This window comes from Eriocheir sinensis, chromosome 31 (genome assembly GCF_024679095.1).
Source record: "Eriocheir sinensis breed Jianghai 21 chromosome 31, ASM2467909v1, whole genome shotgun sequence".
In the NCBI taxonomy this organism is placed as follows: Eukaryota; Metazoa; Arthropoda; class Malacostraca; order Decapoda; family Varunidae; genus Eriocheir; species Eriocheir sinensis.
Window position 1 is genome coordinate 1,689,573 of NC_066539.1, and position 144,179 is coordinate 1,833,751.

The 144,179-nt window shown below is 41.6% G+C and overlaps 1 protein-coding gene across 2 annotated transcripts; it reads right to left on the reverse strand.

Annotated features, from left to right (window-relative positions):
* Nucleotides 1-18,129: 18,129 nt before the first annotated feature.
* On the reverse strand, nucleotides 18,130-107,389 carry LOC127005786 (ankyrin repeat and BTB/POZ domain-containing protein 2-like). 2 transcript variants are annotated; one of them, XM_050874887.1, is made up of 19 exons: nucleotides 107,225-107,389; nucleotides 85,892-86,498; nucleotides 74,934-76,157; nucleotides 74,129-74,392; nucleotides 73,661-73,899; nucleotides 73,230-73,488; nucleotides 69,165-69,307; nucleotides 68,449-68,636; nucleotides 62,388-62,644; nucleotides 61,898-62,020; nucleotides 61,506-61,771; nucleotides 57,790-57,934; nucleotides 56,573-56,863; nucleotides 49,632-49,826; nucleotides 41,706-41,937; nucleotides 29,964-30,169; nucleotides 29,202-29,495; nucleotides 28,864-29,046; nucleotides 18,130-20,761 (listed from the first exon to the last, which is right to left on the reverse strand). In XM_050874887.1, exons 2-19 carry the CDS (start codon nucleotides 86,456-86,458, stop codon nucleotides 20,561-20,563), a joined length of 5,277 nt encoding a protein of 1,758 aa, XP_050730844.1. In that variant the 5' UTR covers nucleotides 86,459-86,498; nucleotides 107,225-107,389; the 3' UTR covers nucleotides 18,130-20,560. The 2 variants fall into 2 exon arrangements, with proteins under 2 accessions (XP_050730844.1, XP_050730845.1); XM_050874888.1 differs by lacking the exons at nucleotides 41,706-41,937; nucleotides 49,632-49,826; nucleotides 56,573-56,863; ... (10 more) ...; nucleotides 85,892-86,498; nucleotides 107,225-107,389 and adding an exon at nucleotides 34,625-34,893.
* Nucleotides 107,390-144,179: the final 36,790 nt, after the last annotated feature.

Here is a 144,179-nt window from a genome sequence, read left to right on the forward strand (position 1 = left end):
GTCTTATGTTTGGCCGCGAGCTCAGACTCCCGTGGATCTGGCGACGGGCGGCCGCCGGACGTGGGCCTGCTGACTGTCACCTCTGGCTTCGCTGCCGCGCTGCAGGAGAACCTGGTCGAGGTCCATCACCAGGTGCGCGGCAAGCTCAGAGTGGCAGGCCAGGCGATGAAGGACTACTACGATCGCCGCATGCGGGATGAAGTATGCGGTGGGTGACAGAGTGTGGCTGCATAACCCCTCGCCGGAAGAAAGGGTTATCACCGAAGCTGCAGAGTCCCTGGGAGGGCCCTACACGGTGATTGCAGTCCTGTCCGCTGTCACCTACCGTATCAGGAGGGGCCGCAAACGCTCCTCTGTCGTCCACGCTGACCGGCTCTGGCGCTACCATGGGCCGGGCCGTTACTCCTGGGGTACTGGCGCTGAGGAGGACCCTGACTACCCCAGTAGTGACGAGGATGACCGGGCAGAACTTGACCCGTTGGACGTCGAGGTCGCGGATGATGTGGAGGAGGAGGCAGGTGGAGACGCCGACCTGGAGGCCGGCTCTGCTGGTGACCTGGACCAGCCCGCTGCCTCTCCTCGCCCTCACCTCCACCGGGGCGACGACCAAGACGTGAGAGGAGGAGGCCAGGATGGCTTACAGATTTTGATACAGAATGATTTGTTTAGTTCCCCAGTTATGTTTTATTTGTTTTGTTGTTGGCGAGGCGGGTCGCCTGCGCTTAAGGGGGTAGTGTTACGCCAAGAAACCAGCTTAGCTTAGTTTAAAATTGTAATTGGCGCCACGTGACGTAATGAGGGTTCCTGCGGCCCGTTGAGGGGCAGGCTGGAGAAGGGACGCCATGCGGCGAGGAAGAGTGGAGACGGAGAGAAGACAAAGGACGCGCTCGCCTGTGCTCTGTGCCTTAGGACTTAATCGCCTGTGATTTGTGCCTTGACTGCCTCCCCTTGGACTATAAGGATTGTACAACGTGCTATTGCTTAGTAAACCCCAAGAAAGTCCGCCCTGTATTTAAGTGTGCCTCGCTGTGTGCTCTGTGGGTGTGTGCGAGTGTGTCCGCCGGAGGGTCTTTGTGTCTGCTGTCCGCCTCGTGGGAGCACTGTGTTTTCCATAAAGAGCCCAGTTTAAGAATTGGGAGAGCACCTGTCTGCCTGTGTGAGGGTAGACAAGTGAGCATAACAATATATATATATATATATATATATATATATATATATATATATATATATATATATATATATATATATGTGTGTGCGTGTGTGTGTGTGTGTGTGTGTGTGCTCACGTCCAAACATCAGCTTTGCCGGCGAATATCCCGTAGTCTCGTGGGCGGCAGACCTGTAGGCCATGCGGAGCGCAGGCAGCTTCTGACCCCATGAAGACTGATCATTGTTGCACTGCTTGGCAAACTCCTGGCCCAACGTCTAATTAAACCTCTCCACCTTTCCATCTGACTGCGGGTGCAGAGGGGTGGTCCGGGTCTTCTTGATACCCAGAAGCTTGCAGCACTCAGCAAGGACTGTTGACTCAAAATTCCTTCCCTGATCGGAATGGAGCTCGTTAGGCACACCGAAGCGACAGAAGAACTCCTCCACCAAAACCTTGGCGATGGTAGTGGCTTCCTGGTCAGGGATGGCGTAGGCTTCCGGCCACTTGGTGAAGTAATCCATTGTGACGCAGATGTACCTATTTCCGTTCGTCGTCAGAGGCAAGGGTCTTGCTATATCCACTGCCACCCGTTCCATGGGAGCTCCAACCTGGTATAGTTGCAATGGGGCACGGTGACGCTTCTTGGGGCCCTTCTTTGCACAGCACACCTCACACGCGTGACACCATTCTTCCACGTCCTTCCTCATGCCAACCCAGTAGAACCTTTGGCGCAGGCGACTCAGTGTCTTCTTTACCCCAAGGTGTCCGCTGGTTATGCTGTCGTGCATTTCTTTTAAGTCGCCTTCCCGGGACTTCACAGGTAGCACCGTGGACCAGTAGTGGTCAAGACCATCATGAGAGACCCAGCGTCGCTGCAACACCCCGTCGTCTACCCGAAGAGTGTCCCACTGAGTCCAGTAATTCTTGGTGGTAGGGCTTTCTCTCGAGATTACTTCCCACCCAGGTCGCGTTGACGACTGACTCAGCCACTCCATAATTGGTCTCAGATCTCGGTCCTCCCGCTGCAGTTTTCCCAAGTCTTCCCATGGCACCTCCGCTGTCTGTTCCACTGTAGTGCGGCGGCACATATTCTGGACGCTTTCCCTCTGGAGGCAATGTTGACACTCAGATAGGCAGGGGCGCCGGCTCAAGCTGTCCGCGTTACCGTGTGTTATCCCAGATCGGTGCACAATAGTGTAGTGATGCTGCTCTAGTTTACCTATCCAGCGAGCAAGCTGGCCCTCAGGGTTTTTCAGTGACTTCAACCACCGCAATGCAGCGTGATCCGTGCGGATGGTGAAAGTTGCACCGTACAGGTAAGCATGGAAAAAGTCAAGGCTCTTGACTACTGCAAGGAGTTCTTTCCGGGTCACGCAATAGTTTTTCTCGGCTGGGGTGAGCTTCTTGCTGAAGTAGGCCACAACCCGTTCCATGTCGGCACATGCCTGGGACAGCACTCCACCAATCCCCTCATCACTGGCATCACAATCCAGTATAAAAGGCTTAGAGGGGTCTGGGTAAGTGAGTACGGGCGAGCTGATGAGGGCCTCCTTAAGCTTCTCAAAGGCAACCTGAGTTTCCGCTGTCCACTCAAACTTGCGCCCCTTCTTCGTCAGGAGGTGCAGTGGTGCAGCAATCGTAGCGAAGCCTTTCACAAACCTGCGGTAGTATGAGCACAACCCGAGGAAGCTCCGCAGCTCCTTCACGTTGGTGGGTGTCGGCCAGTCCCGTACTGCAGCCACCTTCTCAGGATCAGTGCGTACTCCAGCCTCGCTCACGATGTGTCCCAAGTATTGGACCTCCTTTTGGAAGAGGCAGCATTTCTTCGGGCTGAGCTTAAGGTGTGCAGCTCTAAACCGGGCGAAAACCTCTGATAGCCTTTCCATCTCCTGTTCGAAGGTCTGGCCAAAGACAATCACGTCGTCGAGGTAGATGAGTGCCGTCTTCCAGTGAAGTCCCTCCAGCACCCTCTCCATCAGCCGCTCGAACGTGGCCGGCGCGTTGCACAGGCCAAAGCATGACCTTAAACTGCCACAGGCCTTGACCGTAGGAGAAGGCTGTTTTCTCTTTGTCCTGCTCCGCCATTTTGACTTGGTGATACCCAGACTTCATATGCAGTGTTGAAAACCACTTGGAGCCCACCAAAGCATCGAGCGTGTCGTCGATCCGTGGGAGTGGGTATGAATCCTTGATGGTGAGATCGTTGAGGGCTCGGTAGTCCACGCAGCACCTGAGGGAACCGTCCTTTTTCCTGACGAGCACTACAGCAGACGCCCACGGGCTGCTGGACCGCTCAATTAACCCCTGTTGCCGGAGATCATCCATTACCTCATCCATCTCCTTGCGACGGGCTGGTGCCATCCTTCGAGGAGCTTGCTTCACTGGGCGGTGGCTATATATACCTGTGTCGATGTGGTGCTCTACCAGGTCCGTACACCCCAAGTCCAGGTCTCCTGTGGAAAACACATCTACATTCCTCACGAGAAGCTCCCTGAGCTGTTCCACTTGGGGCTCCTCTAGACACTTGGAGCTCCTTTTAAACAGGTCGTGCAGGTAGTTGGGCAGCTCCTCCTGGGGCTTCGTCAGGGTTCTCCTGCAGACACAGGTTCTTGGTTCCTGGTCGATCTCTTGGCACAACCCCACCATGGTCCCTTGTTCTATTTTCTTTGGACTGAAGGAGACATTGGCCACGACGACAGGCATTTCCGCTGCAGCAGGGTCTACCAAAGTAGCTACTGCCCACAATCACCCCGTTTTCTACCGGGCATCGACTTCCACTCTCTACCACACACAGGCTAGCCGGGGGGGCACCCGTAATTTGACAGGGTAATAGCATCTCCGACCTCGGAGGAAAAATGGTGGTGCGCTTGACCGTCACAGTTCACAGTCGTCAGTGGCACCCTCCTTCCTCCTACAGTCAGCTGCTTAGCTCGAAAGTCCAGCTCGCACCTGTGGGAGACAAGATAATCCATACCTAGGATGCAGGGGTCATCCATGTCAGCCACGTACACAGAGAGGGACTCTTCCTTTCCTCCGAGTTCAAACTTCACTTCCACTGGGCCTCTGGGGCCGTATACACAACTATTCTAAGAATAATACTAAGCCTTGCACTTAACAACTTTTAGCTAAGCATAAGCCCTTAAGTATTACTTAGAATTCCCCTTAGCGGACTATAAGCTAAGTATTTTTTGAGCAAAATACCGGTATGAAGTGCATCGCCTAGCCCTAGCAAAACGATCACTTGCAAAAGCATTGTATATAGCTACCACAGTGCATATTATGCAAAGATGAAATAGCTATAATGCATTCAACATGTTATCTATCTGTACACAAAAGCTTGTTTGGAAACAATAGACACAACAGTGGAGTAAATGATCGACATAAACGAGCCTTCTTCTTCTTCCTCTTGTGGTCTTTATTGCCTATGATCGTTATATAGGTGCATCTTTTCATGTTTCCGGTGTACCTCCACTATTCTTTTATGTGTTTTGGTAAAATATGTATATTACCGCCTCGACGTCGTCTCCTCAGCCGCCGGTGACAACAAAGGCGTAACGCGAAGCGTATCACACGGAATTACCAAATAATAAAAGTAAACAAGTCAAAAACAAACTAAATCTAACCAGACCTGACTAAACCTAACTATACCTAGCCTATGACCAACCTAACCTGACCCCTCTACCGCCAAAATGCAATGTGCTAAGATGCGTTAATTCACACTCCTAAATAGTTTGAAGTTTCTTCAATATTCAAGCTGTTTGTCACTGTACTGTATTCAGAGACCAACATACAACACATAATGCAATAGCCTCACGTGAGATGGCTACCATAATTTCAGACTCGTGTGTTCAGTGACTTTCTTGTTTATTTATTTTGATATATATCAACTTTGTCAGGTTACTCTGGTATATCTTTACCTCAGTGGGTCAAGGCACACAATCACTAGTACTATTATAAAATGTTCTAATGTTTCCCGAGCTTCTACACCTATCTGCTGTACTATAGATAGGTGTAGGTACTTCTCCATTCACAGAGGCCACTTTTCTCAACTATCTTTGACAGGTCTCCCATTCACATTGTTTCACTCTGCTCCAGTGTCATCATATGCTTTCCCTCTCTGTATATTTCCTTTCTCCAAAGGGGATTGTCTTGAATTTCCAGTGTTATATTAATTTGGCCCACCGGTGTTCACTCATTTCCTCTCTTTGAAACTCAGCTTCCCCTTTGTTAACCTTTCTCAGAAGCTTCACCCCATTTCCCCTGAGAGCATGTGAACACTATCATGCCAACTGGTCTTGAATGACTTCTAATCTCCCGACATCTTAAGTCTTAGTTTTGCTGACCCATACAAGATAGCTGTGGGGTTACTACTTTCCCCATCCAAAGGCAACTTCCATATTCATACTGGCTAATTTCCCTTCTCTACCACTGATGTTAACACCTGTCATTTTCCTTACCTTGGCTTCATTCAGTTTTCTTTGTACTTTCTCCTATGGCCTCCTTGCTGATCTCAAATGCTAAATAGCCATGTGTTTCTATTACCTCTAAGATATTGTTTCCCAGCACCCGCTGTCCTACTGCTGGTGTGAATTTCCATTATTATGTTTAAAGATAAGTTTCCATTCCATACCAAAGTCATTTAGGATCAGGCAAAATCCTTCCACTAATACTACATCATCTGCATAACCTAGGCAAAGCAATACAACTTCTGATGTGTGGGGCTTTATTACTTTTGCCTATATCCACATATACACATGGAGGAGGGGGAATGATTATGAGCAGAAAGGATTGATTGATTATGTGGCAGTAGATGGAAGACTGAGAAAGGATATCTGTGACCGAAGGTAGTAGCGGATGTTCGATGGCTCTGACCATCTTGCAAAAGTGGGTGTTTGAAAAGAAAGGTGAAGTAAAAAAGGAAATACTGAGGATAGAAAAGTTACAGGAAAAAGAAGTAAAGGATGAGTATAATGTGAAATGACAGATGCCTTAAGTGAAAAATGGGAAAGTGTGAAAGATAGTACAGATACTGAAAAAGTTTTTAGAACATTTAAAGAAGTAGTGTTAACTACAACAAAAAAGTGGTAGGAATGAAAGTGGTGAGAGATGGAAAAAAGAAAAGGAAATTCATGGTGGACAGAAGAGATAAGGAGGATAGTAAGAGAGAAAAGGGAACTTTTTAAAGAAAACTTAAGAAAGAAATGTGGTTGAGCAAGTAAAAAGGGAAAGGAAAAAGAAATATAGAGAATGCAAAATGAAATTAAAACAAGCAATAAAAGAAAGTAAGAAGAGAGTTGGTGAAGACTTTGGAAAAGACTAAGTGAAAAATATAAAGGGAACAGGAAATCATATTGGAAAGAAGTAAAAAACGAAAGAAAAGCATCACCCCAATAATATCTCCCCAAGGAAAATTAATGAAGTTATGGGTGAGAATGGAAAGATGTTCAAAGACGGGGAAGCTGTGAAAGAGACATGGAGAGAATATTTCAAAAACTTAATGAATTTTGAGTATGGACGTCCAGCAGCTGTAACAGCAACAGTTTTGAGCGGAGGTAGAGGAGGAGTATATAAAGAAAGAAGTATAACATATGAAGAAGTAAATCAGGCATTAAAAAGATTAAAAAATGGAAATCAATCAAATCAATCTGATGGAATCAATCAAATATTTTCCTTCAGGATGGTAGGAGAAAAAATAATAGCAAAAGGAAAGAAACTATACACTGCCTTCATGGACTTTGAAAAAGCTTATGACAGATTCGATTGGATTGCATTGTGGGATGTTTTAAAGATTTATGGTGTGGGAGGAAAACTGCTTAGTGCAATAAAGTCTTTCTATGAGGATGCATCTGCATGTGTCAAAATTGGTGGAGAAACAAGTGAACATTTTGAGATAAAGGTGGGATTAAGGCAGGGGCGTGTCATGTCACCATGGTTGTTCAATATTTATATGGATGGTGTCATGAGAGAAATAAAGGGCAAAGTTGGAGTAAAAATGTACACTGAGGGAAGGCAGTGGGTGCTGAATTCAATCCTGTTTACTGATGACACAGTGCTCATTGCAGAAAATGAAAGTGACTTACAAAACTTGGTCAGTGATTTTCATAGCGTCTGTAAAAGGAGAAAGCTGAAAGTAAATGTCAACAAAAGTAAAGTGATGGTTTGTGAGGGGAGTAGAAGTGAAGTTGTAGATTTTGTATGCCCATATAGAGTGGGAACTGAATGTGAAAAGAATGCAAAATAATTCTGAATGGTGAAGAAATGGAGGAGGTCAATGAGTTTAAGTACCTTGGATCAGTTATCAGTTGAAAATACAATAATAGTACCAACCCTCACATATGCAAGTGAAACATGGGACTTGAATGAAAGTCAGAGGTCTAGAGTGCAGGCATTGGAAATGAGTTATTTGAGGAGTGCTTGTGGTGTGAGTAGAATGGATGGAATAAGTAATGAAAGTGTGTATGAGCGTTTTGGAATGTGTCACGGGGTGAAGGGAATAAGTGACTTTAAAGTGGTTTGGCCACATGGAGCGAATGGAGGAGAGTAAGATGACCAGAAGAGTGTATGTGAGATTGAGGGAGGGAATGTTAGAGGACAACCTCCAGTGAAATGGAGAGATAGGGTGCAGGAGTACGTTAGGGAGAAGGATGAGAGATCCTTGAGAAACTTTGAGCAGGCAAGGAGGGAGTGTCCGGATAGAGAAAGATGGAAACTTCTGCCGTGGCCATCCCCTGGTGGGAGCTCCTAAGAGCAGGCGTCGATGAGATGAGGATGATGACTGACTTGAGAGGAAACACCGCAGACATGTTGAAGTGTGGATATGAAGGTACTATATGCAGGGGCATGCTATGTGAAGTGGCCTGGGACGGGGGGGGGGAGGTCCCAGCAGACTTGACAAAAGCCATCATGGTCCCAGTTTACAAGGGGAAGGGCAGGAGAGGGGAGGTGGGGGTTGTAGGGGTATAAGTCTGCTGAGTGTAGGCTACCTGGAAAGGTATATGGAAAAGTCCTAATTGAGACTGCGCAAAGACTTACAGAAGAGAAAATCAGTGCAGAACAAGGAGACTTCAGGAAGGGAAGAGGATGTGTTGATCAGATATTTTCCTTCAGTATGGTGTTTTATTAGAAAAAATATTAGCAAAAGGAAAAAATACTATGCTGCCTTCATGGATCTAGTTATTCTAAAGAAAGTTTATGACAGAGTTGATTGGCTGGCATTGTGGGACATCTTAAAGATATATGGTGTGGGAGGAAAACTGCTTTATGCAATAAAGTCTTTCTATGAGGATGCATCTGCATGTGTCAAAATTAGTGGAGAAACAAGTGAACATTTTGAGATGAAAGTGGGCTAAGGCAGGGGTGTGTCATGTCATCGTGGTTGTTCAATATTTATATGGATGGTGTTATGAGAAATGAAGGGCAAAGTTGGGGAAATTGAAGTAAAAATGTATGCTGAGGGAGGGAAGGAAGTGGGTGATGAATTCAATCTTATTTGGTGATGACACGGTGCTCAATGCAGAAAATGAAAGTGACTTACAAAATTTGGTCAGTGTTTTTGATAGTGTATGTAAAAGGAGAAAGTTGGAAGTAAATGTCAACAAAAGTAAAGTGATGGTTTGTGAGCGGAGTAGAAGTGAGGTTGTAGAGTTTGTATGCCCATATAGAGTGGGCATTGAATGTGAAAAAGAATGCCAAATAATTTTGAATGGTGAAGAAATGGAGGAGGGTAATGAGTTTCAGTACCTTGGATCAGTTATGTGTAAGCATGGTGGTACAGAAGGAGAGAAAAGAGAAAAGGCATTGCAAGGATTGATTGATTGGAGGAGAAGCTGCAGATCCATCTCTGGCATGCCATCTCATTGTTGGGGGCTGAATTTCTCCATGGCATGGACTGGACCTCTGCCGGACAGCTGGAGAAAGCTGCCATGGCACAAACCCGACTGATGGAGACAACTGATTTCTTCTTCCACATCATGTTTGGCCCTGAAATATGAGTACAAGTTCAAATAAATAATATATATATATATATAAATATATATATATATATATATATATATATATATATATATATATATATATATATATATATATATATATATATATATATATATTAATTGTGATGTTTTTCTTGATTAGTGTACTATACTAAAAGAGGTTAACCTGGTAGCTGCAGGGATCATGTTTCTTAAAGGCCCTCCTAGCGAGAAAATGAGAAAAAATCATCACCACGCAAAACCATTTCATAATATATATCAACACATTTGTGATCAGTTTATGCATCATCTATTTTTGGGTTTATATCATGGCAAAAATGTGGCTCATCGCTGGTACACGGTAAAGCCACAAATTTGGCCTGTTGCTGCTACCAGGTTAAGTTGGACTATGAATGGACAGATGTTGTTTTAAGAGCATTTGAAATAAACTTATGGGACTGATATATGATAATTAAATTGTGATATTTATTAAGATGTCCAGTGATTTAATTATGTAAAAGAATTGCAAAAATACAAGCTAAGAAAATAAAAGTACTGAACTGATTGGATGTATCGACACAGAAATGGCATTGCCGGAGAAATAAAATGGATTAGTATCATTAATATAATCAAGCAAGAACTAAAAAAAAAGACATTGTATCGACATAAGTATGTGATAAAATAACAGGTATTATCTACATGAGTTATTTACTGCACAGTGCACACTATATGGCTGGCAACATTGTCTTTATTTTCTAGCAATTGAAGTTGCTTATATTGTGCATTATATTCTTGTACGGGGAATGATTGCTGATGCTGGATGACAAAACTAAATGATTTAAAACAATAATGTTATGTGGGCGCTTAATACCAGCTTGAGGTCACTCTAGGTCTAGGAGGATCTGCTCGTTGTTGTCAATAAACATCAACATCACTGCAAAATAGATACATTACAATTAGAAATGCTTTGGTACCTGCCCTATATCTATATCTATTCACTTCGTCCAGAAGTCAAAACCTTGACTCCATGGACCAATTCTGCAATTTTTTTGGTTCAAAAAGATTTTAGCATTGTTGATTGACTTTAATGTTAGCTATTTGGGAGTAAGCACTAAGAATAATCATATAAAATTCACTTTTAGATCTTCATAAGAAAGTGAAGCTGCAAATAAATAAAAAGCCACAATATACTGTGAACCAATTAATTTCAAATGTGAAAAAAAAGACATACTCAAAAAACAAATTAAACAATACTACAACAAAGTTAGCTAGCATGGGTAATAGTATCATTTTGCAACACCCTAGGATTCCTGGAGGTATTTTACAGAAAGGATGAAGCACTGCCTGTTAAGCAGGATCAATGAGGTTAGTGACGTTTATAATTTTTGTTAAGTTAAAATAAGGCAAGCAACATTCTGAATGATAGTTAGTTTTGGTAAAAAATTTACGTCCAAAAAATCAAAATGTATGTTAAAAGAATAACAGTAACACAAATCGAAAATTTATCTGAGTTAGGAGAGGTGAACTTATATTAAGTTAGGTATGTCAGAGCAAGGTTTCTAAAACAAGTTGATTTAGGATTAAAGCGAAAAAGTCATAAGTGATGCAAGCTTGAGTACTTTCAGAGCAAGTTCGGGGTTTAAGAGCTACCGGGCACGTCACAAATTGATTTGGTTTGTTAATAAAAATAAGCAAAGGAAGGTAATTTTGTTAGGACACTGGACATTTAAATTAGGTTAAAATATCAACTTTGTTTAAATAATTGTTGATTTGTTAAAACTTGGCTATCTTTAAATAACAGATTGGTTGAAATAACTATATGTCAATGATAAATTCTACCCAGGTTAGGCTTTGGTTTATCGCCATTGTTGGAGGCAATAGTCAAGTAAAAAATTCCAAATAACAGACACTAGTGACCCAAACAGGTATTGTCATTTAGGGTTTGGTAAGATTGGTGGGAAACGTTTGTTGAAGTCAGTCACAAAAGATTAACAGGTGTGTTAGGTTTAAAGAGTTGAATATTGTAAAGGATAAGTCTGGCGAGGTAAAATATTGGCTCAACGGTGTTCGCCTTGGCAGGGAGTCTGTGGTTGCCGTAAGGATCACAGGTAAGACATACACGGCACCAGTGATGACTGGACCTTCACAGACTACCTAAGTTGAGTGATAACAGACACTGGATGCCCTCCAGGCGATGGCTGGGGCTGTATTAACGCCAGCCACACCGCGGCCCGCAGGAGCTTCCCTTCAAGGTTACTCCCAGGGCTCCTTGTGTGACAGCCTGTGGATGATGGCAGGCGGTCACCAGCCATCGCTTGGAGGGTCTCCAGTGTCTGTTATCACTCAATCTCGTCAGCCTGTGAAGGTTGAACCTGCATTTTACCTGTCAGCGAACACCACTTCAGTCGTGATGGCCATGTAGGTGTTTCCAAGGTCCGCCTCGCCGAACCACTCATCTCAGCACGGTCAGCACAGTCCACAGATATTTCAGGATGAGTTTCAAATCATTACACGTCTCCAATTCGTCTAGACGAGGCAGATATATTAGGAGGTGATGCCTTTCATCCCGCTGTAATCCACCATGTTGCAATACTTATGCATTTTAACGGTGCTAAGGGCCCCTTCCCCTTAAATTTTCCGCCCGCTAAGTGCTCCAGCTTCACCGCTAAGCGGCCCAGCGCCATTTAAGTAGAAAACTTAACGATTCTTTGCCGTTAAGTGCACTTAGCGATGCTAAGAACGTTTGTGTATACCGCCCCTGTAGTTTAATATTCTTCCTTAGTAGTACACTTCACTCGGACTCTTCATTTACCACTAACTTACTATGACTGGGACTGCCCTCCTCTCGCCCTCTTCTCCTATATATATCCAGAACAGTACAGTCTAGAATGTTACAGTATATTTTAGATCATACAAGAACATGTAGCAAAAGTATGTGCGAGTTGGCAACACTTCCGCCTGGCTCCTGGCCGCGCAAACCTGCGGGACAACAGCTCCCCGCCCCCTGCTCGCTCTTCCCGGAGCCTTCTAGAGCCCCATGGACGCCGGGGGAAGCTTCAGCACAACACTATCCCCTCTTAATTGTGATCGTCCCGATCACACATAACTATATACAAACATAAGAGAATTAATCAAAAACATAATAATCGTCGTATCGCTGTGGACGCCTGCGTTGTCTCTGTCTTCTGCTCGGTGCCTCCTGCGCGTCTATCTCCTGGTGCGCCTCGTTGTCGTCCGCTTCTTGGGGTGTCCCTGGAACATCTGCCGAAGCCGGGAGGTTATCTCCCTCGGCTGAAAGGTCTGAAGACCTATGTCGTCGTCGACCTCCTCTCGGTCCTGGACGCCCCTTGCGTTTTCGTCGGCTGCTGGGTGTCTGTAGTTGTTCCAGGTGTAGTTTCCCGGACCGTGGTACCTCCATAGGCGATTGACGTGGACATCTTTCGGTTTGGTCCTTTCCGTTCTCCGGATTCGCAAGTCACGTCGGAGAGGCGTTCTAGCACAGTAAAGGGCCTTCCCAGGGCTCTGTAACTTCGGAGACTGTCCTTTCTTCCTCTGCGGGTTGTAAAGCCAGACTTGGTCTCCTTCCTTGAAGTCAAATGGCTTGCCCTTATATTGTAACCGTGCTTCATGGCCTCCCCGGAGAACTTCAAGGCACCACGGACTTGATGGTGCACCTCCTCCAGCCGTTCCTCTAGTTGACGGGCAAAACTGAGGCGTCCCTTGGAACTTTCCCAGGAGGCCTTCCTGTCAGTATGGTCCACCGGCAATCGCAGCTCACGTCCAAACATCAACTTTGCCGGTGAATACTACTAACAGTCTCGTGGGCGGCAGACCTGTAGGCCATGAGAAGCGCAGGCAGCTTCTGATCCCATGAAGACTGATCATTGTTGCACTGCTTGACCAACTCCTGTCCCAACGTCCAATTAAACCTTTCCACCATTCCATCTGACTGTGGGTGCAGAGGGGTGGTCCGGGTCTTCTTGATACCCAGAAGCTTGCAGCACTCAGCAAGGACTGTTGACTCAAAATTCCTTCCCTGAGAGTAATGGAGCTCGTTAGGCACACCAGCGACAGAAGAACTCCTCCACCAAACCTTGGCGATGGTAGTGGCTTCCTGGTCAGGGATGGCGTAGGCTTCCGGCCACTTGGTGAAGTAATCCATTGTGACGCAGATGTACCTATTTCCGTTCGTCGTCAGAGGCAAGGGTCCATATATCCACTGCCACCCGTTCCATGGGGGCTCCAACCTGGTATAGTTGCAGTGGGGCACGGTGACGCTTCTTGGGGCCCTTCTTTGCACAGCACACCTCACACGCGTGACACCATTCTTCCACGTCCTTCCTCATGCCAACCCAATAGAACCTTTGGCGCAGGCGACTCAGTGTCTTCTTTACCCCAAGGTGTCCGCTGGTGATGCTGTCGTGCATTTCTTTCAAGACGCCTTCCAGGAGTTCACAGGTAGCACCGTGGACCAGTAGTGGTCAAGACCATCATGAGAGACCCAGCGTCGCTGCAACACCCGTCGTCCATCCGAAGAGTGTCCCACTGAGTTCACCACGTCAGGCCGCACCAATGTGCGTTCCGAGCCTGTGTCGACGACCACAGGCCACAACACTCCGTCAACCTTGCCCTCCACTTGGCAGCTTGTCATGGTGGTTCTCCTGCACTGATATCTTCGGGGCATGTACAGGACAGACTGGTCGTTGCCCCGTGAACCAGTCCTTCTTAGTTTCCCGAGTGGTGGTCCCTCGTTGGGGCACATTTTCGACCTCATTCTTCCAGTGCCCCTTTTTCTCCCTGGAGTCCCAGCACTTGGGTCCTTCCTGGGCTTCTTCTTAGCGCCACCTTCACTTATTCTTTCTTCCTCTTATAGCATTCGTTCTCCTGCCCCAACCTTCTCACGCAGTACCAGCACGTTCCTTGGAACCTGTCTGTGTGTCGCTGACAGCGCTTCCCTTTCGTGCCCTAAAATGCCAGAGTCAGAGTCGTCCTGAAGCTTGACAAGCTAGATAACAAAGGACTCAAACTCCATGGCGTGCCAGAGCTTCCCTGCATTGATGTTGGCTTAGCTTGGTTCACTTGTATCTTCAGCTGAGGGGCTGTCCAGGGCATCGATGAATTGATCACGCAACAACCGTCAGCGGTCAGGTAGCACCTGGGTATGCCTTGTGCGCCATGCTCTCAAGGTCTGAGCGAGTTCCTGAAGAGACTCGCCACGCCTCCTGTTTGCAGGTTCTAGACCTAACCCTGAAGAGCTCGTTCTGGTGCCCCGGTCCCCATATCATTTGCTCCAGCGCCTGTGCCAGCCGCTGCTTAGCTGCCCTTTGTCACATTGTCAGGCTGAGCAAAGGACCTCCAGCGCCGCCCTTTCAGGCTAGTGGCCAGCTGTACCTTTACTCTTGGTGTCCACATCCGTTCCGAGCAGCCAACAGCTCAAACTGAGCAGTAAGCCTCCCAGGAGACCTTGCCATCAAACTCCTGAGGCTTCTTTCTAACAGGCGAACCCAGCAGATTCATGGGGCTGGCGGAACTTCTTGCGGGGATAAACTCAGGCGAAACAGGGCTCAAACTACCCCGGACTTGCGTAGGAGAAGCATCTTGGGTACAACTAGCCCCTGCAGGCACTGGCTGTCCGTTTCCAGCCAAGCAGTCTTCAAGGGCCTTCACTCTGTCACTTACGTCACAAACTGCCTGTTCAGTACGGTTCACCTTTCCCTGCACTTCTAATATTTCTTGTGTGTCGTCTCCGTACCACCTCCATCTCTTGTTGAAGATTTGTGTGTTCTTTCTCCACTTCTATCAGGCGTTGTCCCAAGTTCGTGGTTACATCAGTCATTTCTCTTCGCACTGACTCACTTCCATCTTGTACTGCTTTAAGCTGTAGCTGTAATCCTGTGAAGCGATCTTCTAGCTGTTCTTTGAGTTCTTGGAGTGTTCCTTCTTGTTGTTGCTGTGCTCTTTCTTGTTGTTCTTGAGTTCTTGGTGCTCTTTCTTGTTGTTCTTTGAGTTCTTGGAGTGTTCCTTCTTGTTGTTGCTGTGCTCTTTCTTGTTGTTCTTTGAGTTCTTGGAGTGCTCTTCTGTTTCTCCCTGTAGTCTCAAGGCTTCCAAAAGTTCAGTCAGCATGTCGTCCCTCTGGGCAGCTTGGGAACGAGTCTCCATGGCGAAAAACAAATGCCTACACTCCTGACACTGCAGTGTTATGCCGGACGTGTTACTTGGGTTCCGTGTCGCCGTCAGGAGACTCCGTGGGAAGGGAGATATGTAAACACTTTGCACAGTTTCTGTAGTTTAACTTCTTTAGTAGTACATTTCACTCTGACTCTTCACTTACCACTAGCTTACTATGACTGGGACTGTCCCTCTGCCCTCTTCTCCTATATATATCCAGAACAGTACAGTCTAGAATATTACAGTATATTTCAGATCATACAAGAACATGTAGCAAAAATATATGCGAGTTGGCAACACTTCCTGCCTGTGGCGCCTGGCCGCCCCGTGGGGTGCGGACGGCAGGACGGCTCGCCTTGCTCCCCGCCCCTTTGCTCGTTTCTCCGGGGAGCCTCTAGAGGCCTATGGTCGCCGGGGAAGCTGGCACAACTGATGCAATGTTTCTAATGTAAAATTATCCTTTCTTTTTATATGACACAGTTCCTTATGCTGTAATGTCTTTCAACATAACAAACTTTGAGACACGATGACTTTGTTTCCTTAACCCGTGTGGGTTGGGTGACGGGAATTCATGCTCACGGAAAGCGTCAGGTGGCGAGCTCCCACCATCCGACGCGCTCGACTTAGCCAAAAATAGCACCTCTCTCTTCCCAACATCATATCTCTGCCGTGCTGTAACCTAGACACTTCAAATTTATTTCATCGTGGAGAGGAAGGATTTGGCGATGAAAAAACTGTATAAATTATTATGTTTTAAATTGCCACACGGGGCATTGATGAAAGATACCTATTTTTCAAAATCTATCAACACTCGCCTACACGCTGCGAGGACGACAATAGTCCTCTAGCCCGAAGCTTATGGGTTAATTAAACCCTAAAGGACAGATGACGCACTGGAACATCATGAGATGGTGGGTTGGTGTGTTCGACGTACTGGTACATCCCGGAGGCTAGATTGTATGAGGGGGCATAAATATGCCCCCCTTTGCATAAGAGAAAAATATAATGAATAAATAAATGTTACAGGAAAATAATGTATATTAGTATTATTGACACTAATGTGTGTGTGTGTGTGTGTGTGTGTGTGTGTGTGAGTTGGAGCTCAGTGGCACCGAGTGACCAAGTTATTTCCCTTTTGGTTTTGTTTGCTAATGGTAGGATATAAGGTGTGCTCTGAGTGAATAAAAGTAAGGTGCTAAATGATGGGTTCATAAAATTGTGTGTAGAGTGATGTCAAGCTGTCAAGGGAAAACGGCGGAGGGGTGTTTGTAGAGCAGGGGACAGGAAGAAGAGGGATACAAGATTGGGATGGTTTGTAGAGAGAGAGAGACTAAAATGTAAGTGTGCCTTCCTTCTCTTTCTTGCTTCTCATATTTACTTGATTTTAGGTGTTAGGTGCTGTCAAAGTGATTAGAGTACTATATTATTATACTGTAAAGGCACCAAGCGAAATTGTCTGGTGACAGTGAGTATGTAATGTGCTTCTGTATTATGACATGGAGAGTGGCAGGCGACGCAAGACGCGTATGGGACCTGTAAGGTCGACCTTGCTATATTACCACCTTTAATGACCTTTTTGTGCTTGATAGTGGACAGTGTAGAGTGGCTGAGTGGTGAGTATGTTCAACTTGAACTGTGGAGCTGCTGAGTTGAATAAGAGCAGGCGATCTATCTATTTTAGAAAAATTCATCATTGACGACGTAGGCTCACGTGACCGTAACCTATACATGTTATCCGTATAATATTTTCTGACCAAAAATTCCAAATTTCTGGAAATTATGATTGATAGACCTCACTTTCTGTTTATGAAGTATTCTTTTACTATAGCGTGTGTCATTTCTTGAATTCACGCAGGCTTGGGATTTGTGCCTTTCCATTCTTTACATATTTCCTCCTTGGTCACAACATGCCAGAAAAAAACCTTCACGTAGGTGATGTGTTCACGACCCGGACAGTAAAGTGAATAATATTCATAAAAAAGTTATTGAGCTACAGAGAGATTTTGTGCTAAAAGAAAGCTTAACTAATTCCCCATCTTATGCTATGAGGTTCATATCTGTATCATAGTATTGGTTTTACAGCCGTTTTAAAATCCAGAATTTCTCTGGTCGAGGTTGTCACGCGTGACGACGGACGGTTGTGGTCTCAACTCGCGACGGATGTGGTAATAATCATTAAAAATTACACCCAATGTTTTTTATTATTTTTTCAGAATATGACACTGAAAGGTGGAATAAAACAATTGGTCAAATAATCAATGTAATAAAAATATATATGATAAAAAAAAAAGGTAACTGAATTCCTAAAACAACGCCTTTTTTTCGTTGCTAATGTTAATACATATTGGTCTATATTTAGGTTAAAGTCAGAGAGTGATTGACAGAGTCATTTAAAAAAAAAAAAATCCTTCTTATACTCAGGGAGTTAGTTTGACTCGACATCACATGCCACGCACATCTTTTTAGTGAGACCACGCTTTAATCAATTTTAAAAACTGAAAATTCAGTACAATAAAATTGGCCTAGGGTTAAATATTTCAGCCTTATTTGGAAGTTTCCACGTCAATGTAGGTATGCAATCATTCATTAATGTTTTAAAAATAATTCATGAATTGGTATAAACACTTCGAAGAAATCACTCATAATTTAGCCGTCTAGCAACCCCATTTCAGCCTTTCCATGTTTGCTTTATCACTCACCCTATGGCGTACATTATAGTTGTGGCTATCGTCAATCATTCACTTTTTTAATTGGTTTTTCCATCAGTTAATTTACTTGTCAAAATTGTCCGAGTTTCAACACACCAAACGAGTCCATTGTTGTTTAGGCACACCGTATCAATCAAAGTTAAGAAAATATGACTTTCCCATAAAGAGAAGTTTAGCATTATATCTGTCTGAAATATCATAAATGATACTGTTCAGCATTATATACATTTAGTTATTGTCTTGCAGAGCAGACAAAAACGTGAAATGATTGACCGCTTCTGAATGTACATACAACACAAATAAGTATAATCACAAAATACTTAAAGAACTATTGCTGGCAGTAAATAGAATATATATACAAAACAAACAAACAGGCCAATACATAGATAGAACTGAGGTAGTAATATTGTACAATAGTGGGTGGAGTAAGGGGGACAAGTAAAATAATTCCAGTGGTATTAAAATATAAAACTTTGGGGAAGGGGACCATAAAAATGTTTGAGGTATGTATAGAAAATGGGAAACAATAATTGAAAGAAAATCTTGGCTTTGGAACTGAGATGCTGAAATAGTATAATGATCTGAACAGAACTTGTAGAATTATAACAACTGATGATTTTGCCATCATTAATTCAAATTTACAGAATGCAGTGCAGCACATAATATTTAGCATTTGATAAAATGTTGGTACTTAAGACTCTATATCATACTGTCTGATTTAGACAACTTAATATTTTAAAACATTAACAGGCAATTATTTTAAGAAAATAATGCTTTTCAAACTAACACTTTAGGCAGTACAATGTGCAATTGACAACAGAAAAAAAAAATTTGGGTAAGATTTTCAATTTCTAATTACTGTATATTCCATTTTATAGACTATGGGGCAGGAGGGGGTTATAGGTGCATTAGCAACATTTATAGAATTTATACTTTTCATAAAGTCCATTCATGTTCTGTGATGTGCAATCCTAATGAAAACATTAATTTATATTTACTGAAATGAATATTTATCCAAGGATAAATATCTAAGTGTATCTATGAATTTTACAGTATATTGTGTAACTCAAGAAACCCCATGACTAATATTGAGTATCAAATTAGCATAACAGCTCTTATGTTAATCATTCTGTTAACCTACATTTGTGAATAAAAACTTCTAGCATGAAACAAACCAGATAAAAAAAATATCCTGTAAAATCTGTAAAAATTGTTTGACTTGCTCACATATATAATGCTTCTTATTTGCCAAAAAAGTTAGAAACAACGTTTTTACATGTTACCACAAGTAAAGTGTACAAAACACTTCATGTAAACTCCTAATTACTGGTATCAAAGGTATTATAGATTCATGAGTGTCCTGGTTCTCGCACTCCATCTTTCATAAAATAATTTTCAACATTTTTCATTACTTTCAATACAATGTAATATGAATTTGGTAAGATATTGAGTATTTATATGTTCCATTCATCCATATTTACATTTATAAAAAAAAGTATATATTGTTGCCTCTTTTTTTAGTTTCATTAGGAAAAGTTGCTGCATGTGTTTAGTTAAAATCCACTCTGATGTAAGTATTGGAAAGTATATTGATTCCTCAATAATATTTTTTATGATATAATAAAAAAAATATACTGCTAAACATCCTGATTAGCACCTGAGGATGAGTTTAGCAGTTTCCACAATGGCTGTTCAATGAATTATGTGATGGTAAGGTCCTGGAGAATTCTCACTTTGTTAAAAATGTATCCACTGATAGAATACAATTAACCTTTTAACAAAATGACCTATTCAGTGATAATACACTGCTTTTTAAAATTTTCTTAGACTTGTTGGAGTCTTGCCATATGGCTTGACTGAATTTGTAGCTATCTGGCTTACATGCTGCTACCCAAACTAAAAACATAGCACTTAATATATATTCACTGAGTGTTTACTATTCATTTATTTAAAAAAAAAAATCTACTTTGGAATAGTGTCATTTTAAAACTAATTTATCAAATGTTTGCAGCATTATTTGAAAATATTTTATATACTGCATATAAAACATGCAAAATGAACAGATATTTCATAAATGTCTTAGGGTCCTGATAAGCTACCTAAAAGGCATAGGTAAAAATGCTTTTGCTTAGAATATATAATATTTGTAGAGAGAATGCTATGCTACTATATACATAACTGATCTAAAAATACTATTCAAGAAGTATCAAAACTGACCCAAAAATATGGAAACTAACATATTACACTAGTAAATAACTAAGCTATGTAGACTGAGCACAAGATTTCATAATGAGCAGAGCTTACATCTGGCCAGCAGACTGAGCTTTTAATAAAAAAAAAAAACTTCATAGACTAACAACCATTTACATATAAATGTAGTATGATTAAAGCTGACCATTAGTGAGTTGAATACCCTTATAGAGCAACTTGAGACATACCATATCAGCTGTCTAAACAGGAATTGTAAACTCCTGTACTTGTTCCTAAAACAATTGGCCAATTTTCTCTTTGCATATGAAATTAGAATGCATCAAGAACAAAATGGCATATACTATTTCCTGAGTTCACTTTTTTCCAGCTCGTGGAGATGAACGAGCTTTAATACGAGCTTGCAGTGTTAGTAGAAGGCCTGCTAAAACATCATGATTGTGCAATTTTTTCCCAAAAATGAGGCGCCGTACAGAATCATCATATGTTAAGAGTGCAACCATGTTCTGCAGCAGGAACCCCTGGCAGTACTCGAGGAGCTGCACTGCATTGTACACCTGGAGTAAAATGAAATCATCATCAGGTTTTGGTTATGTTTTTAAACTGGATTTTGAATTTCAGCTTATAGTAGATGCTGACTAAAATATAGTTAAAGGAAATATTTTTTTCACTGAACAATCAATCTGTACCTCTAGTGAATTGTTCCCTTGAGGAAACCTTTCAAATGGAGACTTAGGATAAACAATGCCAGAACTCTTTGTTCAACTTCTCAAGCCCAAAGAGGTATGTGAAAATTATAAATTTAATTTTCTGACCAAAAAAGTTTGAAGAGGAAAAAGGACTGGTCAGTCATATAAGCTCAAATAAATGTGTATAAAATGCAATGGATTATATAGAAATAATATAATATATAGAAGGAAAGAAAGTGTGCCCTTGCATAATTAGATACTGGGTTTTTCAAATACACTGTTGTGTTGGCTAAACCATTGCTTTATATATTGATAAATTCTTTATGAATTAGGGTAAGTTAAAGAGATCAATATCTGTTCTTAGAAATAAGTTCATAAGATAATCGATTAATTTTACTGGCATGTACATCTACATCTTCATGAAGAAATTTATAATATAATAAATTAATTTTACTGGCATGTACATCACCATTATCATCACTATAAATGAGACCCTAGGGTGGCGAGGCAGACAACGGCCTCAATATCCATATAAAAGATGATACAAATTGAAAAAAATGCTTCACCTGATGCAGATGTCACACCAGGTAAAGCTCAATACATACAGTGCACCTGTAAGTCAAAATGCAGTATTGTACTATTGCTGCTCATTCAGTCCCTTAGCTAAGTAAGGCTGCCGGACAGCATGTGGGTTGTTGCTGTTCCTTACTGTTACAAAATGGCAAATGGAAAAGTTATGTCACCACCATTCATCCCATAATCTTGCTTGATACAGCTTTGGTTCAGCAGATAACCTAGTACAAACAAACCAGTGGTGCCACAGGCTGAGAAGAATGGGAGTAACCCAGTAAAAGAAAAAATCTGTGGTGCCACAGGCTGAGAAGGATAAGAGTGGTATGGATTGCTGGTGATACCACACATACCCAATCTTTGAAAAGATTGAGAGATACAAGAAGAGAAATGTAAAGAGTAAAGAGTAAGCTGTGGGAGACAGAGGACACTTAATTCCTCACTCAGATAGAACCTGCCCAATAATAAATAGTAAAATTATAATTTTTTATGCATTGTTTTACTTAAAGTCGCTGTTACCAAGAACTTATTGACAATGTTGAGTGATGATTTACTGTTCACCACAACCGAGCACAATGTGTGCATATGTAGTATTACTGCTCATTTGACCCCTTAACTATGTGAGACTGTCAGACAGCTTGTGAATTGCTGGTGTTCCTGATATCAAAACCATGGTGATGAACACAGAACTCATAGCCAACTCTGTCAGTGCCAGTAGTATCAGTAAAGTTTCCCTAAGGTAAGTGTATGCTGAACCTTTAAATTGCACCTATGGCCATGGTTATGCTGTTTTGTGTATAGCAGTACCCAAGGTTCCTCAAGAAAGGTTAACCTATACACAGGTTGGGGTACCGATCGTGGGGGTGCGTGACGTCGAAATGACGTAGCCCGCGCCCCGGATGAAGCTCCGCCCCTGGCCGAGGCTGCCAGCTGCCGCCTAGCCAACTCAGTCTAACTTAGGCTGTACACCCACACACATCTCCGTGACTTGCTCGAGTGAGCCGGAGGGGGGAGGGGGAGGGGGGTGCCGAGGTGAGATGAAATATATAATGGCAGAGCTTGAGGCTGAGGAGGCAAGAGAAGAGGGAGGGGGGTGAAGAGAGGTGACATGAAATATATCATGGCAGAGCTTGAGGCTGAGGAGGCAAGAGAGGGGGAGGGAGGGGGTGATGAGAGGTGACGACATGAAATATATAATAGCAGAGCTTGAGGCTGAGGAGGCAAGAGTAGCGGAAAGGGAGGGGGGTGAAGAGAGGTGACGACATGAAATATACAATGGCAGAGCTTGAGGCTAAGGAGGCAAGAGAAGAGGGGAGGGAAGAGGTGACGACATGAAATATATCATGGCAGAGCTTGAGGCTGAGGAGGCAAGAGAAGAGGGGAGCGAGGGGGGTGAAGAGAAGTGACGGCATGAAATATATAATGGCAGAGTTTGAGGCTGAGGAGGCAAGATAAGAGGGAGGGAGGGGGGTGAAGAGAGGTGACGGCATGAAATATATAATGGCAGAGTTTGAGGCTGAGGAGGCAAGATAAGAGGGAGGGAGGGGGTGAAGAGAGGTGACGGCATGAAATATATAATGGCAGAGTTTGAGGCTGAGGAGGCAAGATAAGAGGGAGGGAGGGGGGTGAAGAGAGGTGACGGCATGAAATATATAATGGCAGAGCTTGAGGCTGAGGAGGCAAGAGAAGAGGGGAGGGAGGGGGGTGAAGAGAGGTGACGGCATGAAATATATAATGGCAGAGCTTGAGGCTGAGGAGGCAAGAGAAGAGGGGAGGGAGGGGGTGAAGAGAGGTAACGGCATGAGCTCACGGGCTATAGAGATGAAAAAAAAAAAAAAAAAAAAAAAAAAAATCATCTAACATTCTAGTCTTATGTATGTTTTAAATACACTATGTAGTTTATTTCGTAGCCCAGTTTTGAACGTGCGACAGAAATGAATAAAAAAAGGTTGAAAGGAGGGTGGGAGTAGAGTGTGGAGCTGCTAGCGTGGTGCTGTGCTCGCTCGCGGGCCCAGACGCCGCCCGCCAGACCGAGAGCTCTGGTCCCTCAGCGCGCCGTGGCAAGCCCGGAACCCTGAGTCCTCAGGCGCAGCTGACGCGATGCGCAGTGGGTTGACACTGAATTGGCTAACCTCCTTCTTGAGGAACCTTGGCAGTACCATAATCATCATATTTTAATTGCAAGATAATCATACCAAAAAATAAACTTTTACGGTCTATTTCTCGCCTTTTTTTTTAAACTTTGACTTTCAATTCCTCTGTTGTTTGTTCACCAATTTCTTTCTTACTTGCAAATGATATACTTTCCTACAGTGCCACAAATTTCCTTTTTATGAATGCTATGGGTTCAATAATCACATACCAATGCATGTACATGATGATATGGTGCCTGGTCCCCCTATATAAAAAGTATTAGTTGCTCAAGGGCAAGGGTGTCAGGACGTGCCAAACCCCTCATTATCGCCAGGTTTGGTCTAAAGTTCCCTGGTGCATATTCCTCACTGGTACTTCCACTGTCCTCCTTCCTCTTCCTTTTCTTCCCCTTGGTGTTATTCTATTCTCTCTGAGTTCCAGTCCTTGTTCTATGTATACAGCTGAAGTTCCCTTCCATCCAGCGTTTCCCACGCACTGAGGGTGGAGGCCATAGAGTGGTGGTGTGCCATGGCGAGAAGCACTACTGAGTTGGGAGATTCACTAGAATGCATTGAATGTGATTATTATGTAGTGCGGCGACGGCCTGATGAACGAGCCTCCCATAACCCACTTAGCCAGTGGGGTACCTCTTTGGCCGACTCGTAAGAGTCGCTGGTCGCGGGTTCAATCCCAGGCAGCCATTAATTTCGTGTTATTTCGATACACGCAGAGGACGTGGAAGGATTTAGAAAACATCCTCTCATAGAAAATGGGAATGTTGGAGGTATGTCTCAAAGGGACATTGTGGAGTTATGTCTCAAAGGACATTGTCAACACAGAAATTAATCCATAACCCACTTAGCCAGTGGGTACCTCTTTGCAAGGAGTGGTTTCCTCCGTCACGCTGGTAGCGGGTTCAATCCCAGGCAGCCGGCGAATACCCTGATCTTGATTAATTTCTCGTGTTATTTCGATACACGCAGAGGACGTGTTGAGAAATAGGAAGGATTTAGAAAAGAAGCTTGTCGGGGCATTACAATTATACATTATCCATAGCAAAAAATGCACAATAATGACTCCCAGCATGCCACGTCCACACGCAGGGTATTTAAATCCCTTCACTAGGGGAATTTAAATCTACGATAGACAAAAAAATACCACCACTCGATGCCTCTACGCCAGTAGATGTTGGGACAACATGTAACTCAATTTTGTATATTTTCAATTTTTATTTTAATATTCGATGGCTTACTCTCCCCTTAAACCATTAAGGTGTCCCAAGGATGGCACTGGTCTACTATGGAATCAAGTTTGGGGTAAAGTACCTTTTTCTCTTAAGTTTTAGGTGAGTATACTGCAATAAGAGACATGAAACTCATGGAATGCTTCAGCTTCACTCACATTATATGCTCACCATCTGGCGTAATCTCAATCACAAATGGTTGCAGTTGGCTAGAGATGCTTATATGCTTATAGCTACCCCTTTAGATAGGCGCCATTGTCACATCTACTTACCATTGGCGTCATGCCCGCCCTCCGTCTCAGCCCTCCGCCACTCCTTTGGTACTTTACCAGTTGTTAATGAGCATTTAATGATATCATATACTGGTCCAACCAGCTGATCTCTGCATTCTTTCAATATATAACCTGAGACTCCATCTGGTCCTACTGCTTTCCTCTCTTCCAGCTCCCCCATCATTTTACATATCTCCTCTTTAGTTACTATGACTTTTTCCATATGAACATTTATCTTGTTTTCTTGTGGTTCGTTGAATTGTGATTCTTTTGTAAAAACTTGCTGGAACTTTTTGTTAAGTAGCTCAGTCATGTCTTTAGGATCTTCGATTATCATATTCCCATCACTCAATCTTTCTATTGTTTCCCTTGGTTTGATTTTTTCATTTATGAATCTATAAAACAGTTTAGGTTCTTCCTTACACTTTTCTATAATATCCTTTTCTCCTAATTTTCACATATTCATTTCTCGTTATCTTAAAATCTTCTTTATTCCTTTGGTTTTTATTTCTTTTCAATCTCTTCCACGCTTTGTCTCTTTTTTCTTTTGCTTTAACACAGCTTACATTAATCCAGTCCTTTTTTTCCTTTTTCTTTAGGTTTGTATTCTGGTACAAATTTCATAACTCCTGATTTCTATGCTTCCAGAAAAATATCATACTTTTCTTGCACCTCCCTTGTTCTCTTTAACTTTTCCCAGTCCAGCTCTCCATAGTATTTCCTGAGATTTTCTATGTCTGCCTTCCTATAGTTTAGTTTCTTTTATATGATTCATCCCCCTTCACTTCCTTCCTCCTCTGTTTCCAACTCAATTATCACGTGATCACTCTTTCCCAGGGGTCACCCATACCTTAATTCATTCAAGTGCATTCCCTTTGTTAACACCAGGTCCAGTCTCGCCAGTTCATCATCACTTCTGAATTTCGTGTATTCCTTCACCCATTGCATCACCAAGTTTTCCATCGTCAATCTTAAAAATCTTTCCTCCCCCATGCCGTTTCGCTACCTCCACTTTCAAATATCTCCCAATTTACCTCCCTACAGTTAAAATCACCAACTAACAAGACTCTTTTGTTTGCTTTGAGTAGTCTACTCAAACTCTGAATGGTATCTTCAATCATGGTCTCATATTCTTCTTTACTCCATGAATTAGTTCTTGGTGGTACATAGGTTGCTATTATTGTCATCATTTCTCTGTTTTTTTTTCTCCAGATTTACACTCACTATTTCTGCCTTTCCTTATCCATATACTACTGTTTTCACTAATAACTCCTTCCTCGTCATTATCATCACTCCTCCCCCACCTTTGCCCTTTCTCTCCTCCCTCCATACATTGAAGTTACTATCAAACACTATTTGGATGACCTCATTTAGTTTAGTTTCCGTTACACATACAATCTTGGGCTCTTTTTCCTGCAAGTAGTCTTGTAATTCCAGTTTATTATCTACCATCCCGTCTACATTCGTACACATCACACTTAATCCCTTTCTAATTTCAATCTTGTCTAGGTTCTGTTCTCTTTCGGCTTTTCCCTTATGTACCACTTCTTTACTCTATCTCCCAGAATTTTCCCCCCAAAATACCTCTTTTTCCTCTTCAGATCTTGCATTATTCCTTTCTTTTGCCTCTGCTAGAAGTTCATTCCATTTCTTCCTTTCTCCTTCATTTTTGTTTTTCTCTATATATACAGTACCCTCTCGAGTTTCGCGATCCTCGAGTTTCGCGGTTAGTTCTAAATTCTTACCATCCCGACTTTCGCACATTATCACCCCGAGTTTCGCGCTGCTTTGACATGTACGGGTCACGTCTACTTACCATCGGCGTCACGCACACTACCTTAAAAAGTAGTATCACACTGGACGTTTTCCTCCAAACATTGTGGCTATAACAACAGAGAGAGAGAGAGAGAGAGAGAGAGAGAGAGAGAGAGAGAGAGAGAGAGAGAGAGAGAGAGAGAGAGAGAGAGAGAGAGAGAGACTTATTAACACGTTAACCGCGTTTAAACTTCCCACCGCCTCCTCCCTGTCGCGTTTGGTTCAACTCGGCGCAGCCTTAATACCACGCGAGCCCCCGACTCTCGAGAGGAGGTGTGTAGCTTCACTCTGGTTATAAGCCCCTCTCGTGAAAGGTGAGATAGAGAGGATGAAAACAAGGAGAAAGAAGAAGGGTGTGAGGAGGGAAGGTCAGAAAGGAGTCAGGTTAGGACATGACCTGATCAGGTCAGGTCATGTCTATACCTGTCACACACACACAGAAGGTGAAATGAAAGGGATGTGGGGAGGATGGGGCAGAAAGGAGAGTCAGGTCAGGGCTTTGGTCAGGACATGACCTGACTCAGGTCAGGTCATGTCCATACCTGTCACACACACACAGAAGGTGAAATGAAAAGGATGTGGGGAGGATGGGGCAGAAATGAGTCAGATCAGGGCTTTGGTAAAAACAAGCCCTGACCTGACTCTCCTTTCTGCCCCATCCTCCCCACATCCCTTTCATTTCACCTTCTGTGTGTGTGTGACAGGTATAGACATGACCTGACTCAGGTCAGGTCATGTCCTGACTTGTCACACACACACACACAGAAGGGGAATGAGAATGGTGTGGGGAGGGAGGGGCAAAAAGGAGTGTCAGATCAGGGCTTTGGTCAGGATATGACTCAGGCCATGACGTGACTCTCCCTTCTGCCCTTCCCTCCCCCCACCCTTCTCATTTCCCTTTCTGTCTGTGTGTGTGTGTGTGTGTGTGTGTGTGTGTGTGTGTGTGTGTGTGTGTGTGTGTGTGTGTGTGTGTGTGTGTGTGTCATGTCATGACTTGACTCTCCCTTCTGCCCTCCCCCACACACCCTTCTAATTTCCCCTTATGTGTGTGACGCACACCCGGAAAAGTTGCCGGTTGCCCAAGCTGCCGCCAACGCGGTAGGAAGAAAAAGGCCCAGTGTGACACCAGCTTACAGACAACCGACAACTCGCTCCCAGATGGGCGTACGGGCGTTGCCAGTAGCCACAACGGTTAGAGGAAAACGGCCAGTGTGACACTGCCTATAGGCAGTGAAGCCGCTGATTGGGTTAGCGCCGGCGATGACGTCATCGGACTCCTAGCGTATCACAAGCGTGTTTTCAGAGCTCAGCCAATCGTAAGGCTTCATCTGTGGCTTTAAAATGACCCGTTCTCTCTTCCTGTTTTCTTCCTTTTTCCAAGGTACGTATTTTGAGATAACAAGGGAGTAGAGGAGGAGAAAAAGTGAGCTCCGGGGGACAGCATGAACCAATTATAATAGCGCCACTATAAACAGTTGCCTGTGCCATGACGGGCTCAGGGCCGACCATCAGGCCCAGATGGATAGTCTACCGGCGCCATAGGTCACATAAAAAAAAAAAAAAAAAAAAAGGATCGGAACAAATATGCGCTTTTTCAGGGTTTTCAATTACTCGAGTCTCACGATCCTCGAGTTTAGCGCTATACCTTCAGAACAAAGCTAGCGCGAAACTCGTGAGGGTATTGTATTTCCTTACATTCTTCTATTTCCCTTAACTTAGTTGTTCTGTACAAAATTTCCTCTGTTGCCTTCTGTGATCTTAATCTCAATATAACTGGCCTTGTGTGTGTGTGTGTGTGTGTTAGCTACAGTTCAACAGTTACTTAATTAATGGTCAGCAACATATTTCTAGTGAATAGTTTTTCTATTTTCTATTAGAAAATCACATACCAGAAAGTGTATTTAAGACAGAGAATATAAATATTTGAAATTACTTACTTTTGCATGTATATACATTGAAACCACATTGTCAACGATGACCAGCTGTGAGCAGCGTGATTCACAGTAACGTAGCAATGAGTCCAACTGAAAAAAGTTGGCTGCTGCCATCAATTCCAACACATCTCCATCTCCCACCTCAAGATTTTCACATCCTCCCTTGTAAAGGCTCTGCATCACCAGCTAAAAGAAGTCAGAGTGTAAATTTTCTGTAATAGTTTGTAATTTTCCATAATCATTAATATTTATGATTAATATATGCACAATCAAATGTACTACCTTTAATGTTTGAAAATGTCATTAGAGCATACATTTAAATAAAACAAACAAATACTTACCTCAAAAATATCGTATCTTATATCATGAATTTGAACAATGGGTGGATTGCCTTCACAAAATTTTGAACTTAACATCTGCTTGAATCTTGATGAAGCATTTACCAATATGATCTTGTGAGCATAAAACACTCGACCTTCCACCCTGAACTGAACATCAGAAAGTTCTGGGTTGTTTACAAATTTAGGATCAATTCTTGCCCCGCCTGAGATCGTGGTGTCCCGAATTTCTTTTATAGCTTCTTTACCATAACACGAACAAAATATATCAGCTAGAAGAAGAGAGGTGCCTTCATTCTGGGGAAAATAAAATGAATCATGGAAAGGTCCTGCTGGCATACTCAAAATATATTAAAATCATATCATCATAGATGTAAATATATACAAGATATACCATGTATTTATATTGTGGAGTGCAGAGATTTTCAAGCTTAAGATGCTTATGGGGGTTGAAGATTAAATGAGCTGATTCTGAATTTATGCAAAGCTGTTGTCATTATGCTTAAGAGAACATGAAATATAGCATTAAGTCTTTACAGCCATTTCTTTTTAATTACTGGTATTCTAGGGATCAATAAACAACACTTTGATATTTCTTATGCATAGATAAGAGTGTACATGTGATCTTTTATATCAAGAGAGCAATAGGGGGCTTTGAATTCCTAATTACATTGCTTAGGGTTCACCGACCAAAAATATTTGAGTCACTGACCAAGTGTAATAAAATTGATGAACTTTTTAGTACATATCCAACTTGAAACTAACCTTGCTACATCTGAAGATGGTAAAGAGCAGTGGCAGACACTCATCCACAAACTGAGCAGAATAGTCATCTGGCCAGACTTGAAGAAAGTCTTGCAACAACTGATCAATAATGGACTCTAAACGATGCTCATGAGCTGTAGCTAATGTATGCATCCAACAGTGAAGTGTCCAGGGAACACCCAAATCTCGCAAGTCCAAAGTCATTTCTGAAAATATTATGTTTATTATTTGAAAAATGAAAGCCCGCCTCTTAACATAATGTGCATGCACTTGTATTTAATTTTCACATTATGTTTCTGTTTCCGACATGTGAGATACTATATTAGATACTTAAAAATTAAAGGGGTTGGAAAGAGCAAGATGACTGTGGAGACTTCCAATTATTGCTTAATAAAAATTCATGTCATAAGTCATGCCAATTACTTTTTGGCCACAGCCCGTCATGGCACAGGCAAGTGTTTAAAGTGGCGCCATCTTCTCTTGGCTCATGCTGCCCCCCGGAACTCCTTCTTGATTCACTTGGACGGTTTCCTCTAGAGTCTGGGTTGATGGGTGGTCTTTAGGACAGCATGTGGGTAGTTTTAAGCCACTTGGCGGTGACTGAAAAATCCGAGGCGGTAGCATGGGGATTCGAACTCGCGTCGTCCAGCACGTGGTGAGTGTGGGCCCAGCACGCTACCACTCAGCGTTGACTTGCTAAATGGTTACATGCACCCCTCTCGCAGTCACTCTGCACACTATATTCTACCCTACCTCACTCCTATACTTTCTAAGCACTGCCTTTATTTATTTTTTTCTTGCTCATAGGTAAACTATGGAACAGATTTCTTTAATCTTCTCTTCTTCCAAGATTTTGTTCCTCTGCTGAGGGACTGTAGTCCATAGACTGTTGTCAGGGCACAGCCCATGAAAAGAGTGTGGGATGTGGTCAAGAGATTAGATGTGGTGAAGAGATTACTTTCTAGTGGGGGGTTGCAACAAACTGGCTTCACCAGCTGATGACAAAAGAGCTGATGTTCAAAATTCCCAAAGTTTTTATTTATTTATTTATTATTTTTTTTTTTTTACAGCAAAGGAAACAGCTCAAGGGCAAAAAAGAGAGGAATCAATAATGAAAAAAAAGCTCGCTAATCATTGCTCCTATTAAAAAAGGGTTTAGAGGAGTGGCTGAAAGAGAGGTCAATTTTGGGAGGAGAGGTGTCCTGATACCCTCCTCTTGAAAGAGTTCAAGTTGTGGGCAGGAGGATATACTGATGAAGGAAGATTGTTCAAGAGTTTACCAGCGTGAGGGATGAAAGAGTGAAGATGCTGGCTAACTCTTTCATAAGGGAGTTGGTGATTGAGTAGAAAGTCGTGTGCAGCGGGGCGGCGAGGGGGTGAGGCATGCAGTCCTCCTACTCATCCCCCCTCTGACTCCATTATGCCTGCTATTATTAAGATTCTTAAGAATGATGTTTTCAATGCCCTCTCTGGCCTCAATCCTCAGATGGCTTATGGGCCTGATGAAGTGCCTCCTGTTGCCCTTAAAAACTGTTTCGTCTCTGCCTTTCAACATTTACCTTTTCTTCCTACTGGAAGTACGCCTACATACATCCTGTGCCTAAGAAGGGTGACTGTTCCAATCCCTCAAACTACTGTCGTACAGCTTTACTTTCCTGTCTTTCTAAAGCTTTTGAATTAATCCTTAACCAGAAGATTCATAAGCATCTATCTACTTCTGACTTTCTTTCTGATCGCCAGTATGGGTTGTGCAAGGGGCATTCTACTGGTGATCTTCTGGCCTTCCCAGCTGACTCCTGGTCATCCTCTCTTAGGCTGTGGCCACACAGGGAGCGAGAAAGCGAGCGAGAGCGGCAAGGCGAGTTTCTGTGGCTACACGAAAAGCGAGATGAGGTGAGGGTTGTCATGGCAACGTGACCCACAGTGCAATATTGCCTAGCAACTCTATACACACCCCTCGCACCCACCCCCATCAGCGCACATGAGGGATGAAGCGAAATGTTTTTATAAATAGTTCTGTGCTTCACTTATTTGGCATTTCATGAAAAATCTGTATACACCATTATGTTCAGGAGGCTTTTCCTTATAGGATGGAATAGTTTATTTTAGCACTCATTTCATAGCCGCTGCAAATGGTAGCTATATGTAAAATGTGTTATAAACATTACGGAGTGATTCTTTAACTTCAACTACTGTATAGGTAACTCTCGATTTACGCGAGTATTGTGTCCTTGAAGAGGTCACGTAAATCAAAAACAATGTAAATGAAACAAGAGGGAGGTTTCTATCGAAAAATAAATATTCACTTCATTCAGTGGAGAGAGAGAGAGAGAGAGAGAGAGAGAGAGAGAGAGAGAGAGAGAGAGAGAGAGAGAGAGAGAGAGAGAGAGAGAGAGAGAGAGAGAGAGAATATCCATATCACTGAGATATCCACTCGGGCACTCAGTCTCAGCCTCACTCGTGTGAGGAAGAAATGAGGGATGCCATGAGCGACTGGCTAGTATTGGTACCGGTACCGAGCAGCCTGGTACCGGTACCGTATCATATAGCTGGTACCGTTAGTACCGGTACTGGTACCGGTACCAGCCCACCCCTATTGTTGAGTAGCGTGGCAGCGTGGGGACTGTATTGTTGTTCAAGTGGGGTGTGGGAAGAACTGAGCTCAGCTGTGTGGCCGGGGCACCGTGTGAGTCGAGTTGCGTGAGACAACTAGTGGCCACTCCATAAAATATCGCGTATAAGTGAAAAAAAACGTGTAAATTAAACATTTATTTGGATTTTGGACCCCGCGTTATTTAAAAACGCGTACACCAAACTTGTGTAAATTGAGAGTTACCTGTAGTCACAATTTATTTAGTTTTTGTTTTACTGAGTTTTCACAAACATGTTCGGGTTCTGTAATCACTGCTGTGACTAACGGTGTTAACCAAAATGTCCTATCTAGTGTATGTGTGAGTTATGGCAAATAATATCGAAACGTGTCTGTGATGTCACTCCTTCTGACGCAGCGATCTCGCGCAAGAAAAGTTATTTGTCAATTCTTCCCGCTTCCTCACTTTTCACCTCGCTTTCTAGCCATTACCTGCTTGCTGACAGTGTGGTCATCTCCATTGATTATAAAGTATTAAAGTTCCTCGCTCTCGCTCTTCCTCGCTTTCTCGCACTCAGTGTGGCCGCAGCCTTGGCCATTTTGGTGAAACTTCTATGTTGCCTTAGCCATCTCGAAAGTTTTCGACTGAGTCTGGCACAAATCTTTGCTTTCCACACTACCCTCCGATGGATTCTAGCCCTTTTATATACTTTCATCCCCAGTTTCCTTTCTGACCGATTTATCTCTGCTGTTGTAAATGGTCACTGTTCTTCCCCTAAATTTGTCACCAGTGGTGTCCAGCAGGGCTCTGTCCTAGCTTTAACTCTCTTTCTGTTGTTTTTGATGATCTTTCGAAAATAAAATGTCCTATCCATTCTTACACTGATGACTCTACTCTGCATTACTCAACATCTTTTGATAGAAGACCCACCCAATAGGAACTACATGATTCCAGGCTAGAGGTAGAACGCTGAACCTCAGACCTTGCTATCATTTCTGTTTGAGGCAAGAAGAACTTGGTGTCCTTCAATGTCTCAAAAACTCAATTTCTCTACCTATCAACTCAACACAATCTTCCAAACACCTATTTGCTGTTCTTTGACAACACTCAGCTCTCACCCTCTTCTGCAATAAACATCCTCGGTGGTAGGCGGTGGCCGAAGTGATAGCGTACTGGACCCACATTCGCCGCGTGATGGACGACGCGGGTTCGAATCCTCACGCTACCACTCGGATTTTTCGGTCACCGCCGAGTGGCTTAAAACTACCCACATGCTGTCCTGAAGACCAACCATCAACCCGGACTCTAGAGGAAGCCGTCCAAGCGAATCAAGTACGAGTTCCGGGGGGCAGCATGAGCCAATGCAAGATGGCGCCACTATAAACACTCGCCTGCGCCAGAACGGGCTGGGCCGACCATCAGGCCCCACCTGGAAGAAGCCTTGGGCCGACCATCAGGCCCCACCGGGAAGATGCCTACCGGCGCAATAGGCAACAACGTAAAAAAAAAAAAAAAAAAAAAAATCCTTAACTCAAAATCTCAACTGGAAACTTCACATCTCTCTTACTAAATCAGCTTCCTTGAGGTTGGGCGTTCTGTATCGTCTCTGCCAGTTCTTTTCTCCCTCCCAAATGCTGATCATATATAGGGGCCTTGTCTGCCCTTGTATGGAGTATGCATCTCATGTGTGGGGGGGCTCCACTCACACAGCTCTTTTGGACAGATTAGAGTCAAAGGCTCTTCATCTCATCAACTCCTCTCCTCTTACTGATAATCTTCTTCCTCTTAAATTCTGCTGCCATGTTGCCTCTCTTTCTATATTCTATCAATATTTTCATGCTGACTGCTCTTCTGAACTTCCTAACTGCATGCTTTCCCCCTTCTCGTGGCCCTGCTGCACTCGACTTTCTACTCTAGCTCATTCCTATGCTGTCCAAATCCTTTATGCAAGAGTTAACTAGCATCTTCACTCTTTCATTCCTTTCACTGGTAAACTCTGGAACAATCTTCGTCTGTGTGTGTGTGTGTGTGTGTGTGTGTGTGTGTGTGTGTATCACTGTATTTACCTACCTAGTTGTGATTTACAGGAACGGAGCTATGCTCGTGCTGTCCCATCTTTCCAACTGCAGTTCTGTCTCCGAGTTTGCGATAAATAGGTCGACGTTGCGGGTCGGAAATGTTGAAATCACAAACTTTGAACCATTATTCTTATGGGGAAAACTGAAAACCATCGACATCTTGCGCTTGGCCACCTATCCGGGTGGTCAAGTGCATGTGTTCAGATGGCCCTGGCTGCGCGCTGGGCCCGAGCAGCTGACAGGCGGCTGATGATGGTGATGGTGGTGATGAGTGTCAGTGTCATGGCCTTTGCATCGGCACTCCCTGAACAGTGTTTTTGTTGGGGCCCATGCGTGTGTGTGTGTGGCTGTGTTTGTTGTGGGTTTGGGCTTCTCAATTTGCCAATTCTTGTTTTCCACATCTTGCATGGGACCCCTTTCTTTTCTTCCATCTCTTTTTGAAAAAGAAGAGATGGAAGAAAGGAAAGGGGTCCCGCGCAACATGTGGAAAGTGAGAATTAGCAAATTGAGGAGCCTGTGCCCACAATGGGTACAGCCACACACACGCAGGCCCCAGTGAAATTGCCGTTTGGGTGACGCCAATGTAAAGGCTACGCCGCCGACACTCATCACCACCATTGCCATCATCAGCCGCCCGTCAGCTGCTCGGGTCCAGCGCGCGGTCGGGGATGCTCGCACACATGCGCCTGGCGCCCGGATCCCACTCACCATGCTTCCTGCGGCCAATGGAAAGACCCAGGGGGTGGGTAAGAGCGAGAATGGGAGTAAAGGATCACAACAAGGTGTGAAAAAAACCGGTTTTAGCAGCTTTTTCTTTTTGGGTCATATCGCAATTTCAGTTTTCAATAAAAATCCATTTTTTTGGGTTCCTATTGCAAACTCGGTGAGTCACAAACTTGAAATTAGAAATCCTGGAGACTGTACTATACTTCCGTCTAATTTGGCCTTAAATGCGCTTATTGACTTAGCCTGTACCACTTCCTTCTCCAGCCCATTCCAGACGGCCACACATCTTTGCGGGAAGCTGTTCCTCTTGATGTCTCTTCTACAAATTGATTTCTCAACAGTTTTCCATTTACTCTTAAGTTTCTCTCTTCTCTTATCAAAAGGTCATCTCTATCCAATTTCTCTAGACCATTCATCACCCTATACACCATCGCTGGGCGTTATCACGAATTTTGTTATCGCTGATAACAAAATCGGGTTATCGGCCATCCGCTACTTATTTAAATATATATCGGTATCTTTGTTACTTTTGTAACCAAACTAGCGATAATCGCTACTTTTTTCCGCCTCTCAGAAAAGAAAAAAACATTGTCTCCCTACTGCGCATGCGTGGAACGGTGTTGTATGAAAAAACTTCGGGGTATGAAATATCTTCGGTGAAGAGATTTCATACTTAGATCATCAACATTAAAACACTAGGTTATTTTTTTTTTGTTACTCAAAAATCAATATATCAAAGAGAAAAATCATTTAACTTTGCCCAAAAAATGATTATTCATTGCCTCAAATTTGATATTCCATATTCATTTGTGAGCATGCCATGGTACTAAAGGCACCCGGTGTTGTGTTATTTGGTGTTCCATCGTCAAAAGCTAGCGCTTTTGTTAACAAACACTGGTCTCTCGTTAACTGCTCATGCTCAGACCAGTAAGTGTAGACCTGTACAGTCTCACAAAGCTTTTTAACATATAAAGATTTGCTGGAAGGCTGAATCAGACATACAGTACCACCATCCTCGCTGTTTCAAGAGTGGCACTCTGTACATATGAATACAACTCGTACAGTGTTTTGTTCTAGAAACACTGAGGATGGTGGTAGTGGTACTGTATGTCTGATTCAGCCTTCCAGCAACTCTTAGTTATGGTTAAAAAGCTTTGTGAGAGTGTACAGGTCTACGCTTGCTGGTCTGAGCATGCCCAGTTCACGAGGGACCAGTGTTTATAAACAAAAGCGCCAGCTTTGACGGTGGGGACGCCAAATAACACAACACAGGCTCAGGCATTTCTAGTATTACTGTCCATAGGTACGTGTCAACGTGTGGTTTTCAGGTTTTGTAAGTTTTCTAAAACACAGATAATGAAAATTTGAATTCATCTATGTTTTTCTATCTGAAATATCAATATAGTATCGTTTTCGCCTCTCGGACTTATTGCTAGGTAGTATTGGAATTATAGATTTATATCGGGTATCGGTTATCGGTTATCGCCTATATTTGTGTCTCCAGTTAACGAATATCGGTTATCACTGATAAGGTTTTTCATTATCAGTTATCGGTTATCGGGAATAAGGTTTTCTGTTATCGTGCCCAGCTATGCTATACACTGCCATTAAATCTCCTCTTTCTCTTCTTATTTCCAATGTAGGGAGGTTCAGCCTCAGCAATCTTTCTTCATAAGGCAGGTCGCTCAGACTAGGTACCATTTTTGTTGCCGCTCTCTGTATCCTCTCCAGTTTTCTAACATGTTTCTTAAGTGATGGTGACCAAGCCACTGATGCATATTCTAGTCTAGGGCATATCATGGTCACAATTAATTTCCTTACCATGTCCTCATCAAGGTATGTGAACGCTGCTCTGATGTTCCTCAGCAGGTTGTATGTCTCAGCTGATATTTTATTCACATGTCTTTCTGGAGACAAGTTTTCTGGGATCATCACTCCAAGGTCTTTTTCTTCTTTCTTCTTGTCTAACTTATCCTTACCCAACTTATAATGTTCCTCTACTCTCATTCCATTCTTTCCAAATTCAATAACACTGCACTTTTTGGTATTAAATTCCATTTCCCACTTCCTGCTCCCCTCCCACACTGTGTCCAGGTCTCTCTGGAGCAGCATGCAGTCCTCCTCTTTTTCCACTCTTCTCATTATCTTAGCATCATTGGCAAACAGACTCATATAGCTATCCACTCCTTCTATCATATCATTGACATATACTGCAAACAAAATTGGGGCCAACACAGAGCCATGCGGAACTCCACATATGACATTTTTCCAAGTTGATTTTCTGTCTCAAATAGTTGTTCGCATCATCCTGTTCTTCAGAAAATCCTCCATCCACTTTAGAAGTCCTCCTCCTAATTTACCCACTGTCCCCAGCCTCCACATCAACCTCCTATGCAGCACCTTGTCAAAGGTCTTTTTCAAGTCCAGGTAGACAGCGTCAGCCCATCCATCTCCCTCCTGCACAGCATCTATCACCCAGAATAGAAACACATCGATTGTCAGGCATGATCTTCCTTTCCTAAATCCGAACTGTCTTTCTGTGATGATTTCATTTTCCTCTAGGTGCTTCGTCCATTTCTTTTTCACAATTTTTTCACATATTTTTTAAACTACGCTCGTACGGGAAACTGGTTGATAATTAAGTGGGTCATCTCTTCTTGTCCTTGTAGATGGGGACTATGTCAGCTTTTTTTCCAGACCAGAGGGACTACATCCTCTGCCAATGATCTTTTTATAACTTTGTGTATTTTATCCGCCAATTGATTCCTACATTCCTTCAGCACCCAGTTGGAAACACTGTTGGGACCCTGAGACTTCCTCACATCTAGATTCTCCATTTCACTAGTTATCTCCTGCATTGTGACTTCTATGTCACACAGGCAGGGCCCTCTTGGGCCTATTCCAGTTGGTACGTCAAACTCGCTTTCTCTTGTGAATACTTCTTGAAAGCTTTTGTTCATTTCCTCCGCCATCTGCAACTCATCCACATACACCTCGCCATTAACTTTAAATTTTGTTATTTTCTCACGCTGTTTTAGTTTCCCATTTAAAAATCTGTAAAATAGCCTCGGCTGGTCTTTGCATTTGTTTATTATATCCCTTTCGAAATTCAATCTTTCCTTTGCATATTCTAATATACCCATTTCTTTCTTGCTTATATAGTTCCCAGATATTCTGCCGTTTTGTTCTGTTCCACCTTCTCCACGCTTCCTCTTTCTTTCTCCTTGCTTCTTTGCATATCATGTTGAACCAGTCCTTCTTTCCCCTGCAACTTTTGGCACATACCCCTTCCTTGTAAAAATCTAATAATATATTCCATTTTTCTTCCACTCCGCTTGCTTCTTTGAATCTGGACCAGTCTGTGCTTTTGAAATATTTCCCCAGTTCAGTGTAGTTAGTTTTGCCAAAATTATACCTTCCAATTCTGTGTCTTTCCTTCCTTGCTTCTCCTCTTTCTTCTTTTATCTCGAACTGAATCACCACATGATCACTTTTTCCAATTGGTAAGTTACAATCAATGTTTTCAATCACACTTACTTCATTTGTGAAAACTAAGTCCAGCCAAGGTGGCTCATCCTGTCCACTATACCTTGTGAAATCTGATACCCACTGGGTCATTATATTCTCCATCATCAACTTTAGTAACACATTACCCCATGCTTCATCGCTTCCCCTTGTTGTCCAGTCTTCCCAGTTTACTTCTTTACGATTAAAGTCTCCCATAATCGTTAATTTATTGCATGCTTTCATCATGTTGTCCAAACAGATTCTAGTATCTCCTAGCATGTTGTTATAGTCCTCCACTGACCATGATGATATCTTAGGCAGCACATACACAACATTATCTTTTCCCAATTCCTTTTCCTATTTTCACTTTAATCACTTCAGCCAAACCTTCACCATACACAACATTGTCTACCACAATATCCTTCTTTGTCAAAAACATCACCCCTCCTCCCTGCTTCCTTTTTCTATCTCTCCTCCATATATCGTACTTCCCTTCTCCCAGGTTAGGTAAAACGATTCCTTTGCTCAGTTTTGTCTCTGCTATTCCCATGATTTCTGGTCCAAGTTCTCTCAAATACACATTAGTTTCTCCTTGTACTGATATTAGTCCATTGATGTTTGTGTACGCTACTTTTAGTTGCTTTCTTTTCTGTACCACTTCCTTAATCTCATATCCATTACTCGCCAATAGTACTTCTTCTCTGACTCCGTCCTGTTCTCGTTTTTTCATTCGCTTCTTGCCTCAGTCCCTTAATCTTTTCTCTCTCTTCCATATTTAGGTCTCTCTGAATCCATACATTCTTAACCCTTTCCATCCGTGATGCAGACGTCGGCGTCACAGTATGGAAAGGTCAAGAGGAAATGGAAGAGGATTAATCCTCTTCTAAACCTCTCAATCCCTCTTAATCCTCTTCCATTTCCTCTTAAGAGGTTTAGAAGAGGATTAAGAGGTTTAGACGAGGACTAACGGTGACGCCGTTGGACGCCCATTGGACGCCGACGTCACCGGAGTGAAGGGGTTAAACTCCTCCTTCCTCACCAGCTTCCACGTCCTTGCAAGTACTTCCTCCGCTGCAGTCTGTGACCTAAATCTGATCTTAAGTGGCCTCTTCGCTCCCTCCACATACATTCCAATTTTTGTTACCTCTTCAATCTCTTCAATAATCCCCCCATCTTCTTCCTCCACTTCCCTCACAACCTTCTCTGTAACATTTTTCTCCTGTTTCTCCCTTATGTGCCTTATCGGTTTCGCCTCCTCCTTCAGTCCAAACACCATTACACACTTCCTCTTCTCAACCGTATTTCTCACCAAATTCTCCTTCTCCTTAATTACTTTCACCACTGCTGTAGTCAGGTCAACCTCTTTTTGCTGACTTTTCATAAGATCCCTAAAGCTCTTTCTTTCCTCTTCCTGTTCTTGTTTCCATTGCTTTTGTTCTTGTTCTATTACCTTAACATTTTCAAGGAAATTCTCCCTTTCCTCCTCCTGCTGCTTCATAATTTGTTGCTGCTATTGTTTCATTTCCTTCACACTATCCACTTCACTCTTCACCACCTCCACCCCCCTGGACAACTCTGCCTTGAGGGCCCTGTTTCCCCCCTTCAACTTGTTTTCATTGGCCTCCAAGGTCCTCACCCTCATTTCCAATGGACCGTATTGGCTATATAGGCAGCGCCACATGTGGCCACTCAACTCTAAGCTGTCCTTTCCATATAGTTCAAGTTATAGACTAGAGAGCGTCTGAGGCTGTCTCCGGGATACACGGCCATGGTGCCGCCATCGCTCCAAGCTGATGATTGCGCACACTTCACTCCTACCCGATTTCAGTTTTTCTCCATGTCAAATAGCAGAGCCAGGAAATCGGGTAGGAGTAAAGTGTGTGCAGTCGTTGGCTTGGAGCGGTGGCGGTACCAAGGCCCTGTACCCTGGAGGCAGCCTCAGACGCACTCAAGTACATAACTTGAGTTCTATGGAAAGTACTGCTTTGACAGTTCACCGACTGGCCATGTGTGGCGCTGCCCATATAGCCAATACGGTCCATTCGGCAAACTTCTCTCTCATCTCCATCACCGTGTTTTCCAGCGAAACCACTCTCCTATGCATCAATACATTCGTCAACTTCTTGTCCTCCTCCCCAAAACCCGAGAACCCCATACACCCCCGCGGTGTGTTGGGGTGTGGCGTATCACACCCCTCGGCGCCATGTTGACGGCCGCCTTCGGGTCCAGGAACATTCTGCTCCCTACTCGCCATGACAATTCTCTCTTCCTCCTGCACACTCATTCAATTCCACAGCAGACCATAGACATTTGGGACAGCACGAGACACACTCTGGACCTTAGATCACTCTCTAGGTGTGTGTGTGTGTGTGTGTGTGTGTGTATTTACCTAGTTGTGACATACGGGAAAAGAGCTACACTCGCGCTGTCCCGTCTCCATATCCTCTCTTATCCAACTTTTCCTTAAAATCATGAACGTTTCTTGCACAAACCACCTCCTCCTCCAGTCTATTCCATAGCTCAGTGCAATGTGTGTGTGTGTGTGTGTGTGTGTGTGTGTGTGTGTGTGTGTCATCCTAGGATTCGATACCTCTATGACAAAAGCTATGTCTCTTGATAGTTCTGAGGCACCTTGTGCTTCTCATTTTCCTTCCGTGACCTCTTGTATATCTAGTATCCCATACAAGTCATCCCTGTTGATCATTTCCACTTTCTTTATCACCTCTTTACTGCCTCACAAGTGCAAGCATCACTCTGTCATTCCAGCGACATGATAGAGGAAGGGTATGTAACCTTACATCATTAGGCCTCTATGACATAATACACAAATTAAGACTCACCAAGGTGCCCTGATTCTGCTGAGTGGTACATTGCTTCCTGAAGTGTCTTGATTTGCTGCTTAGTTAACTTTACAACTTGAGAGGAGTCAGAGGAGGTTATGCTACCTCGTCCAACAGGTTCATCAATAATGCACATTTGACGTCCTGGCCGTCGATCTCTATCACAAGTGTTACCATTGGCTCCCTCCGCTAAAATTTCTTCAAGTGACAGTACTTCTCTGGCTGAAGCATGCTGCAATGTAAGAAATGTAACATATAACTATTTCTGATTGAAAATGTAATGACTATTCACTCTTCGTAAGGATGGAACTCTTACTTTACATGTTGAAATATCAAAACATAATTGAATAAAAAATGGAACTGAATAAGGTATAAAAAATAAAAATAAATATATATATATATATATATATATATATATATATATATATATATATATATATATATATATATATATGTATATATATATATATATATATATATATATATATATATATATATATATATATATATATATATATGTATATACACACACACACACACACACACGGTAAAACCCTTATATCTCGGCACTGTATAACTCGGAATTTGATATAACTCGGCAATGCAACGAAATATTAATTAAAAAAAATTATAATTCAAACAAAAAACGAAAAAAAAAAAAAAAATTCATGCATCTCGGCATATTGCCGAGTTTTAAACCACATCCTGTCGTCTACACTCGGCATGCCTCACCCAAATTTTCTTAGAAAATGTATTCTCACTTGGGACACCTGATCTCACTCTCCAGCACTCTCTGATTCATCTCGGTATGCTGCCGAGTTATCTCCATCCCTCGTAGTTTACACTCCCCAAGGCTTGCCCGTGCTATTCCTGTATTAAAAACATCTACCTTCACTATCCCTTCTCGTTCCTCAAACACCCATGTGTTTTCTCCTTGGACTACATGACTACAGCAGCCCCTTCATTTGTATGTGTTAATTTAATCTTTTACTGCTGCTGTGTAGTGTAGTGTTTTCAAAATTTTGACTATATGCAATAGGGGGGAAGGGGAATGAGGGATTTATATAACTCGGAATATTGAAAAACTCAGCAAAGGTGGGAGCCCCTATCATGCCGAGTTATAAAGGTTTTACTGTATGTATATATATATATATATATATATATATATATATATATATATATATATATATATATATATATATATATATATATATATATATATATATATATATATATATATATATATATATATATATATATATATATATATATATATATATATAGCAGTGCCTATATCTATATATATATGGCCCTTGAGCCTGTGGTAGGGAGCCCATTACCCCGGGACACAGGGCCAGGGTGACATCCGGGTTACCACAGTTTACCTTCCCCAGGGTTCCCCAGGTACACATTTATCGACCAGCCCGAAAGGGAGGATGAACAGCTGGGTGAGCTGCTCGCCGACTGCCTGGGCCGGGATTCGAACCCAGACCCGCGGAGTGGTAGCCAGGCATGCTGACCACTATACCATGGAGCATGGAGGCGTGTGTGTGTATATATATATATATATATATATATATATATATATATATATATATATACATATATATATATATATATATATATATATATATAGTAAACCCTCGATATTACGGATCCGCTTATAACGGATTTCGGATATAACAGACAAGGTCAGAGGGTCAGAAATTCATGGGGACCGACCGAGAATGTTTTTTGAATGAAATGCGCCCGGTAATTAGGCAACAATAGCGTCTGCTAGCCACCTCGCCCTACTCCCTTTATCTGTTGTCCCATCCTTTGGTTACTGTAGTCTTTTTCAGCCCACCTGATGAAATATTTTCCTCATTGTGGTTCCCATTCAAATGAAGAATGTATTTACACCACAGGAGAGTCTTATACATCAATCCAGGATGTATAATATATGGAAGATTGCCAAGTGTTTGTGAGTGTCAGTACTGACACAGCTTATTGGGTAGCCCATGAGGTAGGTTAAGTTAGAATAAGATCGGTTTTGTTAGTTTGAATTTATTTGGCACGTGGTGTGGCGTGGCGGAAATACATTGGAAATGCACCGCGCAAGACGAGACAGGGCAGCGGTGTTACGAGAAATACCTCCTCGCAGAAATGAGTCACTCTGCTGTCCACCACGCATGCACTGTGGGAATACATAGCAATAAAACATTTATTTACCTGGTTTTGCTGAGCTTGTGATCTTTGTGAGCAGTGAGCGAACTATAGAAACAGTAAAGAAGTTAAACCTCTCTCTGCTAGCAAATTTGCACCTGCAGCGGAGGGCAGTGGCGGGTGTACGTTGTACACTGTATAACAGGCATTGAAAAGTCAATCATTTAATGATTTGTGACAGAAAGAGTTAACAGATTATTTCATAACACACCGAAAACTACCAAAAGAAAAATTTTTTTTTGTCTCCTAGTGTGAGATTGATGCACGTGTAAAATTTTACCCATACTTGTAACACTACGGCCCCTCCGCAGGGCCCCACTGCTAATCTGGCACCCTCAGTGCCTTGTAGTCTGTCGGCAATTGTGCTGTGTGGCTATATAGACAACGTGCAGACAACATACACAATAAAAAAAACATATAGTACCTACGTTTAATAGGTTCGTTGGTATTATTGTACGTATTTTTAAATTTACGCTGCTTATAATGGACTTTCAGCATTAACGGACTAAAGTCCCCCCCCAATTAGTCCGTTAAATTATATCGAGGGGTTACTATATATATATATATATATATATATATATATATATATATATATATATATATATATATATATATATATATATATATATATATATATATATATATATATATATATATATATATATATAAAACATGCACTGCAGTGTGGCGGCTGTGAATTTTTTTTTAGGATAATGTTGCTATGAGAAAAATCTCGACCAATAGCGTCGTCCCCTGAGTGAGCTGCTGAAGGAAATAGTGCATGATCGTCTAACCGTGACGCCAGGAGAGCAACCTAAACAAATGTCATCAACTTTTTCGTCGTTTTTTGAAAATCGTCCGATTATTCTGGCCGCGCCCTGTCACACACACGGTGTTTTCGTTCGAAACTTTCCGTCCGGCACCACCATAGAACTTAGATTAGCTAAACAAGCCAAAAAAAGCGCATGGATGCGCCATAAACAAAGGCGGAAATTTGCAGGCGGAAACGATCCTGATCGCCTGACAATTCATGATATATATATATATATATATATATATATATATATATATATATATATATATATATATATATATATATATATATATATATATATCCAGTAAACCCTCTGGTATCCGGGTTAATAGAGCAAGGGGTTACCCGGATATGGTGTAGGTTAAGTCTACGGATCCGAAAACCCAGCTTTCGCCAACCGAATTTGATATATCGACACAAACGAAGCTACTTAAGATCACGCCCGTAAGCCCACGACAGCCTTACACGCCCGCGAATACCTATATATATGAAACGAGTGCAAGGTCGATACGTTATAGCCGTAAAATAGAAATAATATGTTATGAGTTAGCCTACATTTCAGCTGTGCTGCCGTCACATATTTATATATATATATATATATATATATATATATATAAATATATCTATATATATAAACATACATATATATATATATATATATATATATATATTTATATATATATATATATATATATATATATATATATATATATATATATATATATATATATATATATATATATATATATATATATATGAGGCAGTTAGTAACAGAGTGTCGTAAGTGCCACCCGGACCGATTTTTTAGTTAAGTATGTCACTGTGTAGCCCCATCATTGTTTTAAGTAGGGCGATGCTCGGGAAGTCAATATGCAGCTCACAATATGGTCAGAAATTACCATTTGTGGGAGGGTATGTCAGCCACAGCAATAAGCTAGAGGCCCACGGGCGCGGAAGAGAATGGGAGTCAAGGTCGCACAGCAGAGTAACCGCTTCTCCTCCCCCACTTCCTCTCAGCCAGTGTGTTTGCATGCACGTCCTCCTTGTTCTCCCAGGATTACTATCTCTATTAATTATTATTATCATTATTTTCTAATATTATTGATTTGGTGCTCAAGTCGTGATATTGTACACACACACACACACACACACACACACACACACACACACACACACACACACACACACACACACACACGTGCGCGCGCACAAATACACACAAAAATAAAATAAATGGTGTGAAGAATAAATCATTACATATTTTATCGGGCTTCATGCTTCTAATAACGAGTTCTTTTCTGAATGTGTAATTCAAAATTGGCGAGACTCGCAGTTAAAGTGGCAGCATTCAGAATGTAAAAGCAAAATGAAATATATTTCATAACTAATGTGCAAGTACAGTAAATTACCTTCATTGTAAAACAAAATTCAGCTCTTTAGCAGATGTGGTTCCAGGGATATTGTACTGTGAATGTTGCCAAACTTTAACTCCTTTTTTCTCCACTTTCAGTTTTTGGCACTTACGACACTGTTACTAGCCACCATATATATATATATATATATATATATATATATATATATATATATATATATATATATATATATATATATATATATATATATATATATATATATATATATATATATATATATATACACACACACAGTAAACTCTCGATATAATGGACCCACTTATAATGGATTTCGGATATAACGGACATGGTCAGATGGTCAGAAATCCACGGGGACCGACCGAGAATAGTTTTTGAACCACCCACTTTCAGTAACTATAATAGCGTCTGCTAGCCACTGCCCCTCCTCCCTCTATCTGCTGGCAACCGTAGTTTTATTCGGGCCACCTGATGAAATATTTTCCTTCTTGTGGTGTCCATTCAAATGAAGAATGTATTTATACAACAAGAAAGTCATATGCATCAATCCAGGTGGTAAATGTATATCGAAAATAACAAAGTGTTTGTGAATATTGGCACTGATAAAGGTTAGGTGGTAGAGGGGCCAAGCCCCCAGTTAGCTAGGTTAGGGTAAGTTATGTTTGCTTCGTAAAGTTATTCAGCACTCGGTGTGGGGCGTTGAAATACACAGTGCGGGACAGGACATTTGCGGTGGCTGGCCGGTGTCACGAGAAATATTTACTCGCAGAAAAAGGTCGCTCTGTTGTCCACCACGCGTGCGCACTGGGGAAATACACGGCAGGGAAAACATTAATTTGTCTTCTTTTGTTCCAGTTTGTCCACTTGTGGTCTCTGTAAACGGTGAGTGAAACAAAGGCTCAGTAAGCAAGTTGAACATCTTTCTCTGCGAGTTATTTTGTGGCTGCAGCTGCGTGCTGTGGCAGGTTTACAACAGGCATTGAAAAGTCAATCATTTAATGATTTGTGATAAAAACAGTTATCGGATTATTTCATATCACACCGAAAACTACGATAAAGAAAGTGTCGTCTGCCAGTACGAGGTTGGCGCACTTGTAAAATTTTGCCCATTCCCGTAACAATGCAGCCCCACCGCATGGCCGCACTGTCAACCTGGCAGGCTCAGCGCCTCGCAGTCCATCGCCAAGTGTGCTATGCAGCTATAGAAACAATGTGCACACAACATACACAATAAAATATTATATGCATATATATATATATATATATATATATATATATATATATATATAATATATATATATATATATATATATATATATATATATAATATATATATATATATATATATATATATATATATATATATATATATATATATATATATATATATATATATATATATATATAATATATATATATATATATATATATATATATATATATATATATATATATATATATATATATATATATATATATATATATATATATATATATATATATATATATACCTATGTTTATTAAGTTTAAAAAAAGTAGGAAAGGACCCTAGGGTTGATGGTATAACAGCAGAAATACTGAAGTATGGAGATGTAGTTGTGGAATGGATATTATGGATATGTAACCTAGCATGCATGGGAACAGGGTGAGGTGTCAGAGGACTGGAGAAAGGCTGTTGTTGTGCCACTGTACAAAGGGAAAGGAAGAAGAGGTGACTGTAATAGTTACATGGGAATAAGTCTACTCAGTGTGGCAACAAAAGCGTATGAAAGGGTATTACCCTATATGAGAGAAAGAAAAAATAACTGAGAAAAGTGTAGGAGATGAACAAGTTTTTTTTTTTAGGAAAGGGAGGGGTTGTGTATACCAAATATTTGCACTTGTTAGTTGAAAAATACCTAGAGAAGGATAGGAAGCTGTTTGCTGCTTTCATGGATTTAGAGAAGGCATATGACAGGGTTGACAGGAAGGGGTTGTGGGATGTTCTAAGGATATATGGTATGGGAGGGTGTTTGCTTGAGGGAATCAGATCCTTCTATAAGGATGCGAGTGCCTCTGTACGCATGAATGGTGAGTTGAGTGAGAGTTTTCGTGTTGGTGTAGGAGTGAGATGGGTGTGTGATGTCACCATGGCTTTTTAATGTGTATATGGATGGTAGTATGATAGAAATGAAAGCCAGAGTGGGGGAGCTTGGTCCAAGGCTGAAAGTGAGAGGTACAGAGGAGTCACTGGTGGCAGGCCTGTTTTCAGATAATACAGTATTGTTGGCAGAGAATGAGGAGGATACTGCTGAGCATAGTGGATGAGTTTGACAGGGTGTGTAAAAGGAGAAAGCTGAGAGTGATTGCTGGAAAGAGGAAGGTTATGGTATTTGAGAGGGCAAGAGAGCAAGTCATTGATTTTGCAAATCCGTATAGAGTTAAAGCAGAGAGCACCCCGAAGTGTAGGATAAGGCTAGGGGAGGAGAGAATGGAAGAGGTGACTGAGTTTAAATATTTATGGACAGTACAGTATTATGTAAGCACGAAAGTATGGAAGGTGAGGTGAGGGAAAGAGCAATGAAGGGTAGACAGGTAGTTGGTGTGTTGGAGAGAGTTATGAAAGGAAGAAGTGTGAGCATGGAGGTAAAGAGGGGAATAAGGAACAGTATTATCCTGCCAACTCTGTCGTATGCATCAGACATGGACATGGAATGCAGCACAGCAATCAAGAATCTGTGCAGTGGAAATGTGTTATATAAGAGGTGCATGTGGTGTTTCATGATGGGATGGAGAAAGTATTGATAGTGTGTATGAGAGGTTTGGTATGGGTGTGACAGTGAAAGGAGTGGATTATGGAGTGGTTGGGTGGGTGAAGCGTGGTGCACTGAGGTGGTTTGGACACGTGATGAGAATGGGGGAGAATGAATTTGTGAAGAGATTGTATGAGGGAAGGATTGAGGGAGGGGTGTCAGGGGAAGACCACCTGTGAAGTGGATCAATAGGGTGAGCGAGTATTGAGTAAGAGAGTGGGAAGTAGCAGGATTGAGTGTACTGAGAGGGAGTGTCAGAAAAGGCAGAGATGGAGACCTGCTGCGGCCACCCCTGGAGGGAAGTTCCTTTGACGGAGCAGGGCATTGGAGATATAGATAGATAGAATAGATAGATGCACATATAAAAAATACTGATCATGGATATTCAAGTGAAAATTTATACTACGGTAATTTTCAGCACAATGCCTACCCTATGTGTGTGTGTGTGTGTGTGTGTGCGTAATACACCTCTTGGTCTGCTGCGGGTCTCTCTCGAGACAGCCAGCCGTGTGTGTGTGTGTGTGTGTGTGTGTGTGTGTATGTAAAATAAAGTCCAATGACATTGACATAATTGACATTGATATGATATTATTAATTTATCTTTCTTAAAAAAAAGTATACAATTGTATTTTACATAAGTAGCAGCATCAAAAATCATGTAAAATGGCCTTTCATATTAAGTTAAAATACTACAGATATCATAAATAAACTTGTAATGATGTACCTGAGGCTGTGAAAGAAGTTTATGAAGAATAGTTTTCTGTCCATGTGCAGCAGCGACAGCAATAGCAGCATAGCAGCCTCGTTGAGCTGCTCCTGAATAGCAGAGGGAGTCCTTCATAAGGGTTGAGAGGTAGGGGTTGGCGCCATAGGAAAGAAGTAGAGTCATCATATCTATGTGACCAGCAGCAGCAGCAACCTGAAACATAACAGAACTTAATTAATAAATGATCTAAGGTTTATTCTGATTGACAGCAATACTGTATTTGCTTCAATGAATTTGTTAGTCAGTAGCTTATTATTTGGAGGGGAGGGAAGCACCAAGATAGAATCGTTGTGGTTCTTAAGAGTTAGTCCCTTACAAACTTGTAAACACTAAAAGAATTAATTTGTTGACCACTTTTGTCCCTGGGTATACCCTAGCCCTGTATGCCTTTCATGCCTTTTTTTTTTGTTTACGTCTATGCCTATAGCGCCGGTAGGCTTGCTTGGGGGGCCTGGACGGTATTCGGCCCCACCCCCGTCATGGCGCAGGCAAGTGTTTATAGTGGCGCCATCTTCTCTTGGCTCATGCTGCCCCCTGGAACTCATTCTTGATTCACTTGACGGTTTCTTCTAGAGTCCGGGTTGATGGGTGGTCTTCAGGACAGCATGTGGGTAGTTTTAAGCCACTCGGCGGTGACTGAAAAATCCGAGCTGGTAGTGTGGGGATTCGAACTCGCCTTGTCCATAACGTGGTGAATGTGGGCCCAGCTAGCTACCACTCAGCCACTGCCTACCCACCCTACCCTACCCTACCGCCTGTCGAGTAATCCAGGACTGAATAGATGGTATTGGCTATACACACAGCGCCATGGTCGGCCACCCAGGGAGTGGTACTTTTCTTAGTGAACTTGGTTCTTTTTCCTGGAATACAAGTTTTTCTGGAATACAAGTTATTGTTTGGAGCCAAATGTCCAAATATGGTACCGGCTGGTCACGAAAAAATATGTATTATTCACTGCTCATAGGTCTTAAGGTTTGCATCTACGTATGGTATACATTAATACTTAGTTTAAGCGCTCAGGAATAATAATCAGGAATAATAAATCAAGCTGGATGGAAGTGACGAGTGGGGTCCCCCAAGGATCGGTGCTGGCTCCAATTATGTTTGTAACTTATATTAATGACATGACAGAAGGGGTGACAAGCTATACGAATATGTTTGCTGATGATGCTAAAATAATGAGGGGGGTGGCTAATGAAGATGACTGTGTAGCCCTGAGCCAAGATCTCGATAGAATAAGCGAATGGTCACGCAAATGGGAAATGACATTCAATACAGAGAAGTGTAGCGTGATGGAGTTTGGTAAGAGCAGTAGACGAATATCGGGGAACCACTCTCTGAGTAATGAAAGAATCATGAAAAAAATGAAGAAAAAGATCTGGGAGTGATCATAACAGACAAGTTATCCTTTGGAAAACATATAGACCGGATAACTGGGGAAACATATAATCTTCTTAGAAACATAAAAGCAGCATTTACATATTTAGATGAAGAAATGGTGAAGAAACTAATGACATCGATATTACGTCCAAGATTGGAATATGCAGCATTAGTGTGGTCACCTAGATTGAAGAAAGAAATTAGAAAGTTGGAAAGAATACAAAGAGCAGCAACTAAATTACCGGAAACTCTGAGAGAACATACTTATGAAGAAAGACTAGAGAAATTGGGGCTAACAACACTGGAGAGAAGAAGAGAGAGAGGGGACCTAATAGCATTGTACAGGATATAAGAAGGATTGGAGAAATTGGACAGGGAAGACCTAATGGTACATGACATAAGTGTGACAAGAGGCAATGGTAAGAAATTGAAGAAGAGCGACTGTAGGAGAGACATCAAGAAATACAGTTTTCCATACAGAAGCATAACAACATGGAACGGACTTGACGAGGAGATTGTGTGTGCAAAAAGACGGGACAGCACAAGCCAAGTAAGGTCACAAGTGGAGTTCCACAGGGATCAGTGTTAGCGCCTATAATGTTTTTAATATATAGTATAAATGATATGCCAGAAAAAGAAAAGAGTTACATGTGTACGTTTGTGGATGATGCCAAACTGCTTAGAAAAATACGAGATGAGGATTATTAGAGTAAACTGCAGGAAGATTCACATGAGATACATGAATGGAGTAAAAAATGGGAAATGGAGTTCAATGAAAAACGAGTCACAATGAAAATGGACAGGAGTAAAAATAGACCAAGTGAAGTGAATAAGATGGGAGAAACAATCATCAACACATTGAAGGAAGAAAAAGGCTTAGGAATTATAATACAAGATACACTGACACCTGAGAAGCATATAAACAAGATATTCAGTGAAACATACAATCTACTGCAGAATATTAGGATGGCATTTCACTATTTGGATGGGACATGAAGAATATAATAACACTGATTAGACCAAGGTTAGAGTATGCGACAGTTGTCTGGCCACCACACAAGAAAAAGGACATAAGGGAACTTGAAAGGACTCAAAGGATTGCGACTAAGATGATATCAGAACTATCAAGCCTGCCATACGAGACCAGATTAGAGGAATTGGGCCTACCAACACTGGAAGAAAAAAGAGAAAGAGGAGACCTTATAGCATTGTACAGTATTACAAGTGGAATGGAAGTGTTGGATAGAAATGATTTAATCGAGATGGAAGGGAAGAGGCCAAGGGAAACATACAGGATGGGAACAGAAAACTTAAAGGTGGTACATGAAGAAAAAGATTTGGGAGTAACGATGCAAGACACACTATCCCCAGAAAAGCACATAAATAAGTTGTTTGGAGAAACCTACAAGATGATATATATATATATATATATATATATATATATATATATATATATATATATATATATATATATATATATATATATATATATATATATATATATATATATATATATATATATATATATATATATATATATATATATATATATATATATATATATATATATATATATATATATATATATATATATATATATATATACACCTCACCCACCCTACGACGCCAAGCCTGGGGTTCCCTCCGGGCTAGTCTCCATGAAGGCCCCATTCCCAACCTGAGTACCTTCCAGTAGGATCTATCGACTTGCTCAATCCACAAACTTCGTGGGCGTCCCCTTGGCCTCCTCCACTCAGGATTGTCTCTTACAGAGACAACCCGATGAGCAGGATCAGCTTCAGGGTAACGTGCCACGTGCCCGTATAGCCAGAGTTGGCGTTGATGGACTATGCATGTAACATACGTCAAATCAGTCTCACGGAGTAGTCGCCGGTTTGACACAAAGTCATTCTAGCGATATCCCATGATTCTGCATAGACATTTATTACCAAAGGCATCAATCCGCCTCTTCCTGGCCAGACTCACCGTTGTTATGAACTACGCTACCAAGATACGTGAAACTTTCTGAGATCTCAACGTCCTCGCCACACACAGGAACAGACTGTACTGTTTCATCTAGCAAGCCCCCAAACTAAGGTGACCAGATTTATGAAACAAAATCTGGGGACATTTTTGGTTCAGAGGCGTAAAAACCTCCAAAACATGTAGTGTTTTTGTCATTGAAAAACTAAAACGGGGACACTGCCCTTACCATTCATAAAGCTGCATTCAAAAGTTTCTCTCACTCTATTTATCCTAAATTGCAAAGGAATTGAATAAAAATTCAATTGATTAACAATGAGTTTTTTTCCTCTGATCAAGTAGCTGAGATCAAGAACATCCATAAAATCAGCTGTAAAAAACAGGTATCAGCCAGACACTTCACCCAAACTAAGGCCTCCTCCTTATTCCTGGCATTCTAAAATAGTAAAAATAAGCTCATAACGATCATAATCAATAGGGACAGTGTTTGCATTTGAAATATTGAATGTATTCTGATTTCTGACTGGTGCACTAACCTAGTGTGTGTATTTCTCAGCAGTGTATCAGTTTAAGAATCGGTTGTTTTTTGGTCAGCTTCTCCATAAAATCCTGCATGGCATGGCAGGTTGAAGTTGGTCTTCACTGTTAGCAGGGCCTTCATGGTAGAGACTGTGAACCGATTTCTCTCAGCGGTCCACACATCATTCATTAGAGAAAAAACCCTCTCAACAGGGGCATTGCTACCTCGTAGACAGATTACTACAGATGCCAATCTAGCAATGTTGATGTGTGGAATTTCATTTAGTTGAAGATGGTTTATAACTGACCCCTATCTCGCAAATTATGCCGTGCAAAGCTGTTTATCATTTCCTTAGCTATATACACTGTACACTGTACAGTGCGAGTAGTACAGTGCGCAACTATACGTATAGTTTGGTCAACATTTTCGTTTTTTTTCATTATTTCCTTTATTCCAATTTCGGATCTTTCAGTCACAGTGAAAACCGGGGACTTTTCCGGGGGCAGCAGTAGCCGGGGACAGGTCACTGAAAACGGGGACTGTCCCCGGAAACTGGAAACGTTTGGTCACCCTACTCCAAACACCTGTACCATAGTCTTGGCCCTGGAGACCTGAAGTCCCAAGGGCTTCGCCGCCTCGTGCAGTGCCTAGAGAGCCATCACCAAAACCTCCAGCGACTCTGCCAGGATAACTGCATCAACAGCAAAAATAAGGTCAGTGACCCTGGTATTGCTGATGGATGCTCCACAATGACTCTGGTCCACAACTCTGCCCAGTACCCAGTCCATACAAGTGTTGAAAAGCGATGGGGCAAGGACACAGCCCTGCCTCACTCCCGCATTCACGGGAAAGAAGCTGGACAAGCCTCCCCCACACACTTCACAGCACTCTCTGTCCCAGAATACAGGCCAGTCAGAAAACCAATACAGTACCCTCTCGAGTTTCGCGCTGGCTTCATTCCGAAGGTATGGCGCTAAACTCAAGGATCGCGAAACTCGAAGTATTGAAATCTATGTAAAAGCGCTTATTGGTTCCAACCTGTGGAAAATAATGACTTTTTCCGACTTTACTCTCTTGTTATCACAGTTTTTTCGACTTTACTCCCTTGTTATCTCAAAGTACGTACCTTGTTAATAGGCAGAAAATGGGAAGTAAGAACAGGTCGTTTTTAAGCCGCAGCTGAAGGCAGCTGACTTACAATTGGCTGGCAGTTCTGAATACACGCTTGTGATCCACGTGGTGTCGTCTGCTAAAGTAAGGGCGGTCGCTAGCGGTCACCCGTGGGACAGTTGGACAAACCTATATTTTTCTGGTAGTTTTCTGTGTGTTATGAAATAATCTGCTAACTCTTTCTGTTAAAAATCATGAGATCACTAATATCATGATTGATTTTTCAATGTCTATTGAACGTAAACCGCTGCCGCCGCCGCAAAATAGCTCGCAGAGAGGTTCAACTTGCTTACTGTTTCCATATTTTCCTCACCACTCACAAAGATCACAAGCAGACAGACTAGAACAAAACCAGGCAAATTAATAATTTTAATGCTGTGTATTCCCACAGCGCGCATGCATGGTGGACAGCAGAATGACTAATTTCATCGGGGAGATATTTCTCACAACACCGGCCAGTGTAGTGGACCTTCTTCTTCTTCTTTTGACCTGTAATGCTTTGTATCGCTTCTTAGGTCCTCCTTCTCCACACTTTTACACTTCACAACATGCACTTAGGGCCGCTTTCACAGTCATTTTGTTTGTTTTGATCGTTACCAATGGTGGCGATTGCTGCTTTAGTATTTCCAAGTGAAACTGGCCGATCGGGTAGTGGCGGCTGCGGGGTTAGCCTAGCCCCACACTTACCACACACTCTCAACATCTCTCGCTTCGTCTGCAGCCACCACTACCCTATCGGCCAGTTTCACATGAAATATTAAGCGGCGTTCACCGCCATTGGTAATGATCAAAACAAAGTGACTGTGAAAGTGGCCCTTAGTTACTTAACAGTGCACACTTATACACTTCACCCTGAACTTAGGTGTTTTTCTGTCCTTTTCTTTCCCTGATTTTGCTTTTCTATGCCCTTTTTGGCTATTTTTCACTATTACTTTTCACCGTTGCGGCCATGCATTACAGGTCAGAAGAAGAAGAAGAAGAAAAGGAAAACAACACCAGGAGATCTACAATTTTCATAGACTTGAGAAAAAAGTTTTTGGACTGTGGTTCCCCAGCACGGGGTGTTCTCTTATCCTGTTAATCAAGTAGTAAGCAAAGCAGCTCTGCCAGTCCATTTTACGAATCTCTTGGTGGTCCATCTTCCACTGCTCCTCACTCCTCAGCCACTGCCGTCGTCTGTTTGTTTACATGCAGCCGTTCGGTACCCACGTACCCACGCTCGTACTCACAACCGTTTTCCATTCATAAGGACAACCAACAACTCACTCCCAGTTGGGCATACGGGCAACTGCGATTGTCCATAGCCCCAATGGTTAGACACCGCCTTTTAAGGCAGCACGCATGACGCTGACGGTAGGTAGACATGACGGTAGCAACGTGAAACTCGTGGCGGTAATGTGCGAAAGTTGTGATGGTAAGAATTTAGTACTAAGCACTAAACTCGAGGATCGCGAAACTTGGATAGCACGAAACTCTAGAGGGTACTGTAGTCCTCACATGAATTTCACGGAGTCGCAGAAGATCCCAGAGTGCCTCGCGATGCACTGAGGCAAACACCTTCTTGAGATCGACATAGGCTGTCCCCTGTTGAAACTCATGTTGGCGCTCCACCAGTACATGAAGAACTAGGATACGGTCAGTTGTTGACTTACCAGGCGTGAACCCAGACTGTTCAAGAATAATACTGAATACGAGTATGTAAAGACAAATTCTATGGGGTTATAAGGTAAAGACATAGGTAATATATAATCCTGTAATGCAGTGAAACAATAGACAGAAATTTATACTAATCATAGGTATTTATAGCAAATCAATGTTTTCTTATTATCCAGTGCAAAATTCTTACCTGTAATGGTGTTTCAGTGCATTTTTCCTCAGCAAGCCGTGCACCACCTTCAACATTGCCTCCTTTTTCTAAGAGAGTCTTTGCTATGTTAATGTGCCCATGTATCGCAGCATATGTGAGAGCTGTCCAGTGTTGAGTCTCTGGGTTAGCCATGAGATAAGCTGGACCAGTTGGTGGAGTCTCAGCATCGACATCCGCTCCAGCGTCCAGTAGCATGTTGACCATGGGCTCATCTCCGCGGATACATGCAAGCATGAGTGGTGTCAGCCCATACTCATTGACAGTGTTGACCTGACATGTAAGAAAATAAGGATGAATGGTCATTTTTGACTTACACTTATGTACAAGATCTTCCGTCCCCTGCACACTCGGCTCCCCTGTCCCCTCAACAGCCAACACAAATATGCGTGTTTTGCACCTGAAAGGTGCCCTGCGCATCATGTATCCAGATCCAGATCTAGATCCAGTTTGCAGTTGTTATTGGATATGACAAAAAACAGACCCTTATAAACACCACAAAGAAAAAAAAAATCAATAAAAAATTGTACATTCGGCGTATAACGTGCAGGGTTAAACTTTCAGGCATTTTTTTATGTGAAAAAGGTGTGCGTTATACGCCACGAAATACGGTATTTACTTTATTAGCAATTCTATAGGAGTTCTTTTCTATTCTATTTGGGAGGTGGCTGAGTGGTTAGCGTGCCGGTCCCGCGTTTTGCCACGTCCTAGATGTTGTGGGTTTGAATCCACCTGTTATATGGCAACTGGCGAAGCAGGCAATGGTGACTCCGGCCCTGACAGTGAGGTAACACGTCGCTATCAGCCTAGAATAGATGGCGCCACTATAAACACTTGTCTGCCCCATGACGGGCTTGGGCCAACTACCAGGCCCAACCAAGAAAGCCTACCGCCATTATAGGCCTGGACGTAAAAAAAAAAAAACAAAACAAAAAAAAATACAGAATGTAATTCTATAGGAGAAAGTCTCAAAACAAAACACAAACAACTTATTTATCCGCATGAACTTCCATCCATTACGGATAAGCGATTCTACTATTCTGTACCAATATAATATCAATATAATTGTAAGGTATAATTTTCCCCTTGAAGTAGAAGAGAATATTAGTCTTAAGAATTTCAAAGGAAGCAACATAACAATTTAAGGAGGATTATTAGATAACCTTTGATATACTGATACATCTATAAATATAAAATACCTTAGTCGCTGGGAGGAGCTGCAAGGCATGTGGTACTAAGTCTGTTCTTCCACAGGAAAGCATCTTAAATGCAAGGTCAACCTTGAACTTCTTTGCACACTCCATCTCATCCAACTGTCTTCGTGGGCACATCAATTCTTCATATCTGATGATGATGATAAGACCATATATACATAAGTTCACTTACTTAATGTTTAGAAAAACAGTATTTAAATCAAATTGAATATCTGAAAATAAAAAAAAAGGTGTGTCGCATTATAATTGTTGGAAATAAGTGTTGTAGTTGCAAAAACCACAAAATTGGAATTTACACAAAAATGAATTTGCATATTTGAGATGCTCATCTCTCTTAAGATCTTTATGTTTACTGTATGTGCATTCCCTTCAACACTGCCATCTGTTGAGTCTGATAAATCAGTTTGATGATTGGTGGCAAGAGTTGAAGTTTACTATACTGTTCACAGTTTTATATCGTTACCTTCGTAAACAAACTGCATAAGTCATTATTTTCTACTTTACAGGAAATCAGAAAAGAACTGTCATTATCTTATTTGACTTAAGATGTAGGCAGAAATGAAAAGGTCAATTCTAGAACACGCAAACCCTGAATGACGAAGGCAGCGATACAAAATGGGCATCACATGATGAAAAGTTGATGTACACAAAAACCTGGAAATCACTGAAAAATGACTTTGGCAATTATTTTATGAGGGTGACGATATGATCCCATCCTCCACACTATCATTCTATTACTTCTACACAAGATTATGGTATAGTATAATTAAGAGTCCACATTATCAACCAAAATTTTGGTCAACATTTTTTAATTCTAAGATGTGAGGAAAGCCATCACCCATTTACACAGATTCTCTAAATTAAGATTATTTACATAGTGCATTCACCCTTCACTTTTTTTCTCTGATGGCATGCACTGCTACTTTTTTACTTCCAAAATGCCATTCGTGGAGAGAATAATATCTATTTATACCCACTTTTCTGACCACATCCACCTTGCTTCGTGTGCCTCTCCTTTAGAAAATACCCTGTCCTTGTGGAACCCTAGCCACAGTGTTTGGAGGAAAACGTCCAGAGTGCTACTACCTTTTAAGATAGCGTGTGTGACGCCGATGGTAAGTAGATATGACCCGTACATGTCAGAGCAGCGCGAAACTCGGGGTGATAATGCGCGAAAGTCGGGATGGTAAGAATTTGGGACTAACCGCGAAACTCGGATAGCGCGAAACACTAGAGAAGGTACTGTACTCCCCCCTCCACACCCTCTTTCCGCCCTCACTCCCACACCCCCACACACAACTACCTTTCATATACATCTCACTCACACCTAGCACATCAAGCTTTTATTTCTGGAATTCGTTAATCATCTCCCTTCTCTTCCCTTCCTCCATTCATCCCCAATGTTAATTCATCCTCCAATGTTAATTTTGCTAGAGTTAAGTATATAAAGAATGAGGGGAAGGCAGTTTCACAGTAATGCATCTTACCTCTCAGCAGCAAACAGTAGCACTAATGAGTATATTAATCCAGGAAGCAGTTGACAACAAAAATCTCTTTATAATTCATTTCCTTCTCCTTGTAGAGGGAGGGCACAATCTCTTGTAGGAGTATTTTTTTCTCAAACGTGATGATTCCACGGCATAATACAACCTCATGAATTCCGGAGGATGTCTATGCAACCAAGCCTTCAACCCATGCAAAGAGGGTTGGTTGTCTTCCTCTTAACACCCAGCACCTAAGGCTAAACATCACTTGGTTCTAAATTCTCACTTACTATGTGGTAAGTGATGGTCTACCCCAAAATGTGTTTATTTGTTTTTTTCATACTTTTTGAATGGTTTCATATTGTCCTTGTTATGTTTTATTACACAATATTCATGATTGTTTGGAATAGAACCATTACATATAATGAAACCCTAGTATACTAATGTTAATACCGTTGATGATGAGGTTTCAGGCCCCGGAGGCAGTGGCTGTGGTCAGCATGAGGGTATGTTGTTCTAGAGAACCCAGTTTTAATTTCAATCATTTCAGTTATTATCAAATGGCCGAAGACTACCCACATGCTGTCGTGATGAACCCGTGATCAACCTGAACTCTAATGCATCTTTCTCAAGATCAAGTTGAACCCCGAGGGGGCAGCATGAACCAAGCAAGAATGGTGCAACTTTAACCCCTAAAGGACTGGAGGTAGCTATAGCCACTTTACCGGGCGAGGACCGGAGGCGGTTATAACAGCCTTGCTGTTTTTACGCAACATTGAACTACATTTCGCTATTTTTTGTAATTCACTCAATTGTAAACTCTGCCCGAGAGTTAGTTCGGCTTCTCTGTTAGTCTCTGCTCTGCTCCCACAACGGCAGAAAGTAGTGACACTGATTCCGATGGGTCGGATTTTCTGCCTGCACCCTCCCGCCCTCGGACCTGAACATGCATGCGTATTACCCGTCCGCACTCGACCACTTAGTACACACACAATAGGGGCTGTATTGCGTGGAGGGAGTTTATATTATGGTCCAGGTTGCGTAAATAGAGCTTGGGGCACCCTTTTTCATTATGATCTAGCCATGGCCAAGCAGCCAAAACGGACGCATGGAAGGCAAGTGGCTGTTCAAGCCAAAATTCTCTCCTCTTCAACTCGCTGTCTCTCCATAACCACGGCATAGTAAATGAGACATACAAAATATATATATATAGATATATATATATATATATATATATATATATATATATATATATATATATATATATATATATATATATATATATATATATATATATATATATATTATATGTCTCATTTACTATGCTCTTTTCAATAAAAAAGGACAAGATTTCTATTTTAAATGCTATTCTCTTGATAATATTTGTAGTTATGTGACTGAAAACTGGAGTACAGTAATAATCCTATATGCACAATCATCTAATTTCTGAAGAATGTGTGTCAAACAGAAAGTGTTCTTTATCAGTGTGAAAATAAACACAGCTTATAAGTTTCAGTCATTAACACATTCCAATGCACCGCCAATGCAATCTCTATGTCCCTAGCCTCACTAAACAATAATGAGACTGAACATTCTTACCATGGTTTCTTGTCACTCAGGAAACTGTTAATTGTTACATCACAGACTTTGAAAGTGAGTTGGTCTGGTTATCACAGTGAATTTGTCATCATCAGTAATAAAAAAGAAAACATACACTGCATGCAGTAAAAGTGACAGGTGAATGCAGGTGAGTGCTTGATATGTGGGTGATCTTCCTAAAGGGACTATTACACTGGGCAAATTTTCCGTGGATCTTCAGCCAAACCACGATCTCCGCTGGCGTGGTTCTCATATTTCTGTGGTTTTCTGACGTGTCCACGATCTTCCAAAGCTACGGTAGATTTCAACGAAGGACGACGGTATTACTTACAATCAGCAGCAGCAGCAGCAATAAATAAAACAAATGAGAACCACGTTAGCGGAAATCGTGGTTTGACTGAAGATCCACGGGAAATTTGTCCAGTGTAATAGCCCCTTAAAGTGTCCATATTCATAAAGCTTCAATCAAACTGCTTTATTTGGAAAATATTTTCACAAATTTAAACTGGCTTTCTCCTCATTTGGAAATTAATTTATTACACGGTGAACACATAATTCCTTTCTGCAGATGAAAAAGAACCATAGCAATATTTAACTTTTTTAAATTATTTGTCTTACCCGATCATTCTCACGGGACAGTCCACTCCAGGGAGTAGAAGTCTGGCGGCTTGCATGACGTCATCTTTGTCCACAACTGTAGAATGTCTGTGCTCAGTGTGGGCAGTGGCTACCCTTACCCACTCGAGCAGCGGCGGTAGCACTATGTAAGGTCTTTCATACACCAGTTCCTGAATTGGGGCACGAGATGCATGCTCTGCGTGTTCTAGTTGGCTACACCTCATGAAGTAAAATAAAGCATGCAAGGCAGAAGGGCCCCAAGTAACCTGAAAGTTGTAGAAATATTTAGTAAGGAAATATCAAAGCAAATTCTTAGGGAATATAAATTGCAGTCTATAAATTAAATATATAATTCAGGTCCAGTGTATAGCTGTTTAAGTGCGAGGAAAGACCTGAGCCCGTGAGGGTGAGGCAGTGTTGGCAGCACGATGATGATGAGGAGCGACCCGACTTAACAGCTCACTCAGCTCCGCCAGTGATCCAACACACGTTGTAAGCAAAGACTGCTCCAGTGTCTGGATGATAAGATTTTTTCTTGGTATACTTAAAAAATTTTAAAAATATTAATATAGAAACTTTAAAAAACACGACATTTCATATCAAGCTTACTGTTTGGTATATAATGTCATATATAAACCTGTATGAATTATATTAAATTAATGCATTCTTAGAAATTCATTCAGAGACATAAAATGTTAAATCACCAGTGTATTCTAACTAATCCCACAACTCAGCTTGTAGACACATTTAACTTAACTTTATTTAACTTATTTTGACATTTGATATAAACTAATATGGACTCTAATAAAGGCATAAAAAATAATATGGAATTCATCAGGTTACCACTAATGGGAGCCTTAAAATTGATAAAAATAGTTTTACTTTGCTATTTCTTGAGTGCTCTTCAGGGGTAAGTGTGACACTTGATGAACAACGAGAAGGCTGAGATCCGCTGTTACTGCCTCCTAGACCTCCACTTCCCATTCCATCATTTCCTCCTGAAGTAGTGTTTGAAACTCCAGTGCCACCACCTGCATTGCTTGACCCTGAGCTTCCATTTCCTCGGCTCCCACCTGCGGAGACGCTGGCAGAGGTTTCAATACTGCTAGTACTTGCCCAGCGAGGCAAGCAGAGCGCACCTGAGACAGAAAAATCTTGCCAATAGCTTTGGGACTAAAATATATAAATATTCCAGCAGATGATATAATGCACCAAAAATAAAATTCATACCACCCAGGAAAACAGAAGTCTCCAAGTGAAATAAGGTTACAGTATAAGAAATCCAATGAGTCAAAGTAGTTGAATGTCAAAATGGACACCAAAAAGTATGTGCATGAACATTCAATAAGCATTTATTTTAGCATCTGTAGTAGTTAGAGTTTATCTGATGTCTTTCTTCAAGATGAAAACATTAATGTAGTACCCAAATTACTAGTGTTTGTAGGAGAAAATGAATAATGAATTGCCTTGTGAGTAATAATAATTTTTTCCACAATAAGCATTGCTGTCTGCTTGGCCCAGCTGTCTGGCGTCATATATGTTTCTATAAGGAGGTACCATCACATGAACTTCTCTTTGCGCTCCTTGTGATAATAATATTAATTTAATCTTGTTAAGGTGGCATTGGGCTTGTTGAGCATTATAATCTACTTGTCCTTGGCAGGGAGGCTGAACATCACGGAAGAAATGGCTATGGACCGGCAACAGTGGAGGAGGCTCATATCCCGTCCAACCCCACCATAGGGAATAAATGGACGTTAAACGATGATGATGATGATGATGATGATGTTCTTGGCACCTCAGAAACTCCATATGTTTTGGCTGAGTTTCATTAGGGGTGCATTGCAGTGAAGTCGAAACTGCATTGTCTACGACCAAGAGATCAAAATGACAAAATTTTTCCGTAAAGGAGTACTATTTTCAAAGTAATTTATAGGTAAGACTTCTTGAGTATGATGTCGTAGTTACAAATTCAGTGTTATTACTATGGCTTTGAAGCTTTAGAAAAATATCCGACTTGCATCCAGATGCTGTCAAGCACTCTAGGATACCATTTGAAATACACTCTTTAAATTGAAAAATGTGACAACTTGATATATTTTTGGGGTTTAGAGGCATCTTTACACGCTGAAAGCAGAGCAGAACTGTTATCAGGCTCCCATGAGTGGCTAGTCAGACTGCTCTGGCTTATTCAGCTAACTAAAAGGATGAGATTAATAGTGCCAAAGATACATTTATTGAGCCTAATATCCTTACTGTATTCATCAGAAATCCACTGAGCTTCCACTTTTCTTCTATAAGTTGCTCAATGGCATCAGCTTGCTTGTGTTGTTGATGGGTATAGTGAAGATGATTTATATGTATGTGTGATCTTCAGGTTATTTCAGAGTTTTCAATACATCTATATGAATATTCATATGTATTGTTATGTATATTTACAGCAATTACTGATATGATATCAAACATTGCTAACTGAGTGATCTCTGCAGTGGTAGACTTTGTATGTGACGCCATGACCTGACGACTCTATGTTCTGGTGATCTTGTTTGTTCATCATTAAGACAGCTTAGTAAAGTGGTTCTCATTCCAGGCCACAGTCTACCAGTCCCATCAATGAAACAATCATGGACCATATCCACTTCTTCCTGTCTTCCATTACACATATCTTCCATTCTCCGCATGGGTTCTCTACAACCGCTCTTTCCCTTGTTAACATTTTCACCCACGCCCTACTGGATACTTTTCACTCCATTCTACTCTTCCTCCCTTCTTCCCTTTACAGTAGGCTCGCATAGTAGAAATTTGCCCAGTAGGAAAACATTTTCTTATGAGAAAAATGGTATATAGGCACTAAAATTTTTTATACCTTATACAAAATATAGGAAATATTTATAAGATATATCAGTGTGCATGCACTCATACGCACACATGTAACTCTCTAGCTCAATTGGTTAGAGCACTGCGCTGCTAGACTTCACGGCCTGACAAGCGGCGGTTCGAGCCCAGCTTAGGCTAGAATCATTCCGCTGACAAGGAATGGTTACTGTCCTCCCTTGAGCAAGGGGGATGGGGTGTGTGGTGTGTGAGGTCCTGGCAGTACCCAGAGATTGACTATAATGAGAGGTGTCTTGATACTCGCCTCTTGAAAGAGGTCACGTCATAGGCAGGAGGAAATACAGACGAAAGAAGGCTGTTGCAGAGTTTACCAGTGAAGGGGATGAAAGAATGAAGATGCTGGTTAACTCTTGCATAAGGGGTTTGGACAGTATAGGGATGAGCTTAGTAGATAGTTGAGGGGGGGGAGGCATGCAGTTAGTAAGTTCAGAAGAGCAGTCACCATGAAAATATCGATAGAAGATAGAAAGAAATGCAACATTGCGGTGGAATTTAAGAGGTAGAAAACTGCTAGTAAGTGCAGGAGATTTGATGAGACAAAGAGCCTTTGACTCCACTCTGTCTAGTAAGACTGTGTGTGTGGAACCCCCCCACACACAGGGGACTTTCTACTGGGGATCTTATTTTTCTAACTATAGTCTGTTTCATTCCGTCTGTCCACTCACGAACGTTGATGTGGCACCTGCGCACTGTTAGATTGTGATTGTGTGAAAATCAACCTTATATTTTCAGTGATATATTTGAATGTTTGCGTAAAAAAAAAAAAAAAAAAAAAAAAAACTCAAGCCCTCTTATATGAACCGCGAACATGCCAATTTGCACCGATATAATCTACCATACAAGCACATGAAAGAACAACTTGCATATCAAACAGTATTGTCTGATCATACTCGAACAACTTATAGCCTTTCAGATACCCATATTTCATCTCACTGAGGTACATAAAGTGGTATCTAGGTCTGCAAGTGTCTACACATAAGGAATTTTGATGTGTTGCATGTAAATAACATCGGTAGCCTAATATTCAAAATAGCCTAGCATCGCATATATAAGTTATTATTTACTATTTCATGTTATTTTGATTATTAATCGTTATTTACATGCAGTAAATTATTAAGATACCCTTTATTTGTACTTGCAGAGGCAGATGTCTTTTAATATACCTGAAATGAGCTATCAATCAATGAATTTGAAAAACTAGATTGTTCGAGCATGATGTGACTATGTTATCATTTTACACAAGCTTGTCTTTCAGTGTGTTTGTGTGTTAGATTATCGATGCAAGTGACTGAGTTGTTTTTATATACATAAACATTCAAATATATTATTGAAAAATAGGCTTGAATGTCTATCACAACAGTTGATTTTCACATATTCATGAATTAAAAATGCGCAGGTGCCACATCTATCAAAATTCCCGCTCTGTTGGAGGACAGATGAAATGAAATCGACTGTAACTCTGAGTCATCCTCTATTTTTTACTTTCTAAACCATTCTCTTACAGATTTTATCCCTCTCTGTACTTTTATCTCCAGTTTCCTTTCAGGCCAATCTACAGTACTCTGACTTACTCAACGTCCTTTGGCAGAATACCCTACAAACAGGAATTACAAAATGTAAGGTTAGACGCTACTGAATGATTAAATTCTGGCCTTGCTATGATTTCCGAATGGAGCAGAGGGAATTTGGTGTCTTTTAATGCCTCAAAAACCAGAGGTGGGCGCGGTACTGAAAAGTCAGTAGTGCGGTTGCGGTAGTGCGGTACTTTTTCCGGAGTAGTGTGGTTGCGGCAGTGCGGTCCCATTTTTTTTCTTTCCCAGTGTGGTACGCAGTGTGCGGTACTACGGTAGCGGTAATCAAAATAAAAAATACTTCAGTGCCTATCCTGGCTATCTCCAAACAAAGGAAACATGCTTAAAATAGTATACAGTGAAAAATCAGCCGACACCACAGACGGGTCCGCGGTTGAAATGGCCGGCACCGCGCGGGTTAAAGAAGACTCGTAGTGTAGTAGTTAAGCCTGTCTATTTAGTATTTAATTTTGAACAATAACTGAAAAGTCAGGATGATTGAATCACTGATTCTGATGACTGATACCAATTGACTGGTTGAGTTCAATTCACTGAAAAAAAATAAAATCTGTGAGCATGCCGCGCTGCAAATGTCATCTTCGATAGTTTTCAAAGTACCGCAAAAAAGTACCGCAGGATATTTAGTGCAGTCCGCAGTAGTGCAGTATTTTCAGAAATTTTGCGGTAGTGCATTAGTGCGGTACTTTTTTTGTGATGCGGTACTACTGCACTAAGTACTGCACTTGCCCACCTTTGTCAAAAACTAGTCTCCACATGTCAACTGGACACAATGAACCGTATTGGCTATACAGGCAGTGCCACGCATGGCCACTCAGTGAACTGTCAAAGCAGTGCTTTCCATAGAACTCAAGTTATGTATTAGAGTGCGTCTGAGGCTGCCTCCAGGATACAAGGTCTTGGTGCCGCCACCGCTCCAAGCCAACGCCTACACACACTTTACTCCTACCCGATTTCCTGACTCTACTATTTGACACGAAGAAAAACTGAAATCGGGTAGGAGTGAAGTGTGTGCAATCATTGGCTTGGGGCGACAGCGGCATCATGGCCGTGTATCCCTGAGACAGCCTCAGACGCACTCTAGTCTATAACTTTAACTCTATGGAAAATTCAGCTTGGAGTTGAGTGGCCACATGTGGCGCTGCCTGTATAGCCAATACGGTCAATTTTCCGAATATCTGTCCCCTCTTCTTAGGCAACAGTCAACTATCCCCTTCTTCTACAGTAAACATTCTTGGTCTATCCTTAACTCCAAAGCTTTATTGGAATTTTCATATCTCATCTCATCCTGCATCCTTGAGGTTAGTTATTCTATATCGTCTCAATAAGTTTTTCCCCCTCGAAGACCCTGTCCATTTACAAGGGTTCTGTCCACCCTCCTATTGAGTATGCATCCCAAGTTTGTGTTGGGGGGGGGGGGTCCATACATACAGCCCTTTTGGACAGAGTTGAGTCAAAGGTTCTTCATCTCATCAACTTCCTTCTTCTGACTGACAGTCTTTTACCTTTTAAATTCTGCCACAATGTTGTCTCTCTATCTATGTTTTATTGATATTTCCATGCTAACTGCTTTTCTGACTTTGGTAACGGCATGCCTCCATCCCTCCTGTGGCTCCACTGTACAAGACTTTTTATTCTTTCTCATCCCCATGCTATCCAAATCCCTTATGTGAGAGTTAACTAACATAGGTATTCATTCTTCTCTTTCACTGTCAAACAGTGAAAGAGCCTTCCTTCCTCTATTTCCTCCTGCCTATGGCTTGAACTCATTCAAGAGGGGAGTATCAAGGTCCCTCTTCATCTGAAATTGATGTGTCTTCTAGCCACTCTATTCTATTTCTTTTATAGGAGTAGTGGTTAGCAGGCTTATTTAATTATTCACACCTGCCTTTGAGCAGAGCTGCTCCCTTTGTAGTATACTAACAGGGCCATAATTTCTGGGGGGGCTATAGCTGTAGTGACACGACTAGCCTGATGGGTGAGCCTCCCATAACTCCCTCTGCCAGGGGGGTACCTCTTTGGCTGACTGGTAAAGGAGTGGCTCTCCCGTTACGCTGTTCGCGGATTCGATCCCCGGCGCTGGCAAACCTTTCCTTCTCTGGATTAACTTCTCGTGTGTTTTGTTACACGCAGAGGTCGTGTGTGAGTGTAGTAAGGAGACAATTCTGGCATTTCATAGCCCCCCCAAATGTTTTCTATATCGGCCAAATAACGCCCCTAACAGTGATTATTTAAATAAAATAATTCCCCCATCTGCACATGCTTGCTTCGCCCACCACCCTCCCCCCCCAACTCATGGACCTATGATACCCTCTAGCCCCCCCCAAAAAAATCTGCCAAAATTATGGGCCTGACTAACTTCAGAGAGAGATGGATGATGCCTTTGTCCTGCAGTTAACTAATAATGGTTGAGGATGATAATGATCATGCTGTATTCTAAAATACAAATTATACGGTACCTGTAGCTGTTCTGCCAGCATTTAGGTGAGCATAGGGCTGCAGGAGGCCCCAAAGATCACCATTATTAGCAATGGCATGCTCAAGAACACTGGCCGTCAGCATGTGGTCATCTTCAGGAGGCAGGCACTGAAGGACCATCTCCTCTAACAAGTTCTCCATGCCTGCAGTCAGGTACACTGCGGCATATCTGAAGATGTAATTGGTTTCGTAGCAATACATCAATGAATCAATCCATATATAAGTTCTTGTGCCTAAAACTGCAATTTTTTTTTCAGTCTGTTGAAGCGCCACATGGTCTTTCAAACATTTTATGTTGTATTTACTATGGATGTCCAGAAAATACAAAATAAATATACTATAGTAGATACAAAAAAACTGCATGATATTTATGAGGGGAAAAGAATAGAAGGGTTATTATCATGATGCAACTGCTTATACATCTCGATTAGTCTAGAGACATTATTTTGGGGGATGGAGACTGCGCAAAGGCACATAAAAAGTAAACTGCATTGGTAGATATAATTTCATACATAAACAATACCCTTCATCTTACTTTATTTTGGTTCTACCAAAATAAAATGGTTTTGACTATCTTCATTTGTCATACCGAGATCAAGCTATCATATATGAGTACTTACGTTAGGAAGAAACTAACCATTAGCTCCGTTTTAAATAAAATCCAACTAATGAATCTTACCATCGTCGAAAAACTTACTCATGCATAAATTTGCCAATTCGGACATCACACATCCATCTCATGAAACGCCCGACTGACAGATTGAGGCCAGCTCGAGCACTCTTTGATTGACGGAGTTGATCTCCACAAACGGTGTACATGGCAGCTGCTCTCAAACAAGCCTGTGTTTGGGTATAAACAATTATATGATGGAGATTACAGTTACTTCACACATTATTTTACACTAATGTAGGTTAACTGATAAAAGTGCAGCAGACAACACTACTCAAAGGCAAATTCACACACACACACACACACACACACACACACACAGTGGAGTCCCTCAAGGATCGGTGCTGGCTCCGATTATGTTTGTAATTTATATTAATGACATGACAGAAGGGGTGACAAGTTATATGAATATGTTTGCTGATGATGCTAAAATAATGAGGAAGGTGGCTAATGAAGATGACTGTGTAGCCCTGAGCCAAGATCTCAATAGAATAAGCGAATGGTCACGCAAATGGGAAATGACATTCAATACAGAGAAGTGTAGCGTGATGGAGTTTGGTAAGAGCAGTAGACGAATATCGGGGAACTACTCTCTGAGTAATGAAAGAATCATGAAAAAAACTGAAGAAAAAGATCTGGGAGTGATCATAACAGACAAGTTATCGTTTGGAAAACATATAGACCGGATAACTGGGGAAACATGCAATCTTCTTAGAAACATAAAAGCAGCATTTACATATTTAGATGAAGAAATGGTGAAGAAACTAATAACATCGATGTTACGTCCAAGACTGGAATATGCAGATTAGTGTGGTCACCTAGATTGAAGAAAGAAATTAGAAAGTTGGAAAGAATACAAAGAGCAGCGACTAAATTACCAGAATCTCTGAGAGAACATACTTATGAAGAAAGACTGGAGAAATTGGGATTAACAACACTGGAGAGCAGAAGAGAGAGAGGGGACCTAATAGCATGGTACAGGATACAAGAGGGATTGGAGAAATTGGACAGGGAAGACCTAGTGGTACGTGACAGAAGTGTGACAAGAGGCAATGGTAAGAAACTGAAGAAGAGGAACTGTAGGAGAAACATCAAGAAATACAGTTTTCCATACAGAAGCATAACAACATGTAACGGACTTGACAAGGAGACTGTGTGTGCAAAAACGATTCATGAATTTAAAGCCAAACTGGATAATAAGCGTTATGGAGATTGGACAGCGCGAGGCTAGTACGGCTCTTTTCCTGTATTTCACAACTAGGTAAATACACACACACACACACACACACACAAAAAACTACTTCTAGGCCTACTACTACTACTAATAATGATAACAGTAATAATAATAATAATGACAATAATAATTTTAATAATTATTAAACTATTATTATAATAATGATGATAATGATAATATGTATTATTATTATATTACTACTACTACTACTACTACTACTCTCTCTCTCTCTCTCTCTCTCTCTCTCTCTCTCTCTCTCTCTCTCTCTCTCTCATTAGTAAATTTGCAGACGACACAAAAATTGGTAACTCGGTTCTCACTGATGAAGACAAGTAAAGCCTCCAAGAGGATTTGCACAAAATTTCAGCTTGGTTGGAGAGATGGGAAACGCCCTTTAACATAGACCAGTGCCAGGTCCTTCAAGTTGGAACAAGAAATAAGAAGTTCGATTACGAAATACGCGGCATTAAACTCAAAAGCGTTAAGGACCTGGGGGTCAAAATCGCGTCAAACCTCAAATTCTCACATCAATGCATTGATGCAGCAAATAAAGCGAACAGAATGTTGGGCTTCATTAAAAGAAACTTTTTATTCAAGAATAAAGATGTAATACTTCCCCTCTACAATAGTTTAGTCAGACCCCACTTGGAATATGCAGTCCTAAGCAATGTCCATGCTTAGGACATTGCTATATTAGAAGGTGTTCAGCGTCGGGCAACAAAAATGATCCCTTCCTTGCGCAACAAATCCTACGAAGAAAGGCTCTCCACCCTTAACATGTTCTCTTGAGAAACGTCGCCTCCGAGGAAAACTGATCGAATGTTTTAAAATACTAATTGTTTTCACGAATGTAGACTGATCAAAATTGTTTATTATCGATGACACTTTGCGTACGAGGAATAAAGGCTTAAAACTCAAATGTAGACAAGTAAATTCAGACTGTATGAAATTTTTTTACACTAACGTTGTAGTGCAAGAATGGAATAAGCTCCCATCTTCAGTGGTCCAGTGTTACACGATTGACTCCTTTAAAAACAAGCTCGACCGTCACTTCCTTGAACTTAATATTAACTAGAGTTGAAATGCAATGTTTTGGAGCCATTTGATTAATGTAGAATCACTTAGGTTTAAGGACAGACCACTTAGTCTGGACCATGGGGTCTGTGTGATCTGATTTTCTATGTAAATCTCTCTCTTCCACTTCTCCTCCTTTACTTTAATCCCTCCTTCCTTCCCTTTTTTCTTCATTCCCTCCTTCCTTCCCTCCTTTCCTTCCCTTCTTCACTACAGTTCTCCTTTCCTTTCTTCCTTCTCTCCTCTCTCCCATACTTTTGGCTTTCTTAACTCTCCTGGACCTGGACCTGGACCTGGACCTGATAAAGTATATCCAACTCTGCTGAAAGAAACAAAGAGCGAAATACTCTCCTCCCTCACAACCGTATTCAATATGTCCTTGCGACAAGGCATATTACAGGCCCATTAGTCTAACTTCGGTTGTAGGTAAGCTACTTGAGGGTATAATTAGAGACAAAATTGTGAGTTACCTTGAAAGCCACTCATTAATTGGGGACTCACAACATGGCTTCCGAAACAAAAGATCCTGCCTGTCAAATCTATTAACCTTTTATAACGACCTCTTCACTGTTTATGACGTAACCAAATCACTACTAGTCTATCTTGATTTCAAGCGTTTAATAAAGTCCGCATCATAAATTACTTTACAAATTAAAGCAAATAGGTATTGACGGTCAGGTAAACCAATGGATCGCGAATTGGTTGAGCAACTTAACTCAGCTCAAATTCTCACAGCAATGCATCGATGCAGCAAATAAAGTGAACAGAATGTTGGGCTTCATTAAAAGAAACTTTTATTTAAGAATAAAGATGTAATACTCCTCTACAACAGTTTAGTCAGACCCCACTTGGAATATAGGATATTGCTAAATTAGAAGGTGTTCAGCGATGTTTTAAAATACTTAATGGTTTCACGAATGTAGACAGATCAACATTGTTTATGATCGAACAATGGCGTAAAACTCAGATGTTTTCTTCACCAACGATGTAGTGCGAGAATGGAATAAGCTCCCATCATCAGTGGAGTCTTCTGATTAATGTAAAATCACTTAGGTTTAAAGACAGACCACCAAGTCTGGACCATGGGGTCTGTGTGGTCTGATTTTCTATGTAAATCTATGTAAATCTCTCTCTCTCTCTCTCTCTCTCTCTCTCTCTCTCTCTCTCTCTCTCTCTCTCTCTCTCTCTGTCTATCTATATGTATATCTATCTGTCTTTATATCTCTCTCTCTCTCTCTCTCTCTCTCTCTCTCTCTCTCTCTCTCTCTCACACACACACCTGGAAACTGTTTAGAGACACTTGACAGTCAGTGCACCCATGGGACCTGGGGATTAAGAGCGACGCTGCCATATCTTGTCTCCGTGAATGACAGCTCGAGTTTGGTGTTCTCGAGGCCACTGGAGTTGATAGTACACATTTTGAGATAACAAGGGAGTAAGTGGAGAAAAAAATTCAGCTTCTCCACGGGCCGGAACCAATAATTAAGCACTTTTTCAACGCTCTCAATACCCAAAGTTTCACGATCCGCGAGTTTAGTGCTATACCTGCGGAACGAAGCAAGCGCGAAACTCGGGAGGGTACTGTATAGACGATGCACATCATGTCGCAACGTTAACGGTATAAAAGTATAAAGTAGTATATAAGAAATTTCGAAAAAATAATGAGTCGAGAGATAAATGTTCCAAACTGAATTGATGAAAACTAATAAATACCAAGGTGAAAAGTATTTAAAAGTGTATTGGAGGAAAATCCTATAAATGCAATTAAGGTGAAAAAATAATACCTTAATGCAAGAATCTGCCAATGCTGGGGAGAGGACTATTTTGAGAGCCGAAGACACTTCTTGTTTGCTGCACATGGCCAAGGGTCGCGTGAGTCTCTGTGCCTCCCGGGCAACTCTGACTAATGCCCGCTGCAGTAGGTACGACAGCCGGGGAACTGCCTCCATAGACACCCTGTCCAGCTGTTCCCTCACTCGACCTTGTTGCACGACCCTCAGGACATCGTGGTTGCTCCAAGGCAGCTGTTGTAATTCCACCAATCTAAAAGAAAGAGTTTACCGTTTCTAATTGGCAACCAAGGCAGCTGTTGTAATTTCACCAATCTAAAAGAAAGAGTTTACCGTTTCTAATTGGAAGAAGCTTTGGAAGCAAAGACACTTCCTGTTTGACGGTTTTATGTTGCATATCTGCTGCAGTGTTAATGGACTATTACCTGTTATGAGAATCGACCCACACAAACTCATCTGCCGCGGTGACGTTGGTGTTGATGGTTTCCAGAGATGAGTGACGCATCAGTCTCCTCACAGGCTCCCCCTCTGATCCTGACATGGAGGAATAAGTTGAAGTGGAGTAGCTGGTCCTAGAACCTTGTGAACGCATGGTGAGTTGCTCTATTGCTTGCTTGATGTCTTCGAGTCCGCTGGCACTCTCCAGGGTCAAGGAAAGGTCATCCTGCAAAAGAGAAATCTGACCGTCAATGGCGAAAAACAATTGTCTAGTCGTTCATCATACTTTCCTACGTTTAAGGTAAACTGCTTCGTTTACAATTTGCCAGCGTATTAGGGGGACTGACATGTCTGCACATGAAATGGAAAGATTTAATGCCCCTGCTTGATTTCCAGTTACTAAGGGGTAGCATTTTGCAGAAAGTATTCTCAAATAATGTAAACAATTGGTATACCTTGGATGGCGCAGTTCTATGGCGTGGCCAAGCTTGAGCTCGCCGGCCCGACCCTGCTCCTTTATATCCCGCTCCAACGGAGGTCACTGCAGCGGAGAGGCGGTCATCCTCAGGAACAACCTTGAGGTTGGGTCTCAGGTGGTCATGTCGAGGTAGTGAGTCGATGGGCGGTGATGAGGAGGTGTGGCCATCAGACATAGAAGCATGGCCTGATGATCGATTTTCGTCTGAAGACGACCCACCGCCATAAGAATCTTGACGGCGCTGTGGTATACATACAGTAGAACTAGTTAAAAATATGCCTTTAACATATTATGTACCAAATTATAAAATACAGATTTTATCTATATACTTGTGCTGGCCTGTCATAACAGCTGCTGCTCTCAAATATTTCCTGTGGATTTATATATCGATCATACTCCATTTCCTCCTCGAATCCATTTCTTAAGTTGATATGTATTTTTGGTGAGAACTGAACTTTTTCATACCATCGAATTTAAGCACCATGTATCTATTTTGATGCCTTTCAGTCATGCTGTCATGTGTGTGTGTGTGTGTGTGTGTGTGTGTGTGTGTGTGTGTGTGAGAGAGAGAGAGAGAGAGAGAGAGAGAGAGAGAGAGAGAGAGAGAGAGAGAGAGAGAGAGAGAGAGAGAGAGAGAGAGATTGTGTGTGTGTGTCGGTAGGTGTGTGTGTGTGTGTGTGTGTGTGTGGTTAGATGCGTGTGGCCACAAAGTCTGTTACAGCTTACGAATATGTATATGTTACGTGGACAATCCAATATATTGCAGTTGCAGCAGGACTGACCTGTATGATCCTGAGCTCATCAACGGAAAGATGATGCGGAAAAGAGAGGATGTTGCGTCTTTTGGACTTGAGCTTGGTTGGTGGCCGCTTTCGGTTCATCATGTGGTCTCCGTCGGAGGAACTCTTACTAAGCGAACCACAGTCTGTACTTTCGGGTGTTACCTGACCAGCTGGGTGTCCTAGATGGCTTATGTGAGCGTTTAGGTGCCCACTTAGATGATGCTTATTGAGTTCATTATAGGTATCTACATCATCAGGGAGCACCGTTAAGGCCATCTTATTGGTGACTTCAGCCAACTTCTTGAGATCACAACCGTCAACTAGCACTTCAGGGTCCCCTTCGTCTTTTTCAGCTGGGTAGTCGCGGTATTTGTCGTCGAGGATATCGTCTGCCGTCAAGATACCGCTGCAATTATTCTTGCAGCTGTTATTGTTTTGACTGTTACATGGAGAGTAACTGACGTCCTTCTTTTGCTCTAGAACATCAATTACCTTTTCTGTTGAATCATGAGTAAGCCGCTGGCTGTGAGATGGTGAGGCCTGCATTTGCAGCGCCGTTAAGTTAAGGGGTGAATACGTTTGTGGTGCTGACATGGGGTATTTTTCTGGAGTCATGGGATAACCTCCTTCCCATACGGCGCCACCAATGCCCTGGGAGGATGAAGATGTGTCTCTTTCAGGGAACTGTTGCACAAAGTGACTACTGACGCTAAGAGGACTCAGGTTAGGAACACCCACCCCTACAGGGGAACCTTCCATTTTCGGTAGGTCGAGTTTTCCATAATCATGCTGTGAGCGATGGTCTGTCATTTTGACAGGTGGACTGGCTATACGTTGTGACTCTAACTTGACAGGTGGCGATGTTACTCGGTGTGAAGTCACACGCTCCCTTAGTCCTCCATTTCCGGTTCCAGGGGACCCCATCATAGCAAGAGCAATCCCTGGGGACTGTTGACGCTGAGCAGGCACTACCTCGCGGCTCTGAGCTTTGTATACAGGCGTATTACTTCCATTTTTGCTGGGGTATTCCTGTGGCTTTGTTGGGTATTCTTGAGTTTTAGATGGGTATTCCTGCAGCTTGCTGGGGTAGTCCTGTGGTTTGGTAGGGTAGTCTTGGGGCTTGTGCTGATAGTAGTCATGTCGAGGGTACTCGCGCTGAGCCAGGCTGAGGGGAATGTTCAGTAATCGTTCTCGGGATCCTGTCCGACTCTCACGTCCACGACCCTGCGGAGAAAATATTTCCAGAAGTTATCTTTGATCAAATGTGTATATTCTCAAGAGATCGAAGTATTATTGTACCCTTAATGTTGATTGTGTTGCATGCTACAATAAATGAGTTTTTTATATTCGTTCTTAAAGAAAATTCCACACTAAATAAGTGGAATGGGACAGATGAAAATTTTAGAAACACCAGCAAATTTAAGAGTTTTTATCATCAATGGTATGAAGGCACAAATAAATATAGAGATAAGTGAAAAAGTAGAAAAATGTACTTTTGGGTATGAAATATATGAACAAACTCTGGGAAGAACAGAGTCAATAACGTTTTAGCCTGTATAATGTTGCAAGAAAAACTCTACATGGAAAACTTATAGAAAATACTTTAACATTTTTCCCACAGGAAGCGCTCATCAGAAAGAACATTGATCGGTAGGAAAGAGCCATGGCGAGGATTGACATTCATACAGTCTAATAATATTATATGATAATAAATTAGAGGAAGAAAAGAACAAGAACAACATAAATAACTGCAGCCGCAGCAGTGACAAAAAAAAAAAACCAGCAATAGCAGCAGCAGCAACAACAAAAAGTAGCGTAAATAAAAAAAACTACAAAAAAGTAGGGATGGGCAGGTACCGTTAATTTGAGTACCGGGAGCACCGGTACCGAAAACTCAGGTACCGATAGTACCGGTACCGCCGGTTCCTCCATCTTAATAACTGGCCTATAAGGAACCCAAATATATTTATCATAATCAGAAGGATTTACTTTGATTTCTTCTATTATTCCGTTCTCTATTTATTTATCAAACACCTCTTGGTATTTATTGAGGAGACCTTTTCTTTTTAGGTGATCCACAGTCCGGTCTAATACCTTTAGAGCAGACCTTATGAGTGTTGTAACTAAAATATAAATGATTTACATGGTCCTGGTAGTGATAGATTCTTGCTTAATCGGATCTCTGCATACATTTGTACTTGTCTAACTGGACCTTTGCTCATAATGGTTGAGTAGCCCTGCTTTAGAGCAACAAATTGATTGGAAGGGACTGAATTTATTTTATCTGGATACCAAGGCAATTCTACATTATAGTATACATCTTTGAAAATTATACCTTCTTTAAATTTATCAATTTGGTCTTTATCAAAGGACATCAATTTTCGGTCATCCTTCTTTATACCCATAGATTCTAAACTAAAGAGATGTTCTAGTCCATTATCAACTTCGCTATCCTCCATAATATGCTCTAACGGGTTAAAGTATGATTTTAGAGGATCCATAACTAGATTGATCACTGTCTCTATGTTAGTGTCTCCCAGCGCTGTGTTTATAGGTACTACTGGGAGGTTAGTAACCCCTGGTGTCTGCTGCACGCTCTGTGCCAGGCCGACATCACTATGTCATGGAATGCCCTCTCATTGCTAAGTTTGGACTGCCTTGACCTGCCCCAGACAATTTGTTGGCTCCTGAACCATGATGTCCTTGATCTCTGCAGTATTTTACTTTAAGACTAGTATTACTCTATCTCTGTGTTCATTCCCATCTAGTGCTTAGGCAATGTTCTCCGTCCCCACATTTTATTGTCTTCTTGTCCACTTTCCTTCCTACCATTGTATCTTTTTAATTTCGTGGTGCTACCTACACATGTATTAATAGTTGTATAATCACACTCTGTCCTGCCTGGGGGTTGGGATGGCATGTTCCTCCCTTCTCCCTTGTTGTTTACCTGCATCAATAAACTATCAATCAATCAATCATTGCTCTTTTTCAAGAATTTTATTAAAGATTTATTCTGGTTCTATTCAAAAAGTTAAATACTGTTCCCATGGGGGCAACTTTGTTATTAAAGGCAAGACAGGAACCACCTAGTACTTCCTTCCAAGTTGCTGAAGACATGTACAGCCATGGCTGATAGTCCATGAGCAGGTGGTGGGGCAAGCCACAGCCAATACTAGGCAGAGCGTTCGAACAAGTTGACGTTCTACACATCTCTCAACAACTCTGTGAACGAGTTGTTAGTAATTTTGTATGTAGGTCTAGGAATCGCAAGTAATGCATCACCAAATGTTTTAGCTCGTTGTATTTGATGTTATAATTACAAGAGATAGCTGTATGTATGGAATACCCATGATATGTAATGAGTAAGATTAATAATAACCGATATTACGGCATGTGACGGCTCCAGTATAAATGGTGAGGTGCAAATATGTGTGTGTGTGTGTGTGTGTGTGTGTGTGTGTGTGTGTGTGTTACAACTCTGCTCATGTTTTTTTCTGATTTCATTTTAATGTTATCCAGGTTTCATGAAAAGTGAATATGTAATGTTGACAGATAAACTTTGCCATTCAAGATTTACAAACATTTGGATGCCAATAATTACGGTGAAGTGAGTAAGATGTCACATATACGATACTGTAATCTTTATTAAGATCATAAAGCATTACATAGTAGGTATAGTTTCCTATGTAAAATTCAACAGATTATTGATAAATAAGTGCAGGATAAGGGAATAGGGCAGCACCCCAGCCTCATGGGGTATAGCATAAATCTGGATATATAGAGGCAGCACCCCAGCCTCATGGGGTATAGCATAAATCTGGATATATAGACAGGTAACGACTTGCCTCGTGATCGTATAGTCACATGTTCAATCCCGGCCAACAGCGCTATTTCATGGGGGAAGGTAACACTCTCCTTTTACCCTAGTGGTGCGTTATGTCCTTTCCTAATATTTAACCCATCCCCCCTCAGCGTCAATCACCCGCTGGAGACGTGAGGGAAGAGTCTACCAGCTTTGAACACATGTCGGGTGTTCGTCTGATACTCTCCCAGACATCATAGGAATGCCTGGTTATCTCTGCTTTGGTCTTCTCTGCTACCTCCCACTCACGCTTCATAATGCCCCATATATTTTCTATTGGATTGATATCACAGCCCTAAGGGGGCCAGTCAAGGAGGTGAATTTCTGTCAAACGTCATTACCTCGGCAACTGCTTTGTTAAAGATAAAATTCACCAAAGGACACTCAAAACGACTGTTAGGTGATTTGGAGGTTTTAATGGGAACTAATGGTTTCGCTAGATCTTGCTCAGTTGGTTCAAACTTTGTTTTACACCTTTTGTATTGGTAATGATAATGGCTGTAATACAGGATTTACGATAAGGTCATGCATGTTCAGTCAGTCGTGTGCTCTTACATTATTACCCAACACATGAGCGTTGACCTTTTTTATACCTCCGACAGAGCCTGTAACAAAACTATTTTAACTTCATATTCACAATACAGCATAATTGGTTCCCACACCTAACATATTATATATAACTACAAACAACTCGTTAACTCGTTCACCAAGGAACGGCCACGTTGAGAGGGGTGAGGATAATCAACTTCCTCGAATGCTCTGCACAGTATTGGCTGTGGCTTCCCCCACCACCTGCTCATGGACTATCAGCCATGGCTGTACAGTACTGAAAATATCAATTCCCAACAGCATATCCACTGTTATTGTTTCATGGTTTCCTTTTTCATAGAAAGTTTCATCTAAAAGCCAATGCTGTTAAGTTTGAAGTTATTGATGATTTCATTCATTCCTGGGACTTCAAAGGTTATATTGAAAGTTCTGCCTACGAACAAAGGGACAAAAATTAATCTTTTATCTAGTTAGTTAGTTTCTTGGCCTAGGTAAGTGCCTACTTCGCATTCCAAGGAATGTAATTCATTGACATTTTGGCATAGATCTTTAGCAGCTGTTTCAGAAATAAAAGACCTTTGGCTACCTGTGTCTAGTATTAAACATCTTACTTTCCTACTTTTCTTTCCAATTTTTAAATTCAGTATCAGCAGGAAGCAATTTAAATGAGTCAAGGGTTCTCTGAGCAAGATACAAACTTATACTGGTCTTTGGTTTGGGGTCTGAATTATTTAACGAAGGACACAAAGGAGTTATGTATTCTCTCCTTTTGCACAGCTGACATGCAAACCTCAACTTATTTTGTTTGTCGTAACAAACATATTCATTATGTCCTGAACCGGGGCACCTTATACATAAGGACAAGTCTCTGAGTTTTTCTACTTTATCTTCATAGCTGTTGAACTTAGAGCATTTATCCAGAGAATGCCCTGTTGTATCACACAACTTGCAAGATGATATTTTAGCCTTATTGAATGATTTAAAATTTTGCATTGTGCTATAGTCATGTATCGGAGATCCGCATCCGCATCCGCGGAACATCCGCATAATTTTTCACATCCGCAGTTTTCAAAAATGAAACATCCGCATCCGCATCCGCATTTGTGATGAAGTAAATATCCGCATCCGCACCACACACAAAGAGGATGTGGCGGATATTCTTTAAATATTACCGAGTCACACAGACCCTGTACAGACTACCGAGCACAGAATTTGCGAAGTTGAAGAAAATAAATAAATGCATGGTTACTTAATTATCTACTAAAAATACACCTTGTATTAATTTTCTTTCAAATTTGCCAAACATAATGTGTCAAAAGTTTTGCGGAATGGTAGGAGGAGGGAAATCATTTTACATAGTGACTATGTAGTAGGTGTCTTATTTAAGAATCTAAAATGGGTGTATGGGTGTTCCAGCAACACAAGGAACTTAGGAAAGAGTGGCCTAAGGTTTTAGAGGTTCCCCAGAGACAAGAAAACCTGTCGGAAGTGGAAAATAGCGTGCCGACGGGCAGATAAATATAACGCCAGATATGCCCGCGTGTGCTCTCGTCACTTCTTAAAAAGTAATTATTCTCTAAGGAAAGATGGTGCCACTTGTGGACTAAAGGCTACAAGGGCACTGAAGCCAGGGGCTGTACCATCTGTACATATTCCATCAAAACCACATGCAGGTGTGTGTAGTGAAAGCAATGAAGATGAAGGTGACTGGTGGTGGCGGGGTGAGTGTTGTGTCGAGTGCAGGGACAGGCGAGTGGCAGCACGTCCCAGATGATGATTCAGGCCCTCCTCCAGTGCCATTTACAGGTGCCAGTGGCTTCAGAGCTATTGACTGATGTTGATTTATTGATTGATTGATTGTGCATCTGCTTTGGGCAAGCTTCTCACACTGATTTACAGGGAGTCACTAAGGACAGGAAATGTGCCAAGAGACTTTCATAGTCACATGAACTGTTTAACAGTTAACATTCGCTGTACGTACGTTGCACCATCTTTATAATTATACTACCAAATTTGTCACACCAACTAGGGGCTGGGTTCTCAAATTGGTATCATAATAAATCAACTGCCTTAGAAGAATAATGTGCAGAGTTACTTTTATTATAATTATTTTTTTCTTTGATGTTGTGGGGGCTGTATCTAGAAAAAAAGCAGTAATAGTTTTATAAATCTATGCGTACTACTGTTGACTTCTGCTGAAAACATTAAAATTCCTGGAAATTTAGTGAGGCATATGTCACATTATGTATTAGTAGGCTAGGCCAGTTTTTTCATCACTTTAAGAGAATGGTATGGCATTCCTTACTGCTTTAGTCACCGATATTTTGGTAGGGATACAAGAAGGAAATATGAAACACACATATAGTATAGTGTGGACGAAATACAGCATCTGTGACAGCTCAACTTCAGCATTTTTTGCTGTTCTCTTGGTTAATTCTCTCGATTTGGTGCATAAATGTTGCAGCCTATTACAAGACTTTCATTCTGTACTATAGTTTCATATTCTGCTGCATTGAAATAACGTCATAGAAGGGGCTTTCCCATGCTTTCGCCATGGTTTTGGGCACCAGTGCGCACAAGATGCGGGCGTGACGTCATCGTTCCCTGTGACGTCATAGCAATGACGTCGGAGCGAAATATCCTCTCTCGCTCTGATCCTTGATTGCTCTCTACCACCCAGATAGACGCTCCAGAGATTTCACATACGAGTGGCCAATTAGTACCACCTGCATATCTATGCAATGGACACGCCCCCCTGGCTGAAACCCTTTTGAAATTAATTTAAAAACAAGGAGGCAGTGAAGAAGAGAGTCAGAGAGAGAGAGAGGCTGCCTCTTTGAAGAGGAGTCAGGCTGTAACACGCAGTTACGCAGCAAACGCTGCCGTTAGTTGTTACCAAGCCGGTTATATACAGATTGTTAAACACTTGACTGAAATTATGTTGCGAATTTATTCTTTAGCAACACACTGGTAAGGCCAAAATCTCACATACTCCGACTCACCCGCGACGTACAAAGACCTTCCTCCCAAGCACCACCTTAAATAACCCTTCCCCCTGGCTTAAAGGTACAAGATTTAAGGTATACTTATGTTTGTCTTCAGGCAATTCTATTGCTCTGCGTCTCTCTTTGCCTTCCTACCAGTTCGGGGAGGGGTATGCGAGATCGCCCTCACCCGGGTGAACGCGTCTGACGCTCTTTCCCTGTGCCCTTACAAGCAGCTACCACCAACACCTGTTTTCCATAAGAACTTTCAGGGTCTGCATTATTTCTATTTCCCTCAGTCCTTCTATGCATCAGTCATCTGCCCGGAGAGTACCACTTATCAACGGGTTACTGGTCACTATGCCATAGCGGAAGCATGCTATATCCGCTCCACTAACATAACAACGCACCCGTCCCGGATCCGTCTGGTTTTCACGGCCAATATTTCCCATCGAGTGTTTCCTCTACGGTCTCTCGATAACATTCACTTCTCCAGCATCTCTTATGTGACTAAATCCCTTAATTCATTGTCTTTCGCAAACAAAACAGAGTTTGCGGAAACCCTGGAGGAAACGCTGCCTGAATACTTGCATCTCCCCTACTTGTACCCTGGATTTTTTGTACCAATGTTTCTGATGTTCGTCAGTCTCGTCGTCATGTGCTACCTTATTAGGAGGAACTCTGTCCTGCACGATTATTTGGTTGTGCTGACATGGCGACTGGATGCAGGGAGGCCACTGGCAAGGTAGTTTTTCCTTTTCTCAAGCAAGTCAGATGACAGAAACCTGGCATTCCCCTGCTCCTATACTTAACATTGTACTATGTTTCACTACTGTATGTTTCACTACTGTATTTTTTTTAGGAGCTAGATGAACGTTTCATTGTCTGTAACTATGCCAGTTGATAGCTACTTATACATATGTCCTTATATTTATCTTTTGAGAGATTTCTTATGTTTCATGTCACACACGTTGTGTTTTACCTCTCACTATTTATATTATTACTACACAAATGTTCTTACATAGCCAGTGTTTTATTGTAATTGTATCATAGGCAGTCTGCTTAACAAGATCCCACTATGTATGTTAATGGTAACTAGACTGCTAGTTAGATTTTTGTATATCGCGAGGTCGCGATCACTGGTAGGTGACCGAGCAGTGTTATAGTAGGATATCAATGTATTATTATTATTATTATTATTATTATTATTATTATTATTATTTAGTATCACCACGAATTAGGCATACAATTGTCAATGGAAAAAACCCACGACAGATAGATCACGCCACCTTATAGGAATGTCGTCCGTCAGTGTTTACCGTCTCAGTTTGTATACAAAGCATTTCATAGTGCGTGGAGGTCACCTTGACGTACGTGACCAATTGTAACTTAATTATTTTCCAACCTATAACTCGTCACTCCTTCACGAGAGTCCGACTGACACACAACGGCAGTCGCTCTCGCTCCGACGCTCCTTGTACATATAGGCTAAGAATATATTCGCCTTAAGGAAGCTGAAGTCTTAATCAACGGCCTTTAAACGCCCCCCGGTACACCGTTACAGACTGAATGTGTCGGCGATGTAAGCCAGCCAGTAGTAATATTAAGTTAATATTTTGATGGCCACGCTGCTTGCTCCGTGTTCGACAGCAGACCGAGTATAACTGAGGTGCTGCTCTGTCCGCGCCTCACAGCTGACTGAATGAACTACGGGGCAGCTTGCGTGCCCTATTCTTACCGGAAGCCAGTTGTTAACCGGGCATTCCAAAATATTCTTTATAAGGTTCGAAGCGAGTTCCACTAGCAACTGCTAATTTCATTAAGTTATTTTACTTAATAGCGTATATCAATCTCGCTTTATTTAGCAGCCAATCCTTTAGGGAAAATTACTATGGAGTTAATTACTAACGTAACCGCTGGGCAGTAAAGTATTGCCTTTATTATGGAACAACTCACCCACCCAATTACCAACAGCTGCTCAGCTTCGCTTTCAGATCCCAGCCCGCTTCCTAGATAACCCTTAAGTCCTAACACCACGTTTCCGGGTATTCCGGCCTGGTATATAGAGAGATAGAATAATAATAATAACAATAATGATAATATCAATGATAATAATATGAGAGATAACAATGGTAATACTATTACTACTTTCCCTACTACTACGAAAGCTACGACTAATTCCCTTTTTTTTTTTTACAGGAAAGGAAGCAGCTCAAGGGCAACAAAAAAAAAACTGTTGAAAAAAAGTTCGCTTATCGCTGCTCCTGAAAAACATAAAAGTAAACAGTGGCCAAAAGAGAGGTCACTTTCGGGCGGAGAGGTGTCTTGATACTCTCCTCTTGAAAGAGGTCAAGTCATAGGCTGGAGGAAATACAGACGAAGGAAGGCTGTTCCCGAGTTTACCAGTGAAGGGGATGAAAGAATGAAGATGCTGGTTAACTCTTGCATAAAAGGCTTGGACAGCATAGGGATGATCTAGCTAGAGTAGATAGTTGAGTGCAGCGGGACCGCGTAAGGGGGGAAGGCATGCAGTTAGCAACTTCAGAAGAGCAGTCGGCATGAAAATATCGACAGAAGATAGAAAGAGGTGCAACACTGCGGCTGAATTTAAGAGGTAGAAAACTGCTAGTATGAGTAGCAGAGCTGATGAGACGAAGAGCCTTTGACTCCACTCTGTCTAGTAAGGCTGTGTGTGTGGAACCCCCTCACACATGAGATGCATACTCCATACGATGACGGACAAGACCCTTGTATATGGACAGCATCTGAGTCGGGGAGAAGACCTGGCGGAGACGACACAGTGCGCCCAACCTCGAGGAAGCTGATTTAGCGAGAGAAGAGATACGAAGTTTCCAGTTAAGATTTTGAGTTGAGGATAGACCGAGGATGTTTAGTGTAGAAGAAGGTGACTGCTGTGTTGTCGAAGAATAGGGGATAGGTGTTTGGAAGGTTGTGTCGAGTTCATTGGTGGAGATAATGAGTTTTGATGCAATAAAGGACACCTGGTTCCTTTTGCCCTAATCGGAAATAAGAGAAAGGTCTAAAGTCAAGCGTTCTGCAGCCTCCAGCCTGGGATCACATAATTCCTGTGGGGAGGGTCTTCTGTTTAATGATGTTGAGTAATGCAGAGTAGAGTCATCAGCACAGGAGTGGATAGGACAGATTGTTATTGAAAGAATATTATCATTGAAGAACAGAAAGAGATTGGGAGATAGAACAGAGCCCTGTGGGACACCACTGTTGATAGGTTTAGGGGTAGACACTGACCCTCTACCACAGCAGAGATAGAACGACCGGAAAGGAAACTGGAGATGAAAGTACAGAGATAGGGATAGAAACCGCAAGAGGGAAGTTTAGAAAGCAAAGACTTGTGCCATACCTTGTCGAATGCTTTCAAAATGTCTAGCGCAACAGTGAAAGTTTCACCGAAACGGCTAAGAGAGGATGACCATGAGTCAGTTAAGAAAGCAAGATCACCAGTAGAACGCCCAAGTGGACAGATGCCTAGTACTACTGTTACTTCAATTACTACTATTACTAATAATACTACGGCTGAGTCTCACCTGTGCCGTGTCCCGCGTGGGCTGAGTCTTCAGGGACAAGGTAGAGCCTCCGCCAAGGTCTCGCACCGGAGTCTTGCTTCCTGTCGGTGGTTGCTGCTGCTGTTGCTGCTGCTGCTGTTGTTGTTGATTGTAAGCTGTTATGTCCCTGTTATTGACACTGTTATTTTGCTGTTGGATATAAGATGTTATTTCTCTGGCATTATTAGGGCCGTTGTTGTTGCTATTGTTGCTGTTATTGCTGTTTGGTGAAGTACTGTTGTTGGATGAGTTACTTGAATTAGTACTTGTGTTTTGTTGTGACTGCTGCTGTGACTGTTGTTGTTGTTGTTGTTGTTGTTGTTGTTGTTGCTGTTGCTGTTGTTGCTGCTGTTGTTGTTGTTGTTGTTGTTGTTGTTGTTGTTGTTGTTGTTGTTGCTGTTGTTGTTGCTGTTGTTGCTGTTGTTGTTGCTGCGGTTGCTGCTGGTGTTGCTGTTGCTGCTGCTGCTGCTGCTGCTGCTGTTGCTGCTGCTGTTGTTGTTGCTGCTGCTGCTGTTGTTGCTGCTGTTGCTGCTGCTGTGAGCGGAGCATCACCGCAGCATCAGCATTGAGGCGATGGACATCTCCGGGTCTGTGAATAAGAATGCATTACAATAAGAATACTCGCAGTGCGCTTGTTATAGCTTAACTAAATCAAATAAGTATTAAAATGTTTAATAGGTGTTCTTGAACAGGAAACGTCCAAAGATTGAAGCATATTGTGTAACCCATCAGAAAAAAAAAAACTTTTCAGGATTTCATAATTAAAATTACCACACGCCTCCATGGTGCAGTAGCTAACATCACTGACTACGAATCTGAGGGGCTGGGTTCGAATCCCAGCCTGGGCAGTTGGCGTGCAGCCCACCCAGTTGTTCATTTAGGGAGGGTGGATAAATGGGTACCTGGGGACACCTGGGGAAGGTAAACTGTGGTAACCCAGATGTTACACTGACCCTGTGTCGGGTTAAGGATTCTCTCCCACCACAAGCTCAAAGGACCAATGGGACAGAGATGAGCACTGCCGCCAAGCAAGGCTATCGCATGTGCTCCCAAATTTACCTTACCTTGACCACAAGGTGTGTGTGTGTGTGTATGTGTGTATATTTTTACAACAAAGGAGACAGCTCAAGGGCAACAAAAAGAGTGTAGAAAAAAGGCCACTACTCACCGCTCCCACAACAGACAAAAGTAAAAAGTGGCCAAAAGAGAGGTCAATTTCGGGTGGAGAGGTGTCTTGCTACACTCTTCTTGAAAGAGGTCAAGTCATAGGCAGGAGGAAATACAGACGAGAGAAGGCTGTTCCGGAGTTTACCAGTGTGAGGGATGAAAGAGTGAAGATGCGGGTTAACTCTTGCATAAGTTGTCTCAGTTGCGCTTGACATATCGAAAGCCTTCGATAGAGTCTGGCACAAGTCTTTGCTTTCTAAACTGCCCTCTTTCGGATTCTATCCTTCTCTCTGTTCCTTTATCTTCAGTTTCCTTTCCGGCCGTTCTGTTTCTGCTGTTTTTCCCCTAAACCTATTAACAGTGGTGTTCCACAGGGCTCTGTCCTATCACCCACTCTCTTCCTGTTATTCATCAATGATCTTCTTTCCATAACAAACTGTCCTATCCACTCATACGCTGATGACTCCATTTTGCATTATTCAACTTCTTTCAACAGAAAACCCTCTCAACAGGAATTACATGACTCCAGGCTGGAGGCTGCAGAACGCTTAACTTCAGGCCTTACTATCATTTCCGATTGGGGTAAAATAAACCTTGTGTCCTTCAATGCCTCAAAAACTCAAATTCTCCACCTATCAACTCGATACAATCTTCCAAACACCTATCCCCTATTCTTCGACAACACTCAGCTGTCACCATCTTCAACACTAAACATCCTCGGTCTATCCTTAACTCAAAATCTAAACTGGAAACTTCACATCTCGTCTCTCACTAAATCAGCTTCCTCGAGGTTGGGCGTTCTGTATCGTCTCCGCCAGTTCTTCTCCCCCGTACAGTTGCTATCCATATACAGGGTCATTGTCCGCCCTCGTATGGAGTATGCATCTCACGTGTGGGGGGGCTCCACTCACACAGCTCTCTTGGACAGAGTGGAGTCTAACGGCCTATTCTCAGTGAATCTCTTCCCCCTTCACGCGAGGAAACAAGGCTTCGTGGACCAAACGGTATTCTCAGAAGAGGTAGTCTAAGGCTCTTCGTCTCATCAGCTCTCTTCCTCTTACTGATAGTCTTCTACCTTTTAATTTCCGCCGCCAGGTTGCCTCTCTTTCTATCTTCTATCGATATTTTCACGCTGACTGCTCTTCTGAACTTGCTAACTGCATGCCTCCCCCCCTCCCGCGGCCCCGCTGCACGCGACTTTCTACTCATGCTCATCCGGGTCATCCCTATACTGTCCATACCCCTTATGCAAGAGTTAACCAGCATCTTCACTCTTTCATCGCTCACGCTGGTAAACTCTGGAACAAGCTTCCTTCTTCTGTATTTCCTCTGGCCTACGACTTGAACTCTTTCAAGAGAAGGGTATCTGGACACCTCTCCTCCCGAAATTGACCTCTCTTTCGGCCACCTCTTTGGATTCTTTTTGGGAACAGCGAGTAGCGGGCTTTTTTTTTTTTTATTATTATTTACTTTTTTGTGCCCTTGAGCTTTCTCCTTTGTTGTAAAAAAAAAAAAAAAAATAGGGGGTTTGGACAGTACAGGGATGAGCTAGAGTAGAAAGTCGAGTGCAGCGGGGCCGGGGTAGGGGGGGAGGCATGCAGTTAGCAAGTTCAGAAGAGCAGTCAGCATGAAAATATCGAAAAAAGATAAAGAGAAGGGCAACATGGCGGCGGAACTTAAGAGGTAGAAGACTGTCAGTATATATATATATATATATATATATATATATATATATATATATATATATATATATATATATATATATATATATATATATATATATATATATATATATATATATAGATAGATAGATAGATAGATAGATAGATAGATAGATAGATAGATAGATAGATAGACAGAGATATAGATATAGATATAGATAGATATAGATAGATAGATAGATAGCTATTTTTTTTTTTTTTTACAGAAAAGGAGACAGTTCAAGGGCGTGAAAAAAAAGAAAACAATAATGAAAAAAAGCCCGCTACTTACTGCTCCCGAATAGAGTACATAGGAGTGGCCAAAAAGAGAGGTCAATTTCGGGAGGAGAGGTGTCCTGATACCCTCCTCTTGAAAGAGTTCAAGTCGTAGGCAGGAGGAAATACAGATGAAGGATGATTGTTCCAGAGTTTACCAGCGTGAGGGATGAAAGAGTGAAAATGCTGCTTAACTCTTGCATAAGGGGTTTGGACAGTATAGGGATGAGCATGAGTAGAAAGTCGTGTGAGGCGAGGCCGCAGGAGGGGGGGAGGCATGCAGTTAGCAAGTTCAGAAGAGCAGTTAGCGTGAAAATATCGATAGAAGATAGAAAGAGAGGCAACATCGCGACGGAATTTAAGAAGTAGAAGACTATCAGTAAGAGGAGGAGAGCTGATGAGACGAAGAGCCTTAGACTCCACTCTCTCCAGTAGAGCTGTGTGAGTGGAGCTCCCCCTCACGTGAGATGCATACTCCATACGAGGGCGGACAAGGCCCCTGTATATGGATAGCAACTGTGCGAGTTAGAAGAACTGGCGGAGACGATACAGAACGATCAACCTCGAGGAAGCTGATTTAGTGAGAGAAAAGATGTGAAGTTTCCAGTTAAGATTTTGAGTTAAGGATAGACCGAGGATACTTAGTGTTGAAGAAGGTGACAGCTGAGTGTTGTCGAAGAATAGGGGATAGGTGTTTGGAAGATTGTGTCGAGTTGATAGGTGAAGAAATTGAGTTTTTGAGGCACTGAAGGATACAAGGTTTCATCTACCTCAATTGGAAATGATAGCAAGGTCTGAGGTTAAGGGTTCTGCAGCCTCCTGTCTGGAGTCATGTTCTTCCTGTTGTGATGGTCTTCTATTGAAAAGAAGTTGAATAATGCAGAGTGGAATCGTCGGCGTGAGTGGACAGGACAGTTTGTTATGGAAAGAAGATCATTGATGAATAACAGGAAGAGAATGGGTGATAGGACAGAGCCCTGTAGAACACCACTGTTGATAGGTTTAGGGGAAGAACAGTGACCGTCTACCACCGCAGAGATAGAACTGCCGGAAAGGAAACTGGAGATTAAGGAACAGAGAGAGGGATAGAATCCGAAAGAGGGCAGTTTAGAAAGCAAAGACTTGTGCCAGACTCTATCGAATGCTTTCGATATGTCTAGCGCAACTGAGAAAGTTTCACCGAAACGGCTAAGAGAGGATGACCAAGAATCAGTTAAGAGAGCAAGAAGATCGCCAGTAGAACGCCCTTTGCGGAACCTGGCGATCAGATAGAAGGTCAGAAGTGGAAAGGTGCTTTTGAATCTTTCGGTTAAGGATTGATTCAAAAGCTTTAGATAGACAGGAAAGTAAAGCTATAGGGCGGTAGTTTGAGGGATTGGAACGGTCACCCTTCTTAGGCACAGGCTGTATGAAGGCATACTTCCAGCAGGAAGGAAAGATAGATGTTGACAGGCAGAGGCGAAAGAGTTTGACCAGGCAGGGTGTCAGCACGGAAGCACAGTTTTAAGAACAATAGGTGGCACTCCATCAGGTCCATAAGCCTTCTGAGAATTGAGGCTAGAGAGGGCATAGAAAACATCATTCCGAAGAATCTTAATAACAGACATAAAGGAGTCAGAGGGGGGATGAGTAGGAGGAATATGCCCAGAGTCGTCCAGAGTGGAGTTGTTACAGAAAGTTTGACCGAAGAGCTCAGCCTTAGAGGTAGATGAGACGGCGGTGCTGCCGTCAGGGTTAAGGAGAGGATGGAAAGATGAAGAAGTGAAATTGGAGGAGATATTTTTGGCTAGGTGCCAGAAGTCCCGAGAAGAACTAGAGAAAGCAAGGTTTTGACATTTGCTATGTATGAAAGAGGTTTTGGTAAGTCGAAGAATAGATCTGGCACGATTCCGGGCGGAAATGTAAAGATCATGGTTAGCGGGAGTTCGAAGGCTCTGGTATCTTTTGTGAGCTGCCTCTCTATCCTTGACAGCACGAGAACAAGCGCGAGAAAACCAAGGCTTTTTTAGCATGAGGAGTAGAGAAAGTACGTGGAATGTATGCTTCCATTCCAGAGACAATCACCTCTGTGATGCGCTGGGCACACACAGAGGGGTCTCGCTCCTGGAAGCAGTAATTATTCCACGGGAAATCGAAAAAGTTCATCCTCAGGTCGTTCCACCGAGCTGAAGCAAAATGCCAGAAGCATTGCCTTCCCGGTGGGTCCAGAGGATGTACAGGAGAGATAGGACAGGATACAGAAATAAAGTTGTGATCGGAGGAGCCCAACGGAGAGGACAGTTTGGCAGAGGAAGTAGAAGGGTTAAGGGTAAGGAAGAGGTCTAGTATGTTGGGCCTGTCTCCAAGACGGTCGGGAATACGTGTAGGGTGCTGAACCAACTGCTCTAGATCGTTGAGGAGAGCAAAGTTGTAGGCTTGTTCACCAGGCTGGTCAGTGAAAGAGGATGAAAGCCAGAGCTGGTGGTGAACATTGAAATCTCCCAGGATGGAGATTTCAGGGAAGGGAGGGTGGGTTAAGATGTGCTCCACTTTAGAGTTCAAGTAGTCGAAGAATTTTACATAGTTAGAAGAGTTGGGTGAGAGATAAACAGCACAGATGTATTTAGTAATAGAATGACAATGAAGTTTTAGCCAGATGGTGGAAAATTCTGAAGAGTCAAGGTCGCGGGCATGAGAGCAAGTGATGTTGCGCACGTAGGCGCAACATCCAGATTTGGATTGAAATTTAGGATAGAGATAGTTGGAGGGAACAGAGTAGAGATTGCTGTCAGTAGCCTCAGAAACCTGTGTTTCGGTGAGGAAGAGAAGGTGAGGTTTAGAGGAGGAGAGATGGTGTTCCACAGAATGAAAATTAGAACGAAGACCGCGAATGTTGCAGAAATTGATAAGAAAGAGGTTCGAGGAGTTATCAAGACACCTCTCAAGTCGGCAGCCAGAAGGGGAGTCCTCCTTGGTGGAATTTGTGGTCCCCCCCCCCCCCCCTCAGGCGGGGACTCCGAGGCACCATGGAGGTATTATAACAGGAGGCGCCCTCCCGCGCTGTTCCCATACAGGCGAGTGAAGCCAGTGGGCGGAGCTTACAGAGTCTGTGGGCGGAGCTTACAATCGGCAGATAGACCCAAGACATTGCAATCTCCTGGGCTGAACTAAGGGAATTTACCACTTGTTTTTGCATACTAGACGAAAAAAAAATAATAATTGATGGTTTGAGTTATGAAAAGTACATAATATTTTCCTATATATTTAATGTAGATCTATTATCAACGACATTTAAGGTCAAGGCAGTCCCGTGGCTTAAAAAAAGCAATGAAAGGGCCCTGGCATTCCATGACAGTGTTGCAGTGTGTGGCCCCTCGGCCTGGCACACAGCGTGCAGGAGACAGGGGAGTTACTAACCTCCTAGTAGTACCTATAGCCTAGCCTAAGGCGCATTGCTACCACATCCTGAGGTGCACTGTGTCGCCCATAGGGGTAAACACAGTGGTGGGAGACACTTGCGTAATGGAGGCTGCTGGTGCTGCCATTGTCACAGCAGTGTCTGAGTTGGGTAGCAATGCTATTATGGAAATAATCCCTAATTCTATTCTTAACATAGCTAAGCGTATAGTCAGTGCCAGGGTCCACTGTGTCATCCTGAAGGGCACGTCGAGCAAGGCAGTCTGCCTTTTCATTGTGCTGGCTGCCCACATGGGAGGGCACCCAGGTGAAGTGGACCGTGGCACCTGCGGCCTCAAGGGCACGGAGGGCATTCAGGCACTTAGTTACAAGATCACAGTCTGTAGGGGAGGAGGACACAAGTTTATGTAATGCAGCCTGGCTATCGACAAACAAGTATACATCTTTGCGGAAAGCTGCTACATTGTGGAGAGCTTCAAGTATGGCATACAGCTCAGCCCGGGTCGAGGACAGGTACCCTGGCAGCCGCCTGGTAACCTCAATGTCAGCGTACAACAGAACTGCAGATTTCTATCATATGTAGCCCTATCTGGTTATACAGTTCTCAACTCACCTGTGAAATGATGTTGAACCACTACGCTCCCTTTTCGTACAGCCATATGAACATAAGAACATAAGAAGGTAGGAGTCTGCAAGAGGCCGGTAGGCCTGTACGAGGCAGCTCCTTTGAACCTAAGCTCCCGTGTATCTAACCCCACCTAATATCGCTGTCCATGAATTTATCTATTTTTTAATGTGACAATTGTATTGGCACTCACCACATGACTGCTAAGCCTATTCCACTCATCCACCACTCTGTTAGTAAACCAATTTTTGCCTATGTCCCTGTTGAATCTGAATTTATCCAGTTTAAACCCATTACTTCGTGTCCTACCCAGTTCTCTTACCAACAAAACCTTATGAATATCCCCCTTCATCCATTTATAAACCTCGATCATGTCTCCACGCACCCTTCGCCTTTCTAGAGAATGCAAGTTTAACTGTTTGAGTCTTTCCACGTATGGCAAGTTTCTCAACCCCTGAATCATCTTAGTCATCCTCCTCTGCACTGATTCTAACATTTTGATATCCATTCTATAGTAAGGTGACCAGAACTGAACCGCATAGTCAAGATGAGGTCTAACTAATGCTAAATATAGTTTGAGGAAGACTTCGGCGCTTCTGTTGCTTACTCTCCTTGAAGTAAATCCCAGTACCCTATTTGCTCGATTTCTAGCTTGAATGCATTGTGCCCTTGGACGGAGATCAGAGTTCACTAAGACCCCTAAATCCCTCTCGCACCCAGCTGCTTATGAAAGTGTCATTAAGGAATAGTACACTACACTACACACACTCAGAAAAGGCAGGGATTGTATGCACTTTCAATGCGTCCACTGGATCAGCTGATATATGTTTTGAGTCTAAGGGGGAAGGGGAGACAGCGGACCAATAGCGCGTTGGCTTCGCGTTCGTAACGTCATGGCGGCTCCTCCCATAATACCTCCATGCGAGGCACTATTATTGTACGCCATTTTGAATTTTGAATTTTGGGAAAAGATGTGTATGTTGTGTGAATGTAGTGTGGTGTGGATAGAGAGAGGATCTGTCTTTAGAGAGCATGCTGAACTACTCTCTGTTGTTGATGAGACATTAGGGAAACGGTTAGTGAGAACATGGGAAGGGTCTTTGGAAGGCTTCAGGGTAATTGTGGAGATTCACTACGCGCCTCCAAAATACGATATTACGCCTCCATATTATACTTAAGGGACGAAATACATGTCCCTTAACCATAATATGAAGGCGGAAAAACTTGAAAGTAAAAAAAAAGTGGTAAAGGTAGTGAAAAGGCATACTATACATACGCGCGCTGTTTTGGTGTCGGCGGCAGTGGTAGCGATGGTACGTTAGGTTAGCGATGGTACGTTTAGTTAGCGATTAGCCCACGCATGTGAGACCAGGTCCACCACGCGTGGTTATTTTTTTTAGAACACGCACCTTTACCTAATACTATACCCGGCCCAAACCTTCACAAAACCCTTTGGGTAAAGGTGCGCGTTCTAAAAGGACCTGGTCTCACATGCGTGGGCTAATCGCTAACTAAACGTACCATCGCTAACCTAGCGTTCCATCGTTAACCGGATCGTTGGCAACACTGCCACAACCGCCGACACCAGGCCGACACCAGCAGAAACAGCGTGCGTATGTATAATATGCCTTTTCACTACCTTTACCACTTTTTCTTTACTTTTAAATTTTTCCGCCTTCATATTATTGTTAAGGGACATGTATTTCGTCCCTTAAGTATAATATGGAGGCGTAATATCGTATTTTGGTGGCGCGTAGTGAATCTCCACAATTACCGGCTTCAGCACCCTCCTCACTTCCCATATATACCTCACCGGGGATGGCTTGCGCCCGTTTCGGTAGGTGTCTTCCTACCTACTCCAGCCAAGAAGAAAGAATTTTTTTTATTAAGTATTGGAAATGGTAGCGCCACTCATATCCAAGCAAGACACCAGAATGAGGGAAGAGCAGCAGCAATCATGAATCACTCACATTTTTTTAGGGGGGGGCTACGTTTTCATGTGAGTGGTTCCACGGACCACACAGCATGGGGTGTTCTCTTATCTTGTAGACAGAAAGCAGACAGCAGCTCTGCCAATCCACTGTACGATTTATTAGTTGGTGGGGCATCTTCCACTACTCGTCTTTCCATCAGCCGCTACTCTCGTCTGTTTGTTTACATACAGCCGCGTGGTTGCTCGTTTGCCCCAACGGTTTTCCATCCGTACGAAAAACCGACAACTTGCTCCCGAATGGCCGTACGGGCAACCGCGACTGCCCGTACGGCCAATGGTTGGAGGAAAACGGCCAGTGTGACACCGCCTAAGTTGAGTAAATTCGAGTTCGGGAAGAAAATAGGCAAGAAATGGTTCTCGACCAGGATGGCGGATCACGGGAACAAACTGAGCAGGCATGTAGAATAGGCAAACCCATGAAAAAGCTTCAAATAGAGGTTCTGTGTATTTATAGACAGAAGGAAATTTGGTGACTAAGTCATCTTTTGGAGCTGTCATGTGTAGGTCGTCTTGCCTTTTGTAGTTCCTCTTATCCTTGCAAGCTTGTATAACTGTTCCACGTAGCTTTAAAGAAGAATACAATGACAAGAGACAATGTTAAAATTTAGCAGAGGAAGAAATATTAGTAAGTGAATAGCAAATAGATCGGGTATAAAGACCATTACCTGTCCCAAGCAGCATCAAAGTAGAGTAGTATGACAGCAAATGATGGTGAAATTTAACAGGGGGGAGGAAAATAAAGTAAGAAAATAGGATATAAATCGGGTATAAAGAAGGGAAGGGAAAAGGGAGAAAGACATTGTAGGAAAAACAACATAGTGGACGAGTCGGAATGTATCAGGTTTAGCATAAAATTTTCCTCCACCTTTAAGATCAATTGATGATCAGGTAATCTCATCTCACACACACACACACACACACACACACACACACACACAGAGAGAGAGAGAGAGAGAGAGAGAGAGAGAGAGAGAGAGAAATTTGTCGAAGATCGCGAACTTACTTATATAATATACGAAGTTTAGTTTGTCAAGCCTACAGGAAGAACAAAAAATAACAAAAAAAAACAACAACAACACGAATGACAGCAACAATAACAATGACAATGACAGCAACAATGACAATAATAACAACAATAATAACAACAATAACAAAAATAACAACCACAACGACAACAACAATAGCAACAATAACAACAACAACAACAACAACAACAACAACAACAACAACAACAACAACAACAACAACAACAACAACAACAACAACAACAAAATAACAACAACAACAACAACAACAACAACAACAACAACAACAACAATGAAAACAACAACAACAACAACAACAACAACAACAACAACAACAACAATAACAGCAAGAAAAATAATAACAACAATAACGACAACAACAACAACAACAACAATGATAAGAACTACAACAACAACAACAACAACAACAACAACAACAACAACAATAACAGCAAGAAAAATAATAACAACAATAACGACAACAACAACAACAACAACAATGATAAGAACTACAACAACAACAACAACAACAACAACAACAACAACAACAACAACAACAACAATAACAGCAAGAACAATAATGACAACAACAATGAAAACAGCAACAACAGCAGCAACAACAACAATGAAAACAGCAACAACAGCAGCAACAACAACAACAACAACAACAACAACAACAACAACAACAACAACAACAACAATACAACGACAGCAACAACAAGAACATCAACAAAAACAACAACAACAACAACAAAACAAAAACAACAACAACAACAATACAACGACAACAATAACAACAACAACTATATGAACAACAACAACAACAACAACAACAGCAGCAGCAGCAGTAGCAGTAGAGGCACCACCATCACTACCACTTCCACCTATATCAACAACAATAACAACAACTACAATGACAACCATAACGACGACAACGACTTCACACTAAACAAACACCCACTCACCCACCCACCCACACACCCACTCACACCAATACACACACACACACACACACACACACACACACACACACACACACAGGAAGGATTTTTTAGTAATACTTCCTGCCAGTGTAATAAAATACGATTAGATCCTACCGACCACAGCTTCGTGATGGAAAATGCTCTCCATCCTGCTGTGCCTGAGCGACCACCAGGCAGCAGCCGCCACAGACATTTCTCTGTTAATATATATCTAAGTGTAAAACGTCTGCAGTCCCTCCAGTAGTCATTAAATCGCAGGGAGCTATCTTAGTTATATCGTTTCTATTAGTCAGTTTAGTAATGTCACAACCACACTGACAGTAATATCAACAATGGCATTGCCACTGAAAGACACGTTCAGCAGTATTACCATATAAACACCAATGCTTCGCCAAATACACTGGTAACAAAATAACAACACCGGGACATTTATAAGCACACTGGTACAGAAACAACTAACTCTGTTATTTCACACCAAATCGGTATACCAGTCCTGTCACAATCAAACTGGCAATGCCAAATCTACACTAGGACTATTACAACCACACTGGTAGTCATTATACCACCAGGACTCACGAACACAATGATAATTATAATCATCACACCGATGCTGGCACAGCCGTAGCATTAATGTCATAACATCACTGGGAGTTTTACAATCACTCCTGTACTGTGATCAACACTGATTTTTTTACAGCACACCGGTAGTCATAATAACACAACTCTGATCACAACCAGACTATCATAATGCCAGACCTTTCACAAACTCACCGGTAGTTATATCAATGATATTGTCATATCACATACAGTCCTAATTTGGTACTGCCTTAGTAATACTAATACTTCCAGTGCCACGCAGATAGTATTTAAGTAACATGGGTATTGACACAGCAACAGCGACACTACCATATTACTTTAATAGCATTTGTATAATGACAGCCACATTGACAATGTCACAACAACACTGGCATTGTCACAGCAAAATTAACGCTACAAAGTAACACTGGCATTGTCACAACAGCACTGTCATTGTTACAATAACACTAGCATTATCAGAACAACGCTGGGATTGTCACTGCAAAACTGTCTGTCATTGTTACAATAACACTAGCATTATTACACCAACACTGGTATTGTCACATCAACTCTGGTATTGTCACATCAACACTGACATTCACAACAACAATGATATTGCTATACCCACGATGTTATTTTCACATTAACTCTAGCATTTTCATCGATACACTGGCATTGTCACAGCAACCATGGTATTGTCACAACCACATTGGTGTTATCACAATCATCAAAAGAGGCGCGTTGCCCCACCCACCCTTGACCCCTTCACCTTCTCCACTCTTACAGAAACAGCAAGGTCAACTTTTGGGAAGCGTACAATATGCCCCTATAGTCGGAGTTTCCATTCATAGAATATGCAGGAAATAGACCTGAACTTAGTCTCACGGGGTAGTCGCTGATTTGGCAATGAGTAATTTCAGCGATACAAAATAATCATGCGAAAAATCATATTGCCAGAGGCATCTTCGTCACAATTTGATGTTCATTAATGTCCTACAGTCATGAAGTAGAACAGGGAGCACAAGCGATACGGAAATCTGAATCATTACATGCATGTATCAGCAACGCCATGCACCCGTGCTGAGCTAGCACATAACACAAGCCATTCTAGCGAAAGACATGATGGCGTGGCCAATTTTTATTATGTACAAAGCTGTCAAGGAATGTGGAATTGCCCATGATCTCAAAGTCCTTGTCACACGCATGAACATACTGTACAGTTTCATTTATTAAGCTTCGAAACACTTGTACCTTAGTCTTGGCCAAGGAGACCTTAAGTCCAAGTGGCTTCGCCTCTTCGTACAGTTCCTCGAGAGATATCTCAAGAACTTTCAGCGATTTGGCGTTGTTTATTGCTTCATCGCTAAAAACAGTCGGTGACCCTGATATTTTCAATAGTCTCCACAATCACTATGGTTTACAACTCAACCTAATACCCAGTCCAAACAGGTGTTGAAAAGTAATGGGGAAAGGACGCACCCTTGCCTCACTCCCATGTTCACAAGGAAGCCATCACACACTTTATAGTGTAATCCCAAAGTACAAGCCAGTGAATAGACTAATATTCCATGTAGGAGTCCCATGTAGTTGCAGGAGCTTCTCAAAGTGCCTCCCGATGTAGTACTGAATCAAACGTTTTCTTGAGACTGACGTAAGCTGTAAGCATCCTCTGTCGACACTAACGCCGGCACTCCACCAGTACGCAAAGTGCTTGGATACTGTCAGCAAGCGCGGATCCAGGAAAAAAGTTTCGGGGGGTTCCAGGATTTTTGCGGGTGGGAGGGGCATCAGCATTACCGATTTGCCATTCTCGGCAGTCCTGCTCCTGAATAACTGGTGGACTGATCTGAATCAATGGGCATAACGACCTGGACTTGATGCCAAAGCATTTCTGGGCGGCCAGTAATCCTCTTCGAATCCAAATGAGATGCCCGATTCCTCTGATAAAAAACATTGTTATAGCCGCAGCGCGCTTCTGAACTAGTTTTCCTGTATCCGCTCAGGACCATGGGGGTGGATGGGGGGGGGGGGGGCTGGGCTCCCCCACTTGGATCCGCCAATGACGGTCAGTTGCCTAAACTCGGACTGCCCAGGTCTCTGCATAGCCATACTCTGAACGTCACAGTTACCGGTGTTGCCATAATAGCACTGGCTTTAAAAGAGCAACACAATCAAAACGGTGCTCTCATGACAACATCGATGTTGTGTGGTAATAGCACTGCTTTTAGTGTCACAGTGACATCCGTTTTGTTACTGTCAGTCACACTGGCACAATTTCAGTAGTTCCAGTCCTATACCAGTAATATCGTAAGCATTACATATACAAATATAGCCACAGTGTCACAATTAATGTCAACTATACATCGTTATACTGTCATAGCCTTACTACTATTGTCGAAGACATAGGTTGGTGTTCTCTTATTGAAACTAATATCGTTACATTTACATTTACTCTTATACCCACGCAAGTACCACAGCAACTATTAGTTATATTTGCTGGTTATTTCCAGGCATAAAAATTAACAATATATGGAATATGAAATCTAGAATGCATCTCTCTCTCTCTCTCTCTCTCTCTCTCTCTCTCTCTCTCTCTCTCTCTCTCTCTCTCTCTCTCTCTCTCTCTCTCTCTCTCTCTTTTTCTCTCTCTCTGTGGGAATGACAGTTCGGATATTAGATGTGCAGAGCTGGCCCAAGTCTCTGTGATGGCTACCACATCTGGTTTCTCTGTTGCAATATACGCCCTAATTTCGTCCTTTTTGGGTAATAAACTATCTATCATCTAAGCATTACCCTCCTCCTATTCGTGCTAAATTCCAGTTATTTTCTAGCATTTCTGAGCATCTTTCGTCCTCCTTCTAGTTTTCTTTCCTCTCCCTTCTTCCCATTTCCTTTATTCTCGTCGCATTCACCTTTCGCTTCCTTTTCCATCTCTGTATTCCATCCTTCTATTCGTTCCCCATTTATTTCTTTGCCTTTCTTAGCCCCTCCCCTCACATACTCTGTCTTCCAGTTTTGATTGCTTTTTCTCTTCCTTAAAGAGCAATGAAAACTGGAAGAAAGAGGGGAGGGGCTAAGAAAGGCAAAGAAATAAATGGGGAACGAATAGAAGGATGAAATACAGAGATGGAAAAGGAAGCGAAAGGTGAATGCGACGAGAATAAAGGAAATGGGAAGAAGGAAGAGGAAAGAAAACTAGAAGGAGGACGGAAGATGCTCAGAAAGGCTAGAAGATAACTGGAATTTAGCACGAATAGGAGGAGGGGAATGCTTAGATGATGGAGAGATGATGATGGTGATGGGGAAAACAGAAGAAGAGAAAATGGAGGTGAAGAAAAGGAATGATGAGTGGAAGGAGAAGATTGTGACAGTAGGGGCATGGAGAAACAAGGAAGAAGGGAGAGGGGCTAGAAGAGAAGAGATATTACCCAGTGCCCAGCCAACAAGTCAAGAGTACCCGGAGGGTGTTGGGGCTGGCCAACCAAGACTGGAGAGGTGAGGCGAGGCTGTGGCTGTGGCCCACTTTCCAGCCTCTAGCCGTTACCTCCCCCCCTCCACTCTCTCTCTCTCTCTCTCTCTCTCTCTCTCTCTCTCTCTCTCTCCCCCCCCCCCCCGCTCTTAATTATGTGAAGTGATAAAAATAAATGAAAAAGGATGAAGCAGATATAAATGCAAAAAGGAGTGAAGTTAACATAAAGAAAGAACCATGTGAAGCAAAAGTACAGAAGAGAGAGAGAGAGAGAGAGAGAGAGAGAGAGTGTGTGTGTGTGTGCCACGCAGATTAGCTTACAAGCTTTTCCCGAAGTGACATTTCATGTCTCTTCACTGCCTGACACAGGTATTAATGGAGAGATTTATAAATTATATCGCGGGCCCATAATACCCCAGTCAGTCAGCGCACCAATTAAAATACAAAAAAAATATTTCATAGAGTCTTAGTGAATTGTTTCTGACTTCGTCAATACAAGAAAAACATTTTTTCCCCTTTACCACTCCCCCTTTCTCCCTTCCTCCTTTTTTTCATGCTCCCTTATTACTCATCCGACCATTCATACATTCTACCATTTTGCTCTTTCCTCATACCGCCCTCTCTTCCCTCTCTCATCCACACTACCCATCCCTCCCTCCCTCTCACCCAAAGAGCCTCTCTCTCTCTCACACACACACACACACACACACACACACACACACACACACACACACACACACATTCAGTCGGTGCACTGCGCTGCCAGACATCGCGGCGTGGCAGGCAGAGATTCGAGTCCCGCTCAGGCCGTTTTTTTTTCCACTGACTAGGAATGGTTACTGTCCCCCCTTGAGCAAGTGGGGCGGGGGCGTTCTTAACAGCACCCAAAGATCGATTAATGAAGTTTGCTCTAATCGAGAGGTTACTTGCTGTCGATTGCGAGTCCAACTCGTGATCAAGCCGTGTTGGTGGAATACACACACACACACACACACACACACACACACACACACACACACACACACACACACACTCATGCGTACACACACGACGACCCCCCCCCCCCCCCCCACAGATGGTTTAAACAGAGAAATCAAGCATTTCCTTGTAGAGAGAAACTTGTTATACAGGCAAAAGAAAGTGAAAAACTCGCCTAAAAATTACATGCTTCGTCTTAAAACCAGGCGACGAGTTGAAGAATGAAAATTTAGTCTAAATTATGTCAAGTAGAGCGCAGGTACGAAGAAAGTAGATACAAAAGAAAAATGAAGTCATTGCCCTTGAAAATTTTAACAACAGTCATAGTGGAGTTAGAGAGGGGATGGGTGGGAGGAGAATGCCTTGAATCGTCCAGAGTAGAATTTTTAAAGAATATTTGAGCGAAGAGGTCTGGCTTAGAAACAGATGTGACAGCAGTGTTGTCGTCAGGACTAAGGAGAGGAGGGAAAGATCAAAGATGAAGATAGCTGTGTGGCATATTTTTGGCTCCCGGGAATAATTAGAGAAAGAAAGGTTGCTGCACTTTCTATTGATGAATGAGTTTTTGGTTAGACGGAATAGATTTGGCACGATTGCGTGCAGAAATGTAAAAATCATGATTAGGAGGAATTTCACAGCCTCCCTATCTTTGATAGCACGAGAACAAGCTTGATTGAGCCTAGGCTTACTTAATCACACATTATTTCACTGTCTCGAAACACAGGAGAAATTCATCTAATCCGCACAGGGGAAAATAATCTTACGACACCGGAGATTGAACTCGTGACCAGCCAAACGGAAGCCAACGTTCTACCATTCGACTGCCCAACAAGCTAAGTGTGTTTTTTAATGGCTCTCCTCGTCTGGTGGGTTACTACACGGGTTTCCTTTCCGATCCAGATCAACTTCTGAGTGTTTTAACAAGCTACTCCCCTTACTTTTCTATGAACTACTCTTCATGGAAAACAACCTGGCCATAAGTGTAATCTCCATGTCGCGAAACATGAAAAATTTGTGTAGGCTGAAAGATGGAGATAAATTTTTGACATCGAGGATTGAACCTACAACCCGCCAGACGGAAAGCCAACATTTTAACTCAGGCTAAAAAGGTGCCACACTAACTAAGCATGGTTTATAGGAGGTTTCCCGGTCTGGTGGTTTTGACTATGAGGGACGGGGCTTTTCACGACACAACTTGCTCTAAGGTTCATGTCGAGTTAATCACTATTCCTTCTCTGACCATCAGTTCGTTTATCTTGCAAGAACGCACATCTTTTTTCATCATATAACAATAAATGCTCATTGGTGTTTTTTTAGGCTGCAAACTAATTGCAATTTGTTTAACCCTTGGATCTGCCATGTTATTCATATTACTCATCTTAATAGTAGTTTGCTTTCAATCTAAAGTATGTGATGCTGGATAAAAGTGATAGGTCATTAATTGATTTTGACTCAGGTAACATTTCAAAGATAATGAATGGTCAGAGTTGGAGAAAAAATCAAGAATAGAATATGTGATTTGCATATAATTAAGACAGAGTGGGTTATGCACGCGAACCAATTTTTTTTCAAAATCATTGGGTTTCGTTTAAATTATCATGTTGTCCTTCTATTGTGCGTGCATTTCTCCCAGAATGCCAAGGCATTGCCCCAATAGTGAGTCTCCCAACATTTCATTTAATAATACGTCCCTTAGCTCCGTGCATGAAAATATAAAGGAAGGACAACTGGCAACATGTTCGCCTTTTCGCCGATAAATGACTCAAAATGCATCTAGATAGTACTTACTAAAGCTGCCAGCGAAGTGTCTGATGCGTAATTGTACAAGCTAAATAGATATTTCATTAAACGGTACTTTTTAAGCCACACGTGATGTTCTAGCACAATAAGTTTTGCTTATGCTGCCTGCTGATTATTCGATAAATAGTGTTACGTCTCGGTGTGTATTGCATTACTATGTTAAAAATAATTTTTATATTTTTGCAATTTCCATCACCTCTATATAGGCACAGAAGCATCGTCATCATCTCCATCATCCTTTTCAAACATGGTCCACTGAAGGACAAGGGCCACTCCAAACGTTCTCTACCCATTTTTGTCTGTTATTAGAACACTCCTTCTGCTTCGACAAATGCTTGTGTTGCTGACTTGGGCTACTAGCAACTTGATAATATCTTAACTCGTTATCGTTTTCAATGGCCATATCATATATCGAAGGGAGTAATTTGAATTAGTAAATAAGTTTTTATTCACATAACCTGGCACTTATTTAAAAAAAAACATGATGATATTTGGACTATGTGTATTCAACCAATCAAGTAGCAGCAAACGTTCCGAAGAAAAAGGGCATCTCAAAGGGCAAATAGTCAACTACTCACTTATAGATATTTCCCTTCGGTCCCTCTATGTTTTCCAATTTCCATAAAAGACACCTGTGTGGAACTTTATCGAAGTCTTTTCTCAGATCCAGATACACAAACTCCACCCACCGGTCGCTCTCCTGTAACACGTCGATTGGCCTTCTATAGAAACTAAGTACGTTTATGACACAAGGTTTTCCTAACCTGAGGCCAAACCGATGATCCGTGATATTTTAGTTTTCTAAATATTTTATCCATCGGTCTTCAACTAGTTTAATTATAATGTGTGTGTGTGTGTGTGTGTGTGTGTGTGTGTGTGTGTGTGTGTGTGTGTGTGCGAAAACATTTTTTTTAACTAATTTATTTGTTAAGATATTAACTTTTTTTTTCTTTCTTATCAAGACTTCAGAACTGATTAGAATAACAGCAGAGGGAAGAATGAAAAAAAAAAATGCAACCGAGACTCAGATCTAGAGAGAAGGTGAAGGAAGATGAATAGGAGAAGGAAGATTCGGAATAGGAAACATAGAGGAATGGATGAACAAGTATCAAAGTCTTGAAGTTTGACAACGCTTTCTGTTTTAGAGATCTACTCCCTTTTCTACGTCATTTATGTAACATGCAAATTACTATATTGATCTGGGAAAGGAGGAGGAGGAAAAGGGGGTGGCATGAAGAGAGGAAGCAAGGGAGGAATGAAGGGAGGGAGGGGGAGAGGAAGGAAGGGAGAGAGTACCAGGGTCTCTCTTTTAGCTTCACTCGACCAGAACTAATACCTCACGAGACTTGCTACCATCTACTTAATCGCTGCAGACACGCTCCAACGCACCTACGCTCACGCACACATGAACACACACACACACACACACACACACACAGATTCGATAGTAGACATCGGTGGCATAGGCTGGAAATTTTGATGAACACAAAGTAATGATCCACTATAAGAGTTTGTAAAATGCTGTGGCACTTTTTAAAAGCATTCACGAAGGGAAAACGCCAAAAGCAGGCCCATGATCTAAAGTGAACCACGTCACCTCTACTTTTCACATTACTTCCCTTCTCTGTCTTAAGTCTTTTTCCCTCGCTTGCATCATTCTCCGTCAGATCTTCAAAGACACTTCACCTAAGGCCCATCTTCCACTCTCTCTACCTCGCAGTTTCTCTCCTCTTTAGCTCTTCACTCCTTAACAAATCTTCCTGCATTTCTCTCGCTTTATTTCGCTTTTTAGTGTCATTTCTTCCGAATCTTTGCTGATAAGGTTATGTTTCAGTGTCTTATGCTACAAGGCCAATCCTTTACAATGCAAAAGTTATTCTTTCTTCGTTTTTTTTTGTGTCATAATAAATGGGAGCTATTTAAATTGTGTGAAAGGAGTGTAAAGTCACCAACCTGTAAGCGTCATCGATATGCCACGTCTGCCCCTTTCCTTTCGGGTTTGTTATCACTCGTAACTCACATGTAACCATGCAATCTTACATAGGTCGCTGCAAAGAATAAGCAATAATTTGCACACAGGACAGGTCTGTGATTCTTCCCTCGTGTGTGTTAAATTCTTACGCATGTCGGCTGCATGTCACTTCGTATACATATACTGTCATTGTCAAAATTGCCAGATTTCACAATAAAAAGCAAGCTTCTTGAGTCTCAACGCAGTTAGTTTGGAAGGTGATGCCAAATTAACCTCCAGTGGTTTCATCCTCATACGTCATTTTTAAATGCTGCTTCATTATTCATTACTAATCACAGGTAGTAACGAAAAAAAGTGGCAATATTTGGGGAGAAGTAACGACAAGTGACGGCATTTCGGTACGCATATGAATCTCTCTCTCTCTCTCTCTCTCTCTCTCTCTCTCTCTCTCTCTCTCTCTCTCTGTGTGTGTGTGTGTGTGTGTGTGTGTGTGTGTGTGTGTGTGTGTGTGTGTGTGTGTGCTCGCGCGCGCGTTCGTTTTACTGTGTCTGCCTCCTCCCCCAGCTCTCTCTCTCTCTCTCTCTCTCTCTCTCTCTCTCTCTCTCTCTCTCTCTCTCTCATATTTGACGTTAATACCTCAGAATCGACATTAGATCTCTAGAGCAGTAATTTCCAACCTCATATCTTGGAGGAACCACTGAAACAAATCATTATACCTATCTCAGTGAACCCATATCTACAGCAATATATATATATATATATATATATATATATATATATATATATATATATATATATATATATATATATATATATATATATATATATATATATATATATATATATATATATATATATATATATATATATATATATATATATATATATATATATATATGCTGGCGGACTGGCTGGGTATAAAGTTTCAGGCCATTGTTATTCGAGCTGTGTAAATGCAGATCACCATAATTTGTAATACATATACATTCAATGTTTTTTTTGCCGAACCCTTGATGAATGTATGCGGAACCAAAAGGTTCCACGAAATCATGGTTGGGAATCACTGTTCTAGAAAACTAATATTTAGTTTTCTCGCATCATCTAAAAACGTACTTTTTTCCACTTTAAAAGAGATCATTTTCAGTTTGTGGGATCATATTTGAAGCTGAAAGTTTAATTTTTGACGGAAGTCCCCCAAAATATACCCAGGAGCTTGATTATTACGAAAATAGGAGAAGCTGTTGCAGAGATGTAACCAGGATTTTCGTTCTCTGCATGTGAGAGTAAGGCAACATGTATGTAACTTTCCCGGTGAACACTTCTATTATTTCATTCACAGGTGTTCCAACACTTACACAAGATAGTATCTCTCGGATATCCACTCCACGTATGTCCAAGTTTCGTACACCGCGAAACAGTTCGTTGGTCTGTAGTGCACAATATAACGCGACGATGGCAAAAGGCAACACTAGAAGCACTGGAGGCGGCGGGCAGACTAGTCACACAACTTCCACACTCAACTCTTGGTGACTACGGGTACACCGTGGCGGCCGCCCGCTGCCTTAAGCCTCGACAGGTGCCAGTACATAATTAAGCTGGGAACAACACAAAGGTAGTCTCGGCTGATTTCTCGGATGAACAACAAGATAAGAAACAGATGTCTGTGCATTGCGATTAAAACTGATAAAATAAGAGGAAGAGAAAAGTGTTAAAGTGATTGATAATGATGATTTAGGTGATGTGTGGCAGCTGTGGTGTTATGGCGGGGCATGGTGCATCTTGGGAAGGTTTTACACACACATACACACACACACACACTCTCTCTCTCTCTCTCTCTCTCTCTCTCTCTCTCTCTCTCTCTCTCATGATGACAACAAATTTCGGTAAATTAGTTTAATTTCTTCATCCATAGAAACAATATAATACAGATTATTGACACCGTAATATAAACAAGAATGTACATAAGGACATCATGAATAAGTGAAAATCATGATACCGTAACAATAACTTTTCAGAGACATGAAACGAAGAAAAAAGAAAATCTGTTCACGTGGAGGATGGTGTTGGAGGAACAAGTTAGGGGTAAACTGGTGGCTGCAGGTCAGTCGCTTGCCTTCCATATCCCTTAGAAGGCGGAGGAGAGAAGCGCCTGAGGACATCAATATACGTAGGAACATATAACAGAAAAATAGGAAGCAAAACGAACTCAGTAAAGAGTTAGGCAGAATTTAGTCAATCGGGAAAAGAAAAAAAAGAATAAGGAAAAAGATACGGGGAAAGTAAAAGATTGCGTAGAAAAAGGAACACGATCAATATTACGTAACACCTTCTCGAACAAAGCAATCAAAATAAAAGGCTGACAAACGACCATATAAATTAAATAATAGGCTTGATTCGACATAAAATGCATGAAAAAGCATGCAAGATAGTGACGTACAGGTCTTTATACACACACACATATATATATATATATATATATATATATATATATATATATATATATATATATATATATATATATATATATATATATATATATATATATATATATATATATATATATATATATATATATATATATATATATATATATATATATATATATATATATATATATATATATATATATATATATATATATATATATATATATATATATATATATATATATATATATATATATATATATATATATATATATATATATATATATATATATATATATATATATATATATATATATATATATATATATATATATATATATATATATATATATATATATATATATATATATATATATATATATATATATATATATATATATATATATATATATATATATATATATATATATATATATATATATATATATATATATATATATATATATATATAAATATATAAACATTAATGAAAAAAAAAATGCCCGCTACTCGCTGCTCCTATGGAGCGTTCAGGGGAGTGCCGAAAAATAGGTCAATTTTGGGAGGAGAGGTGTCCTGATACCCTCCTCTTGAAAGAGTTCAAGTCGTAGGCAGGAGGAAATATAGATGAGGGAGGATCGTTCCAGAGTTTACAAGCGTGAGGGATGAAAGAGTGAAGGTGCTGGTTAACTCTTGCATAAGGAGTTTGGACAGTATAGGGATTAGCTTGATCAGACAGTCGTGTGAGGCGAAGCCGCAGGAGGGGGGGAGGCATGCAGTTAGCAAGTTCAGAAGAGCAGTCAGCGTGAAAATTTCGATAGAAGATAGAAAGAGAGGCAACATCGCGACGGAATTTAAGAGGTAGAAGACTACCAGTAAGAAGAGGAGAGCTGATGAGACGAAGAGCCTTAGACTCCACTCTGTCAAGAAGAGCTGTGTGAGTGGAGCCCCCCCACACGTGAGATGCATACTCCATACGAGGGCGGACAAAGCCCCTGTATATGGACAGCAACTGTGCGGGGGAGAAGAACTGGCGGAGACGATACAGAACGCCCAACCTCGAGGAAGCTGATTTAGTGAGAGAGATGTGAAGTTTCCAGTTAAGATTTTGAGTTAAGGGTGGACCGAGGATATTTAGTGTTGAAGAGGGTGACAGCTGAGTATTGTCGAAGAATAGGGGATAGGTGTTTGGAAGATTGTGTCGAGTTGATAGGTGGAGAAATTGATTTTTTGAGGCATTGAAGGACACAAGGTTCCTTCTACCCCAATCGGAAATGATAGCAAGGTCTGAGGTTAAGCGTTCTGCAGCCTCCTGTCTGGAGTCATGTACTACCGGTTGTGATGGTCTTCTATTGAAAGAAGTTGAATAATGCAGAGTAGAGTCATCGGCGTATGAGTGGACAGGACAGTTTGTTATGGAAAGCAAAGTTGTAGGCGTGTTCACCAGGCTGGTCAGTGCAAGAGAATGAAAGCCAAAGCTGGTGGTGAACATTAAAATCTCCCAAGATGGAGATTTCAGCGAAGGGAGAGTGAGTCAAGATGTGCTCCACTTTAGAGTTCATAATATAGTCAAAGAATTTTCCATAGTTAGTAGAGTTAGGTGAGAGATAAACAGCACAGATGTATTTAGTGATTGAATGACAATGAAGTCTTAGCCAGATGGTGGAAAATTCAGAAGAGTCAAGGTCGTGGGCACGAGAGCAAGTGATGTCGTTGCGCACGTAGGCGCAACATCCAGGTTTGGATTGAAATTTAGGATAGACATAGTAGGAGGGAACAGGATAGAGATTGCTGTCAGTAGCTTCAGAAACCTGTGCTTCTGTGAAGAAGAGAAGGTGAGGTTTAGAGGAGGAGAGATGGTGTTCCACAGAATGAAAACTAGAACTAAGACCGCGAATGTTGCAGAAATTGAGAAGAGAAAGGCTCAAGGAGTTATCAAGGCACTTTTCAGATCGGCAGCCAGAAGGGGAGTCCTCCCTGGGGGAATTTATGGTCCCCCCCCGCCAGGTGGGGACTCCGAGGCACTGTTGTTGACCGCTCTTTTGAATTTTGAATTTTGGGAAAAGGTGTGTGTGTTGTGTGAATGTAGTGTGGTGTAGAAAGAGAGAGGATCTGTCTTTAGAGAGCATGCTGAACTACTCTCTGGTGTAGATGAGACAATAGGGAAACGGTTAGTGAGGTAATGGGAAGGGTCTTTGGAGGGCTTCAGCACCCTCCTCACTTCCCATATATACCTCACTGTGAGTGGCTTGCGCCCGTTCGGTAGGTGTCTTCCGACCTACTCCAGCCGTATATATATATATATATATATATATATATATATATATATATATATATATATATATATATATATATATATATATATATATATATATATACCGCATTTGACGGCTTATAAGACGCACGGGCTTATAAGACGCACCCCCAAATTTCGGGAGGCATTTGAAAAAAAAAAATATATAATAAACGGGTTTGAACCACGAGTGTCAGGGAAGATTTTTCGCCCGGCACTCGTAACCCTCCCCACATCAGGTCACTATTAAAGTTTCACATGTATTCAGATGCAGATTATCAAATCCCAATACTTTACATCGGCCATTAATATTAGCTGGGACCTAACAGAAATGGTCCTTCTTAGAGACTCGAGGCGGTGGCTGAGTGGATAGTGTGACGGCGCCGCATTCAGGACGATGCGGATTCGCGCCAGTATTGTTTGTGTTTATCAATCAAACAAAGTTAAATAGTTTTATGAAGAAGGTCTGTCTTACCTCAATGATCCTTGTCTCCCTAAGGAAACGTAGCTTGTCTTGTGCGTGTTGTCAGGTTTGGTGTACAACCGTCCACTAGTTTGTTTAGGTAAGAGCATTAAGTCACTTAATTTTCTTTCTGACTGGTGTCATTTTATATGAAGTAGTGGTAAGTACTACTATTGCTTTAGAAAAGAGTTGCCGTTGTTGCTGTAAATGCGATCGCCACCTTGTTTACGTTTGCGGAGAGGTTTGCAGTTTAATTTAAGTGCCATTGCTGCACTAAAGCTTCACTAGCCAGTGACCCAAAGCTGAACCTTGACCTTTTAAGACGCAGGCTGATTTTCAGGGACACTTTTTTGGAAGAAAGTGCGTCTCATAAGCCGTCAAATACGGTATCTCTCTCTCTCTCTCTCTCTCTCTCTCTCTCTCTCTCTCTCTCTCTCTCTCTCTCTCTCTCTCTCTCTCTCTCTCTCTCTATATATATATATATATATATATATTGGCTGGAGTAGGTAGGAAGACACCTACCGAACGGGCGCAGGCCACTCCCGGTGAGATATATATGGGAAGTGAGGAGGGTGCTGAGGCCCTCCAAAGACCCTTCCCATTATCTCACTAACCGTTTCCCTATTGTCTCATCTCCACCAGAGAGTAGTTCAGCATGTTCTCTAAAGACAGGTCCTCTTCTATCCACACCACACTACATTCACACAACACACACACCTTTTCCCAAAATTTAAAATTCAAAATGGCGTTCATAACCATGCCTCGGAGTCCCCGCCTCAGGGGGGGGGGACCACAAATTCCCCCAGAGAGGACTCCCCTTCTGGCTGCCGACCTGAGAGGTGTCTTGATAACTCCTCGAGCCTTTTTCTTCTCAGTTTCTGCAACATTCGCGGTCTTCGTTCTAATTTTCATTCTGTGGAACACCATCTCTCCTCCTCTAAACCTCACCTTCTCTTCCTCACCGAAACACAGGTTTCTGAGGATACTGACAGCAATCTCTACTCTGTTCCCTTCTACTATCTCTATCCTAAATTTCAATCCAAAGCTGGATGTTGCGCCTACGTGCGCAACATCACTTGCTCTCGTGCCCACGACCTTGACTCTTCAGAATTTTCCACCATCTGGCTAAGACTTCATTGTCATTCTACTACTAAATACATCTGTGCTGTTTATCTCTCACCTAACTCTACTAACTATGTAAAATTCTTTGACTATTTGAACTCTAAAGTGGAGCACATCTTGACCCACTCTCCCTTCGCTGAATTCCCGACCGTCTTGGAGACCGGCTCAACATACTAGATCTCTTCCTTACCTCTAACCCTTCTGCTTACTCTGTCAAACTCCGATCACAACCTTATTTCTGTATCCTGTCCTATCGCTCCTGTACACCCTCTGGACCCACCGAAGAGGCGATGCTTCTGGCATTTTGCTTCAGCTCGGTGAGACGACCTGAGGATGTACTTTTCCGATTTCCCGTGGAATGATTACTGCTTCCAGGATAGAGACCCCTCTGTGTGTGCCCTGCGCATCACAGAAGTGATTGTCTCTGGAATGGAGGCATATATTCCACGTACTTTCTTTACTCCTCATGCTAAAAAGCCTTGGTTCAATCACGTTTGTTCTCGTGCTATCAAAGATAGAGAGGCAGCTCACAAAAGGTACCAGAGCCTTCGCACTCCAGCTAACCATGATCTTTATATTTCTGCCCGAAATCGTGCCAAATCTATTCTCTGACTTACCAAAAACTCCTTCATTGATAGAAAATGCCAAAACCTTGCTTTTTCTAATTCTTCCCGTGACTTCTGGCATTTAGCCAAAAACATCTCCTCCAACTTCACTTCTTCATCTTTCCCTCCTCTCCTTAATCCTGACGGCAACACCGCCGTCTCATCTATCTCTAAGGCTGAACTCTTCTTTCAAACTTTCTCTAAAAACTCCACTCTGGACGATTCTGGGCATATTCCTCTTACTCATACCCCCTCTGACTCCTTTATGCCTGTTATTAAGATTCTCAAGAGTGATGTTTTCTTTGCCCTCTATGGCCTCAATCCTCAGAAGGCTTATGGACCTGATGGAGTGCCTCCATTGTCCTTAAAAACTGTGCTTCCGTGCTGACACCCTGCCTGGTCAAACTCTTTCGCCTCTGCCTGTCAACATCTACCTTTCCTTCCTGCTGGAAGTATGCCTTTATACAGCCTGTGCCTGAGAAGGGTGACCGTTCCAATCCCTCAAACTACCGTCCTATAGCTTTGCTTTCTTGTCTATCTAAAGTTTTTTGAATCTATCCTTAACCGGAAGATTCAAAAGCACCTTTCCACTTCTGACCTCCTATCTGATCGCCAGTATGGGTTCCGCAAGGGGCGTTCTACTGGTGATCTCCTTGCCTTCCTAACTGATTCTTGGTCATCCTCTCTTAGCCGTTTCGGTGAAACCTTTGCTATTGCGCTGGACATATCAAAAGCCTTTGATAGGGTCTGGCACAAATCTTTGCTTTCCAAACTACCTTCCTACGGTTTCTATCCTTCTCTCTGTACCTTTATCTCCAGTTTCCTCTCTGACCGTTCTATTTCTGCTGTGGTAGACGGTCACTGTTCTTCCTCTAAACCTATTAATAGTGGTGTTCTGCAGGGTTCTGTCCTATCTCCTACTCTCTTTCTGTTGTTCATTGATGATCTTCTTTCCAAAACAAACTGTCCTATCCATTTTTACACTGATGACTACTCTGCATTATTCAATTTCTTTTAATAGAAGACCCACCCAACAGGAACTAAATGATTCCAGGTTGGTGGCGGCAGAACGCTAAGCCTCACACCTTACTATTATTTCCGATTGGGGCAAGAAGAACTTGGTGTCCTTCAGTGCCTCAAAAACACAGTTTCTCCACTTATCTACTCGACATACTCTTCCAAACACCTATCACCTATTCTTTGACAACACTCAGCTATCACCTTCTTCAACACTAAACATCTTCGGTCTATCCTTAACTCAAAATCTTAACTGGAAACTTCATATCTCTTCTCTTACTAAATCAGCTTCCTCGAGGCTGGGCGTTCTGTACCGTCTCCGCCAGTTCTTCTTCCCCGCACAGTCGCTATCCATTTACAGGGGCCTTGTCCGCCCTCGTATGGAGTATGCATCTCACGTGTGGGAGGGCTCCACTCACACAGCTCTCTTGGACAGAGTGGAGTCTAAGGCTCTTCGTCCCATCAGCTCTCCTCCTCTTACTAATAGTCTTCTACCTCTTAAATATCGCCGCCATATTGCCTCTCTTTCTATCTTCTATCGATATTTTCATGCTGACTGCTCTTCCGAACTTGCTAACTGCATGGCCCCCACCCTGCTGCGGCCTCACCACACACGACTTTCCACTCATGCTCATCCCTTTACTGTCCAAATCCCTTACGCAAGAGTTAACCAGCATCTTCACTCTTTCATCCCTCACTCTGGTAAACTCTGGAACAATCTTCCTTCATCTGTATTTACTCCTGCCTACGACTTGAACTCTTTCAAGAGGAGGGTATCAGGACACCTCTCCTCCCGAAATTGACCTATCTTTCGGCCACTCCTCTATCTCTTTTTAGGAGCAGTGAGTATCGTTTTTTTTTTTTTAACATTTGTTACTTTTTTATGCTCTTGAACTGACTCCTTTGCTGTAAAAAAAAAAAAATATATATATATATATATATATATATATATATATATATATATATATATATATATATATATATATATATATATATATATATATATATATATATTGAACGACTGATTTCAATTTCCTCATCAAACTTTCTATCCGTCTTTTGTACAAGTAGAGATACATTTTGAAGCAACATCTTACCTACGAAAAACTACCTTGTCCTTCTTTGTATAATTATGTGTCACTTCTATGCCTGCCCGCATGGCTCTTTCGCCGTAGACTGCACACATCCCAGCTGCTGAATCGTCCACCCAAGTCTCCGGATCTTTTTTTTTTGTTATTTCGTTTTATTTCGATGCATAAGGTCTCTGTGACCTTCGTCTGAGCTTATGCCACTTTTCTTCGCCGTTGCACCATCCCATATAGGCAAGTGTCCATCTGCCAATATCATAAAAAAGGCCACTGGTTTGCATTTTACGTCCGCCGTGTACTCACTGAGTCCAGCATGCAGGCCTTGCCAATCTTCTCGAAATAACTGCACTAATCCTTACTGCAGGGTACTTGGTATTGAACGCTGTATACCCCGATATACTGTATACTTCGATCTGCTACTTTTCCTCATCAGGTCATTGACTGGATGATCCCTAGGGCCTAGACCCGATTATATGGTAGCCTGCGTAACGTATGACTTTCCCTAGAGGTTGCGCCATACCCGGCTGAGGGACGATCAGGTACATCCACTGTGTATATTCCTTAATAGTGCAGAGGCGATAATGGTAAGGAACATAGAAAGGACTTGTACTATTGTTCATGCAGGACTAGTAGTAGGTGTACTCCCCTACTGATCCCGCTACTGCTAGACCTCCTCGTCTTAGAGAGTCCTACTATATCTACATCTATCTTTCAGCACTCATTCGACAGGTCAGAAAATAGATGATCCTCCGAGAGGATCAGTTTGTTCCATGACATTACACGCGGACCTCTCTGTAAGTTTGATCCAGGCATGGTTCTTCTGACGGGCGCCACATATGCAGTACCCCGGCCCAGGATCAAAGGACACAGGGTCTACCGGAGAGCGCGTCAAATTTTGAATCAACTGGCGCATGGTGGGTTCAGCTATGGTTTACGCCTCAGTAGCCAGCCGAAAGCGGTGGTGTATGGGTTGCTTGTTCTTGTCAAATCACAGTGACTTGAAGTTGTTCAGTATCTGGCTGGAAGTCTGTAAGTAGGCTATTTAACGTTCTAGGGAAAGCACCTTATAGCCTCTTCCATTTAGCGTAACCCGTTTCTGGGTCGTGATCTGTAGAGTTCCTCATAGAGTCCCGACAACCTAAGATTTGGACGCCCTGTGTTTTCGCCGCGCTTTTCAAACACTAGCACACGGTCTCGCGGCGAAGACAGGGCCAATAATGGCGTCCAAATCTTAGGCTGTCGGGACTCTATCTATCAAGGGACTCTACAGATCATGACCCAGAAACGGGTTACGCTAAATGGAAAAGGCTATTTGTCTGTGTGTCTAGGTCAGGGGTGTCCAAACTTTTTTTCACAGAGGGCCACATGTGGAAAATATACGAAGGGTCGGGCCACTGAGTATATTTATGCATGGGGATAGATTTTTTGAGTTTAAAGTTTTACAGCAACTACCACGTGTTGCCTCTTGCAGATTCCTTATTTTCTTATGTATGTATTTTTTTAAGGAATGTAAGAGTAATTAAGTAGACATAGGCAAATGTACCTTTAAAGGAATCTATTTTCTATAATGTCTTATTATATTTATTAATTGAATCCAATTGTAAGAGGATTGAGTAGCATCATGCTCGTTACAGAGGATTTGAATGTCAGCCTATAGTTTTCATTGTACTTATTATTATTACACAGCAAGATGTGAGCCGTTACAAAGGGACGGACAGTCATTATTCTTAGATTCAATGTTTAAGCTCTCCCATTGTGGCCAAAAAGGTATTTAGCATGTTTTGTATTCTTATACTGTGTCTAGAATATGTATATATAGACAGTCAAGATACATTACCTAAAGATGTGTGTACGTAATTTCTTTTTGTGTTAAATTCACTACAGAAACCTTGAAGATACGATATTTGTCAATCAAAGACAAAGACAACGAAAGCCTGTTTCGATTCTATTTGAGTTACCGCTCGACGTAAATACTTTCGATTTTATTTGCGTTACCGTTCGACGTGAATACTTTCGTTTTCTATTTCATCTCTCCTCGCTCCACATGCTGACGTCATTTTCTGCGCGCCGGTTGACCCACTGTCCTTTGATTCTGCCCCGGCCACCCCTAACACAGAAAAGGGGCTAAGGAGCCTTTTTCCCATCGAGATGCATGGGGCTCGCAGGTTTTATCTTACATGTGTCATAAGCGGCAAGCTCGACTGATGCGGATGATTGGAGTGAGCCTGCCGGGTGGTTGGCCCCCTAGTCAGAACCGGGTCTAGATCGCAGCCAGAGTCTGGATTCTGATTGATCTCTGCATATTATTTTGTTTTTGGCTCAGGTATAATTTTATAGGGACAGGTTGTAGGCTTCACCCAAACCAATCTAGATAAGAGACGAGGCTTTTTTTTTAGGTGCTGCCTTTAGCGACAATATGTTTTCTTGAGGGGTCTCTTGAATGACCTCAGCTCGTTAGTGGCTCAGGCGCATTTTATTTATTGTGACTGCCGTGATATATGACTCTTGCCTGGGCCACGCTGCCCCATGATATTCCTATTGACCGAAGTCGCTGAATTTAGGGTTGTTTGAAGATATGTGCAGCATGTGGATAATCTTCCCCCATTCGGCGATGGTTGAAAATTGTCAGCGCGCAAAGGTGGGACTCGAACCTACTATCCATATCAGACCCTATGACATACCGTTTTTCGCAAATATCTTTCAAACGAAGACTCGGATCAGCACGGGACTTTGGCACAGATTGTTTCACACACTCCGCTAATTTTTGACGCTAGTGTGCAATGCCAGATGCGGTTAATTATGGCGTTTACTCTTGACTGTGATGGCAAAACCTGCGTGAGCCACTTACGCATTCGAACAGGTGAGGCGTGACGTATTTGTGACGTGTATCCACCACCTACCTCCACCCCTGGCTTCCCCTACTCCCACCCCTCCCTTTCCCTCCCTCCTACCCTCCTTCTCTTCCCCCACAGGGAGAGATGGGAGTAGGGGAAGCCAGGGGTGGAGGTAGGTGGTGGATACACGTCACAAATACGTCACGCCTCACCTGTTCGCATGTGTAAGTGGCTCACGCAGGTTTTGCCATCACAGTCAAGAGTAAACGCCATAATTAACCGCATCTGGCAATGCACAATAGCGTCAAAAAATAGCGGAATGTGTGAAACAATCTGTGCCAGAGTCCCGTGCTGATCCGAGTCTTCGTTTGAAAGATATTTGCAAAAAACGGTATGTCATCGGTTCTGATATGGATAGTAGGTCCCCGGGCTCACCACACCAGCACGCTGACCACCCGGCCACTGCCTCCCAATACTGAGACTGATTGCTTGCTTTGTGCAGAATCCAGAGCCTTGGGATGATAGACTCATAGGCAACCCAGCTATTGCTCAGTACCTACTACTATTCCCATTGCCACATATACTATTTTGTAAAATCATGAATAGTTCTGGAGACGTGGCAGCGTATTCAATATGATGAAGTGAAAGACTGTTGTGGGGAGGGGATCCACATGATCCTGAAGGCTCATGACACTGAACCCTTCACCCTTTAGCCAGTGCTACATTTTAATTATTTTTTTTCACACAAGACCTTATTTTGTGCAATGAAACTAAATTGTGATTTCTGCCAGAGATGTACCAGAAATAGCCTAAATTACAAAAGTTTTATCTAATGCCTGGTCACTGAAGATTTCCAGCTACAAGCAGATCATGCTTTGATAGCTGAGAATTTGTCTTTCGTTCCTAATCGGGTAAAACAATACTAAAGACTGCTTTGCATGGAAGGAGATAAGGAAGGAGACAACTCACCGTGTAGCAGCATTCCTTCCTCGACCCCACTCGCTGGGGGTATCTGTGACTTTACTGTATCCGGTACGGGTAGGTGATAATAAACCCAGTTGCTAGCTACTCAGCACCGGAATCGAACCAATGCGTTGGCGTCATTGGCAGCTTATGTCATCTACCAGCACCGAACATAATAGAGTCACAGCTACAAACAGCAATTCCGTAACCTCTCAACCAAGATTCTTTCTTTTGCCTGTCTTTTAAAGTTTCCATATTTCCTCTTAATCTTCCTCTTCTCCTCCTCCACCTCATTTTTCATCATCATCATCTTCTTTCCCTACTGTTCAATTTCTTCCTCCTCATCTTCCCCATCTATTTCTTTCTTTTCTACCCCCTCATTAGATTTTTCATGTCCCTACTTTCCGTTTAATCCTTTATCAATTTCATTCACCTTCTCCTCTTTTCATTTCTTTTAATCTCTATTCGCATATCATCTCTTATAACATCTTCGCTGTATTTCTCATTGGTCCAGTTATAACTACGAATATTGCTGAGTCTCAATGTGTGCGAGAAGGGAGGTAGCTTACCGTGCATGATGAGGTCCTAGACTTATCACTTGCAACTCACCTGGAAGAGATAATAAAAACAATATTGTTAAGATTCATCGGTTGGCGATGCACGATTGAAATTGCTCCATTTTCATAGCTCCCTAAGATGCCATAGAAGATGAAGAAAATAGTAATGTATAACCCAAGTACAAAAGTTCTGGTCATCATTTATGTTGCAAAAGTAGGTGTGGATGGTCAAAACCAGTGGATGTCGTTATCATACAGCCTTACATCGGGACCAGAGCCACATGACCATGCCTGACTAAATCTGGGAGATGAATGGACAGTACTATTAATACATAGACGAATGATTTTATTCATAATGGATAGTAAATTCTGTTGTAAAGTTAAGCAAGGAAGTGCCGAGCTATTACTTTCTGCAGTGTTAGTACATTTCCTATAGGACTATATTTAAACTAATAGCCACTTTGATGGCATAGGAATCGGTATCTTTAACATTATACGGCTTAGGGAGAGTAAAAAGCAAAATACTGCACACGGCCATAGTTTGCAGGTACACTTCAGGAAGCGGCTTCACGATGACACCGAGGAGGTCCGACACAGAATGATACTATTTACAGAGGCTGCCTGTGCGTGTATGGGGCACATCAAGCCATCGACGTTCCGCTCCTTTTTGGTTGCCTGACAGACCCGATCTGAGCTTGTTCGATAAGTTTTACCTCCTTCTGTATCATATGCTGCGCAGCTTTTTAAAACGATTAAGGTGGTTGGTGTTAAGAAGTCTGTCATATCTATTATCAATAGTTCAACACGTCAAGGAAGATATATAGAAAGAAGGTTGGTAGATAATTCCGAGTTGACAACTCCGCCCCCGCGTGGCTCGCCGACGCCGCGTCAGTCATCAAAGCTGCCTCGACGCCATGTTTTGATACTCGACGTAATTCTTGTAGGTTTTGTACAAGATGAGAAACTACTGCCTGGAGTGCACCAGCATTTTATTTCCCAGAGAGGGTAGACGGTAAGGAAGTGCAGAGTGAGTGTGTATTGTGCGAGAGAAGACCTGGCAGGCTGGTTCAGTAACCCTGGCCGTCCCATTCTCTCCGCTATATGACTGTTTACCCGTTTGGTTGATAATTGTTAGGAACCGGAAGGTTCTTTATGTTCTTGTATATTATTAGCGTTAGTATATATCTAAATTTTACTCCCTGGATCATTACGACGTAGATGAATCAGTGTCAATATTAAAAACTGACAGTACGTAGCAACCTGTCGCTCGTCATATATCTCTGCCAGCCTCTTGTCATATATTTCTCTCGTCTATTCGACCAGCACATTACAAATTGGAAAAAAAATAATGGAAGAGGCTATTGGTCAATTACTCTACTCTTCCTTATCGTCTGGCGTCTCTAGGAAATGGAATGATGGCGTACTCCAAGGCTGGAGTTCCTTCTCTTGCCACAAGCACATCAAGAATTTCCTACGAATAATCTAATAAAGATAATAGCATATCACATAAACGTAGCCCTTATATTTTTTTAACGAAAATGAATAGGTGCACCTAACATTACCAAATGTAGGGTACAAACTTGGCGGAGGGACTGTTTTTTGGGCGCCATTAAAGGTAATGGCTAAAGAGTAGCTTAGCCGGATATTTTGTTTTTATTTATTAATGATCCACGAGACATCCTAGAGGTAAATCAAAGTATGTGCTTATCTTTGTATTCATTCATACACATACTGGTAATATTTCTGTGGAGTCTGATTCACTTATTAGAGTGAAATTCTATTGTGATAAACAGTCACAAATTCGTGTCACTAGTAAAAATTAAACTAGTAATTTAAGTTTTGCCACCATGAAATATACACAAATAGATAAATATGAAAGCTCACGAAGTCACAATAAGTGACATCACCTGCTTTACGCAGTAAAAGTATGCTATTTTAGGTATCTGACACCCGCAATATGGCAGGCTGCTGCTGCCTCGGCCACAGATTACTGCCAGATTGTCATACTCAGCCGATTATATTTCCCGACTTCCTGCCCCAAAACTGTCTTTTGGGCTCCAAAAACGAAACTAATTTATAGTTATCGTTAAAAGAGTAAGAATCTGATGTTTCTTGGCAATGGTTAGGCGTCAAAAACCGTTAAATACTATGCTCTGAGTACGACAATCTGGCAAAGGTAGCTATACGTATTTTCATAGTATTGTTCTGTTGTTTATTGAATGTTGTGTTAAAAAAAGAATACTCATAATTTTAGCTAGTTTTTGGTTATAAGGATTCTTTACGAAATACAAGTATAACATTACCCTCTTTAACTTAGGAAACGTCCTGAATCCTGGATCGGCTCTGTTGTTAGGTGCGCACAGAAATAATTAAAACAATATTTAGTTACCCCTGAAAAATTACGTTTTCACCGTTTAGTTTTTCTCGAGTCCGATAGATGGCGCCACCAGCGGCATCCAGGGTTTAACATTGGATCGCCCATTCTTATACTCTAGAATCCTTGGGTCTAAGCGTGTATGGCCGGCCTAAGGCAGGTTATGGTGAGGTCCAGTCCTCTGCAAGACAGCAGTAGCAGCAGTAACAATTGCAAAAGGCAGTAAAGGGGGCAGATAATAACTAGCAGGCAGCCCACACAACATAGAGCAGAATGTGAGAGCCGTTTTGATGGTCTATAGACTGGCCTGTAGGGGAGACCGAGGCTAGTTGGCTGCAGGGGTAGGTCGGCTCAGCTGCATTATTTTCCATATTTGATGGAAGCTGGCACTGGTATGCCTAATACGTGATCACAGCACTTCTCAGGTATCAAGAAGCAGGGATCAAGGGAGGGTGACTGAGCTGTACGCCCTGCACCAGGCCCTCGTATACCTCCACACCACCCACACCAGGGGCAAGGCCGTCGTCTACACTGACTCCCTCTCTTCACTCCACCTTCTCCTCTCCCGCCACCCAACATCGTCGACGGCCCTGGCCCACACAATCCAGCGGGTCCTCCTCCTCCTGATATCTGAGGGCTGGGGGATCACGCTGCAATGGGTGCCCTCCCATTCGGGCATCAAAGGCAACGACATCTCCGACGCCGCAGCTAAGATTGCCCCAAACGCGTAACCATGAACCCACCAGTACCACCACATCTGTTACCAAGCCTCAAGATAACTTAAAAGTCCTTAGTTTCAATGCGCGTAGCCTAAGAAACAAGTTTGATGAACAGAGATGTCTTGCTCTGACAGAAAATTTTGACGTAATTGATATAACCGAAACATTTATCGACACCACAAATATTGATTTAAGTACAGAATACAACATAGATGGCTGCGAGTCATATAATTAAGCTGATTTTTCAATACGCATTGGATAAAGTTGCACACCATACCTTGCTTTACAAAAATCAAGCAGGTATTATGGTTAAGAGGACAAATGAATTGTGAATTCACTGAGCAACAGAAAACGGAGAATAGTAATCAATGGAATGGCATCAGTATTAACACCTGTCACTATTTTTTTATATAGTCACTAGTGGTGTCCCTTAGGGTTCAGATCTTTGGCAGTAGGTACTGTTCATGATTTACATCAGCCATATAGATTTTTTACTCAATAATTTCACAACAAAATTTGTTGACTACACGAAGATAGGTAACTTTGGCTTTTCAAACCAAGGCAGGCAAAGCCTTCAAGACTATTTGTGTAGATTTTCAGCTTGGTTTGATAGAGATGCTGTTTAATATAAATAAGTGTTTCAATCTTCATATTATAACTAAAACTAAGGGGCTCAGATATGAAATATGAGGTGTTTGACTCAAAAGCGCTAAGGATCTTGGTATCAAAATTGTCTCAAACCTTAAATTCTTTCAGCAAAGCGTTGAGGCAGCAATAAAAAAAATAAAATAAAAATAAAAATTGGGCTTCATTGATAAAGAAAAAAACGTCTCATTCAAGAATTTAGATGTAGCACTACAACCTTGAAATAGTTTTGTCAAATCTCCCTTAAATTACGCGAAAGTTTTGACCTTTCCACCATCCGAATGGCATTTCAAAATTAGAAGCTGTTCAACATATTGCAACCAAGATTATCTCCTTCTCGCGCAGCAACATTATATAGCATCTTCCATTTGACACAAAACCCGGAACCAGGTTCGGGGATAAACCCAGACCCATGTCCGGGTTTTGGCGCCGTAAATGGAACGCATTTAGGCGGATATGTAAACAAACATTCTTCCTCTTCTTCTTTTGACCTGTCCTCCTCCTCTCGGGCGTCTCTCCTGTTTATTCACACTTTTCCTTTCAATTGTGCTGTGTAGCTTAATTTTTCTTCACTGCAATACACTATCACACTTTACTTTTCAGTTTGTTGCTGGAATAACTTACTGACATTGCTTATCCGTGCGCTTATTCAAGCATTTGTGCCCTTTTTTCCCAGCACTGCATCCCATCCAACACGTAGCTACCGTGCGATGGCCCCGTTGTCCTCCTCTAGCCTCTTAGCCCACTCCTCCCTGGTGCTACTAATAACTCCCCTCTCTGCCTCTCATAGTTGCTGCATTCTACTATTAGGTGTTCCACTGATTCTTTCTCCCCTGTCCTACAGCTACAGTTCTGGTTTCCCCCTTCCCTATTCCTGCCATTTAGCTGCGGGGTTCTCGTCCTTGCTTTAAACATCTGCTTGCTCCCCCAGTCTCCTACATGCCAGTCTACTCTCTCTAGCTTCTGTGTCTTGCTGTACCATCTTAATGTCGACTCTTTTACTCTAAAATTCATAGGCCCAGCCTAGGCAGATGGCACACCACCTGTTCATCTTCCCCCCCTTTTTTTTTTTTTTTTACAACAAAGAAGGCAGCTCAAGGGCACAAAAAAAGAAAACAATAGTAAAAAAGCCCGCTACTCGCTGCTCCCAAAAAATAATTAAAAGAGGTGGCCGAAAGAAAGATCAATTTCGGGAGGAGAGGTGTCCTGATACCCTATCAGGCTGATGGATAAATGGGTTTTCTGGGAAAGCAAACTCTTTTAACTTAGACATTAGATACTTGCCTGTGTCCCAGGGTAATAAGTTCTCACTTGACGCAGGCTTAAGGGCAAGAGACAAATAAGCGCTGATGAACAACACACTTGTGAGACCAACACTAGCATCCTGTTCCACGGTGTGGGATCCTTACACACACACACAAACATTTATAAGTTAGCACTAATCAACACCAAGGTGGCTAAGTTCATTATAAACAATGAACTTGAACACCAGGCATCATAACACAGATCAAATAACAGATTAATATGTAACCTCTTCACATGTGCAGACAAGCACACACTTAAAATTCTGTACAAGATCACATACACTTACATTGACATTGACCCACACACATACTTACAGGACGCAGACAGTCAGCGTACTCGTAACACACTCAACCAAAAATACCAAACGTATCACACAAACACTGACACATGTACGGACTCATACTTTCCACGCACCACACGTGACTGGAACAGCCTCCCCCTACAGACTTTAGACTGCGGTACAATAGACTCATTCAGAAAACAAATACACACTCACTTGTCACAACACACCAAGACTAACTAGTAGTACACCTATTCATTTCCCTTCCATACACACTCGGCACCCCAGTTCCCCCAGCAGCCAACACAAATATTCGTGTTATGCACCTGTACTGGTGCCCTGTGCATTACTTGTCAAGATTAAGACAACACACAGCTTATCAAATGCCTCCAACCTTACCTAATGATAACACTGCTGAACTATAACTCTCACTCAGCGCAAATAGGGTCATGAAAATCAAGATCAATTCTATCCTCCGGCATAAGAAAATAAAGCAAAACAACTGTACAAATGCATTTATTTAACTAATAAAAACATTGAGCACAATTATCAACAGGTACAAAATTTTTTTTTTCTTATTACACAGATTAATCAAGAAAGAAACTGAATTTCAAGACATTGCTGGGTTCCCAGGTGTGATTGGGGACATTGATGGAACACGTTGACTCGAAATTAAAAAATACATGAAACTATTAATAATGATTGTCATAACTGGGTACATGTTAACTTTACAGTTTTCACTCACTCTAAGATCAGAAGAACCTAATAATGACACCTACAGAGTTTGTGACTTGAGCAACTTGATAAATCCTGCCAGGAGGTACTCAGGATGAAAGGGGGCCCTGCATGGAGACTTGTCCGGAGGGACCCTCAGCCTTGACGTTGTAGGGTGGGTGAGGCAACACACACCCCAGCATATGCCACCTTTGATAGATGACTGTATATTGATAATCCGGTAAATCTCAAGAATTACCACTCCACCCCCTCCACCACCCCAGCCCCCCCTACCCCCTAAGACAAACCTGGGGACCTGTGGGGAACTGGGGTATTGGGGGGGGAGCCCATATCACTGAAAAATGGCCTTCCAAAATTTCCCTAGAAAAATCCCTAAATCAGGAAAAATTCCCAAGTCTCAAAAATAAGGAAAGTCCCTAACGCATACTCTTGTAGTCTATTCCAATATGACCTAGCATTCAATCTGCTGACGAGTGTCAGGCATGTCATCAGATGGTGGGCATACTGCCCCCCCCTCCCCCTCCCCCCACCGCCGCCCTCCCAATCCGTCCCGCGGCGTGTAAGTTTTGACGGGTCACGCCACATGTCAAATATATTTAAACTACTCCAACTGAACTTTACGACCTGCGCGCACTGACTTAGAAACTAGTTTGTAGGGTGCACTGCAAGGCAGGTATGAGGCTCAGTCTGTGTATAGAGGCGGTTGTGAAACAATAACAATGGACTTAGAAAATCCGAGCCACCTCCTCAAGGTAAAACGTATACGAAAATGCATTATAATAATAATTCTTTCACGTGCTAAATTAATACGAATATTGGTTTGGAGTGGTTATTCTTAAGTTTTGCCCAATTGATTACCATTTAAATATAATATTGAGTTGTTACTGCTTCACTCATTGATAATCTAACCTAACCGGTATTTTTTTGTGATATCAGTGACCCAAATAACACAAAGTCACTGAAACAAACGATTCATCTTTACATTATGCATAAATGGGGGTTACCAACGATGATGAAAATTAACTGGGTATGTAATGATAAATAATAAATCAACATGTATCAGCAATAAACACGTCAGTCACTGTAAGGTAAAGGTAAAGTTGGGGGCATATGCTATAGTAGCGCGTGGCCTCGGTGCTCATCTCCGTCGCATTGGCCCTTGAGCCTGTGGTGGGAGGGAGCCCATTACCCCTGGACACAGCGCCAATGTAACACCCGGGTGGGTGCTATTCTGTATAAAACACAGCCGTCGCGTTTCACTCCCCTCCCTCGCCCGGCCACAAAACCCTTGCCCCGCCATACATATATGGCTCTCCACACATCTATTCATCCAACTGTTTTCGTTTAAAGCCACTACAGGCCTCTTGCTGGGCCCGAAATTAAAATTTCAACGCCCCGCCCACTGCACCACTTTTAACTTATTATTCATGGTTTTCGGCACATATCTATGGGTAAGTATGTAACTGGCATACAGTACCTACAATTTCGGATCACCAGGCACCACCTGGATGCAGTGGTTGTAGCAAAAAATACCCAAATATGGGAAATAAGGCATGCAAATGGCGGCGGAGGCGATAGTCTTGGTCCTGGCCTGGGTCTTGGGTCGAAAGTGATCTGGCTAACCCTGCTCGGCAGTGGGGTCCCTCCGGGTCACCCAGATCCTCTAAAATGGGTGCAGGCTGCGGCGTCAGCTGATCGGTTCCGCTAAATGGAACACGCCAGATCACGACCCAGAAACGGGTTACGCTAAATGGAAGATGCTATATGAGGAAAGATTGTTGTCTCGAAATGTTTCTCTGGGGAAACGTCTCCATCGAAAGAAACTAAGCTAATTCTGCAAAATACTTCTACTTTAATTAAGAATATGGAAAAGGAAAATCCATATTGTTTATAATCAATAAAAAATGAGAAATGAACAAGTTGCCACGACACTTAAATGTTTAGAAATACGTTCAGACGTTTTCACTAACGATTTTATGCAATAATGAAATGCGGAGTAAGCTCCCACCTTTAGTAGTTCAGTGCAACACGATCATTTTATATAGTGGCCTAAAAGCAGTTTCGGCAGCCACCTAATACACCTTGGCTAAGGCAGATATGGAAAGTCTCGGTGGCCATCTTTTCTTTTTTTTTTTTTTACGTCTTGGCCTATTGCGCCGGTAGGCTTCTTCCCGGTGGATCCTGATGGTCGGTCCAAGGCTTCTTCCCGGTGGGTCCTGATGGTCGGCCCAGCCCGTTCTGGCGCAGGCGAGTGTTTATAGTGGCGCCATCTTGCATTGGCTCATGCTGCCCTCCCGGAGCTGATCTTTAATCCTAGAATCTAGAGTCCGGGTTGATAGGTGGTCTTCTGGACAGCAAGTGGGTAGTTTTAAGCCACTCGGCGGCGGCTGAAAAATCCCAGTTTGGTGGCACCGGTCGGGGATATTGAACTCGCGTCCTCCTGAACGCGGGGCCGTCTTGCTATCCGTTCAGCCACCGCCTACCCTGATATCTGATATCGTTTTACTAAGGCACAAAGCACCAAGTCTGGACCACAGGTTCTGTGTGGTCTAAATATCTATGTAAGCTTACGAAAACGGAATGCTCATGTTGAAATGGTTCCAGGAGTTAAGGAATTCGACGCCAAGTTTCCTGCAGAGGGCAATGTTCCCTACACACACACACACACACACACACACACACACACACACACACACACACACACACAGAGAGAGAGAGAGAGAGAGAGAGAGAGAGAGAGAGAGAGAGAGAGAGAGAGAGAGAGAGAGAGAGAGAGAGAGAGATGAGGCTAGTACACGTCAAATTGAGATTTAGGAGACTTCATCTCTCCATAGGATAGCACTGGCATACTTTGCGTGGTTGACTCCTTGCTGGCTGTGCCGTCTAAAGTCTCCCAGATGACCCTGCTTCACCGGATGAAACACCTAGTTCATGCAGACTACCTAGCGACTGTCTACAAAACACAAGCTTGGGAGAGAGATGGATTACGTATCGCTCATCTAGATGTCGAGTGCCTGGTGCCATCTCCACTTGCTGGAAAATATGAATAGCCGGGCAGGACGCCTCACCAACGCCCCTCACAACCAACGACCACGCCAATGGGAGAGGCAACAACAACATCACCAATACGTGCGACGAAACCAACTTGACAGCCTGGAGCATCGCAGGAGACTTGTTACACAAGGCACAAATAACTCAAGTACCTCACCAGATGGACCTGGGGGGGGGGGGTTACCTGGAGGAGGTTTGAGCGCAAAGCGAGAACGGTGCTGAGCAACGCAACTCTCCTGAGAGTCTGAAGGCCCCGTTCCAGCACCAACTAGCGTTCCTTCTGAACGACGGTGATGTGGTGACCACCTCACTGCTGATGTTGAAGTGAATCAACTGTCTATACTCAGTGATGGAGGTTGCTTCCCACAGGTGGGAGACAACATCCCTCGTGATGAGTTAGCTGAAGATACGTACTGTATGTTATATAGTCTAATACTCTATAATTTTTGGCATTTACTTTTATGATAGTTTCCCGCCATAAGGGAAAATTTTAGCCAAAACAACTTACACTGCCCTATATTAATGTACAAAAAAAGTCTCATATATATATATATATATATATATATATATATATATATATATATATATATATATATATATATATATATATATATATATATATATATAAGAGAGAGAGAGAGAGAGAGAGAGAGACTGGTTGGGTTCTGGAGCAGGAGCGGTCGGCGCTGGTGAGGTTACATTATTCGTAAACACTATAATCACAGGAGAGGGACGAGGCGAGGCACGCTATCATCACAGCACATTATCCGAGATGCGGAGGCTGGCGAGACGCGAATGAGAAAACAGAGAGAGAGAGAGAGAGAGAGAGAGAGAGAAACGCAGTCTATGGTTAGGTCTCACTCTTCCAAACAAGGGCGGGCACACCTTGGCCAGAAGTAGCCGACCACCGAAAAATGGGCTCGTATTGACTATAATAAGCGATGCGAGGAAAGTCGGAAAGAAAAAGGCGTGAGTGACAGCAACCCAATAACCTCTAAAATATAATTGTAACGAAATTTTCTCCATATCAAGTCATTATACAGGTGAGGTCAGGTATCATAGGACGCCATCCAAGAAGAATAGATGAAAGTTAATTGACGCTAAAAAGCGGATAGGCAGGCTCGATTGACAAAATAACTGAGTGTAAGGATTGGAGTAGATGAAGCTGTTAGTGATGATAAGATGAAAATCTTTACGACTTATAAACTAAGGAATCACAGGAAAATGTCTTACATCATTCATATACGGGATTTAAAATCAACGACACTAGGGAAAAAAGTATTTTAACCGATTAAAACTAGCTTGATAAGATGAAATGAGAAAAATTCAAATAACATTTGTTAACGTCAGTATATATAGATAAGTCAAATGAGGAATTAAGAACTCACAGAAGTAATTTAGGACTGAATAATGATGGGCAGGATTAAATAAGCTTAGGAATAGTTGAGCAAATACCAATCAAGGATACGAGTGACGAGCAGATTCATAGATATAGACAAGATTCATGGAGCCGTGAAAAACTAAACTAAGCTGAGGAAATCACATGAAAAATAAGATTCATAAAACTGGTGTCAAACGTTATAAGACTGAAAATAAATTATAACGCAGCGTTGAAAATATGGAAATTTCAGACGAGACTAGTTCAGAAAAAGTGAAATGGTTCATGCTCGCCGAAGAAAAAAAAGGCAGCAGAAACCTTTAAGCGCCAAAAAAATTATGTTGCATTTCCAACCTCCCGATTTGGTTATTGTGTGGAATCTCTCTCTCTCTCTCTCTCTCTCTCTCTCTCTCTCTCTCTCTCTCTCTCTCTCTCTCTCTCTCTCTCTCTCTCTCTCTCTCTCTCTCTCTCTCTCTCTTTCTCCTTAAAGCTCTCCAATTTTAGGTCCTTAAAGCTCTCCAATCACTTAAAACAAATAAAAGTCCCAGACCCGATAAAGTATATCCTATACTGCTTAAAGAAACAAAGAGCGAAATACTCTCCTCCCTCACAACCGTATTCAATATGTCCTTGCGACAAGGCATCGTCCCTTCGGATTGGAAAAAGGCTAACGTGACACCGATTTTTAAGAAAGGAGACAAAAAAATACCAGGTAATTACAGACCCATTAGTCTAACTTCAGTTGTAGGTAAGCTACTTGAGAGCATAATTAGAGACAAAATTGTGAGTTACCTTGAAAGCCACTCATTAATTGGGGACTCACAACACGGCTTCCGTAACAAAAGATCCTGCCTATCAAACCTATTGACCTTTTATAACGACCTCTTCTCAGTTTATGACGTAACCAAATCATTGGACGTAGTCTATCTTGATTTCCAGAAAGCGTTTGATAAAGTCCCACATCATAAATTATTTTATAAATTAAAGCAAATAGGTATTGACGGTCAAGTAAACCAATGGATCGCGAATTGGTTGAGCAACAGACAACAAAGAGTGGTGATTGACGGATTTAACTCAGAGTGGGCACCGGTCACTAGTGGCGTCCCTCAGGGCTCGGTTCTTGGCCCAGTGCTCTTCATTATTTACATCAACGATGTGGATGTTTGACTCAATAATAGCATTAGTAGATTTGCAGACGACACAAAGATTGGTAACTCGGTTCTCACTGACGAAGACAGGCAAAGCCTCCAAGAGGATTTGCACAAAATTTCAGCTTGGTCGGATAGATGGGAGATGCCCTTTAACGTAGACAAGTGCCAGGTCCTTCAAGTTGGAACAAGAAATAAGAAGTTCGATTCCGAAATGGGCGGCGTTAAACTCACAAGCGTTCAATGCGTTAAGGACCTGGGGGTCAAAATAGCGTCAAACCTCAAATTCTCACATCAATATATCGATGCAGCAAATAAAGCGAACAGAATGTTGGGCTTCGTTAAAAGAAACTTTTTATTCAAGAATAAAGATGTCATACTTCCGCTCTACAATAGTTTAGTCAGACCCCACTTGGAATATGCGGTACAGTTTTGGTCTCCCCACCATGCAAAGGACATTGCTAAATTAGAAGGTGCTCAGCGTCGGGCAACAAAAATGATCCCTTCCTTGCGCAACAAATCTTACGAAGAAAGGCTTTCCACCCTTAACATGTTCTCTCCTGAGAAACGTCGACTCCGAGGAAAACTGATCGAATGTTTTAAAATACTTAATGGTTTCACGAATGTAGACAGAACAAAATTGTTTATGATCGATGATACTTTGCGAACGAGGAACAATGGCATAAAACTCAAATGTAGACAAGTAAATTCAGACTGCACCAAATTTTTCTTCACCAACGTTGTAGTGCGAGAATGGAATAAGCTCCCACCTTCAGTGGTCCAGTGTAACACGACTGACTCCTTTAAAAACAAGCTCGACCGACACTTCATTGAACTTAATATTAACTAGAGTAGAAAAGCAACGTTTTGGAGCCATCTGATTAATGTAGAATCACTTAGGTTCAAGGACAGACCACCTGGTCTGTGTGGTCTGATTTTCTTTGTAAATCTTTGTAAATCTCTCTCTCTCTCTCTCTCTCTCTCTCTCTCTCTCTCTCTCTCTCTCTCTCTCTCTCTCTCTCTCTCTCTCTCTCTCTCTCTCTCTCTCTTTTTCATATGTCAGCTGTCTACCATTAGGAATTGTGTATGAAATATTCTGTATACGTATGTTGAATATGGTTATAATTTTTTTTTTACAACAGAGGAGACAGCTCAAGGGCACAAAAAAAGTAAACAATAATAAAAAAAAGCCCGCTACTCGCTGCTCCCAAAAGAATCCAAAGAGGTGGCCGAAAGAGAGGTCAATTTTGGGAGGAGAGGTGTCCAGATACCCTTCTCTCGAAAGTGCTCAAGTCGTAGGCAGGAGGAAATACAGAAGAAGGAAGATTGTTCCAGAGTTTACCAGCGTGAGGGATGAGTGAAGATGCTGGTTAACTCTTGCATAAGGGGTTTGGACAGTATAGGGAAGAGCATGAGTAGAGTCCCTTTATAGAGAGAGTCCCGACATAGGCGGCCCTGTGTATAAGGCTGCTGGGCGCCATGTTTGGCCCTTCGAGCACCGCGCCGACTTTGAACTGAGGTAATAAAAACATAATTTTACCTATTTTGGAAGCGGATTCGGCTGCTTTTTAATGTAACAATGCCTTGCTGCCTAGCCTTCGGGTGTAGCAACATGCCACAGAGGAGATACAAAGTGTATAATTTAACTGCAACTGCAAGGTAGCTGAGAAGACAGAGGTGTGCTAACAGTCAATCGTCTAGGGAGGAAACCATCGGTTACGACAGAAAGACACACACACTGCCATTGTGTGTGTCTTGCTGTCATAACCGCCCTCCCTTTGTACTGTCAATGGAAAATTGGAAATCATTGTGAGAGAGGCACAGCTACAAGGATTGAAACAATCGTTCACATCAAATCCAGCCATCGAAGTTGATGAGGGAAGGTGTGGCCCCTATGGCTAAAATTATTGGATGTGATCTCTCCCACAGGGCGCTAGCTGTTATTACAGACTCACAATGGATATTTCACACTCATGAAAGCCAGTCTAATAGACTGGACGTGTTACAAGAGTTTAATGAACAGAAGCTAGCTTTTGGTGAACCATACCTGTCTTGGTAAAACTCTAGAATCACACCTAACTCACTCTAAAAGTTAACACATTATTTGTTGAGATTGTATTCGCTAATCATCACTCTGGTAACCGTTTCCATTATCATTGCTCGTTTATGAGATTTTAAAATGCGGGGAAATATTACTATTTCAGCGGTGATAGGTTAGGTTACTATTTGCTCATGTGAAGGGTCTTCAGCTAGAAACTCCTCTAGGTTGGGTTATATAAGTCCATCTTTATTTAATAGCCTAATATATAAGGTTGCACAATCTTCATGTTCATGGGCCCATGTCTGGACCCTTTCCTTCACTAGAGCTTCTTCCGAGTTGGGTTGGTAACCTCTGCAAACACCTCTACATGGAAATCTTGATAATTTATACTAAATAGTAGGATTATACTTTGGTGATTATACCAAATAAAATGGTTGATTGAATGGTAAATATATAGGATAGGGTTGGCATCCCTGCGCGCCCCGTGTTTCCATCTCTCTCCACGCACTCAGACAGGAGTCCACAGTCATGTGCCCGGCGCTACCACTTCTCTGCCCCTCGGTACCATCCCGTCAAGCAAGGAGCCGCTAGAAGAGTGATCGAGCCCCATCGGAGCTATAGGAAAAGACCACCTCTTGAGTTAATCAAGCAGGTGTGTTGAAAGCTCGACACGGCAAGGGTTAAAAATCATGATTCAACCCTAAAGTCTTAAACAACATTTTAAATAATTTATTAAAAAAAAAAAAACTTTGCCGATTCATATTAGATCAAATGCATTTTATTATAACTCCTGGATCATTTACTACTATATTAATGAGAGAAATGCAGAATTGACGCATAAAATATGCGAAGGGGCTGACGAAGATGTGCCTATCTGGACCCCTTGCCAGATTCCAACAATTTCGCCCTTCAACACCTTCCCTTCCGCTCCGGAGGAACCCTTCGAGTATTATGGTAGGAGAAAATGGCCGAAAAGGTTCTACAGTCGAAGAGGTTGCCTTATGGTACGGCCCTAGACTCTACTCTGTCTAAGAAAGCTGTGTGTATGGAGCCATCCACTCATGAGATGCATACTCCATACGAGGGCGGACAAGGCCCCTGTATATGGATAGCATCTGGGAGAGGAAAACAACTAGTGGAGACGATACAAACGCCAAACCTTGAGGAAGCTAATTTAGTAAGAGATATGTGAAGTTCCAGTTAAGATTTTGAGTTGAGGATAGACCGAGGATGTTTAGTGTTGAATAAGGTGACACCTGAGTGTTATCGAAGAATAGGGGATAGGTGTTTGGCATATTGTGTCGAGTTGATAGGTAGAGAAATTGAGTTCTTGAGTCTCTGAAAAACACCAGGTTTCTCCAACCCCAAACACAAATGATAGCAAGGTCTGAGGTTAAGCGTTTTGCGGCCTCCAGTCTGGAGTCTTGTAATTCCTATTGGGAGGGTCTTCTGTTGAAAGATGTTTAATAATGCAAAGTAGAGTCATCTGCGTTCGAGTGAATTCTTATTCTTATTCTTATTCTTATTCTTATTCTTATTCTTATTATTATTATCATTATAGGCCAAGAATGTCAGCCTCTTTGGAGAGTTCGTGGAACTATATACCCAGTAAGGGTTCCAGAGGGGGGAACATTGGCTTTAGGAAAGAGAAAGTCACCTTAGTAAAAAAACTATTATTAACTCTGTTCTGAAATAATTGCTGGTTTTCAGCTTTAACACCATTTGGAAGCTAGTTCCACAATTTAGTTATACAGGGAACAAAGCTTCTAGAAAATTGGGAAGTATTAAAACGTACAGCTGAAAATGCCAAATCATTGAGATTTGAAGCAAACCTAGTGATACGAGACTGAAGAAAAGATGGAGGAAGTTTAGAATGTAAAGGATGATTGTTAAAGATCTTATATATTGCAACAGGGTAAGAGAGTCAACAACGAGGCGATGTTCAAGATTAATATCTACATTAGGTAGCAAAAACTTGATCTGATTGAACGACCGGTCCAAAAGCTTTATATGGGAGTCTGCAACAGAGAGGAAAACAGGGGAGCAGTACTCAAAATGTGGCAATAAAAATGAATAAAAGGAAGTTAATACAACGCTGTCGTCAGAAAATATCTTTTTGAACTTACGAAGAAGACCAGTTTTCTGAGAGATTGACGAAGCAATAGACCGCAAGTGAGACTCAAATGTAACTTGAGAGTCTAATGTCACCCCCAATAGCTTTAAAGACTTAAATTTTTAATCATAGAATTGTTAAAAACAATATCAGGGTGGCTAGGAAGAAGAGACCTGGATCTGCTAATAATGAGATCCTGGGATTTCAAAGGATTCAACTTCATCCCCCACTGAGTACACCAAGAATGAATTCTGGAGACATCCTCTTCCAAAACATTGGCTGCTGATACTCTGTGTTGGGGGGAGGAGATGGTAGTATAAAGTGATGTGTCATCAGCATATGCCAACATTTTGGAGGATATGCCACCCCACATATCACTAGTAATAAACAACAAAGGCCCCAAGACACTGCCTTGAGGAACACCGGACTTCACCGAGGTAAAATCACTAAAAGAACCATCAACAATAACGCGTTGTTTCCTGTCAGTTAAAAACTCAGAGATCACATCTAGGACATGCCCTCCTACACCAGAATTTTCCAGTTTAAACAACAATGCCTTGTGATTCACCATATCAAAGGCTGAACTAAAATCCAAAGAAATAAGCCGAGACTCATGTCCACAATCGAGAGAAGATTGAAGGTCATGTATCAACACCAAAAGAGCATCACAAGTTCCCAAGCCATTCCTAAAACCAAACTGGTTAGGTGGAAGAAGATTAAAGTCATTGAAATATTTAGTGAGTCGTTTCCCCAACAAACGCTCAAATACTTTTGACAGAATAGGAGTAATAGAGATGGGTCTGTATTCTTCTGGTAAAACTGAAGCAGATTTCCTCGGAATAGGAGTAACATTAGCAATACGCCAACAGATATAGGAAAGCGACCTTGCTGAATTAGAATTCTGAAAATGATGGACAATTTGGGAGCTACGAGTTTACTAATAATTTTGAAAAAAAGCGGGAAAAAGCCAAGAGGATCAGTACCTCCATATGAATCTAAATCATTTAGAAGCTTTTCAACCTCAGATGATCGGAAAGCAAATGGAGTAATTTTAGGTTCAAGAAAACAAGTACTGGGTAATGTAACCTCAGCGTTACTCTGTTTGCTCTCAAACACGGAGGACAACATGTTAGCTGTTACCGCAGGGTCTTAAGCAACGAAGCCATCATTCTTACACAGGGGAGGAGGAGAAGACTCTACTCCTAAACAAGGACTGTTTCAAAGCAGACCACCATTTGTGTGGCTGAGTAGCACCAGTGAGAACATTCTTTAAATGTGCATTAAATTCAGATTCTGCTACTTCATAAACCTTCTGTGCCTCAGCACGCAATCTAACATAATTATCCCAACAGAACTGCGTACGATAACGGGTCCATAAACGGAAAGCAGCTTGTTTATTGCGATGAGCCAACTTGCACTCATCATTGAACCAGGCCTTATCTTTCAGTCTTGATTTGATAGTCTTACAGGAAACTCTTCTATTAAGGATTTCAAGGAGAACATAGTTGTGCGATTCAACAGGACATGATGCACGAAAAATTCTATTCCATTCAATAATACCAAAATCTTGGCAGATCCCATCAACATCAATACGCGATTTGAGAAATACCTTACGTGATGTGATAATATCAGGCACAGGAAAGTTAGTCTGAATTCTGACTGAGAGTGCAGAATGGTCAGAAGTACCTACAGGAGGAACTAGGTACATCAACTTCAACCACCCGAAGGACATCTGTCAGCACGAGATCAAGACGGTTCCCCGAGACGTGAATGGGGAGTGATACAAGCTGATCACAGCCAGCAAGATTAGCGAAATCTAGTGCCAGCTTGATCAGTGCATGGGATACAATGACAACAGCCATTCTTTGTGATGGACATTAAAATCACCAAGAAACACGAAAAAGACTTTCCTGTCAGATTCCTGGATATTTTCTACGGTTGTAACCAGACAGTCATATTATATATTATATAAAGTTGGATTACGATATAAACTAAAATCATGAAAATTATTAAAACGGCAAGAAATCTTAACATTCATGATCTCATGACAACCTCATTCATGGCAGGAAAGACGATGTGTGTTAAAACGAAAGCGTATATACACACACATTCCTTGAGCTCTGGGTATAGATTTACGTCTAAGTAAGTTTGTTGCGGAAAGATCATTGATGAATAACAGAAAGAGAGTGGGAGAGAGGACAGAGCACTGTTGGACACCACTGTTGCCAGGTTAAGGGAAGAATAGTGACCGTCTACCACAGCTGAGATAGATCGACCAGAAAGGAAACTGGATATGAAAGTACAGAGGAAGGGATAGGATCAGCAGGATCGTAGTTTAGAAAGAAAAGATTTGTGCCAGACTCTGTTAAAAGTTTTTGAAATGTCTAAGGCAACAGCAAAAGCTTCACCGAACGGCTAAGAGAGGATAAACATGAGTCAGATAAGAAAGCAAGATCACCAGTAGAACGCCCCTTGCGGAACCCATACCGGCGATCTGATAGAAGGTCAGAAATTGATAGATGCTTATGAATCTTCTGGTTAAGGTTTGATTCAAAAGCTTTAGAAACTGGAAAGTAAAGCTACAGGACGATAGCTTGAGAAATGTATGCTGGTTGTATGTGGGCGTACTTCCAGCAGGAAGGAAAGGTTGATGTTGAAAGGCAGAGACGAAACAGCTTGACCAGACAGGATGTAAACACGGAGGCACAGTTTTTATTACAATAGGAGGCATCTCATCGGGTCCGTATGCCTTCTGACTATTGAAGCTAGAGAGGGATTAGAAAACATCGTTCTTCAGAATCACGTAAGCAGGCATAGTGGAGTCAGAGGGGGGGATGAATGGGAGGAATATGCCCTGAATCGTCCAGAGTATAATAGGCAACAACAAAATTTTAACCGCTCGGGCCAAGAGAGAATAACCAATAATCAGTTACGAAGGCAAGAATATATATATATATATATATATATATATATATATATATATATATATATATATATATATATATATATATATATATATATATATTAGGTGCTGCCTATAGCGCTGGTAGGATTTCTTGAGGGGGTCTCTTGGACGACCCCAGCCTGTCAGCTGCACAAGGGAATCTTATCTATAGTGGCTGCCGTAATATATAACTCTTGCTTGGCCCATTGTGCCCCCCGTGTTCCTCTTGACCGAGGTCGCTGAAGGCAGGGCTGACTAAAGATCTGAGCAGCGTGCGGGTAATCTTCCGTCACTCGGCAATGGTTGAAAATTGCCAGTGTGTATCGGTGGGACTCGAACCTAGGTCTCCTGGCTCACCACGCTCGCACGCTTACCACTCGGCCATCGCCTCCCCAAGCAGAACGCCGGAATTGCGGATTGCGGATTGCAGAATCCCTACTGGTGAAAAGAGAGAGAACTTTTCTATTAAGAATTGTTTCAATTATTCTTAACAGGAAAGTTCTCAAGCATTTAAAAACTTCTGGCCTACTATGGACCGGAAACTTGCCCCAGCCCTGCCATTAAGCCGCGAATTTTGGAATATCAACCGCTTTGGTGCAAATCGCCATTACTCCCTTATTTCAGGGGCTACAGAAATGTTTTTGGTATCAATCGACGGCAAAATGAAAGGGCTATATTTTTTTAATATGCGACCGGGCTCAAACATCGACTCGAAAGGGTAAAAAATCGAATAAATTCTCAAAAAACGACTGAAAAAAAAACTATTTTTGAGTTCCCAACCTTGAAACCCACTCATTTTTTGAGAATTTCAAAAGACATATTTAGCAAATACTTTAGCCCTACCAATGTGCTTTCCAATATGATGCATACCATTTCCCTACTCCCAGTAGTTTCGTAGCTAAATTGGAAGGCACTAAATAAATAAAAAAAAGTTATAAGGAGAAAACTAGGTGTCCAAATCGCGGCAAAAGTGCCGAAAAACAGGCTATTTTGTGACGGCTCGACGACAAACTTGGAATCGAGCTATCGAAACATCTTTCGAGTTGGTCCAACTACATTGCCAAGAGGGGCTACATGCCAAATTACAGCATTCTAGAGGCAATAGCAATGCGACACTAGACAAAAACGGCAAAATGTCTGGAGTTCGTCAAAATCGCTTTCAAAAGGGTTTACGTTTAGAGCTTTAGCGACGAAACTACTGTGAGTAGGGAAATTTTATGCATCATATTGGAAAGCACATTGGTAGGGCTAAATTATTTGTTAAATAAGTCTTTTGAAATTCTAAGAAAATGAGTGGGTTTCAAGGCTGGGAGCTCAAAAATAGTTTTTTTTCAGAACCGTTTTTTGCAAATTTATTCGATTTTTTTTACCCTTTTGAGTCGGTTTCTGAGCCCGTCGCTTATTAAAAAATATAGCCCTCTCATTTTGCCGTCGATTGATACCAAAAATGATAATAATTATAGTGATATTAATAATAATAATTTCTTCTACAACGGCAGTTGTAACAGCTATAAGTAGAAGAAAACATATATATTATAGAAGAAACAAAAACAATAGCAAAAAACATAAACATAAATATTAGAAGAAAAATTACAAGCAAAACAGCAAGACAAACAGGAGAAGCAATAACAGAAGCAATAAAATGTAGCATCCAAAATAGCAAGAAGAAGAAGAAACATAGTAATAATAATAATAATAATAATAATAATAATAATAATAATAATAATAATAATAATAATAATAATAATAATAACAAGTAGAGTAAGAAAAATGAAGAAAAGAAAAATGAAGAGGAACAACAACAACAACAACAACAACATCAACAACAACAACAACAACAACAACAACATCAACATCAACAACAACAACAACAACAATAAAATCAACAACAGGATATTGATCAACAAGCGCTATGGGACCCCAAACAACAGAAATTCTAGTATCGCCAATATAATGCCAGGGAATGCCTCACACTTGCTCATTTTGATATATATTATTGACGTTGGCCAAAATCATCTTTTTATAGCAGCTTGGCAATTTTTTGCTCATTTGAAAAAGAGATACTGAACAATAAGGGCAAGATTTGGGTTCCAAAGCGCCTAAGTTGTTGTTCAGTAGTCTCTATGATAAATCAATGTTGTTCACGGCGTGGGTGAACAGATATTCACCCTAAATCAACAACAAAATACGATAACTCTTAGATATGAACAGGAAAGAACAACAAATTTGGACCAAAAAATTGGACCAAAAACTGCAGTGACTTTGCTATGACCTTCTTAGACTAGTGTTCTTACTCTTCGCACAAACTTCCTATGTTTTTTGAAACGCGAATAACTTTAATACTGCAAAACCAAATGAGCTGATTTTTCACCACAACAAGGATAATGTAAAATTATTTAATATTCTAAAGTTTTGGCTCGGTAGTTACAATGGTTTTTAGTTAAAATCGGATAGTAGTTTTATGGTGCGCTTCTGTAACACAACAAAAACCATCAAAACATACATTCATCGCTGGTGAAAAAACTACTTCACTTTGGACTGCTGTGTAAAGTTATTTTATAGCATACGTGGCAACTACTAAAAAGAGACAAGTCTCGTGTCTTTAAATGCACTACTAATTATTTTAAAGGAATAAATCGCCTGAAACACGAGAAATTGCTGCGCTTTGGAACCGTTTTTTTCAACTTTGACTGGCCATATAAAAAAAAGTATTATAGATACCGCCTTTAAACTTTCAAATCACAGATATATTTTCATACTGAAGCTTTTTAAACAATCTTCTCATTTTCCAAATTTTAGCCATATTTGATGAAAAATACTTAACAAAAATCATGAATTATATTTAGAAGCATAGAAAAATGTTATTTTGATAAAAAAAAACTAACCTAACCTAACTTAACAGTTTATAACATACTGTAAAGAAAAAAAAAAACATGATTAATGTTTTGCCTTTGTCCTACTTAAAAACCCGTTTTCTATAAGCACTGGTAATTAAAAAACAGCCTGTGTGTTACGTAACCTTACCATCTGCTGACTTCAGGAGGAAAATAATGGCTCTCCATATTACTTACTGCCACAGGGATTTGAGTGGGATTCTTTACTTTGTTTCTCTCTCTCTTTAAAAATAAGCTTGACCGTCACTTCCTTGAACTTAATATTAATTAGAGTAGAACTGCAATGTTTTGGAGCCATCTGATTAACGTAGAATCACTTAGGTTTAAGGACAGGCCACCTAGTCTGGACCATGGGGTCTGTGTCTGGTTTTCTATGTAAATCTATGTAAATCTCTCTCTCTCTCTCTCTCTCTCTCTCTCTCTCTCTCTCTCTCTCTCTCTCTCTCTCTCTCTCTCTCTCTCTCTCTCTCTCTCTCTCTCTCTCTCTCTCTCTCTCTCTCTCTCTCTCTCTCTCTCTCTCTCTCTCTCTCTCTCTCTCTCTCTACGCATATATATAAATAAATATAAATATATATATATATATATATATTTATATATATATATATATATATATATATATATATATATATATATATATATATATATATATATATATATATATATATATATATATCTATATATATATGGTACAACTTCGTTGCAGTAGTGCGGACGTTTTTCTTGACAGACCCTGATTAATTTTGTTTTAAAAATTGGGGTTGTCATGTTGGACTTGTTTCTGGGGCAATCCATTAAAAAGCATGTTTTCGATATTGGAAAAAAATCGAAAACACGTTTTTAATGATTTTACAACGAAAACCAGTCTCCAAATGAAAATAAAAAACTAATCTAACCAAATCAAACCTAATCTAACCCTGCGGGGCTGACTAATCTAACCAAACCAAACCTAACCGAAGCTAACCTAACCCTGCGGGGCTGACTAACATAAACAAAACCAAGACTAAGATCAAGACTGCTCACGCACGGAATTACCAGGTTACGTTAGGTTAGGTTAGGTTAGATTGGTCATCCGCAGGGTTAGGTTAGGTTAGATTAGTCAGCCCTGCAGGGTTAGGTTAACTTTAGTTTTATTAGTTTTTCATTTTGGAGACTTTAGTCGAATCATTAAAAATGTTTTTTCTATTTTTTTTTTCAAGTATCCAAAACATATCTTTTAATGATTTGCCCAGGTTTTCATTATTCATAGCAAGGTAGTGTGAGGATTGTGAGTGATATTATGTACAATGCAAGTTGCTATGAGACTGCAGTACTGCAACGACGCTTAACTATATATATATATATATATATATATATATATATATATATATATATATATATATATATATATATATATATATATATATATATATATATATATATATATATATATATATATATATATATATATATATATATATATATATATATATATATATATATATATATATACACACACCTTTTGGATGGTTGTGTTTCATGGAAACTGTATTCATCAGTCTCAAACTTTATTTCATGGCTTTTAGTAAACTAGTTTCTCAGGTAATATACTACCGTATTTTTTTTTTCTGGTATTCCTGTAGGATTTAATGATGAGGCTCAAATGTTGGGTGCTTATAACAAACAAGTTATGGAAAAAATATAGGTGATGACAAAAGTGAATAATCCAATTTTTTATTTTTTATTTATTTATGATTTTTTTATAAGTAATTGAGAATCCACTTAAGTTTGAAAATAACTTACATAAAGTTACTTGAAACTTCTTTTCCGGCAATTTGCAACACATGAAGATTATTCAACACATGAGAATCTCTCACATACTCACAATGAAAAACATTTAAATTTGTAATATACCCCTACTTTTGGTAAATTATAACATTTTAACTTCTGTTTTCCTGTGTACATGAGAAATTTCCTTATTCAAAAATACTTATATAGAATTCTCTTAAACTGAAATGCCCCATTATTACATTATGGAAATCTTTACAAGAGGAAACAAAAAAGCTATTTTGGGAAATACCCTTTAACAAATTTGACTGACATATAATTCAAAATAAAAGATACAATAGGATTTTCCCTTTAAAGAAACTATTCTCAATAGACTAAGTTTCATTTCAATTAAATACATCACCCTCTTAAGCTAAATGAAATTTTATTTTAATTGGATAGTAATTTTCATCATATGAAATGCAATCCTCTGACTCTGAATGATACCATATAAAACATATAATGTACCTTTACCTATGCAAAATAATTACATACTTTTGATTCCTCCATTTCCCTATTTACTTATGCAGAAATACATAAAAGGTTCCTTTAAACTGTAATGCCACAGATTAAGATCTTTACAAAAGTAACAAAAAAAGCTATTATTGTGTATCACTTCCAACTTAAATTTGACTTAAACCTCAATTTTAAAAAAAGTATATATTTCCTTTTAACATTTTTTATAGAACAAAAAAACTATTCTCAATAGACTAAATTTGCTCTCAATCTTATTTCATTATCATAAGAAAATATATGCAAATAAAAGACAAAAGCCTTTAATATACATTACTAGTTGAACATAAATCTATATTTGAAAATAAAAATAATACAGTTCAGGTGTGGAATGCTAAAGACAACATATATCTTGAGAAATAAAGACAGTGTTAACTAATTAAGCATTTCCTTTCAAATGAAAACATAGATATTCAGTACTTGGTTTAGGTTTGGGTTAGGTTAGGTTAGGTGCAATAATGAGGCTGTTGTTTATCGTGACCTGTACCCTCCCAAAAATTTTAACAAAATTTAGCAAATTAGTAGAAACTACTCTAATAGTACTATTATTTCCCAGCTGAGTTAACATAAAATGAATGGTGGCAAATTGGAGCAGAAGAGCTTAGGAATGTGATGATGCAATATTTTACCGGGTCCAAACAAATATAACCATTCATCGAAATTAGTATTTTAAACCATATATCTTCTACCTTGCATCACCCCACCTAAACTTTTGACAAGTACTATGTATGAATTCACACTTGAAAAATTTTAATGATGATTAACAACATTCAAAATCACAAATTTGCAGTATTCTATTTTTCATTTACTTTTCCTAACTTTATATCTATATTTCAGCCACCTCACTTTAGCCAGTATTTTTTTCTCCATACTCATTTAGGAGTTTTGGGGTTTTTTGTGTCAAGTATATTTAGCACTTTCTTCGATGATAAAGTCACGGCTTTCTTTATTTTATCCATGATTAATTTTTAAATTAATCTGTTTTCATAATGTGAAAAT

Coding starts and splice junctions, on each gene's coding strand:
- LOC127005786 (XM_050874887.1), bottom strand. CDS start 86,458: ATGCTCCGCTCACAGCAGCAGCAACAGCAGCAACAACAGCAGCAGCAG. Junction 68,637..69,164: donor ATTGGCAAATTTATGCATGA/GTAAGTTTTTCG, acceptor TTACATCTTCAG/ATATGCCGCAGTGTACCTGA. Junction 30,170..41,705: donor AGCAGAATCAGGGCACCTTG/GTGAGTCTTAAT, acceptor TAATATTTTCAG/AAATGACTTTGGACTTGCGA.